Here is a 112,497-nt window from a genome sequence, read left to right on the forward strand (position 1 = left end):
TCTCTAACGGAGCTAAACATCCCGTCTAAACCCATCTCCTCTGAACTGCGCTGGCTTTAACTTCTGCTGCCGCATCCGGAGCAGCCGACCGAGGGCCCTAGCCGGGTGCCAGCGGGCTGCACACGATCCCTCCCCGCATCCTTCGCTCCGCGCTGCCCCGGCTGCAGCCCGCGCGCTGCCGGGAGCCGAGCTGCGCAGTGCTCTCTGCCGACGTGACGGGCGGTCCTGGGTCCGGCCGCGCCGTGCATCCCAGAGCTCAGCAAAATTATCAATATTCAGCAAATGGAGCAGGTGCTGGAAACACCCGGCTCTCGCGGAGGAGCTTGCGCATCAGGAGGGTCAAGTGTCTGCTTTAGTTTCCATTCATCAGCTCTTATTTCAGGGCCTCGCACTTCGGACAAACTAATATTAGCAGGGTTCATGGGGAGAGGATGCAACGCGGCGCTCAGGTTATCATTCATCTCTCCCCACTGTCAGCGACCAGCTTACAAACAGGCATAAATAAAAGTTTTATTGTCTTGCACCATCATAACACACCAAAGCTGAGAAAAAAAAAAAAACGCAACAGATAATTTATTCAGCGAATGTTATCATTTCGTTAGGCGCTCACAAGCCGGTTCCGACATTCTCCGCTGACTGCGCGTCCTAAATAACGTACAGCTTCTTCCCGGGATCACCTCTGGGAGAGCGGCACCGTGCACGTTCACTGCCGGGAATCTGCGCTGTGCCGGCCGCGGCACCCGAACCCGGGCGAAGCGGGGTGCAACCACCCCGCCGGGCTCCCGCGGCCCCGTGAAGCGGCAAAACGAGCAGCGTGTGACTGAAGAACAACGGCTGGGTTTGACCCGCGCTTTCACTGTGTCGATCAACTGAACAAATCGTAGGGGCTTGTTCCTGTTCTCTCGATGCACGACTTGGGCATCTCAGCAGTGCAGCTTACACTGTGAGTCACAAATGCACCCTCCTGAATTCTAATTGAATATTAGCTCAAATGCGTTTTCAGTAAATATTTGATCCAATTTGCATTTTCCTTGTGTATTTGCACCAGAGAAGCTCAAGCTGCTTCACTTTCTGGGGACGCAGGGACACTTTGGTTGGGTGCTGTAGGACGTGAAAGGATCGCGAACGACTGGTCACGCTGCAGAAGAGGGGGAAACCGCTCCGCGGCTGGAGATGCGGCACTGCAGCATGGCCCCGGTCAGGACGGCAGGCAGGTGCCAACGTGCCCCTCACCGTGGTCCCAGGGTCCTCTGAACGCTGGAGGCCTGAGGATGGATGCTTTGGGGTGAAATCCCCCTGCATCCTCATTCCTCCCCCTTTCGTTGCCTCCAGCAGGGACCATTTGAAGCTGTCTCCTTAGCAGCTGTCCGTTAATCCCTTCCTTTATGGACAGTTTGCCATTAAAACAGCCTTAAACCTGCATGGATCCTCAAAGTTTCGTGATGGCAAACCAAAACGGGAGCCAGACGCTGCTCGCGGGAGCCGAACCGCGGGGCGCAGCGCTGCACGGGGAGCCCGGCCGTGGTCCCTGCAGCAGCCGAGGCCGGGCAGGGGCTCCCGCCCGGGCGCCGAGCACCGGGGCTCGGGAAAACCTCGGCTCTCCACGGAAATTTGCAGCTCCCTGCCGCGGCGGGTGGGCATGAGAGCTGTGGCTTCGTCCTGCGTGGGCAGCGCGGCCGCAGGGCTGGTTCACTGCCGCCGGCGGGGAGCACGGCAAAGAAATGACGGTGGGAGAAATGCTGAGCTCTGAGGGCGGACAGGGAGCAAGTGGAAGGAGAAACAGCACCTGGAGTGCTTCTCATCAGACTGTATAATCCAGACTATCTATCCATCCATCCATCCATCTATCCACCTATCTATCTATCTATCTATTTTTGCAGAATACTTATTTTTAATCACCTTTCTATTTTGTTCTATGGTATTTTGACTGATCCTATGAAGTTTAGAGAGGGAGTTGTGACCTTTTCCGATGTGCTACAATTAATTTTTACTTCAGACTTATAATGAACTACTGTTATCCATCACGTGCAGATCACTGCCTTACGCTAATAAATCATGCCGCGCTGCGTCGCAGGCTGCACTAAAGGTTAGACAGCCCAGCCTCTCCAGCGCAGTCAGACACGCTCGCTATATTTTTTAAGTACAGGCAGCTTATTACCCATAACCGCTTACAGAGCTGGGGCAGAAGGGTCCACTCGGAGCAGCTAGCGCGGCAGGTCGCACCGTAAAGCTCTGCTCGGGAGTAATATACTTTTAGTGTGTTGTTAATTGTGCTGCTTTTTTGCAAAGGTAGCAGCGTGGCTGAGCCCGAGCCGCTCTGCCCGAGAGGTCGTGACGAAAGCAGCCGGAGCGGCGCAGCCCTGCCGCGGGCCGTGCCGACCCGTGCACCCGTGTATCTCTGCCCTGCGGCGGAGCGGGCGCCGGGGCGATGCGGCAGCAGCACCGGCCGGGTCCCTGCAGCGCGACTGGGCTTGCGGGGGGGTTTCCAGCGCTGGGGAGAGGCAGCCCGCTCCTTCGCCCCACGCTTCACTGCCTCTCGCCTCTGCCGTGCGCGCTGGCTTTGCAGGCACGGACACGGGCACGGACATGGGCATGGGCATGGACACAGACATGGGCACGGACATGGGCACGGACATGGGCATGGGCATGGACACAGACATGGGCACAGACATGGGCACGGACACGGGCACGGACATGGGCATGGGCATGGACACGGACACGCACCCACCGGGGCCGCCCGGCTCCGGCTCCTCCTGCCCTGGCAGGGCTCTTCCCGCCTCGCCGCGTGGTGCACGGACTGAGATGCACAGTCTGCAGCTCAAATGCGATGTGACACGGCCTAATGCAGTAAATACAGGTACAACAGGCACTTACGGGGTTCATAAGCTGCGTATTGTTTCTTTTTGGCTCGCCCTGATGTTATTGCAGATGCCGTATGAAGTCTGAAATAAGATAGCAGCAACTTCCCCGCTCCCTCTCCCAGCACCTCACTGAGGGGAAATTACTTGGCTGACACGCTGCCTTCCCATTTTTTAAATATATTTATTGTTCTACAGCATTTCATACGCTCCGTATGCATTCGGGAAAGCGATTCAATATACCTGCCAGACACGGGAGCCGCGTCGAGCATGCAGACGCGAGGGGAAAATGCTCCAGCCCGGCCGAGCTGCAGCGTTCGGCAGCGCCTGGCGACTGCAGGGCTGGAGGTTGCAGCAGCACCAGGCGTCCCGGCCCCGCGGCGGGGCGATGCATGCCCGGGGGGGTACAGCACCCGCCCCGGCACGCCGAGAGGGCCGTGGGCCCCGTGCCCACCCCACTGATTGCTGGTGCTGCAGCCGTTTCTAGCAGACGTTAACCGCCCCTGCTCGAGGCGGGGGCCTGTCCCTGCTTTCCGATGCAGCCCCTCGACCCCAATTTCGCAGCCCAGCGCACTGCGAACGGGGCTCTTGCAGGAGCTCCGCCTCACCCCCTCCCGCCCGGCCGGCGCTGGGCTGAGCACCGGCACGCTCGCTGCACCCTCTCGCCCCGCGGCTCGCTCCCCGTGGGCTTGCTCGGAGCCGGGCTGCGGTGCCCGCGGCTCGTGCACGCCTGCGCTTTCTGGCACGAGTACGCGCCATCCCCGTGCGCACAGCCCAGAGCAGCCGCTGCCCTCGCGCGCTGCCGGCCGCGGGAGCCGCATTAATCCAGCGCTGTGCCTGCGCCGGTGAAATATTGATGAGGACGGCCCGGAGCGAGGAGCGAAGCCGCCTGCCCGTGTTTCCTCCCCATCTTTAACAGCGCGCTGCTTCGTGCCAGGAAGACGAAAGTGCGTTACTTGGCTCTGGATGAAAATGATTTCAGCTGGGCGGCAGGTCTGTCGTTTGCATCTTGAATAAGTGGGCTCTAACAAGAAGAGATCTGTTTAATGGAGAGATCTGGGAAATTCAGAGCGATTCTGGCCCGACTTTGGGTCCTGAGACACTAATGGGGGCGAGCAGACTAAAGCCGAGAGCTCTTCATGGGACCAGACAGCAGATGAGGTTTTAAGCAGAAATTGAACCATACAACTCTGTCAGTGCCGCCGGAATGGGAAATGGGATGTTTATAGGCCTGGGAATTTGCGCTCCCTGCACAAATTGTATATTGTGGATAATAAGCTGGCCCAGCTTGTAACGAGCGCGGCTGCAAATTAAGAGACATCATTATGGCTTGAGCAGCGAATTGCAGGCTTCCCGGCGAAGGATGCGGCATCGTCCCAGCAGTGCGTGGGGCTGAGCACCAGCCCCGTTCCCGCGGCAGCCCCACATCCCGCCGGCCCCGGGCAGCGCGTGGGGCTCAGCGCCAGCCCCATTCCCGCAGCAGCATCTCCTGTTCAACACTCCCCTTCTCGGCTGCCGTGTTTTGGCTGGGAGAGCCGTGTCTTTCAGCGGAAAGTGAAGATTTTCCGGAGAAATGCAATGCTATTTGCAAATAGGAGAGTAAAACTCTCTGTCTGAACCCGCTTGTTATAGTAACCTTAAGTGGCTCTGAATTACATCAAACTCCTGGTCAAACTGGGGCAGATCCACGAGGCGAAATGGGCAGGAGTGGGAGAGGAGAGCCACGAGACTTTATTTTTCCAGCCCGTGTCAAGGCGGGGCGGGCTGAGGCGTGACCAGTCCGGCGGGGCCGGCGAAGGGCTCCCGGCGGCCGCGGCTCCCGGCACGGGGGGGCTCGGCGGCTCCCCGGCGCGGCCTCCTCCCGCGATGGGTACTTGGGGAGCCCTTAATCTGCGGGTCGCTGACGTGATAAACAATAATGTCTCTTTTGGCGCTGTTACGACTTATCATGTTAATGGGCACTTAGGGAGCCTTTAATTGGTGATTTGTGCATGCACTGTCACAAAATTTTAAAACACATTTACCATCATTTCTGGGGTGTTTTAGACGCGCCGGTTCACTGCGCCGAGGAGCGGAGGGAGCCAAGGGGGCTGCTCGCGGGCCGGGGCCGTTTCGGAGGAGCTGGGCCAAGCGACCCGGCGGGTTTCCCTTGGCGGTCGCGTCCCGTCGCCGCAGAAGCAGCAGGGCTGTTTGCCCGTCGGCTGCTCGCCGTGTCCGGCTGCCGCGCTCGCGTGGCTTTGGGGCCAGGGCAGGACGCCCTCGCGGGATTCGCCACAGCCAGGTTTCAGGAATATGCGTTAAAAGCAGTAACGCAACAAGGTCTGCAGACACCGACCCCAAAGACCTGTCTTCTTCTAATGTTTCTTCTGTTAATAACAGAACAGAGAAATCTTTGTTCCTGGCGGGCTGCAGCCGCTCCTGCTCTGCCCGATCCGGGTGCAAAGCGTGCGCCTGGATTCAGCAGCAGCCGGTTGAGCTCCTAGCGCGCCTGCCCGTGCCGTCCGGCTCTTCCTCACTGGGACTTAAGTGTGTGTCCATGTGTAATTAAAATGATGCATATTTTTAAAGCAGTGCTTCCCAAATCCAGCTCCGTCATCCGCAGCTGCGAACCCCATCGGGCAGCGGCACTCGCCGCGTGCAGGTGAGCTCCTCGCTCCCGCTCCCGGGCTCCTAATTTTTTCCGAGCTCTCCTCCCAGCCTCACCGGTAACGAGAGCGGATGAGCGGGAGGACTTTAGCTGACTGAGCAATGCTGTCCATCACCGCTTTGCCATTCCCAGCTCCGCGCTGAGCGGATCATGCTCCGCTCTGTGTTTATCCAGGGGCTCGACGTGGAGCAGCCTCGCGCCGCCCGGATGCTGGGGATGCTGCCGGCACCCAGGGAGCCTGGCAAGCGGCTCCGGACCTCCGTGGCTGCCCGGGTGCTGGGGATGCTGCCGGCACCCAGGGAGCCCGGCAAGCGGCTCCGGACCTCCGTGGCCGCCCGGGTGCTGGGGATGCTGCCGGCACCCAGGGAGCCCGGCAAGCGGCTCCGGACCTCCATGACCGCCCGGGTGCTGGCGGCACGGTGCTGCTCGGCCGGGGAGCACGCGAGGCTGCAGCGGGAGCGCGGGAACCCACACCGCTCCGCGTGCCCCAGCCCGGCTCATCCGAGGATGCGGAGCTGCCGGTGGTGCCCAGGAGAGCGGCGCGGGGACCCAGACCCGAAACGCGGCCCCCGCCTCTCCCCGAGCACGCGCTGCTGCGTTCGCCGCGCGGAGCAAGCGCCCAGCTGTACAGCATTAAAATCAACCCAAGGCCGCCGGGGAAGCCGAGCGCCGGTTACTGCTCTGCCAGCGTGAGCTCGTTCACAGGAGCATCATCTGGCAGCTGGGGAGGGAAAGAGCATGATACAGTCTGAAAAATTCATCGAAATGTTGGGTTCCAGCCAGCGAGAAAACATCGCTGAATGGCAACATAAAAGGAAATTGTCCCATAACATTCAGAGAGCACTTCAGTATTTGTCCTCTTTATTTTAAAGCGTCGAGGATCTTTGGGAAACACTCTGGAATGGGACTTTTATAGATGGTCTAAATTAAACTTCACTTAATATTATAAGCAATAAATCCTCATTGTCAGGTTTTGTTTAGCGGGTATAAAAATGATTGGTAGGTGCTGTAGCTTTTCCCTGAGACTGGAAGATCAGCGTTTTCGCTGTACAGCTTTGTCCTCGGTGCGTGCGAGCGAGAGACCTCCTCCGGCGCCGGGCGCACGCTGCCGCGGCTCGGTGCGCTGCCGGACGGTCCCGCTCCGCCGGGCGCTGGACCAGCCCGGGAGCCAGCGGCAGCACGGCGGGAATTAGGCCTGCGGGGGAATTAGGCCACCAAACCCAAGATTAGCTTGAAAGCCGCATAGATCGAAACCTGAGAGGTGACCGGCATCCCCTGCGTGCCCTTTGCTGCTGGGCAGCGCAGGTCGCTCTCCCGTCCCCTTTTCCCGCAAGCCAGCACAGGGCACAGCGTGACATGACCAGGACATCACAGACCAAATGTGCTGCATCCTTTCCTATTAGCTGGTGTAATGCAAGCAAAATAAATGAAAGCATTAAAATATGAAATACTTTTCCATACTTGAGCTTTCTCCAAGCTGTGGTTCTACTGGAGTTAGGGAAATATGCTTAGCTGATTTTTCACATAAACTCTTTTAACACTGACAGGATTTTTAGGATTACTGACTTGTCCCTTGAGGTCACCGGTCCAGCAAACCCAGGTCCTGCCTCTGCGCAGCACCGTCCCCACGGCCGTGCTCGGGGCTCTGCCGCGGCCCGTGGCTGCCAGCGGTGCGGATTAGGAGGGAGCCTCGTCCGCTGAGCCTGCACAGAGCTTTAGAATGATAAAGAACAATTCAGTGCCATTTATGACGGAGGAATAAGAGAAATCATATCACAATTACTTACAAGAGATTTACCCCGTTCTATATATTCACCCTGACCGTGGCATCTCCAGCGACGTCCCGCCCGCGCGCCTGGGCCGAGCCGCTGCGCTGGGATGCGATTGCAGACGGCAGCTTTCGGTGCAAATTGATTTTGTTATGAATATTTATGCGGCATGTGGGAGCGTGCGCGCGAGTGCGTGCGCGCTACGGGGGGACGTGCGGGGCCGGGCGCGGGATGCCGGTGCCGCCGCCTGCCCTCCTTTCGCCTGCAATAATAATTGGGATATTTATAACCTCCCCCTGCCCGGCGCGGCACGGCGGGGCTGTTCCCGGCGCGGGCCGGGCGGCACGGCGGCTGATTTGGCATGCGCACAGCATCCGCCGCGGTGCCTTCCCCGGCAAGGAACCCGCGGAAGACAAGAAAAATGAAGGCAGGCGCAATCTCATTTTCTGAGGGCTGCAAGTCAGCCAGGAAATGGCTATTATTCCATCGACACTGTCGGTATTAAGTTATTTCCTTCACTAAATACGAGAATGTTCATGAATATCTATTGAGTTCCAGGTACCGGCGTCTCCCAGCACTGCGGCTCGCTGATTGTGGCTTTATATTCCTCCGACAACACACCTCAATCTCACATTGAAGTGAAAGACAATAGTATTTTAAATTGGTTAATAAATCTCTAGATTGATGCTCCTGGAAGGCCCAGGAACTTCATCTCTATTACACGAATAAAAGTGATAACATTTTAACCACTGGAGTGCTAGGAGTCTGGGCGGCTCCTTCCCGGTGCCCTCCGGGACCGTCGCCGTGCCGGGCTGGGAACGCGCCCCGGGTGCAGCGGCCGGAGGCTCCGGCTTTGCGGGGCCGGTCTGGTCTTTGGAGAAATGAATCCGAGCCGGGCAGGGCGAAGCTACTGCGTTGTCCTGGCTCCTTTGCTTCTTGCCGGAGCCTCCGCTTGGGCCCATATAAGGAATGGAAAATTCCCTTCGGACACGGGAAACGGCCTCGGCTCAGCTCGCCCTGCCGCTTCCACAGTCCTGCTCTCCCGTGGCGCTGCCGGGCCCCGTTCGGCTCCGGGAATCCTGCAGCGTTTTTTCCTGCCTGGTCTCCGGCGCAGGCGCTCTGCGCGGCTGGGATGCGGGGTGCCGGGAGGAGCGCGGGGTCCTGCCGGGGCTGGTGCGGGAATGCCGGGCGCCGGGGCCGGCATGGGAACGCAGGGCACTGGGGCCGGCCAGGCGCGGGAACGTGGGGCACTGGAGGCTGGTGCAGGAATGTGGGGCACCGGAGCCGGCCCGGCGCGGGAACATGGGGCATCGGGGCCGGTGCGGGAACGCGGGGTGCAATGGGCATCTCCGGCCCGGGGGCTGCCGCATCCCGCCGCAGCGCCTGTCCCGTGGGCTCTCGCCGGGGCGAGCCTGGCTGGACTCCCTCCCGCGACACCAGCGTCCCCCCGGTGCTGGCACCGCCGCCGCCGGGCTGGTTTGCGCGTCCCCCCGTGCGCGAGCGGAGCCTGAGCGGTGCCGACGCGGCCGGCGAAATGTCAGTGAGCAATTTTCCGCTGCTTTCCTCCCCGGATTTCCCTTCCGTGCACGCGGCTAGCAGCAGCACTGCTCCCGGCCGCCGCCGTGCCGCGCTCCGCGGACGTTTCCCGCGGGGGATTGCACCGGACCGTGGTGCAGGATGCGGGTGCAGGATGCGGCCGTGGTGCTGGCTGCAGCCCGTCGGGGAGGACCGCACCGCCCGGCCCCACGCCACCTCCGCGGTGGAGCACTGTGCTTGGCGCTGCTGGTGCCGCTGCTAAGCAGGGTTTGGAAAAAAGAGAGTCCTCCTGCTTCTACGAATTCTTATAAATTACAGGGAAATTAGAATATTTTAATATAAACCAGAGTATTTCGAGTACAAAGAGCTGTTCTGAAAATGTATTGAATATTTTTCCACTGATGTTTAGTGTCTGTAAGCTTCCTCGGGGAGTTCACAACAAGTGGAATACTTAAGGATATAGTGCCATAGGTTCTTTCAGTATTTTCTTTTCAAGGAAAGTAACCTCTGAATTATCTAGGAAGTACATGAACAACATGAAAGGAAGATTATGCACAGAAAGAAAAAATATGCAGAGAATTCAATTATGCAAAAAAAGCGATGTGCTTTGCCTAATTCCCCAAACACATCCCCGCGCCGTGGCGAAGACGGCGGTGCCGGGTGCATGCAGACGAGGCTTCCAGGTCACCCGGCTTGGCGCTTTCTGATCATTTGTTACCGTTGCTGCTGGGGTTTCTTGTAGGGTCCTTTACACGCGTTAGCGTAGCAGGGTTCATTTATGTCGCTCCCGTTTGCTGTTGCCCAGGCTGGGGGCCCGGCAGCGAGAGGCCCCATTCCGGGGAGAATTGCCGGGGAAAATCCCGCCCTCTCCGGCGGCAGCATCCCGGATGCACGGCAGCGGCACCGTGACACATCCGATCAGCAGGCTCCGGCTTTTGGACCCCCTTCCTGCAAACCCCGTTCCCGTCTCCGCTCTGGGCCCGTTGGGCCCCGTAACGCCTCCGCAGCCGCTCAGCTGCCCGCGGGATGCTCAGCCCTGTCGTACGTGGGGTTGAACTGTCGCCGGTTTGCCCTCGGTTTTCCTGTTGCAAGTGTGAATCAGCGGCTGTTCCTCCGGCCGCGCGGGAACGCTCCGGCTGGGACTCGCGAGCGCTGCGGGGCCGAGGGCGCTCTGCCTCCCCGTGCACCTCGCCGCGGTGCTGCTGCGGGTTCGGGGGCCAGGTGCTCAAACGCAGGAGACCGGAGGCAAAGGCGAGCTGTGTAAAAGCATCTGAACGCGTTAACAGCCCAATTCTTACTGCTTTCAAGAACGGGGAATGGGACAATTTTCTTGTCCAGTCGGAATGCATCTTTCCTTTCGGATGAAAAAGCGATTGCTCTAAATCCTTTTCCATGCCCATCGCGTTATACCCGCCGTGTTCCTCCCTCCCGCGCGCCGTCAGCGCAGCGGCACCAGCACCGCAGCTGACGAGCACTGCACGGCCGGCACCGCCGCCTCGCCGGCCCCCAGGCCCGGGGGCAGATTTCCTCCGTGAGCGTCGTGCGCTGCATCTCTGCCCGCAGCGTCCCCGCTGCCGAGGGCACGTTGCGGTGGCACTGGCGGTTTTGGAGCCTGGCGCTTTCCCCTTTCAGATGCCGAGGAGGACGTCGCCCGCCGCGCCGGCACTGCTGCTCCGCAGCGGCTCGCGCCGCGAGGATCTTCCCTGCTTATTAATTGCTCCGACTGCTTTTCCCCGCTGCGATTACTCTGCCGACACTGCCACTCGCAGCCGTGTTGTGGCACAGCTGCTGAGCCCGGCAGCCGGGTGCCACGCGCAGCGCTCGCCGCGGCAGCAGAGCCGGCATTGACCACCCCCCCCCCCCCGAGGGGCACACGCTCCCCCCGCAGCCGCCCCGCAGCACCAGCCGCCCGGCTCCGCGCTTGCTCCCTTGCTGGGATTAAACCCCTGCAGCCCGGCCGGGTCCGGCCCTCGTTGCATCTGCGCTAGCAGAGCAAGGCTGCGCCCAGGGCACCGCTGCGGGCCCCCGCCTGCGCCCGGCTGCCTGCTTGTCGCCGGCCCGGCAGGGCTCGTGGCCCGGTGCTGCGGCCGGGGGGGCTCTGCCTCCGGCCGCCCCTCGCCCTGCGCAGCCCCTCGCTTGGCTGCGGGGGCACCTGCGCGAGCTGCAAGAGCCCCGCGGCGCCTGGGCCCAGCGCGACTGTCACCGGCCACCCGGCTGCTGAGGAGCCCGTCCTCGCCCTCGTCCTCATCCTTGTCCCCATCCTTGTGCTTGTCCCCATCCCCATCCTCATCCTTGTCCCCGTCCCCATCCTTTTTTCTGTCCCCGTCCCCATCCTTGTCCTTGTCCCCATCCCCATCCTCATCCTTGTCCCTGTCCCCATCCTTGTTTCTGTCCCCGTCCCCATCCTTGTGCTTGTCCCCGTCCCCATCCTCATCCTTGTCCCCGTCCCCATCCTTGTTTCTGTCCCCGTCCCCGCCAGGGCCGCGTCTCCCTCAGTGCAGGGTCGGCAGAGACCAGGGCAGCATCCACCGAAGCGGGGCAGCAGCAGCAGCGATGTCCCCCCGCGATGTCCCCGAACGCGCACGCCCGCCGGGGGCTCGGCGGCAGGCACGAGCACAGGATATTTGCAAACAAAATTCGCAGAACTTTGCAGAGACAAAAGTAAATCTGCCGGTGATCCCGGGCCGTTCCTCGGGCACGCTCCGGGTGGATTTGCTCAGCCTGGCCGTGGCTGCCTGAGACGCCCGCCGGCACCACGCCGGCACGGCTGCGCTTGCACAAGCTAGTCTGGTCCAAAGGGCTCGGCATTGCCCCACGGGCCCCGTGCTCCCCGTGCCGCTGCTGCCCGCGCTCCTTCGGCCGCCTCCGGCATCACGTTGCTAAACGACTCCTGCAAATCAACGTTTGCCTCTTTGGCGCAGCAGTTTTGATAACACAAGGATGCTATTTGCTTGTTTATTTATTTATGTCCCCATTAGCTGATATATTTGCAGCGCGTCTTGGAAAAGAAGTGTCTTCTCCGAATTGAATGACATGAATTATTTCAACCTAACTTACTAATTAAGACCTCATTAGCAGCCCGAATTTGTGATAGATCAGCAGTGGACTTGGCACAGTGGTTTAATTTAATGATTTCTTGCATTACTTTGTTAATCATCTTTAGTCTGATTTAATTTATGCCAATGTGACTATCCTAATTTCTAATTAAGGCATTGATGGCAGGGACACCACCGTAGCAGAGGAATTTCAATCATCGCGGGTGATACGAAAGCAGTGCCCGGCTCCTGCTTTTTTTGGGGACCATCCGCGCGGCTCGGGGCCTGCAGCGGCTCCCCCTCGGGCTCAGTTTCCTGGGAATCTTATTTTATTATTTTTATCATTGCCTGGCAGGCGGCGGTGCGAGCTCGCCCAGGCCTCCCCGCGCGGGACCGGCCTTGCTCGGCCGCCTCGGCTGGCTCCGGGGCCGGGGCATCCCGGGACCCCGGCGGAGGAACCCGGCCGGCCGCAGCTCCCCATCCGCAGCCTCTGGGGACGAGTCGCCTCCGCCGCCTCGGTCATGGAAAATTAGAGAGTTTGCAGGAAAGTACGTCTGCTAATTCAAAACATTTATGTTAGTCGATATAAATTTATTTAGTGCAATAAATGACATAATTGAATTTTTATTTCCTTAATATATTTTACTGAAATAACTAATATTTTGAGTATCCCTGGCCTACAGATGTCTTTCATAGGAACGTATTTCCTGTAATATTACTCTTGTATAAAACTGACATTTAAATGGTTTAATAAATGAGCAGTTGTTTGACTTGTTTCAGTTTCAATACATTCTGGTATATTAATAAAATGTATTTCAAAGGGAAGCTCAATAGACCATGCTAGAAAAATTTGTGATTTATTAGAGATACATTTGCTATTAGTTGGGACAGATACTCAAAATGTCATTAAGGTTAAAATAATAATCAATCAAACTAATTAGACCCTATTTTTCATATGCAAATATAATTAAGCATACATTTCTCAATAACTTTAAAGAGAATTATTGAAGCTGCACAAAGTGCGCCGAGTCCTTACTTGTGCTAATGAAATGACGGCGGCTCCCCTTGCATACGCAAACAAAACTGATGAGGCCGCGGCGGGCGCGGGGATGCTGCACGGCCGCGGCGGGCGCGGGGATGCCGGCGTGCAGGGTCTGCGGGTTGTAAAACCATTTGCAGCTGTGGCTTACAGTTGTTTGCCGACGTTTTCCCTGGCAAATCATTCCGACTGTTTATTTCAAGGGAAAAATACCATTTTGCTACGAGAAGGGTTAATAAGAGATGTTTATTTATGAACTCAGCATATTTCTGTTGCATAATTTGAATACAGTGCCTATGAGCTTTTTTTATTGCATGCTATAATTTCATTTTTAAAGCTTTCCCTATGCCATACTTTAAAAATGATATCGCAAACAAGAAATAAATTCTGTTTTGCAGCTGTGCTAACTATATGTACCCATGGGATACACTACTTTGTCCGTGACATAAATCCCTCGGGATCGCGCTCAGCGCTGCTCCGGCACGCCGCGCTCGCCGCGCTCGGGTCCCGCACGCCGGGTCTGTCGCGGGGCTCCGGCGGAGCGGCCGGATGGCTGCGGAGGGGACGCGGTGCTCGTTTAGCACGTTGCCATGAAAATCAGCCGCTCGCACGGTAGTGACTGTCGAGAAACCCAGGCAAGCGGGAGAAGGGAAACGGCGGTGGATTTACGTGCCACGGGCCGCCCGGGCAGCCGGGGAGCTGGGGTCCCCACCGCGGCGGTGGCACCCGTTGCCCTTCGGAAAGGGACATGTTCAGCGAGTGACACCCCGGGCAGGGCTTCGAAAGCGCCAGGTCTCAGGGCCCTTGCTTGGGGGCAAGGGGTTTGCCAGCTGCAGCCACCACCTTGCTCCAGCCTTTCTGCTGCTCCGGGCACCGCTGCTCACAGCGGCTGTCCCCACCGCCACCGTCCCCACCGCCACCATCTCCACCATGACCGTCCCCACCACGACCATCTCCACCACGACCATCCTCATCATGACCGTCCCCACTGCAACTGTCCCCACTGTGACCATCCCCACCGTGACCGTCTCCACCACGACCATTCCCACCACCATCATCCCCACCATGACCATCCCCACCATGACCATCCCCACCACCATCATCCCCACCATGACCATCTCCACCATGACCGTCCCCACCACGACCATCTCCACCACGACCATCCTCATCATGACCGTCCCCACTGCAACTGTCCCCACTGTGACCATCCCCACCATGACCGTCCCCACCATGACCGTCCCCACCATGACCATCCCCACCACCATCATCCCCACCATGACCACCCCCACCAGGACCATCCCCACCACCACTGTCCCCACTGCCGCCGTCCCCACGCGCACTGAGGGCCGGCAATGCTGCGGTGGGGGACCCCAGGGCTGCTTTCAGCGACATGGGTCGTCTCATTTTCTGCAGCATTTGCAGCAACTTGAGGCTTTTTCCTCCTCTGTGCACTACGCGAACACCCAGCTGAGGAAGCAGAGGTGTGACAGCACCCGTAAGGCGTCGGGTGCTGCTGAAGGCCACCGCTCCCCTTTGCAACCCGGCTGCTGCAGCTGCCTTTGAACGTGAATCTTGCGTTTAATTGGCGGCTGACACCAGAGTTACCAAAATCCAGGTCCCCCGTGCCAAGGCGCAGGCAGCGGCGCGGGAGCTGCGTGACGGCGGGGCTGCACCGGTGCGCGGGGCGGGAGGCGGCGGCAGCGTGACACCGGCAGCCTCTCTGGGGGACGAGCGGGTTTGTCCATCACGTAGCACCAGGTTCTTGTGCCACCGCTTTATGGTGCTTGGTGGCACTTCATACGCCGTGACAAGGTGTAACAGCAGAAGGGGAACACGAAACGAGATCACACAGCACCGCGGCCCCCGGGGGGGTTGATCGGATCCGCGGGATGGAAATTCGAAGGGAAAAATGCCATATCCCCCCCCCCAGACGCACATCCCCACCTTCCAAGTCCCGCGGTTACGGGCAGCAGCAGGCACCTGCGTGGCAGAGCCCGGCATCCTCGGCGTGCGTGGGAGCTCCTCGCCCCTTTTTTTATGCAGAAAACCCTGTTCCCAGCAAGTATCGCTGCTGGCGCGGCGAGCCGGGCGGCCGGCCCCTCCGGTCCCACCGCCTTCCCGGCTGGTCCCGTTCCCGCGGCAGAGCCGCTCCGGGAAGGTGCTGCGGGTGGTTTGGAAGCTGCAAGTGGTTTCGTGATGATGAGGTGCAGTTTGGCCTATTGACTTCTTAGTTTAGCAAGTTTTAATCACTTTATCTTGCCAATTAGCTGGGCAAACGAAGGCTGCTCGCGTGCCGGGGAGCGGAGCCCTGCAGAGCCGGGAAAGCAGCCCACGCAGCAAGTCAGACGCGTTTGGCTTTAAAGCTCCCCAAAGCAGCGGGCAAACTCGGGGTTTTCCCAGGAAACGGCTTCGCTGCTTCGCAGAGGTGCCTGTCCCCCGCCGGAGGTGCTTTTCCGGGGCAATGAGTCAGTGATAAAGAAGTGTGCGGGAGCTCGGCGGTTCCTGGCGCTGGGCTTCGCTTGCAGCTGAGCCGTCCTGCCGCTCCGCCGCGGCCCGGCCGGGAGCAGCGAGTCCCGCTGCCAGGCCGTTTCCAGCCCTGCTAAACCACCGAAACGGGACCTGCCCACCGCCACACGGGGAGCAGCTTCCTCCGGGAAACCGGGCGAAGGGCAGAGCCCTTGGAAAAAAAAAAGAAAAAAAGCATCAATTTTTTGCAATCTCAGCAATTTTGAGAAAAGCCGTTTTTCAACAAAGAAGAACTCTTTTCATTTGGAAAATGTTAACCAGATGTTCATGAAACACACGTCATGGAAAGAATGAACGCAATCCCTTGGTCAGCGCTAACCCCCGTCCCGGGGGAGCTGCTCTGCCGGTGCGCGGGGTGTTCGCCGCTGCAGACCAAAGCAGTTGCGCTTGGAAAGCCACCGCTGCCGGCAGGGTTAATCCCCACAGCCCCGCGTATACCTCAAACCATGGGGGGAGAGGAGCGTGACTGCAAACACACGCTCGCTGTCCTGGAACGAGGGCTCCCTTCGTGCTGCTGCTGCTCGAGCCTGATTTTGCTAAATGCTCCTCGCTGCAGCAGCAGCCGCTGGCTGCGGTCAGTAGCTGTGTCACCTGCGTGGTCCCATCAAACACGACTTTTGAGCAGCTCTTTAAGAGAAGCACTGCGCCTGGCACCTGCGCATGGGCAGAGCCCCGTCCCGGCTCCCAGGGGAGCGTTTGGGAGCCTCCAAGCCACGGGAAAATCAGTGTGATTCGCGCTTGGATCCAGCTGCTTGGAAAGGGCGCAGTTTGCGGAGTTTTAGGCACATCAGCAATGCTGCTCGCGGCCCCGTGCACCCAGCAGCACCCGCCGCGGCCGTGCAGGGTCCCCTCGGGCCCACGCCGTCCCTGCTGGCTCACGTTTTGTTGCCCATCACCCTGGTTTCAGTGCCGGGTTATGGTCACTGAACGCCTGTGCACAAGCACGGGGAGGGGATCCGAGCTGTTTGCAGGTGCAACCACCTTTCACAGCGGTGTTCCCATGGGAAAGCTCCGGGCTGGCGCTCGGACCCTTCTCCCGGCACCGCGGCTGGAGGAGCTGCCCTGGCCGGGGCTTCTCTGCCCGCCGGACCCGAGCCCGGGGCTGAGCTCAGCGCTCCAGAGCTCTCCAGCGAGGTTCAAGGCAGGGGACGACTTTTTCCCCTGCAAATGGTAATTGCGCTGCAGATGCGTTTGCACTGAGAGAAGCACACCCGTGTGCACACACACACACACGCACACACACGCACACACACACACACACGCACACACACACACACGCGTGCACACACACACACACACACACGCGCGCGCGTGCGCACGGCTGCGTGTCCAGCAGAGCCCAAGGCGGTCGGAAAGCCGCGGCAGCAGCTCGCGCGGCGGGGAGGGCTGGAGCCAGTTAGGGGAATTATGCCGCGAGCCCCGGAGTGTCCTCTCTTTCACACTCTTGTCTCTTACATTTTTTCAGTGGCAAAAACTAATTTCAGTCAGAACAAAAGGCCAAGGCAGCATCTAAACACCACCCAGGCTGCTGCGAGGAGGGCTAATAACCGCGCACAGGGATCCTGGCGCCGGTTAAATGAGGAGTTTTCAGCCTCTGGCTTCACCCAGGGCCATGACAATCAGCAGGTCGCTAATAGGGCTGAACCCGTGCGGGCGGCCGAGGGGAGCGGTGCCAGCGAGGCAGCTCCCGCGCCGAGCCCCCGCCCGGCCCAGCGACCCCCCGGCCGGCAGCGCGCGAGATCCCGAATTCCGACAACCCCGAAACACCAGCAGTGAGGACCGGGAGGTTACGGCGTTAATAAGCTGAGATGCAAACTGGGCTGAGGGACTTTTCAACACTGCAAGGTTAATGCAGCAATTAACGGACTCCATCTATTTATTATGAATAATAATGATGTTTGGCTTTTCTTCGGATGCCTCAAGCTGTCTGCCTCTCCACCCCTCCGTGTTCGCGCTGCCTCCGTCCTGCTCCGCAGCCTGCCCGGGTTCATCGCTCTCGCGCGGAGCAGCGCCCCGCGAAGCACTTTGTGAGCGCAAACGGATTACGATGTTGCGTCTGATGAACAGTATCTGCAACAGCTGCCAAGGGTAGAGCGCAAACAGGAGCAATTAGCACAGCTCCTGAGCAAAACGCTAGCCTGGCATCGCCAACGTGACGCGTGCCCTCCGCTGACGCCGACGCCGTCCCCGCTGCCCGGGGCGCACCGGAGCCGAGGACGAGCCGGCCGCTCTTCCCGCGCGTGGTGGCCCGGCCCTGGCGGCTCCAAACCCTCCAGGCTGGTTCGGGCGCCGGTGCCAAGACGCGCGTCCTCGTGGCATCGGCGCAGATGTCCCCCGGCCTCCCCGGCCCGCTGCCTGGTGCCACCCCGGCTTCGGCCTCGGCTGCTGGAGTTACTCTGCCTCCGACAGCCGCCTGGCCGTATTTATGAGTATTTTCTGCATATGCATAAATATGTATTATAGCTATTTATCTGCTGAGTATTTCAGGAGGCCGGGGAGCTTCTCCAGCTGCAGGACACCCCCCGCTCTGCGGGGCCACCAGAAGCCTCCGCAGACCCAGCTCCAGGGACCTCCCAGGGCATCCCTGGGGCTCGCTGCCACGAGCTTTGGTGGGAGGATGCGTCCTCCCCGCTTTCCCGTGTGCAGGTGGGATTTGGGGACGTGCCGGTGGCCCGAGGACTTGCTGGACCCCTCAGCAGACGGCCGCGATTTCTCCGGGTGCGGCGTCGGGAGAGGTGCCCGCGAGACGAGTGCCTGCTGCGGCGGGCCTCAGCAGTCATGTGTCTCCGTTTCATCACTAATATACACAATTAATAAACTTAATTGCACGTAAAATTGCCACAGCTGAAAAACGAGCACTGTTCTTCCTCCGACGGCTCTGCACCGAGCCTGCGGGGAGCACACGGGGCGCAAAGCCTTGCCTGGGGATGGGATGCACCGGGGATGGGAGGTGGGAGCATGCCGCTCCGTGGCCGGAGCCACGAGAGACCGGGGCTGGGTGTCGCCAGGCCGGGGGTCCCGTGCCCCTGCCCCCCCCGGCGTGTGCCATCCCTGCGGCACGTTGCCAAGAGCCGCGTGGCTCTGCCGCAGGCGTCCCGCGCCGGCACCCGGGGCGAGGGAACCGGGGCTCCCGGGCACCGTCCCGGCCGGCCGCAGCCCCAGCAAGGGGTTAACAGCTCCCGCCCGCCGCAGCACTGAAGTTCATTACTTCTGCTAATTGCTTTGAAGCCAGCGATTCAGCAGCTAATGGAAAATATCTCTCTCGGTAATAGATTAATTGGCCGCTGCTGGCCGGTTGCAGCAGGGTTGGGGGAAGGTGCCGGCTCCGGACCGGTCCCGGGGCCACAGAGCCGCGGCAGCGAGCTGGACCCGCCGCCCGGGCTGCTGCCGGGTGCTGGCGGCTGCTCGAACCGCAGCTCTGCCGTGGAAGCGACGGTGCCGCGACCAGGAGCCGCCCAGGCAGCTCGGGTGAAGGCCCTCGCTCCTGTCCAACGTCAAATACTTCCCCTTAATTCTCGAAGAATTAAAGTGGATGCGCGTGGAAATAATTAAAATGTATTAACGACACTACCAGTGTCACCGGCGAAGCTTTGCTTCCTCACATAATGGATGTGGCCATAAGTACTTTGCAACCATATGGTAATTATGTTTAATAAAGGACGTTTCCTGTAATTAAACAGTTTTGTTAAGGCATTATTAGCCCTTTAAGTTGAAAAATAGCTCAACAGAGGTGTAATAAGGTGCCAGCATGTGTATTTGGTGCACAGATGGACGGAGAACGCCCGTCTCGGAGCAGCCGGCAGCGCCCGGAGCACCCATGGGCCCCATTCCCGCAGCCCAGCGCCTCGGGGCAGGATTCGCACCCGGCGCCAGCGGAGCGGAGGCAGCAGCAGAGCCCGTCGGTCCGTCCATCCGGGGCGGCGCTGGCCGAAGCGGGGCCAGGCGTGACATTGCCGTGTGCTTTTCCTCCACCCGGCCCCGCGCCCGTCCTCCATCCAGCCGCGCGTTATCCATCATCGCCGTCTCCTCTCCCTGCTGCCGCGCGGCTCCAGGCAATCGATCTTGCAGTCAAAAAATTGTCTCTCTTACACAGGGGCTTTCAGACAAGACAAATAGAGAGGAGAAGCTCCGGTGCTGAGACGCCGTGTACAGGGCAGCGGGTGGGAGATCCCGCCGGACCGGCGGGAGCAGAGCGACGGTGCTGTCGGCCGCGGCACCTCCGTCCGGCACCACGAACCCGGCCGAGAGCCCCCGCGGCCCGTTCGGACCGTGCCGGGGCTGCTGCTGTTCCTGCTGTTATTTTGCTTGTTCAACCCATCGCGTTTTACAAATGTCGAGCTTTGCTGTCCGTGTGCCCAGCGCCTGCGGTGGGAGGGGGAGGAAGGGCGGCCGGCACCGTCGGCCCTTCTCCCGCCCTTGTTCCCGATGCCGAGGACAGACCTGGATGCAGAAGGAAGAGGTCAGGCTGCACAGTCGGTGTAAATGCGAATGTGAATGCGTTGCTGGTGCTAGTGCAAAACTGTCCCCAGTCTCGGCTAAGGCCGGTGTCTGCAGCGGCTGGACGTCGCCCCGCGCCCGCAGCCCCGGTGCCAGCGTCTCCGCTGCGCTGACGTGCAGCTCCTCCGGCCGCGGCAGGAGACGGGCACGGCGCGGCCCCTCGGCAGCAGAGCCCGGCTCTCTCCTCTCTCCCTAACGAGAGGAAATAAATTTACGTGGTGTGGGCTCCCCCCCCGCCCCCTTTCCCGCTCTAAAGCGAAGGCAGTTTTACGCTGGTTTAGACAACCTCCGCTCTCGCCTGAGCTGCGAAGCTCGCGAGCTGCCTGCATTTTTATGAGCTGGCTTGTTATGTGCAGTGGAAGTATGCAAAATATGTCAAGCCCAAGCAGAGATTTGAATCGAAATGACTCTAATTATTTGTAATAATTTTTGCATTCCAACATAAAACAATGTTAAAAAAATTCCATTACAATAGTTAAAAGACAAATCATTTAGCGAGTCCCTTACTTTATTGCTTTATTAGACAATTTACTTTGCAACATTGTGAACATTTGATTGGGCGATCGCCCGGAGCTGTTCGACTGTAAGTTGCAATAACAGAGAGTTCATCCCTTGTCATTAGTCAGGAAGTCAAACACCATCACTGCGAGACCAATTGGCTTGTCAAACGCAGCCACCACCTCGAGTCATTAGCGTTGTACCACATCGGGGGGAGCGCTGGCTCTCCCTCCCCGCCTGCTTCCCTTCCTCCTTCCTAAAATAAGCCGGTTTTATTCCTCCTTTCCGTGAAAGCCGCTGGCGAGGGTCCCGGAGGCTCCCACTCCCGCCGGCAGCCCCGGATGCGCCCGAGGAGTTTTGCCGGCGTCGCATCCCCGTCGAGCCTCCCGCTCGGCGCTGCTCCCCGAGAGGCAGCGGCAGGTCGCTCCACCTTGCTGCATCTTTTCCCTTTCTATTTCTGGCTCCTGCAGATAGCGGGATATCCCACTTCCCACGTGGTTTCAACCCACCGCCGGCGCCGAGGGGCTGATGTGCGGCGCTGGCTTTGCCCCGTCCTGGCCGCTCGCGAGTCTCTGGAGGGGCCGAACGACCCTGCTGCTCTCCCGGACCCCGTCGATGCACCGCAGCGTCGTCAAGGTGCCACAACGGCAAGTGGCTGCACCTGCGAATTTACACTCAGTTTCTCCCCCAGATTTCTCAGGAGTCCTGGAGATTTGCCTCCTATGGAAATCAGTGCCAGTAAAACTTATTGTGCAAATGTTTGTGGGAAATGTGAGCAGAGAAGTACCAAATTCATTTAAACCGGTGTGAATATTCATAGGGGATTTATTGCAGCCTTCACCTGGGAGTTGGATGTGAGCAATATCCGGAGCCGCAGCCCTGCGCCGGGGAGGTGCTGCCATCCCGGCAGAGCCCGCGGCTCCGAGCCCAGCGCTTTCCCTTCGCAGCACCGCACCACCGCTCTCAGACTTTGCTTTTTCCCGTGTGCAACCCCTCCGGGCCGGTCCTGCCGGCTGCCCCACGGCTTTGCAAAACCCTACGGGTGCTAAAGCAGAAAGCATCGCGTGAGCTGGAGCTGAGAAGTGTCTTAGCAGCAAGGGGAGGAGAGCAGCGCCGGGGCAGCAGGGGTTATGCGAGCATCCCGACACAGGGAGGGACAACGTTCACTCAAATATCTCAAAAAATTTGAAAAATTCCTCTTCTAAGAATCATATTGATTGTAACGGTGCATTCCTTTCAAATATGGGCGAACACAAATGAAGATGCAGAATAAAAAGAAGCAAACACACATTATTGGGATTGCCCGTTCTCACTAGTATCTTTTGCAACATGAAGAATTTCGTATATATGAATTCTGTCATGTTTCTTTTTCTCATACCTTTAGGTTACTAATTATTTGCAATCACAGCTGAATTATTTTGCCATTTGGTGCCATTATGATTCTTTTAGTGCTCGGGGCACGATGCGGCGCACATGTTTGCACATGACACAGCACACGTACCTGGCGCATATCGCGTCCACACCACCCGCTCGGCAGGTGCTTTGGCGACTCGCTCGCTGCCTCCTCACCCGCCACGGTTTGCTCTGCACATGCACCGCGCCGGGCCGGTCGCTGCTGCCGGCAACGGGACGAGCAGAGACCAAGACACGGGGAGACACGGGCAGGCGCTGAGCGCCGGATTGCACCTCTGCATCTGGCTGCGCCTCAGTCTGCCGCTTTTACAGAAGCTGATCCTGGTAGTTTTAATGAAAAAAATACCACCATTTTTATTATGAAATTAAAAAAATACAATAAGACGTGGCACAAACTGCATCAGCAAACTCATGAGAAATTTCAGTCTGTAAAGTTTGGGATTGCTTTTTCCTCGAGGTCCCGAGCGAGGGTCGCTGCTGGGCACCTCTGCATCTCCGCCGGGGAAGCGGTGGCCTCGCGGCCCTGTGCAGGCACGGCACGGCGCAGGCATGCAGCCACAGAGCAGGCATGCAGATATGGCACGGCGCAGGCGTGATGCAGGCATGCAGGCACAGCACAGGCATGTTGCAGGCATGCAGATATGGCACGGCGCAGGCGTGATGCAGGCATGCAGGCACAGCACAGGCATGTTGCAGGCATGCAGATATGGCACAGTGCAGGCATGATGCAGGCATGCAGGCACAGCACAGGCACGTTGCAGGCATGCAGATATGGCACGGCGCAGGCATGGCGCAGGCACTGCACGGCGCAGGCACGGCCCCGCGGGAAGCCCCTCAGCATGAAGGCGTTTTCCGGCAGTGCAGTGCGGTGCAGACAGAGGCTGTCGGCGGGCTGTGCTGCCGGCAGCGCACGGAGGCGAGCGTTGAGCACGTGTCAGCACTCGCCCGGCCAGCCCTTCGTTTAGACGGATTAAGCAAGTTGCTTATTGCCGGTGACATAATTTAGATGGATGGTGCGGGCAATCCATCAGGCAGCGCGGCGCGAGGCCCGGCGAGGAGCCGGCAGGGATCCCATTACCGTGCACGTGTTAGCAGCCCCGCTCCTTTGTGTCCGCAACACAGTGGCTCCCGGAAGGGCCCATTCCCGCATTGTCCGGGAGGCAGCGGCCGGGCTGACGGATGGCGGCAGGGCGGGACGCGAGGCCCGTAGAGCAGGCGAAGAGGGACATCGTGTGGGGACGCACGTGCCGAGCCGAGCTGCACCACGCCGAGCCGAGCCATGCCGAGCTATGCCGCACCGAGCCACATCGTGCTGCACCGAGCCACATCGTGCTGCACCGAGCCACTCTGCGCTGAGCCAAGCTGCGCTGCACTGAGCTGCATTGCACTGAGCTGCGCTGTGCCACAGCAAGCTGCTCCTCACTGAGCCGTGCTGCACCGAGCTGGGCTGCACAGAGCCGGGCTGCGCCACTCCAGCTGCCGCGGCCTCCCCAAGGCTCGCTGGCTCCGTGCAGGAGACGCAGCCACTGTAAATATTGTGGCACTTCGCTCCCAGTGTTGTCACTCATCCACCAGTTTGCATCGCTGAAAGCCACCCCGCGCTTCCCTGCTCGCAAGGTGCCGAGAGGCTCCTCCGCCCGTGCTCGCCGCCCCGCGCCGGTGCCCCGAGGGCGGCACAGCCCTCTCCGAAGGGCCCTCTGCAAGCAGCGACTGCGGGGCCGGCGTGGCTCTGCCCAGGGCACCCTGCCCAGGAGGAGCTGCCGGCTGCAGCACCTGCCCCAACACAGAGGCAGCTTGGCCTCCCCGGCTCCAGCGCTGGGAGCGAGGCAGCCCGGCAGGACGGGGCTGAGCACGGGCGGCAGCGCGCACGGGAGGCAGCGTGCACGGGCACCCGAGCTCCCCATCGCAGCCTCGCCGCTGCTGCAGCGGTGCAGGACACGAGCACCGTGCTCATCCCCGAGCTCTGCGCTTGCCCCACGCGGGACGCGAGCAGTTCCCCCGCAGTTATTGCCTTCCCCTGTGGCAAGAGCCAGTCCGTAAAGGGGAAACGACGTTTTGGACAGTGCCACAGATGGGGATAACCGCTCTTCGGGGGGGAAAAAAACATTTGCAATGGGCTGGAGCTGCCACTGCTGCTGTTGGAGCTGGTCTCGCTGCCTTGGAGACAAAAGAAGGGCAATATACACACGGGGAGAGAGAAGGACCAGCGAACACCAGGCCCTGGTGCCCAGAGGCGCTCGGGATTTTGGGGCCGTGCCGGCAGCTGCCGGGAGGCTCCCGGCCCCGAGCTCGGTCCGGCGGCACCGGTTGCACCCGGGACTGGCAGAGCCCCTGCTCTGAAACCCGCCACAAAAGTCGTTTATTGCTCCTCAACTCCCCACCAGGAACATTATCCCTTAATTGCTGCATTTATTCAGACTTATTCTGTATATCTAACAATAATGAGTATATTAGATATGTAATTATTACTGTCATAAACGTAATAGTGACAAAACAATAATTGAAATAGTGTCTATGAGGATAATTCACCATTGCAATTAATACTGCCCTGCTTAACTAATGTGTCATGGTTTAAAATAAATGCTGTCATTACTCCATTACTAATACTGTGCTATAATAATTATTGCAGTAATAATTAAATGTCTATAGTGATCATGGATCGCTATAGATTGGAATAAAAGTCACTGTAAATAACACAGGAGGAGCCGCCACGGAGCATGGCCGCACTCGGGCCGGGCTGTTTCCCACGCATCGTCCCCATGTCACCGGGACCCCCCATCCGGGGACATCGGGGGACCGGGATGCTCCGGCAGCGCGTGCCCTTCCCGCGGAGGGAAGCGGCAGTCTCCTCCGGGCATGCGGAGCCGCCTCCCGCCAGTCCCCCCGGGGCAGGGGACGTGCCCCCCAGGCCATGCAGGTACCTCGGCAGCTCAGCTTCCCTCCAGTTCCACTCAATTTTCTCAGATTAAACAAAATTTCAAAGCGTCACTCACTCGCGAGCTCTCGGTTGGAAGGTGGTTGATTTTTCTAACCCTATCTCTGGTCCAATTACAATTTTTAATCTATATGTAGATAATGGTGAACAAAACCCCAGTAGAAATGTCAAGAGCGAGGAGGTTATTAGCTTAGTTTTAATTACTGTCTATCATTCTGGGAACAGCGCAGTAGCCGGGCGGATGGGTGACGGCTCTGGCTGCAGGAGCCGAGCAGGGCTGGGAAGGCAGGTTGTGGGTTTGACCCGAGGCACCCGGCGGCGGTGACCCCCCCAGCCGGCGGGTCTGCGGGTGCCTGGCACAGCTCCCGCCCCGGATCGCCAGCAGGAAAATGTGGGAAAACCTGGCACGCTTCGCCCCGAGGAGGCGGCTTTTTGCTCAAACCCTCGTTTGAGGGGTTTTGCCTCCAGACGAGCTCCACCGGCAAACAGCCCCTCGGTCGCTTTGGACGAGACGAGCTGCCACCCGGCTCCCCCGAAACGCGCGTGATGTGATGGGGAAGGGGTCACAAGGGAGACCAGGGGCTTGGGGAAACATTGCTCAGGGGTGAGGCATTCCCGCCAGGAACGCTGAACCGCAGATTAAACCTAGACGTCTCCAAAAGCCTGGGATGCACTGCCAGGCTCCTCTCCCACTGCGTGCACACACGGCCACAGCGCAGAGCCGGGGCCGGCAGCTCCCGGAGGCATCGCCGAGCCCCCGCCGTGCCGGAGCCCCCGGGCAGCCGCGGGGCCCCGCCGGGATCACCCTCCCTGACAGCGCCGCATCCATCAGCCAATAAACAGTCCATTGCACCGGGAGAATTATCTGCGCTGGCATTAAGGTCGGCCGTAACACAGACGTTATTACTAGCGGGCGGCGCAGAAGCAGAGGCGGTGGCAGGGAGCAGCCTGTAACTCTTCATTATTTATGCTGCGGCAGCGGCGATGCGCAGCCCCGAGGAGCCCCGGCTCTGCTCCCGCGGGACCCGGGATGCCGGGCCGGACCTCAGCTCCCTGCTATACTCCCGGGAATGGGGCCCGGAGACCGGCACTGTCCAGGCAGGATCCACCATGGACCCCGCTGGCCTGGGGACCAAAGCGCTCACTTCGCCCAGCCGGCGCTTCCAGGATCTCGACGTCCTGCAAAGGTCCAATATTCCAGCTTTTTGCCCTAAATCTAGACCAGACCTGTGTGCTGCCTGGAAGCAACATGTTAATTATTAGGAACATGGGTGCAAATTTGGAGACCCAACGGGGTTTGCACCACAGCGCAGTGCCTGGCTGCTCCGGGATGCTGCATCCAGCTCCGCCACGCAACAAAGCATCCCCATGGCACAACACGGCTCCTCGGCTCGCGTTCGCCAAGCCAGGCCCTTTCAGGACTGCACAAGCCTTCTTCACATCACTAAGCTCAATTTTTTTCTAGCTAATGCAAAGATAAGAGCATACCCGCAGCACGCTGCCAGGGCTCTGCCACCCGCCCCGAGGCCCCGGGCACCGCTCAGACCAGCGACCCGCCGCCGCCGAGCGCGGAGATCTCGGCCCTCTGACGCGCCCGCGCCGGTTGGGACCCTCTCGCACACTCCTCAAAATTCAGATGTGCCTCTGCTATGAGTTGTTATCAAATATAGAAGCATTTTATCCATCTTTAGTACAGAGCACAGATTGCATGGAGACATTCAATTTGGAGTCAATTTAAATTTCAATTGTCTGTGAAATCTAAATCAATAGGCTATAGTTCAATGGCGCTTTAATAAAACAGGACATAACAGAGGAATCATTAGGGATTACATATGATAAGAGATTGAAAACAGTGTCTGTGTAATGGTGGAGGAGCCATTAGAGAATTACCTCCAGCATTTGCAAGTAAACCAACAAGCCCCTTCTCCTCCTGAGACTAACAAGAAGACTTAATTGTGCTGCAGCGTCTAAAAATACATCTCCGTCAGCCTTTTGATTGGTAGACGATTTACAGTGACATAAAAGCATCAGGGTGCTTCATTGCTCCTCCGCGCGGGCAGGACTGCCGGCTCCTCGCTGCCGTCCGCCTCTCCCGCGAGCCGCCCCCGCTCCGGACCAGCGCGGCTGGCTAACCCCCCCGGCCCGGGGCTGCCGTCCCCCCCCAGGTGCCAGCGTGCCCCTCCGCAGCCATGAACCATGGGAACGGCACCCCCGGGAGCTCCCCCGGCCCCACGCAGCACCCCAGCACCCTGTTTGCTTCATTTACCTCGTCAGCACGTGTCCCCTCTGAGCAAAGCGCACACCCCGCTCGCCGGTCCCACGTGTCTCCGGGACACGGGCGCCGGGGAGGAGACCCGGCTGCGCCCTCCATCCCGCCCGGGCAGCGATGCTCAGGCACCGCGGCAGGAGCGCAGCACCCAGCTCCCTGCGGCAAAACCCACCGCCTGGGACCCACCCAGGGAGCAGGTGCAGCAGAGCCACCTCCAACCTTCATTTCCCATCAGTGCAATCACCACCTCCATTTAACAGCGAGGTAATTAAGGGGCTGCGCTGCCCCAGATGCAAAGCCAGGTGCCCAGCAGTGGCAGCTACCTGCAGTGATGCCTCGCCCTGGGTTAAACCCCTCCTGATTTACGTGGGTGGTGCAACACAGAGCAGCTCCCAAACAGCATTATTTAACTTTTATTTGCATTCAATAACTCACTTTTCCTTAGCTCATTGCAAATTATCACAATCAGCCCGAAGATGAGATTGAATTTCATCAGCGGCTGGCTTTCCCCTCCTCGATTAGACGATCATCTGCATAGAGATGGTGCTCGCAGGGTGACAGGAGAGGACGTCGTTTACTCACCTGCCTTGCAAACGGCGCCGGGCGCGTGCGGCTCCTTCGCAGGGCTCCTGGCGAGGGGCAGGGGCAGCGGGAGCTGCCCGGACACTAACCGCCTCGCAGGTGGAGGCAGCCGGGGCCTCTTTGGGGTCTCGGCTGGCGCAGGGTGGGAAGGAGAGGAGATTTTAGAGACTTTAGAGATACAGATCGCATTGCATCGCATTGCATCGCATTGCATCGCATTGCATCACACTGCATCGCATTGCATCGCATTGCATCGCACTGCATCGCATTGCATCACGCAGCACCGCTGCTCGCTGGCGTAGCTAACCCTCTTCCCCACGCTGCGGGGTCCCCCATCGCCCGGCCCGAGGGCTGGGTGCTCCAGGGCTGGTTTCTAGGCTGCTTTTGGGGTGCAGCGTGTTACTCCCTGCAGGGAGCCTGTCCCACACCCCGGAGCTGCTCCTGCCCTGTTGCCCTGCCTCGCTCTGTGCAGAACGACGGGGTGGAGAGCAGGCCTCTCCCGGCCTCGTCTTATCCCCCGCGTACCTTGCAAGGCATGCAGTGACGCCGGTTATTCTCTCCCTGGGGGGCTGTTTCCCCCAGGCTGCTCCACTGAGGCCGGGGGCTGGCAGGGGAGGTGGTGACGCTGCCCCGGCACAGCCCCGCTCGGCCGCGGCGCTCCCGAGCCCTCGCCAGCGCGATCCGCCGGGCAGCGTCTCCGGGCAGCGTCTCCGCCGGAGACAAGGTCAGGAAAACGGTGCTGTTTACACCGCATCATTTTTTTCCTGCAGATGAGATGATCAAATGAGATCAATCAAGCCATAAGTGATTCTCAGGTAGGAACATTAAAATGTTATTAATTGGAACGGAGCTAAAAGTAGTTTTAATTGCTCCACATCCCGTTTGTGCTGGTCTAGGCCAGAACCAAGGCAATGGAAGGCGCTTGCACAATCAAGCGGCAGCTTTGCACAGCTTCCAGAAGAGCCCGAGCAGCCAAACCCCAGACGTCCTCGACGGCCGCCGGGCCCGGGGACGGCCGCAGCGGGGGAGCGCATGCCAGCCATGCTGGGCACTGTCCTAGGCAGGAACTGGAACTGCGAGCGCAAAAATTTCTGAAACAGAGATTAACAATTTCAATAACAAACCACACGAAGTTAAGGGCATTTGAAAAATGTTTTTGCAAGCTTTGGTTAACCTGCAGGAACAGCTGTTTGAGCGTGTATATATAAGGCCATTCTGTGGAAGAGACAGGAAAAATTGGTTTTATTTTAAAGGACACCGCTTGGCTCCCGCGGTGCAGCAGCATCCGAGGAAATATTGTGCAGAGGCTACCGCGCGTCATGTTTAATACTCAGAAATGCAGCCACGGAGAGCAATACGTTTGCTAGCTCTTGACAGCCAGAAAGCTGGGGCGTATTTTAAACCCAGCTTTTCCCGCAGAAGGAAAATTTGGAGAAGAGCGTGCGTGAGGGCACCAGCAAAACAGCAGCACTGCTCGCTGGCTGGGGAAAGGCCCCCGGGAAAGGACTCCCGGGAGGGGATTTGGGGAGCGTTTCACCGCGGCGGGTCCGGAGCAGCCCGCAGGCATCTGGAGCCGACCCCGGGCTGCGGGATGGCGGATGGCAGAGCCGCCGGACACCTCCCGGCTGCCCCCGTAAATACATTCCCTGCAATAACAGCCGTAAAATACAAATAATCCCCATTGCCCCTTTTGTTAGGAAAAATCATGGCTGGGATTGCGAGCAGAGACGCTCTTCTCTCCACCTGAAAATCAAAGTGTCATGGCACTTGCCGCAGCGGCTCCGAGCCGGGCGGACCCGGGAGCCCACTAAAGAGAGGCCCCCTCGGCCCCACCGGCACCGGCTCCACGGACCCGCCGGCAGCACCGAAATACAAGAAATACTGCAGGGCCAGCGCCGGAGCCTAATGAGAAATGGAGCGAGCCGAGACAGAAGCTTAACAAGAAATACTGGACAAGTCCCCCAAGAAAAACTACACGCGGTGCCGGCGAGGAGCTGCCAGCCGGCTCTGCAGCCGTATTGATCAGGGATGGAGAAATAAGAGGGGGCCTTTGGAAAGTAGATAAACAGGGAGATATACAGCAGGAGCAGCCCAGAACTGATGAAAACGGGAGAAAATGCAGCTTAAATCAAAGGGCAAATACACAGAAAGAGAAAAGATAATAGGATTTGTGTTTATGGCTAAAGAGGAGAGTTGTGGGGAGCTGATCAGACACAGTGGTAATTGAAAAGAAATGGAAAATGGAGCTCAGTATAAATATTTTCTTGGGAGAAAGTGGGCTGAAAACCTGAAATAAACCACTATTAATATCAGCGCTAGGCAGAACGTGAGACTAGGGAGGGCAGAGGGGGGCTGTGGGCGAGCGGTGGGGCACGAGCGCGGGGTGAGGGTGCAGCCTAGCTCCCCCCCACCCGACTTTGCCCCCTCCTAGGCTATCGCAGCGGGTCAGGTGAGCATGGTCCTGCATGGCTGTGCAAAACACTGGGATCCCCCTTCCTCGTCCGGTCGAAAGCCTCTGGAGAACCGCTGCTGGGGCATGCTGCACGCTTGCAGGGCCTGGGAGCAGCCCCGGCGCGGTGCTGGCAGCCCCCGGTCCGGACCTGGGTGCCGGCCCGACGGGAGGTCCGGGAGCGAGGTCCAGCCTGGTGCCGGCTGCTCCCTCCGCCGCTGCTCGGGCTTCTCTGCCGTAAAGCAGGGAACTGATGCACAAATTCTCCGCATCCTGCCCACTAAGTCTTGCCTGTCTCTGACTTGCTGCAAGACACGCTCTCACCGGCGTGCAGGAAATATGTGCTGGGCATGGGAATTTGCAGCTGCCCAGCTGACGCCATCAGTGCCGGAGCGGCCTGGGAGCTGCGGGCAGCCTGGCAGTGCCGCAGCCCGGGGCAGGGGGCACGGGGCTGCCAGGCTGCGTCGGGGCCTGGACTTGCCCTGCACACCCTGCACCTTGCGCACCTTGTTCCTTGCACACCCCACACCTTGCAGATCCCGTGCCTTGCACACCCTGCACGCCTCACGCCTTGCACACCCCATGCCTTGCATGCCCTGCACCTTCCCCGGGCGATGGCACAACAGGCAGCGCTGCTCCCGAGCCTCCTGTGCGCTGGCAGCAGAGAGGCTGCAAGCAGCGAGGCTGGGGGCAAGCGCTGGGCCAGCTCACCGCCTCCCGTCCTGGTTGCCTGCTCTGGGCCCTGCTGCATCCACCTGGGACGGCAGTGCCCAGCCGGCAGCCATCAACAGGCCAGGCTGGGCTCTGCGTGACGGCACATCGCAGCAGCATCCTGGGCTCCGCACTATCCCAGGCACCACAGCATCCTGGGCACTGCAGTGTCCCAGGCGCTGCAGCATCCCATGCACCACCGTGTCCCGGGCACCACGGCATCCCAGGCACAGCAGCATCCTCGGCACCACAGAATCCTGGGTACCACAGCATCCTGGGCACTGTGGCATCCCGGGCACTGCAGCATCCTGGGCACTGCAGCATCCTGGGCACTGCGGCATCCTGGGCAGTGCAGCAACCAAAGCACTGCAGCATCCCGGGCACCGCAGCATCCCGGGCACCGCAGCATCCCAGGCACTGTGGCATCCCAAGCACTGCAGCATCCCAGGCTCTGCAGCATCCCAGGCTCTGCAGCATCCCGGGTACCGCAGGATCCCAAGCACTGCAGCATCCCGGGCACTGCAGCATCCCAGGCAGTGCAGCGTCCCAGGCAGCGCCGTGTCCCGCCGGGGCTGCAGCCTCCTGAGCGAACCTGGTTTCGGGGCGCCGTTCCCGGCCACCCCAGCGAGGCCCTGCCTGCAGGCGCCGGCCGCATCCCTCTCGCGCCGGCTTTCCCCTCGCGCTTCCTGCCGGCCCTCTCCGCCTGCCGTTGCCATGGCAATGGGAGAGATGGAGGGGTAGCGCTGGGCTCACGTCCCACGTGACGCTGAGCGCCGTGGCACATTCCTTCGCATTAGGCATAATCACGCTGGCTGGCAGCCACTGAAATATTAATCAGAGCTAATTGCAAGGAAGCCACCCCCACCCTCTGCGCCGATCTGAGCAGCTGCCGGCAGCGTCACCCCTGCGAAGCGGAGCCCCCGCCGCAGCGAGCCCACGTGGACCGCGCCGTGCCGGCCGGGGTCGCGAGGTGCCCAGGCCCCGGCGCCAGCGGCTCTGGGGTGACCAAACCCCGACGGCTCCGGCGGCAAGGCCCCGCTGCCGGTGCAGAGCCCTCCTCCGGGGCCAGGCCGTCGTTCCCGTGCTCCTCCGCTGCCCCTCGGCCCCTGCAGCCCCCGCGTCTTGCTCTTGGAGACCTGAGCCGGGTCTGTGCTCGATATGAGCAGCATGTGCGTATGGAGAGCCCTGCTGCATGCCATGCACCGTGCGCTGTGCACCAGGCACCAGGCACCAGGCACCAGGCACCGGGCACCGTGCATTGGGCACCGTGCATTGGGCACCACGCACCGGGCTGTCCCCTTTGCCACGGGGCTCTGGCTGCCGTCCCGCTCGCCCCTTCCAAAACAGCCGCTGCAAAGCTCCTTGCACCACGCTTTTGAAAAGCCAATATATTGTCCACATCTGAAAAATGTAATTAAACTGAAAGGTCATTCTTATTTACCCTGTTGTTATGCAAGCCTCACGTTACCAAATAGGCAAATGCAGACTCGAGGTGCTCAGCACAGGCTCGGAGATGCGTCCCGGCGGCGGGGGGTGGCTGCCAGCTGGGGCCCTCGCCGCGCTCACAGGCGTTCGGGGAGTTTCTAGTAGCCAACACAGCTTGAAAAGAAACTTGGTTTTATCAGTGCCGGGTTTAGAAGGGCGAAGCTCACGGCGTGAGCAGCGGGAACCCACGTGAACCCGCACCCAGCGAGGGATGGGCTGCGGCAGGCCCCCGCCCCGCGCTGCCCACCGAAAGAGTGCGATGCTCACAGGGGAAGGATTTTTTTTAATAGGGCCCCATGGAGACATCAGAGCAATTTTCAAGGAGGTTTGAAGCCACCGGGAAGCTTATTAGATCCGTTCTGCAGAGTTAATTTGATGTTGGTAATCAGTGAGCGAGTTAAGCAGTTAAGGCGACGGGGGCTGCTGAGCGGCTGGCGGCTCGGGCGGCTCGTAAGCAATGGTTACTAATGAGCGGCTCATGAATATGGATGAGGGATGATTACCGCGCGGAAAGGGCAGCCAGCCTACCATAAACTTAATTTTAATCTTTTTATTATCAAAGTCACGTTATTAATAATGGGCTTTACATTAAGGCCAAGCTTCATCAGCCAATTACTGCGGCACCTCGCGTGCCCCGGCGCAGCTCCGCGCCGCCACGGCCGGGGGCTCCGGATGGGACTCGCCAGCGGGGATGCACCGGTTCCCTGGCACCCAGGCGCAGATGGGGCCAGCGGGGCAAGGATGAGGATGAAGATGAGGATGAGGATGAGGATGGGGCCAGCTGCGGGTCCCCGGCACATTCCCAGGCTGCGCCAGGCTGTGCTCAGGGCTTCCCGTGCGGACGGTGCCTCGGCACGTGACGGCTCCCAGCGGTTTGCTCTTCCCGCAGCCCCCGGGGTCCGCGCGCATCCCTGGATCCCTGGGGGCATCCCGCATCCCGCATCCCGCATCCCGCATCCCGCCAGGGAGACCTTGGCGCCCCGCGGCAGAGACCACAGCCCCGGCGGGGCGGGAGGCGGCAGTGGCCGGGCAAATCCCTCATTTCCCACAAAAGGACAATCCCGTGGTCTCGGCGCCTAATTAATTGTAATTATTTCCCTATGACACCGTTGGTGTGGGCTGCTCACGTAATGAGGCAGCAGTTCCTGGGTGAAATGCTGAAGCAAGGAATGTAGAACATGCTAAAAAATATTAATCTACAAATGAAAATGATTTTAATTGGATTCTGCCTTTGGGGTCGGGTCACCGCTGCGTTTTCAATCAGAGTTGTCCAGTCAGCAGAGCAGGCCACGCGGCCCCTTCAGACGGAGGCGGCGAGCGGCTCGCCGAGGTTAATAGGAGTGTTGGAAAATAAATAGGTTATTGATTGATAATAACAATAAGCTGACTCCAGTTCTACCTTGCTGACCTTCCCTCACCCACCTTAGAGCAAACTCGGTTAGCATCTCATTATGGATCGCCTCGCAAGCGCCCGTATTAATGAGAGTGTGCGGCCGCGGGGGCCCTGGAGCCCATCGCACGCTGAGCCGGGACGGCCCGTGCACAGGGCTCGCTCCGGAGCCAGGATGTCCCCACCGGCCCCGTGCACGGGGCTCGCTCCGGAGCCAGGACACCCGCGCCATCCTCGTGCACGGGGCTCGCTCCGGAGCCGGGACACCCGCGCCATCCTCGTGCACGGGGCTCGCTCCGGAGCCGGGACACCCGCGCCATCCTCGTGCACGGGGCTCGCTCCGGAGCCGGGACACCCGCGCCATCCTCGTGCACGGGGCTCGCTCCGGAGCCGGGACACCCGCGCCATCCTCGTGCACGGGGCTCGCTCCAGAGCCGGGACACCCGCGCCATCCTCGTGCACGGGGCTCGCTCCAGCACCAGGACGCCCTGCTGGCCCTGCTACTGCGCTCTTTCAGGTGGGAATTAAACACTTATCCTGGTTCCCAACCAAGACAAAGCCACTGTCTCGTTCCACGAAGGTAGGAGGAAGCAGGACGGTGGCTTTACACGCACGGACGTTTGTAACCGATATTTTAATTGCTCCAAGATGTGCCAGGGATCTCCTGTCTTAAGCTTCAGCTTTATTCATTATTCCACATATGGTTTTCAGCTCTGTTTGCTGCGAGATATGAAATAGTCATAACCATCTGGAAAGCAAGTGACTGCCGCCCGGTCGGCACCGCGCCCCTCGGGAAGCGGCAGGACGAGCGGTGATGCTGGTGGCCAGGCTGGCGAGGCCCAGCGGGGACGCACAGCGCGGAAACCCCCGCAGCCCCTCGCGTGGGGTCCGGGGGTCTGCGGGGCCGTGCCCACGCTGGGAGACGCTCCTGCGGTCGCTCCCGTTGTGCACGGCTTGTCCTGCAGCGTCTCCGCAACATCAGCCCGCGCGGCATGAGCTGTGCGACTGAGGAGCGGCCAGAAATAACTTATAGAATCAGAAGTTTTTGAAGTGTCGTTTTTGCAGATCTGGGAGCAGAAGCTCTAAGCCTCTTCGGGCATCACCCGGCACCAGCAGCCGAGCTGCGGGCGAGGGGAGGTTTTGCAGCTGCAGACGCTGCGCGGTGGCTGCGCCAGGCTCTGCGCGGAGGTGCTGCCCTCGGGGCCGTGGTGACACCGTGGTGGCTCCCGCGGGCTCCGGACTGCACCGCGGCAAGGACCGGGGCAGCCGCGGCCCCGGACGGGGACGCTTTGGAGCCCGGGACCCCCGTGGCTCCCCGCTCGCGCAGCGCAGCGGAGAACGGCACTCTTCAGGGATGCTAGCAGAAACGCCACGTATCAATTTCACCGACTCGCTTTGCAATTTGATGCAAATGAACAACATTTCTCCTGCTTGTACACATTTTCTGTCAACATGCGTTTGAGAGACTTGCTGTGACATGTCAAAATGCTGCTTGCTGGGGGGAAAATAAACACGGCGCTTTGGCTGCTCCCTTCCCACCCTGCCTGGCGGGAGCGGGGGGCCGTGCGGGGGCCGGAGTGAGGCCTGGCCTCGCCGAGCCCGGCAGCCGCTCGCTCCCGCAGCCGCCGGCAGAGCCCCGGCACCGCGGCCTTGCAGGGGCGGCCCGGCACAGCCGAGCGGAGCCGGGGGCAGTGGCTGCAGCTCTGCCTCGCTTGCGCTGCCAGACCCCGGCTTCTCCGGATACCTTCTTCCCCGTGCTCGGAAGCGCATTTCCCGCGGTGCAGGCTGGCCCGGGCATGAGCATCCTCGCCGGGCGGCCGGCCGGGAGCCGCAGCGCCGGGGCTGGGGCAGCAGCAGGGGGGCAGCAGCAGGGCGGGGGGGGAGCAGGGGGGCAGCGGCAGCGGAGCAGGGGGGATCGGGGGGAGCAGGCCAGGGCAGCGGGAGGGGAGCAGCCCGCCTGGGAAGGGCTTTCCTGGAGCAAGAGCTCCATCTGCTGCTGCCGTGCCCGGGCCGGGCGCGGGGTCCGGCGGGTGCCCACCGCCCTGGAGCGCAGCCGGCAGCGGGGCCGGGGCCGCATCCTGCACCGGGGCACGGCCAGCCCTGCGCGGGGGGGCACGGGCTGCGCGATGCCCCCTGCTCACCCGCCGCCCTCGCCCTGGGCACGGCGCGGCCGCGGGCTGCACGGCGAGCTGCACGGCAGGGCCCGTCGCACCCCCGGCACCGGGGCACCCTGCAGCCCCCCGAGCCCTCGGGGCCCCGTCCGGCAGCTCTTCGCCACCCAAACCCACAAAACGGCCCCCCGGGAGCGTCGCGGCTGCTGAGCAGCGCTGCTCCGGCAGCGGCTGCCGCCTTCCCCGCTCCAGGCTCATCCCCGCTCCAGGCTCATCCCCGCTCAGGTTCATCCCCGCTCCAGGCTCATCCCTGCTCAGGTTCATCCCCGCTCCAGGTTCATCCCCGCTCCAGGCTCATCCCCACTCCAGGCTCATCCCCGCTCAGGCTCATCCCTGCTCAGGCTCATCCCTGCTCCAGGTTCATCCCCGCTCCAGGCTCATCCCCGCTCAGGTTCATCCCCGCTCCAGGCTCATCCCCGCTCCAGGTTCATCCCTGCTCCAGGTTCATCCCTGCTCCAGGCTCATCCCCGCTCAGGTTCATCCCTGCTCAGGCTCATCCCTGCTCCAGGCTCATCCCCGCTCCAGGCTCATCCCCGCTCCAGGTTCATCCCTGCTCCAGGCTCATCCCCGCTCAGGCTCATCCCTGCTCAGGCTCATCCCTGCTCCAGGCTCATCCCCGCTCAGGCTCATCCCTGCTCAGGCTCATCCCTGCTCCAGGCTCATCCCCGCTCAGGCTCATCCCCGCTCCAGGCTCATCCCCGCTCCAGGTTCATCCCTGCTCCAGGCTCATCCCCGCTCAGGCTCATCCCCGCTCCAGGCTCATCCCCGCTCCAGGCTCATCCCTGCTCCAGGCTCATCCCCGCTCCAGGCTCATCCCCGCTCCAGGTTCATCCCTGCTCCAGGCTCATCCCTGCTCCAGGCTCATCCCCGCTCCAGGCTCATCCCCGCTCCAGGTTCATCCCTGCTCCAGGCTCATCCCCGCTCAGGCTCATCCCTGCTCAGGCTCATCCCTGCTCCAGGCTCATCCCCGCTCAGGCTCATCCCCGCTCCAGGCTCATCCCTGCTCCAGGCTCATCCCCGCTCCAGGCTCATCCCCACCAGCGTGGAGGGGAGGTGGCACCGGCCCCGGCTGGCGCAGGACAAGCCCCTTCCCCGGGGGGGGACCTCGTGGCAGCCTCCTGTCCCCCTCCGCCGCCGCCGGCCCTGGCTGCTGTGATGGGCTTGGTGAGAGCCGCCCGCCCGGCCCCCACGCTGGGCCCTGGTGCATGCGGGGGCAGCCCCAGGCCCCCCAGTGCCCCCCCCATGCGGCTCCCCGCAGCAGGGCAGAGCCGCCGGCCAGCCTGCTGCTCACCCGCGCCGTGCCGCCCCGTGCACCGTGGGCTCGGGGCCTGCCGGAGCGAGGGCTGGGGACACCACCGCAGCCGGTGCCCGCAGCAGCTCCCGGGGGCTCCCCGGGACCCGGAGTCGGGTGGGCGCAGGAATGGGAACGGGAACGGGCGCGGGAACGGGCGCAGCGCTGAGCCCGCTGCAGCGGGCACCGTCCGCCAGCCCTCCCCGACGCCGCACACACACACACACAGACCGCAGAGGCGTTTGCAGACTCGCCGTGTTCACAGCAGAGGTTACAGGCAGAAGGGACGTCGCCGGCAGCCCCCGGGCCCCCTCTCCGCAGCGCCAGCACCACGCTCAGCCCCGCTCCCTGCCCGGCTCCGTCGGCAGGGCCGGCCGGGAGCCGCGGTGGTCGCTGGGCGGCCCGTCTCCCGCGGCGCTGGCTCCGGAGGGCTCCGGAGCACGTGGAGGACGGCGAGGGACACGGCCGGGGCCACAGCAGGCTCTGCAGGAGACACAGGCTGCCGGGCCTCCCTGCCAGGGAGCTCCGATGCCCTCCCTCCCACGGCCGTGCCCAGACACCGGGCACTTCGCAGCCCGGGCAGGAGCGAAGTGATGCAGAAACGGGATCAAATTCTCGTGCCTTAAAATGAAATCCGGCCCAGAGCAGGACGGTGGGCTCCAGGGCCGGCCCCGGGGCTGCAGCGTGCCGGGAGAGGCACACGCCGCTGCTGCTGCCAGGGCTCCCTGCCCTCGCCTGCTGCTGGGGCCACCCCGGCCCCGCTGCCACCGCGGGCCGTGAAGGGGACCTGCCCCGCTCGCACCCCCAGCTCCTGCACACGCGCTTTACGCTTCAGACCGGTTTCTGGGCCCTGGCCGGGGCCGTGCGGGTGAGTCCTCTGCGTGCAGACAACCTCCGCTCCCGGGGCAGGGGGGTGCAGGACACCCCGGACACAGCCTGCCGCTGCCCCGGGGGCTTTAGCAGCTCCTCCAGGACAAGCGGCACGGAGCGGGTGTTCAATGCCCCACGCCGGCATCCCAGTGAAACCGCCCGTGTTCCCCTTTGCTGTTCACGGCCCCAGACGGGGCACGGCCTGGCCGGTGTGCTGGCTGCACCCGGGACGTCACCGGCGAGGCTCTGCAAAGAGGGGACGGGCTGGCCGCGTGCCGTAGCTGCCATCCAGCAGCAGCAGGTAACAGCCGCCGCGGGGACAGCGGAGGGGCAGGTCAGGCCAGGCGCCAGCCCCACAACGGCCCTGACTCGCCCAGGAGCAGGATAAGGGTCCCCTAAGCTGGGCTCCTGCCTTCTCCAGCAACGTCGTGGCCTCGGGGGTCCCCACGCCAGGACCTGGCCGCGCCGCGTCCCACCCGCCGCGGGGATGGTGCGTTGCCAGCGGTGACAAGGCAGGGAGGGAGCCGAGGAGCAGCCAGGGAGAGGGGGGCCGGGGCAGGGAGCCCCGGGGTGCCGGGCAGGGCCGAGGAGGGGGCTGGCAACCTGCCCCCCCCCCCCCCGGGGTAGGAGGACTGGGGCAGCCTTCGGGCCACCCGGGGCGGCTCTCGGTCCCACGGCTCCCTTAGGTAGGTGACCAGGGAACTTGGCAAGGTCATTCCCGGAGAGGGGCTGGGCTGGAAGCCCTTCCTGGAGGGGGGAGGCAGGAGCACCCCGGGGCAGAGGAGGGCTGTCCTCCGCTCGGACAAAGCCAGCCCCTATTCGGGGTGGCAGGAGGGATCCCCGCTCGTCTCCAAAGGCCGCGGGTTTCCTTAGGAGAACGCGCAGGCTCCGAGGCCCCGAACCAGGCTGCCCTGGGGAAGGGGGACTCACCTCTCCCGCAGCGGGACCCAGCTTGTCCTCCTCCCTCCTCCTCCTCCTTCCTCATCCCCACTCCTGCCCTCGGGGCCAGATCTACCTCTCCGCCCCGCAGCCTGCGGCAGGGCCTCTGCCTCCCGGGGACGTGGGGAGGGGCGGACATCGCCTCCAATTGAGCAGACGAGCATCAGCCCAAAAACCCCTCCTGATCCCAGCCTTGCTGAGTGGTCAGCGGGTTATGTGGAGGTCAGGCGGGCCATGGTGCTGACGGGCTGGCTGGTGTTTCGGGTGCACATTCACACTGCCAGGTGCGGGACTGAGTGTTCACGGAAAGGAGGAGCCCCAGCAAGACTTCCCACCAAGCCGTTAGTGCCGGGCTGAGAGGAACAGGCTGCAGGGGTTAGCACACACCAGAGGTTAGAGGGACTTCGGCTACAGAAGCAGGCAGCAGACTTGCAGCACGATCAGCAGCGGTGGAGGCCTCTCGGTCTACGTGTTTCAACACAAAGCAAAGAGCTGTTAGTTGTCAGACTCAAGCCAGCCAGGGGCACAGGGTTACGACAGCACGTCCTCGCCACAGGGTTAGTTAACACAGCAAAAGGAAAGGGGAACAAAGAGTGAGCAGCTGGAACTGGAGGCAGGCCAGATCCGTACCACCACCGGGGCAGAACCGCCCTGCCTGTCGGCTCTGCACCTCCAGTGCGGACGGAGAGGAGCCCCCCCGGCTCCCCACTGCCCGTGTGCCCTCCTCTCCCCTCTGCAGCAGCCAGCTGCCCGCCTGGCCCACGCCTGGCACACGCCTGGCCCACGCCTGGCACATGGCCAGAGAAGAGCACTGGACGTCCTTGTGAACCAGGCCTTTGCCCTGAGGACCCAAGTGCAGTTAGAAACACAGACCACCGTCCTCCTCCTGGCATGCAAGGGTTAGTTTTGTCCTGTTAGTAATCTCAGCAGGGCTGCTGTTAAAAGCCAACACCTAATGCTGATGACGTTTAACCATGTATTATTACTAGTTTGCATGCTAAAACAATGCAGATAGGCCACATCCTGAAGCTCTAGCCCCGGCAGAATCAGTGTAAATGCAGTGGAAGTTTAACCTAAATTACAGACTGACAGAAAGCAAAAGCAAGGCCTCAAGAGCAGGATGGCATTGGCAGCACCCTAACTCTATCGGACAAGTTGATAGCAGAGTGCCCTCCGGCTGGCACGTCCCCATCCACCTCCCACTCCTGCCCTCCCCTTCTGCTGGGTTAGGCACCGGGAACAAACACTGCAAGTACCAACCAAACGGTTAGACTTAGCCCTTGGCTCCTTGCGGTTAGTTGGGATCACACTGTTGGCAGTGGCTTTCCACATGCATCAAGGTCACCAGATAAACTGTGGAGAGACAAAGAAACTGCAGAGCCTGAGAGCGCCCTGCATCCAACCTGGAGCCCGGGAGCGCCGGTGCAGGGAGGCGCACGAAAGCCATTCCCAGTGACAGGGAACTGCGGCCCCGGGGAGCCCCGAGCCCAGCTGCTGACGGGGCTCACAGAAACATCACTGCTTTTTGTCTGAATCTCTCTGCAAACTAGGCTTGCTGGACCTTTATGGCAACTACCAATCGTTATAAGGAACATAACGGTTTCAGCAGTATCACACGTCCACTCAGTGTCTTGGCTTCGTTTAGCCTCCTGAAATTTCTCTGAAAACAAGAGGCCAACAGGCAGATTTTCAAAGCTCCCACACACACACCTTGCGCATCCTCCTTTTCTTTGTACTTAACAGGAGACAGAGATGGCCGGCAGCACTGAAAACCAGACTGCTGCAGGTTAATAACCGAGAGAGTCCCCGGGGGAGAGGAGGAGGCCGTTTGTTCATTTGTCATGGTGAATAGTGTCAGAAAGTTAAAGTGCAAAGAATATTGTTAGTAGCAATACAGAAACAAGTAAGGAAAGATTAGTACAGGCAGTTAGTAAACAGAAGCATGGCATAATCTGTCTTACTTATAGAACATACATATTAGAAGGTAAATGAAGAGAAAAGTAGCAATGATTAGTTTAATTCAGTTCAGGAATGTGTTAGTAACAGAGAGATCTGCTGGCTTAAAAAGGAACTGAAAAGCTTCTGCTGATAAAACCATTTTAGTACACCTAGTCAGCAACAGAAGCCACACACAGGCCTCAGCACCGCACGGTGACAGCGCAAGGGAGAAACCGTCCCTTCCTCGATGTACCTGCAGGGCAGCCGCTGCCCCGCTCCAGGGGCCCGGGGGCCGGCCGCGCAGGGCCGGGCCGGGGGGCGAGGGAGGCTCGCCAGGGCTCGCTGGGGCTGCCGGCGGCCGGGGAAAGCAGCCGCCGTGCGCAGGTGCTGGCGGGTGCACGGAGCAGCCCCGCTCCGCACCTCGCCTGCACGAGCGCTTGCAACGTTCGGCTCTGCCTGTGGATTCTGTCACTGACGTGGCAACGTCCACGACTTTGCAAATGTACTTACCCAGCTTTTCCGTTCCCCTTTAAAGATATTATTTGCTGTTGCCGGTTAGTAGAAAGTGGAACAAGACTGGTTAGTAGAGCATGCGTTAGAGCCAGTTAGTTGGTTAGTTCATTCACGAGTGACTTACTCAGCATTGCAGCATCGCTAGCAGGAGCGTCTGGGAAGGCGTCTCCGCGCAGCTCCTCGCGGGGTTAGTGGGTTAATAACGGAGCAGGGACACGCATGCACGGCTGGTCACGGCTAGGCCCACCGGCCGGTGGAGGAAGTGCTTCCCGGGGGATTAGTCTGCTTTGCTCTCCCTGCAGCAGCAGGGATCCGTATTAGGAGGCATTTTGGGGCTTTGCTGCTGGATCAAGACTTGGGAAGGTGTTAGCGGATTACTTCACCTACGTAATGTGGTGTGCTTTCGGAACGAAATGCTTTGCAGGGAAGGGGATCTGCCCCTACCATCCGCATTCATAAGGCACAAAACACCCTGAGCAGAGTGTTTCCCCACTGCAGGTGCTTCCCGCCGCCTGTACCGGTGCACGAGGCGGTGGTTCAGGCAGTGCCCTAGTCTTGGACTCGGCTTTGCAGGGCTCCACAGCTAGGGACGCTAAAGGAGCTGTAAGAAGCAGAGATGGGGATAGGTGAAAACATGACCAGAGCACAGTGACATCCATGCTAGCAGAGCCAGGAGCAAAGGCTGCAGGCTAAGGGCAGCTCGGCAAGAGCGGGGCTCCTGGAGACAGAGATTTCTGCCCTGCGTCTCTACCGAGCTCCCACTGCCCCATGGAAAGAGGAGGAGGCCAAGCAAAGAAAATCACATGTTCTGGAGAAAATGTGCCTGATAACTTATCCCCTCTCCATCACGAACTGCCACTCACTGGGGATATTCGCCGGAGAGGACAGAGTCCCAGCTAATGAATGCGCACTGCTAATTTGCTGCTAGGCAGCAGGGAGCAGCAGGTTTGCCCCACGCCCAGAGATCAATGCGGGGCTGGGAAGAGGCACCCAGGGCAGTCTCTGTCCCTGTGTTCCCCCTGCACCGCCTCACGCTGTTCCCCACAAGGCTGGTTCTCCATCCTGGCACTCCAGGGCTGTAACTCCCGCAAACTGCCTGCCACGACCTGTGTCTGCTCTCCGCCTTCCCGCAGTGCCCGACACACGACAGGTCGCTGCACTCCCAGCTCTCACTGTGCTCAGGAGAAAAATGCTGGATCAGACTGTTCACCAGTGCAACCGTCGGATCGGCTAACAGCGCGCACGTCCGGGCCGCGGCGGCCAGCACAGCCGCGAAGCCCTGCACGGGGGCTCTGGGAGGGAGGCACGTGCCAGGCCCTGCTCCTCAGTGCTCCACGCGGCTCCAGGAACCGAGTGCTTGCTCCAAACACACGTGCCAGAGCAGAGGCCTTTAGTGCCCCTAAGGGTCCCTCCTCCCACCAGGACCTGGCAGCAGCAGTCCGCTGCCGTCCTCTCCCCCCCTTCCTCCCCCCACGGGGGCCAGCGGACGGGACGAGCTCCCGTGCAGCCCGCGGTGCTCAGCTGCCCGCCCCTTCCCCATGGCTCTGCACCTGCGGCGACGGGAGGGAAGGCAGGACGCCCGGCACCTCGCACGCGCAGGCCCGTGTCCTCGGCTATCGCCACCGCCAGTCCTTCGGCCCCATCCCGCACGGCAGCCGGGCTCGCGGCTCGGGCCCGCAGCGGGCAGCTCCGCCTGGGCCGCCCGGCTCCCGCGGCTTCGCAGTCCTGGGCCGAGGCGGCGCTCGCGGCTCCCCTCCGCCTGGCTCCCGCGAGGCACGGCCCGGCTGGCCGGGGAGAGCTCGGCAGGGCCCCGGCGGCTCTGTGGGGAGCAGAGAGAGGCAGTGAGAGCCCGGCCGGGGCGGCAGCAGCCTCCGCCCGCTGCTAGGCACACGCGGCCACCCCAGCCCCGGCCTCGGGGGACGGCGGAGGCCCCGGGAAGCAGCCTGGAGGCCAGGCAGGGCTGGCCAGGGCTCGGGGCAGGGAGAGGAGCTGCATCAGGAGCAGGGATCAAGCCCAGGCTCTAAAGCTGGCTCCCAGCTGCCTGTCCTGGGCCTAGAGGTGCAGGGAGCAGCACGGGGCTGACACGGCCCCCCCGGGACGGAGGGCTGAATTCCTGCTGCCAGCTGCAGCCCCCAAATGCCAGGCGTGCGCTGGGGCTGCCCTGCGTCACCCCCCACCCCCGGGTCCTACCTGCTGCCAGCGGCTACGCGAGTGCTGTGAAATGCCCCCGACTCGTCTCGCCGCTCCGCCGCGCAGGGGACTGTGTGTGAAGAGACCTCAGGTCAGTCATTAGCAGCTGCAAGAGAAAACAACCAGCGCAGCAAGAGAGAACAACGTGCCGGACTTTCCGCTCTCCCCACGCCCGGGCAGAGGCGGGGGAGATGCCTGGTGCCGCTCCCTGCGGGGCACGGAGGGGAGACCAGCGCAGGAGGCGGCACCGGGAGCCTCCAGCTCCGTGTCCCCCGGTTCGGCGCCCCGCCGGCTCCGCGCAGGGTCCCTCTGCCATGCGCTGCCACGGGGAAGGGGGACCGGCCCAGGCTGAACAAGGCAGACACATCTTCTCAGCCCAGAAGGACGGAAAGCCCTGTCCTGGTGCGCCTAAGGAACACATGGCAGTTCCCAACCTTTCCTGCGGAGCCGGGTGAGCTCCGCGCCCTCGAGATGCCACTCCAGGCCCACAGCTCGGCCTCAGGCTTCCCCTCTGTGCTGGACGCTCACAGCGGCCCGTGCTGCCACAGCGCGAGTGAGAGGCAACGCAGGGCCCCCGGTTCCTCGGCAGGGCGAGGACGTGGGCGCAGCGCTGGCGTCACAGCAGGGCAAGGGGCAGGCTGCAGCGCTGGCCACGTGCTCGCGTTGGCGTGGGTTTTAAAGACACGGCTTGTCAGGGCTGCTCGCCCCAAGCCCCGGGCTGCTGCTCGCCCGGCTCTGCTGTCTGCACTCACCTGCGCGGGGGGAGCAGGAGCCCCACGGCAGCCCCAGCCCAAGGGGGCAGCAACCAGTCCCCCCCCCTCCATGCAAAACACCCCCGAGTGCCCTGCGGGGAGCTGCCCCGGTCTGCAGCACGTAGACCTGCTCTGCCGCCCCGCTGCTCCTTGCGGAGACCTGGCACTGCCGGCTGCGCGGGGAGCCGGGCTCCGGGGCAGCTGCCCTCTGCTTCTCCCGGCAGTGCCAGGAGGGAGCCGTGCCCACCACGGCACCCGGACCCACACTGAGCTCCTGAAGGGGAGGGTGATGCCAGGAGGAATGGGAAAGACCACACCAGTAACGGCCAGATCCTGACCAGTTTGCCCCTGCCCGGTGTGGGAATTCTCCGTGCTAGCAGCAGGTGCTGCCTACCGCTGCAGGTAGGTCAGGCCGCAGGCAGATGCTGCTAACGCCAAAAACATTGCTGTAAGCAGAGCTGCCCTGGACGTACGCCAGCACCATCACGATCATTACGGCTCCACCTCTGCACTGATCTAAGAGCGAGCGACAGGACCCAGCAGTCAGACTGTGCTAACTCACACTCTCATGCGATACCTGCGTCGGAAAAGCAACAGCGGTACAAAATCCCCGTGGAGCGGGACCGGACGGCTCCGCAGTCCAGCTGCCGAGCGGTTCTTGCTGCCTGCTGCTCGTTACGGTTGCGCAGCGCAGGCACTCCCTGCACAGCACGCCCCAGCAGCACCTGCAAACCACGCTGCTGCGGGAGCAGATGGCAAGAGCGGGGGCCCACGCAGGAGCCTGGTCTCTGCGGGATCTGCAGAGAAGCGAGTGCAGCAGCAGGCACAGGAGAGGCTACCAGGAAGGTGGAAGATGGATTCCCTGCCCGGGTCTGAGCTGGGAGGTGCCTGCAAGGCATGGCCGGCAGAACAACGCCTCCACCAAACTGGCTGCTTCCCAACGTCTTCCCTCTCGGGTCAATAATGAAGCGCATCTCAGGAAATGGGAAGGGCAGAAAAACAATTTTGTATGGGCAGCAGTCAACCAAAGCCCCATTTTGTGCGCCACGGAGCTGCAGCTCCTGGCCGCAATCTCAAGCTGCCCACGGTCACACGCACCCAGGGGCCATCGGCAGGTGCAGCGCGCACGGCTGGGGCACCCAGAGGCAGCGCTCGGGTTAAACAAGGCCTAAAAAGGTCCTCCTGAGCGGGGAGGGGACAGGAGGGGAGCGCAAGCGCTGCTCTAGGTGGGAGCAGGGAGGCTAGGACAGCACGAGCGAGCTGCCCCGCGCACCGGACACGTCCCCCGGCGCGAGCTGCCACGGTGACGGGCCAAGGGAAGCAGAACCGCCGGGCACGGTGCATCCACGGCTTTTACCTTGGCCTGGAGAGGGTGATCTTTAAGAGCAGGATCTGGGCATTCCCGGGAGGGGAGCGTGCTCCTGCCCCGGCTGGCGCACAGGGCTCCGGACCACAGCACCGGCTGCCGGAGTGGTGCCCAAACACGGCCACCGCTCATCCGCAGCGATGCCGCGCTCCCGGGACCAGCCGGCCCGCGCCCTTCCCGAGGCTTCGGGGCAGGACGACAGAGACTCCCCAGAATCTCAGAAGCTGCTAAAAACCCTTTTTATTTCTGGGCTCTCGGGGCCAAGACGCATTCGCACAAAAGGTGAAGCGGTAACAGGGAGAAAATGGCTCCCCCCGACCCCCCCGGCCGGCGCTGCCGGTCAACTCTTTGCAGGGCGAGCCGGGCTGAAGGGCCGGGGGGGGCTGAACCCCCTGCCCGAGATCACCGCGTTTAGCGGAAAACGCAGGTCTCGGGAGCAAGAGATAAACCAGCATTTTGGCTAAATTTCCTGCCGGGAGCGCTGCAAATTAGGCAACTAGGCAAGGAACCGCTCCCCTGCCCGGAGCCCTGTCCCTGAAGGGGTTCTGGGTGCGCCGGTAACGGGCGCTGCGGGACCGCGGCCGCCCCGGGAGCCCGAGGAGGGGCCGCGGAGGAGCCGGACCGCGCCGGGGCTCCCCGGGAACCGCTCACAGCCCAAAGCGGCCGCCGCAGGGGCTGGCGGGGGCGGGGGGGAGCGGGGCGGCCGGGCGCGGCGGCACCACAGGGCCGCGTGCGGGGGCCGGGGCCGGGCGGCCTTCGCGGCCTGCGACCGGCCTGGTGCCGCGACGCCCCGGTCTCGGCCTGGCCCCGGCCGCGAGCGCGACCTTACCCGGTGCGGCAGGGAGGGAGCGAGGGAGGGAGCGCGGCCACGGCCGCCGCGCGGCTCCTTTGTGCCGCAGCCGGGCGCCGCCCTGCCGCCGCGGCGCCTTACGCGCAGGCTCCTCCCCGCCCGCCCGCCCGGCCCGGCCCGGCCCGGCCCGGCCCACGGCCCGGCCCACGGCGCGGCCTGCGCTGCGGCGCCCGTCACGGCTTCGAGCCGGGAAGGCGGCCGGGGCGGCACACACACACCCCCCCCGCCCCCCCCCCGCGGCCCCACCCGGGGCCCTGAGCCTCTCCGGGGTGGTTAGTGTCTCCCGGGGTGATTAGTGGTTCCCGGGGTAATTAGCCTCTCCCGCGGGAAAGGGGCGCGTGGAGAAGCCGGGAGTAACGGCCCGTGTGCGGCACGGGCGCCCCCGGAGCCAGCTGCCGCCCCAGGACACAGAGCCGCCATTACCGGCCGCCCGCGCCGACATGGCCGCCGGGCCCCCGGGCAGAGGGGCCAGGGGGCCTGGGGGGAGAGGGGAGAGAGGAGGGGGGCCGGGGGGGGTGAGGGGAGAGGGGGGCTGGCACCGCTGCTGGGGCTGTGCACACCCGCTGGAGGCTCCTGCACACGCGTGTGCGCAGCAATGTGCCCCCCAGGCATGACACACGTGTGCACCGCTGCTGGGGTTGCGCACACCCGCTGGAGTGTGTGGGTGGGCGTGCATGGGTGCATGGGTGTGTGTGAGTGCATGGGTGTGTGCGGGTGAATGGGTGTGCACAGGTGTGTGTGGGTGCATGGGTGTGCATGGATATGTGTGGGTGCATGGATGCACAGGTGTGCATGGGTGCATGTGGGTGCACGGGTGTGCATGGGGTGCAGAGGTGTTCATGGGTGTGTGTGGGTGCACAGATGCCTGGGGGTGCATGGGTGTGCGTGGATGCACGGCTGTGCGTGGGTATGCAGGGCGTGGATGGATGTGGAAGGTTGCACAGGTATGCATGGATGCACGGGTGCATGGGTGTGTGTGGGTGCACGGGTGTGCATGGGTGTGTGGGTGTGCAGGGTGTGCGTGGGTTTGCGTGGATGCACGGCTGTGCGTGGGTGTGCAGGGCGTGCAGCTGCAGCCTGACGCAGCCCACAGCCTTTCCCGGCGCCGGAGCGGGGATCAGGCCGCGCCGCGGCCACACGAGGTCCTCCTCGGCCTTGCTGCAGATGCAGCCATGCCCGCGCGGGTCTGGCCCAGCCGCACAGTGCAGCCGCCCCCCCCGGAGAGCCCGGTACCCGGCCGCTGGCGGGGGCGAGAGCGCTCCGCACCGCCTGCACCGGGGCACATGGCTGCTGCGCCGTGCTCGCCCCGTGCTCGCCCCGCTCGGCTCTGGCTGCAGCAGTGCTGAGCCCGTTTGCATACCCAAAGCTTTATTGAGGCTGGGGCCACGCAGGGAGAGGGTGCCCGCGCGAGGAGAGGGTGCCCGCGCATGGCCCGGGGCGCCGCGGCCACTCGGGGCCGCACCCTGCGGACGGCCTGGACCCCGGACCCCGTCCCCCCCGATGGGACTGGGCCGTGCCGGGCCGTGCCTTCCAGAGGCCGGGGGGGCTGCTGCAGGGCTGGGTCATCGCGGCTCTGCCTGGGGAGGCTGCGGGGAAGCAGCACCGTTGAACTCTGCCCGCGGGCTGCAGCGTGGGGCCGGGGCTGGAGGGGGCGGAGCGCGTCCTGCGTGCCCCGTGCTGCATGCCATGCGCTGCATGCTGCGTGCCACATGCATGCTGCATGTTGAATGCTGTGCGTGCTGCATGCCACATGCTCAGCCCACCGCCCCCGCAGTGCTGGGGGCTGCCCTGCCCCAGCCCAGCCCAGGGCCCTGCCTGGGGGCCGCCGTGCACGCACAGAGCCCAGCACCGCGCCACCACCCCCCCCAGCCTCCCCGCGGGAGCCCCCGAGCATCGCCCTCCGCCTCCCGGGACCGGGCTCCGGACCACGCGCCGGCACAGCAGGGCTCCATCCTGGATGCGATGCTGCGAGCCGGGGCGCTGGGGCCCAGCGTGCCCGTCCCTCCGTGGGAGGCGGCGACAGAGCCGGGGTCCCTCGACGGCGCAGCCGGTCGCGGCACGGGACAGAGCTCTGGAGCGGGCAGGCTGCGGCCGCGTGTGCAGCAGTGGCACCGCCGGCCTCCTTCCCCCACCGCCCGCAGCTCTTGGCAGCGGAGCCTGTTGTTCACTCTGCGAGCGGGTTTTGCTACCGCCGACAAAACGACTGTGCGTCCAGCAGCCCGGCTGCGGCCCCGGCAGCCCACCCGGCACCAGGGCGCCCGCCGCCCGGCCGAGCCCCCCGCCGAGCACGCTGCCTGCCCGTGCACAACGGTGCTGGGGATGTCCTGCACTGAGCACGCTGCCTGCCCGTGCACAACGGTGCTGGGGACGTCCTGCACCGAGCACGCTGCCTGCCCGTGCACAACGGTGCTGGGGATGTCCTGCACTGAGCACGCTGCCTGCCCATGCACAACGGTGCTGGGGACGTCCTGCACCGAGCACGCTGCCTGCCGTGCACAACGGTGCTGGGGACGTCCTGCACCGAGCACGCTGCCTGCCCGTGCACAACGGTGCTGGGGACGTCCTGCACCGAGCACGCTGCCTGCCCGTGCACAACGGTGCTGGGGACACCCCGCGCCAGGCAGGACCCTCTGCCCACCCAGCCGCAGGCAGCCCCGGGTGCCGGCCGCGGAGCGCGGTGGATGGAGCTCCTGCACCGGGCGTGCTGTTGGCCGCCGCCGCCACTCCTCCGTGGTGCCGGGAGCCGGCCTCGCCGCCGGGCCCCGCGCTGACCGCACCTACCTGGGCACGGCACGGGCCGTGCTGCAGTGAGCTCGGGAGTGGAGCCACGGAGGCAGCCAGGGCCCCGGTCGGCAGGTGCCTGGGCTGCCTGCAGCATCCCCGCGGCGCAGCTCCAGCCCCGGAGCATCGCAGGGACTGACGGCGCTTGCAGCCGGGCTCCGGATGCAGCGGTGGGGCCACACTGACAATCCACAACAATGGAAAGAAAAGAATCACAAAATACCTGCCCACCTTAAAGACCAGACACCCGACTTCTCGGGGTGTTAGGAGCAAAATGAGCAGCAGCAGTCGCAGCAGGCACTGCCGCAGTGGGCATGACAGAACGGACAATAAAAATGCGGGAGTAGGAGTGATCAGTAAATGCTTTTTGTTCGGTGTTTTGGGAAACAGGCCAGGCGAGGCACGCTGCATCGCGCACCGCTGCGAGCTCACACCCCGGGCTGCAGCCGGCATCCGGCAGCCGCTGCTGCGTGCGGGGTCCGGGTCTCGCGCGCGGCCCAGGGCAGCTCGCAGGGGCGGCTGCAGGCGCCCGGCTGCCGCGTGGTGCTGCAGGAGCCCAGAAGCCCCGGGAGCACTGGGAGAAACCCAACGTGCGGCACCCAAGCGATGAAGGGCATCGGAGCAGGCAGCTGGCAGAGCAGCCGGCCGGAGCCCGGACGCACGTGGCCCCCGGGCAGGTCTTTCCCGGCGACCCCGCTGCAGCCGCGGGGACAGGGACGAGACACTGCAGGAGGCACCAGCTGCGATTACACCTTGTCTGGGGGGGGAAACCCCTGCAATTTCAAAACGTTTAGATGCTGCACCCCGGCATGCTCCGGGCAGAGCGCTCAGGCCGTTTCCTGGCACGGCGCAGTGGAGCTGCTGGGATGCTGCTGCCAAGGGACGGCCATCGCATTCGGAGGGGAAAAGGAGGCAGCTGGGCGCTGCCCCAGGGCAGGGGCTGGCCGCAGGGCCAGGCCTCGGTGCCCCACCGGCGCTGCCGCCAGGAGCTGGTGCCTGCAGATCGGGGGCAATGGGGGCAGCACGGGGGGGCTGTGGCACATGGGGACAGTGCACGCTCCTGCGACAGAGCCTGGGCCCTGGGGCAGCCCCCTGCAGCCCCACGCTGCACCGGGCTCCTGCGCCCCGGGCCAGCAGTGGGGTGCAGAGCTGTGAGCAGGCAGCCCGTGGGGCCGGGCATGGGGCAGCCCGTGGGGCCGTGCACGGGGCAGCCCAGGGCAGCAGTGGGGCAGCCTGTGGGGCTGTGCATGGGGCAGCCCGTGGGTTGGACATGGCACAGCCCGTGGGGCCATGCATGGGGCAGCCTGTGCGTCGGCGCTGGCAGGGCTGGTGCGCAGGGGCTCTATATAGGCGCTGGCAGGGCACGCGGGGGCTCTATATAGGCACTGGCAGGGCACGTGTGGGGGCTCTATATAGGCACCGGCTGGGGCACGCAGGGGCTCTATATAGGCACCGGCGGGGCATGCGTGCGGGGGCTCTATATAGGCGCCGGCTGGGGCACGCAGGGGCTCTATATAGGCACTGGCAGGGCACGCGTGGGGGCTCTATATAGGCGCCGGCTGGGGCGTGCGGGGGCTCTATATAGGCGCCGGCCAGGGCATGCGGGGGCTCTATATAGGCGCTGGCGGGGCACGCGTGGGGGCTCTATATAGGCACTGGCAGGGCGGGCGTGTGGGGGCTCTATATAGGCGCTGGCCAGGGCATGAGGGGGCTCTACATAGGCACTGGCAGGGCAGGCACGCGTGGGGGCTTTATATAGGCGCTGGCCAGGGCGTGCGGGGGCTCTATATAGGCGCTGGCGGGGCACGGGGGGCTCTATATAGGCGCCGGCTGGGGCACGCAGGGGCTCTATATAGGCGCTGGCAGGGCGGGCATGCGGGGGCTCTATATAGGCGCCGGCTAGGGCACGCAGGGGCTCTATAGAGGCAACGGCGGGGCATGCGTGTGGGGGCTCTATATAGGCGCCGGCCAGGGCGTGCGGGGGCTCTATATAGGCGCCGGCCAGGGCATGCGGGGGCTCTATATAGGCGCTGGCGGGGCACGGGGGCTCTATATAGGCGGCGGCGGCGGCGGCGGGCCCCGCCAGGCCCTCTGTGCGCGCACAAAGGAAGTGCTGCTGCAGCGCTGGGCACGGGGCCGGGCGGAGGCTTCCAGCTCGCTGCGCTTTGCACGATGTGATGACTGGGCGGCCGGCGGGCGCCGATGAGCCAGCACATCCTTTGTGCGCCCGCCCGGGGGGGCTGCCCCTGCCAGGCTATAAAGCGGGGGCCGCGCGGCGCCCCCGGACACAAGCCCGCTCCCTCCAACAAGAAGCAGCAGCTGCCCAGGTAAGAGCACCAAGGCCCCGGGCGCAGGGCTGGCAGGGGGGAGCCGTGCCAGGAGCCGTGCCGAGCTGTGCCGAGCCGTGCCGAGCCGTGCCAAGCTGTGCCAAGCTGTGCTGAGCCGTGCCGAGCCCTGTGCCAAGCCCTGTGCCGAGCCCTGTGCTGGGGGCCGCGCCGAGCTGTGCCAAGCCGTGCCAAGCCATGCTGAGCCGTGCCAAGCTGTGCCGAGCTGTGCTGAGCCCTATGCCGAGCCCTGGGCTGGGGGCTGTGCCAAGCCGTGCTGAGCCTTGCTGAGCCGTGCCAAGCTGTGCTGAGCTGTGCTGAGCCTTGCTGAGCCGTGCCAAGCTGTGCTGAGCTGTGCTCAGCTGTGCTGAGCCCTGTGCTGAGCCCTGTGCTGGGGGCCGTGCCGGGAGCTGTGCCAAGCTGTGCTGAGCCGTGCCGGGGGCCGTGCTGAGCTGTGCCAAGCCCTGTGCCAGGGGCCAGGCTGAGCCCCAATGCTGAGCCGTGCTGAGCCCTGTGCCAAGACCCGTGCCGGGGGCCGTGCCGATGCACGCCAAGCGCTGCGCAAGGGACGATGCTGAGCCCTGTGCTGGGCGCTGTGCCGACGCATGCCGAGCCCTGTGCCAAGTCCCGTGCCGGGGCCGTGCCGATGCATGCTGAGCCCTGTGCCAAGTCCCGTGCCAGACGCTGTGCCGATGCATGCTGAGCCCTGTGCCAAGTCCCGTGCCGGGGCTGTGCCGATGCATGCCGAGCCCTGTGCCAAGTCCCGTGCCAGACGCTGTGCCGATGCATGCTGAGCCCTGTGCCAGGTGTTGTGCCGATGCATGCCGAGCCCCGTGCCAAGTCCTGTGCTGGGGGCTGTGCCGATGCATGCCGAGCCCGCCGGGCACTGGCGACGGGAGGAAGGCAGAGGGCAGGAGCTGCCGTGAGCTGCTCCACGGCGCGGCTGAGCCGTGAGCACGGGAGAGCCAGGGCAGGGGCGTGGGAAACACAAGGACTCGCCACTGCTGCCATCGCGGAGCAGCCGGGAGCCTGGCGCGGTGCTCCCGCATCCTGCTGCCGGCAGCCGCTCGGGAGCACCGGGGCCCAGCGGCGGTTTCGCCATCTCGTCTCAGTGCCGTTTTCCAGACCTGAGCTGAACACCGCGATGTCTGAGACCATGAAAACCGCCGCTGCCGGCCAGGCCGCCGAGGACAAGGAGAAGGCGGCCCCGGGCCCCGACCCGGCTCCCGTGGCCAACAGCAAGGGCGAGGAGCCCCCCGCGGAGGCCTTCAGGGTAAGCAAGCCCTGCTCGCCGGCCGCGGCCCCGGTCCCGCGCGGCGGCACGTGGAGCTGCTCTGCTCCCCGGCCGCGGCTGCTCCCGGCGGAGGCCGGAGCGCGGGGCGGGTGGGCGGGGGGGATGCTGAGGACGGGGGTGGCACCCGTCGCCCGTGTGCCCCCCCGCCCTGGCGAGCCCCCCTCCGCCGCAGATGGTCGTCTTCGACCAGGAGAACTTCCAGGGTCGGCAAATGGAGTTCACCGGCGAGTGCCTCAACCTGGCCGACCGCGGCTTCGACCGCGTGCGCAGCGTCATCGTCACCTCCGGACCGTGAGTGCTCCCGCCCGGCCGGGCACGGGACGGGCACGGGGATGGGGACAAGGATGGGGACGGGGATGGGGATGGGGTGAGGATGGGGATGGGGTTGGGGACAGGACAGGGACGGGGATGGGGATGAGGATGGGCACAGGGATGCAGATGGGGACGGGGCTGCGGGAGCCCAGCACCTCTGCACGCCAGGGATGCCCCAGGGCAGCGGGGCACCGCGTCAGCCTGGCCGGAGGGGCTGTAAATTTACGGCTGTAGATCTAGGAGAGGCCGAGGCAGGCGGGCTGAGGCCGTGGCGCCTGGCAACCCGGCCAGCGACAAAAGCGATTGCCAGACTAGATGATAACTGCACGGACGGGCGAGCTCCGCACGGCAGGAGCGTGCAGACGCCGCGGGCTGCAGAGGCGATGCCCCAGGAGGGTGCCAGGCCGCCCGGGACCCCGGCAGCACTCAGGGCAGGGTCCCTGCTGGTCCCCTTTGAGTGGCAGCATGCAGCACTAACAACAAGTTTTTTACTAAAAAGCGAGTATATCCACCTCCTCTGGCAGTGTGCTGGCTCGGGCTCTTGCACTAGACAGAACTGCGCGTGAGCCGGCGAGCGGGGCACGGTGCTGCCGAGAGCCCCGGGCGCCACGACCCGCTGCGCCTGCGGACCGAGCGGGCACAAAGGCGCAGCGCCCGCGCGCAGCCCGGCAGCGTTCGGGTCCGACCCATCGCGGAGCCTAACGCCGGCGCCCGCTGTGCTGCCTCCCCAGCTGGGTGGCCTACGAGCAGGCCAACCTGCGCGGGGAGATGTTCATCCTGGAGAAGGGCGAGTACCCCCGCTGGGACACCTGGTCCAGCAGCTACAGGAGCGACTGCCTCATGTCCATGCGTCCCATCAGGATGGTGAGCGGCCCCGAGCGGGATGCTGGGTGCCGTCCGGCACCGCCGTCCCGCCGAGCCCTGCCCGCGCTGGAGCTCGGCCCTGCCGCCGCGGCTCAGCCAGGTGCCCCCCCTCTGCCGTCCCCAGGAGGCCGAGGACCACAAGATCTCCCTGTTCGAGTCCTCCGACTTCAAGGGCAACAAGATGGAGATCCAGGAGGACGACGTGCCCAGCCTCTGGGCTTACGGCTTCTGCGACCGCGTGGGCAGCGTGAAGGTGCCCAACGGGACGTAAGCGGCTGGGGCAGGGGACGGGGCACGCGGGGGGCTGGGCAGCGGGGAGCTTGCACGCGTGGGGCACCGTGCACGGTGCAGGGAGCACGTGTCCCAGGGCTTTGCACGTGTGGGGCACCGTGCACGGTGCAGGGAGCACGTGTCCCAGGGCTTTGCACGCGTGGGGCACCGTGCACGGTGCAGGGAGCACCTGTCCCAGGGCTTTGCACGCGTGGGGCACCGTGCACGGTGCAGGGAGCACGTGGCCCGGTGCAAAGCCCTGGTGCAGCTCTGCAGCAGGATGCTCGGTGCATGCCAGGCAGCCTCTGCACCAGCCTCGCAGCCACCCGGCCATGCAGCCGGATCCCTGCGCTAATCCCTGCGGCCGGTGGCCCGGCCAGCCCCCGGCCCCGTCTCTCACGTGCTCTGCGCCCGCTCTGCCCGCAGCTGGGTCGGGTACCAGTACCCCGGCTACAGAGGCTACCAGTACCTCTTTGAGACCGGCGACTTCCGACACTGGAACGAGTGGTCGGCCTTCCAGCCGCAGATCCAGTCCATCCGGCGCATCAGGGACATGCAGTGGGACCAGAAAGGCGCCTTCGTCACCCCCGAGGCGCCCTCCGACTGAGCGGGAGCGCGGCCGGCGGCTGCCGGTGCCGCCGCTGCCCCCCCCCCGCCCCCCGCCGCAGCACTTTCCTTGTACATTGCACAGTTTCGGGATGCCCTTTACATGGTGATGCAAATTAAAAAATACCAGAATACGAGCGCGGCCTGAGCGTGCTGTGCGCGTCCCCAGGCTGGGGCCGAGGAGGAGGAGGAGGAGGAGGAGGAGGAGGAGGAGGAGGAGGAGGAGGAAGGTGGCTTTCCCGGGGGAATCGGGCAGGGAGGCGCTGGGGGATGCACCGGGGGTGCTGCCGCAGCTCGCTGCGCCCCGGGTCGGGAGGGAGGGCTGGCGGGGGCCGCGGAGAAGCCGGCTCGGCCACGCTTGGGCCGGGAGCGAGGGGCTGCATCGCCGGCGGGGCCGGCTCCGCTGCAGCTGCGCCCCAGCACCCCGCCGCGGCTGGCTGCGCCCCCGGAGCCCCCCAGCTCGCCCCGCTCTCCGGTTCCCCGGCAGGGGGGAGCAGCGGTGCCCCCGCACCGGCCGCAGAGGAGACCAAAACCCGGTCCCCAGCGTCCCCGCGAGCGGCAGCCTCCCCACGCACGGCCCCCGCGGACACCCCCGGGGTGCTCCCTGCCCCCCTCTGCAGGGACCCCACGGCGCGCTGTGCACGCCCCCCCCCCCCGCGCAGACACCCCCCGTGCACGCACCCCCGCCCGGTGCAGACCCCCCCATGCAGACCCCCCGGTGTCACAGCGTGCACACCCCCCCGTGCAGACACCCTGCTGACAGACCGTGCACACCCCCCCGTGCAGACCCCCCCGTGCACGCACCCCCGCCCGGGGCAGACACCCCGGCATCCCCCCGTGCAGGCACTCCCCTTGTGCATGCACCTCCCCGTGCAGACCCCCCCGTCGGGTGCAGACCCCCCCCGTGCAGACACCCCTGTATCACACTGTGCACGCCCCCCCCGTGCAGAGCCCCCCGCCTGGTGCAGACCCCCCCGTGCAGACCCCCCCCGTGCACACACCCCCGTATCACCCCGTGCACGCCCCCCCCCGTGCAGGCACTCCCGCCCGGTGCAGACCCCCCCGTGCAGACACGCCGGTGTCACACCGTGCACGCCCCCCCCCCGTGCAGACCCCCCCGGTGCCCCCCGCCCGGTGCAGACACCCCCGCCCCGCCCGCCGCCGTGCGGGCGCGCAGGCGCAGTGGGCGCGGCGGGAGGGGGGGGCGCGGGGGGGGCGGGGCTCCCGGCCCCTCCTGCGCGTGACGTCGCCGCGTCTCGCGCGGCTCCGCTCCGCTCCGCTCCGCTCCGGGCCGGCGGCAGCGGCGACCTCGGCTCCGGCTCCGGCTCCGGCTCCGGCTCCGGCTGCGGCTGCGGCCCGGTGAGTGCGGCGGTACCGGCCCGGCCCAGGGCCGCGCGCCGGGGAGGGGAGGGAGGAACCGGCGCTGCCGCCAGCTCCGCTCGGCACCGGGGGCCGCTCCGCGTCCCGGGCCGCGGCCGGCGGTGACAGCGGTGCTCGGTGCTCGGTGCCGCGGCTCGGCGCCCGGCGGGCGGTGCCCGGCGCAAGGTGCTCGGTGCCTGGTGCCCGGCGCAAGGTGCTCGGTGCCCGGTGCCCGGTGCAAGGTGCGCGGCGGGCGGTGCTCGGTGGTGGTGCAGGGTGCTTCATGCTCGGTGCTCGGTGCACAGCGGGTGGTGCCCGGTGCCCGGTGCCCGGTGCGTGGTCGGCGGAGCAGGGTGCACCGTGGGCAGCGCACGTTACGCCGCGTACGCGGGCGGTGCAGGGCGCTCGGTGCAGGGGGTGATGCCAGACGCACAGAGCCCGGCGCAGGGTGCTGGGCGCAGGGTGCTGGGCGCAGGGTGCTGGGCGCAGGGTGCTCGCCGCCCCTCTCCTCCTCTCTTCCCCGCGCGCTGCTGCGGTCCCTTCGCCCCGGGTGTCCCTGACATCGCTTGGGCAGCCGGGACGCCTGGTCCGACCCCGGGTCACCTGTGCGCGGGCGCTTGGGCTCCGCACGTGCCCCGCAGCCCCTGGGGACCACCAGTGCACCCCTGCTCTTGGCTGCCGCAGGCTCCCTTTGGCCTTTGCTTTGCGGTCGCGTGATACAGATGCAAAATTCCCGTTATTTCTGCAGCGCCTCCGGCGCCCCGGGAGCGGTGGCGGCAGCTGGGGCCCTCTCGCGCCCCGGCAGCGTGAACCGGGCCGCGACCCTCCGCGGGGGGAGTGCCGTTCGGGTTGCACGGGCCGTCCTCGGTCCTGGCTGCGTCTGGCTGCGCGCTCGGTCTGCTGCTCGTCCCGCAGCTGGGGCCTGCGGGTGTCCGGTGCCGCTGGGAAATAACACAAAGCAAAACAAAAGAAAGGATTATTTCTTAAGCAAACTTGAGGTTTTGGGTTTCTCTTGTAGAAACAACCTTTTATTCGCAAACAGCGACCTTTGTGCTTGCAGGAGTGGAGCTGGCCGGGTGCTAAGGTTTGGCGTGTGGATTGGGAAAACATTTTTTTATTTGAAGATGCTGAATGTTTTTTCTAGCAGCTCTTTGACTTCTGTTTCCCCCGCTGCGTGGCAGGCCCTGACCGCCCGCGTGGGGAATGCCTGCGCGGTCTCGGGGACCATCACCTGGGGATGGAGCATGCTTTTTCCTCTTTCCCCCTTCCTTCTTCCCTCTCCTCGGGGCTGCGGGAGCAGAGGCGCTGAACCCCTCCGGCAGAGCCAGCCGGAGGCTCGTCCTGCTGCGGGAGCCGTGCCGGCTGCTTGCAGCTCCCCGGCGGCGCTGCCTCCTGCGCCGGCCTCCCACTAGCAGCCTCCGTTCTCGGCATTTCGTAATTAATACGCTGGCTGGAAGGAAAGGCTGCTCGGATTTGCGCTTTCGGGGAGGCTGGCAGAAACGGGCGCCGTGCTTTCCTCTGCCGGGTGATAAAATGCCATCGCCGTGCTTGGAACGAGGCAAACGGAGCAAAGATGCTGCGAATTGATGGGATTTTTATTATTTTGGGGTCGTTTTAGCATTGAGCAGGATAATAAAATGTTTTTCTAATCCCAACAGCCTCGAGGCAATAAACCAGCAGTACATCCGTGCCCTAAAACGCCGCCAAGTCTCTGCCGGTCGGATCCGAACCCGGGGCCGCCAGGGCGGGAGCTGCGTGGCCCCGGTCCCCCGTGCTGCTCGCCGTGGGCAGCCCCGTAATCGGGGGGGACCCGGGGATTTCAGGGAATCGGTGCGTTTGCTCGATTGCCCATCTTCGCTGGGTGTTTCCACCGCGAGGGAGCGGCGCGTGTTGCCTTCGCTGCTCTCCGGAGCCGCGAGCTCGGCGCCGTCGGAAGCGGCTCACCACCCGCAGCGCCGAGGCAGCTCATGGCTCCGCGTTTCGCTGCACGCAGCGCCCCGCGCGCGGTCTCGGTGCCCCACCTGGGCCCTGGGGGGAGGCTGCGCTTCCTGGCAGCTGCGCTGGGGCGCGAGTTAAAGACGGCCTTTTTTTTTTTTTTGGATCGTGTTAAACTTCTGAAAACTCTTTGCGGTTTGTGCATGACGCTTCCCTGCTTTGGAAACCCGGCTCGAAACGCTGCTTCGCCGCGGGTCGCCGTCAGCCCGGAGCCGTGCTTCCCGGGGGTGCACGGTGCGCGCTGCCGTGGGGCACCGGCCGCGTGCGTCGCTCGTCGTGTGCCGCTGCGCAGGGCGGGAGCTGCAGCCCCTCGCTGCACCGCGGGAATAGCAACGTTCCCGCCAGGAAAGGCGACGGGATGCACGAGGCGACCTCGTCCGCGCTGCAGAGCAGAAAGCGCCGGGTAGGGAAGCTGGTTTTTCTTTCCCTTTTTCCCTTTTCCCCGCTCCAGGGGAGGCTGCGCGAGGGGACCGCGGTCGGGGAGGGTGCGGAGCGCTGCAGCGTGCCGCTGCTCGGGGCGGCCGGCGGCGCCGCGGGAGGCGTCAGGAAGGAAGTCTGCAACGCGCGCCGGCGGGCGAGGGCGAGAGCGGGAGCCGCTTCCGGAGCGCTGCGCCGTGCCGGGGCTGCCGCCGCGCGCCCCAATCCACGGAAGCGCGGAAGTGCATCCGGAGCCGCAGCCGCCGCGGCCTCGCTCGGACCCGAAACCGCTCGGCAGACGCTGGGTGGACGGTTTTAGGGGGAGGCGTGTGCTGGCCTCGCTGCTGCAAGCTGCACCGGCCTCGCTGCTGCAGGAGCCGGCGCTGGGTGGAGTTTCCCTCCGCTTCCCATTGCGCCGCGGCGGAGGAGCCGGGCGGTGGCAGAGGAAACCTCCCGCGTGGCCGCGGACACCGTCGGAGCGGGCGGTAGCATCCGCAGAGGCGGGCCGGGCCAGGCCGCGATGGGCGCCGCGGCCTCGCGGGGATGACCGGGGGTCCCCCCGGGTAGCCCGTCCCCCGGAGCGCGGGCCGTGGCCGCGGCAGGGTCCCCGTGCAGCCTCCCGCCTCGGGCTGCGGTTTGATACAGGAACAGTGACGGTGTTGCGATTTCGGAGGTGAGCAGCGGCTGTCGGCAGCGCGTGTTGGGTCTCGGGGAGGAGAAGGTCGCTCTGACCACGCTCGTGGGGATCTGCAGTGACCAAACAGATCAACACTGTGGTTTTTCTTCCCCGTTAGGTCTCTGGTGGCCGCCTGCGTTTCGGCATGCAGCTTGGCTAGCAGCAGGATGACGGTGCCGGGGAAAGGTAAGCGCCTGGGAGAGCACTTGCCGGAGCGGCCGATTCCCCCGCGAAGTCGGGAGTGGACTGATGAATATTTCATGCGTCTCTCCACACCTCCGCTGATGCTTTATTAATATTTCATTGCTTTCACGAGCTTACAAGAAACAGTTTAAGCCTTGTAGATATTGATGTCTTATCAGCATGCAACATACAGAGGGCTTTCTGCACGTGGGACCTTCTGTGTCCGTGTTTGTCGCTGCTTTATGATCACCGCCCTGCTAGCTCGCGTCTTCCTCCGTGCTCGGTTTCATTTTCTTTAAGACCCTTGGTGTGTCCCCAGCCCGCGACGTGGTTCCCGGCTCTCTGCGTCACGCACCGTTGCTGTTGTGTCCCCTGGGCCACGGCCGCGGTCTCTGCGCTCGCGGCTTGCTGCCTCTGCGAGCTGCTCCGGCCCTGGTTGGTCCCGGGTGCTTTGCTTTCCACGGCCCGTCACTAGTGGCGGTGACTTCAGGCTCGTGGTGTGAGGTATAAGAAAGCCCCAGAGAAGTCCCTAATTCTCGCTTGAGTCGAAAACTCCTGGAGTCCGTTTGTGCATCTGAGGGACTAGGGGGTCGTCTCTGATCAGCGAGTCGGGCTGCCTAATTGTGCCGTAATATTTCACACCGGATTATCCGCTGCGGAGGACACCACCTATCCCTGTTGTCTCTTGGACTAATAAGCCCCATAAATTTTGGAAAATTCTTAGAGGAGATTATACAAAACACCTGAAAATAAGCTGAGATGAGTGAGTTGCTCAGCAGTGTCGCTGAGCGCGCTCACGGGCGTCTCTTTAGCCGCTCTGGGTAAGTTGGGGTAACCCCACTGCAGAGATCTGGTTGCTTCAGGCCTTTCGGGTCCCCCCGCTGCCCTGCAGCGAGCAGAGCTGGGGTTTTGCTGGCGGGGAAGTGGTGTGTTGCAGCAGCAGGAAGACCCCAAATCACGGCGGCAATGGAGAAGTTGCGTCCCCCATCGCAGCCGTCGGCCCCGGGTTTCTCCGCTTCCTGCTGCGCTGCGGCGGGCTGAGCCCAGCTGAGGAACTTCCCCATGCTCGCAGCGTTTCTGCAGGCGGCACCGCGGCGGTTCCCGCTGCCGCCGGGCCCCTCCTGGAGCTGAGGGACGGTGCCGTCCGGCTCGCAGCCGCCTTTCTGCTTTGCCTGCCCCAATGAGCGTTTTCCCGCGGTTTCCCGGTTTTCCCGCGGGCAGCGTCGCTGCGGGAAATGCTCGAGGAATTTGCGCAGAGCGCAGCAAGGGTGCTTCTGCGCTTGCAGCCTCCTCTTGAAGATGCGCGTCTCTCCTCCTGATCAGCCTGTCTTGGTCTACGTGTTCCTAATTATTCCAGCTGGCCTTAGATCCTGACCGCTCCAGCGGCAGTGCGTTGAAGCAGGTCTTGTGCCTTTCACAGCTGCTTTTAGGGTGAACACTTGGGCATGTGCACAGGACCGAACAGCTCAGGACAGCGGCGTGCACTAGGGGAGTGTTTGTCTTTATGGCTCCGACTCTGCACTTAGTGCTCCACGAATGCCGGAGACCTGCTTCTCCTTCCAAGTGATTAATGACCTAACCAAACTTAGCAGCACTTGACTTCCCCGTAGTATACCGGCATGCATCTGAAGCCCTTTAACCATGGTGAGATGTTTAGCCGAGACATTCACCATGGAGCTAAACCACCGTGAAACTAATGTTATTGACTGTTCCTTTGCTGTTGGGGTGGGAAGTGAGGCGCCTGGGTAGCTACAACGGTGGGGCAGGCGGGCGCTAACCCGGTATGTCGCGGTAGCCTGCTCGTATGAGCAGAATTATATAAAATGGGTAAATTCGTGGTGAAAAGCTGAGGGTTTGATCAGCGCGGGGAGGTGGAGCTGGGTGCAGAGGGGCTGGCGCGGGAGCGGAGGCTGGAGCCGGCCGGGCGCCCGGCTCCGGGGCAGCGCTGCCAGGCATCGCGGGAAACGGGCTGCTTGGCACCGGCATCGCGGGAAACGGGCTGCTTGGCACCGGCGCCGCGGCGGCTGCTGACGGCGTCGGGGGATTTCTGCATGGGCCCCCGCTGAATGCGGCCTTTCGGGAGGGGCCTTCTCAGGAGGAACTCTTTTCTGAGCAGTTCTTTTGATTGTCCCTGAAATAAAGCGCGTGGACATCCAGTTCCTCGCACTCGCATTCAGCGCCCGCCCAGGCCGTATAATCACAAAGAGCTTGAAATCCCTCCGTGACCCGAGGGTAGGATTGCAAAACCTGCGCTCCGGACGGGACGGGAGCGAAGGGGAGGGCGCGGGGAGCTGTGCCAGTCTTCCTAGGAGCCCTGTGTAAGCGGCAGAGCAGGAGGCTTGTGGAAACAGCAGACTTCCTGCTGGAATATCCCGCCAAGGAGCAGAAAAGCCATCCTAGTGCCAGAGGGAGTCTCCGAGGAGTTTTATGTAAGGTCAGTCTCCGGGAGAAGGGTACTTAACGTTGGCTGCCATTACTCGCACTTTACCCTTGAAATCGGTTTAATTTCTCCCATAGCATGTTTCGTTCTAATTGGTGTTTGTTTCTCCCGACCGGGACCTTTGCGATTTGCATGAGCTGCTTTGCTTTTTCTCCTGTTTCAGCCCTCCCCCCCATGACAGCATATGTAAAACTGAAGCAAAAGCAGAAAGGAAGCAGGTGGCTGCTGAGCTGGGCTGAGCTGGGCTGGGCTGGGCTGGGTGGTGTGCCGAGCGCGGGGACCTCCGGGCTGGCAGGAGGGCTTGGGCTGGGGGCTCATCTGGGACGGAGCAAACTCTTGAAGTAGTTGTTACCGTTCTGGTGGAAGTACAGCTGGGGTGTTTTTCTCCTAAGCGAATACAGGCTTGATCCGAAGCAGTAGCTGGGTGAGGGCAAAAGTAGCCTGTGCATTAGGGAAATGGACTGACTGGGTAAGCGTGTCCCCTCCTCTCTAAACTTCTGTGGAGCTTTGTTCAAGCTGTCAACCTGTGATTCTGGGAACACAAGCAATCAAGAAATAATCTCTGTGGGGGCACTCTGAGACAGACTTTAATTACTTCGTGGGTAGAAGGCACCAAGCCTAGAAATTGCTGATAAGTAAAAGAGGCGATGAAAGCCTGGGATGGTGTCAGCGTCCCAGGAGGAGCACGGGGAGCCGGCCGGGCGCCTGAGCCTTCCGAGTGCCGCGGGGGCCAGCGGAAAGCGGGGCAGCTGGAGCTCCTCTGAACGGGCTGTGCTTCTTCTGCAGGTGCCCGTAGGGTTGCATGCTCGCTCGCCGAAAGCTGAAGCGTGGTCGCACGTCGGTCTCCGGCCTGCGCGGAGAGCAGGATGCGGGTCACCATGAGGCGAGTGCTGCTGGCGGTGGGCTCGGTGGTCGCCCTGATGGTCACGCTGCACCTCGGCCAGCAGGTCCTGGAGTGCCAGCAGGTCCTGAGCGAGAGGCGGCACAGGCTGATGAGGCCCGAGAGCGAGGAGCTGGTCATGGTGGACTCCAACCACGTCGAGTACCGTTACAGCAAGGAGATGCCTCTGATATTTGTCGGCGGGGTCCCGCGAAGCGGCACGACGCTGATGAGAGCCATGCTGGATGCCCACCCCGAGGTCCGCTGCGGGGAGGAGACCCGCATCATTCCCCGCGTGCTAGCCATGCGCCAGGCCTGGTCCAAGTCGGGGCGGGAGAAGATGCGCCTGGACGAGGCAGGAGTGACGGACCAAGTTTTGGACGCTGCTATGCAGGCCTTTATCCTGGAAGTCATCGCCAAGCATGGCGAGCCGGCCAGGTATTTATGTAACAAGGACCCTTTCACTTTGAAGTCCTCTGTCTACCTGTCCAGACTGTTTCCCAATTCCAAGTTCCTCCTCATGGTTCGAGACGGCCGGGCGTCTGTCCACTCGATGATCACAAGGAAGGTGACGATCGCGGGCTTTGACCTCAACAGCTACCGAGACTGCCTTACCAAGTGGAACAAAGCCATCGAGGTGATGTATTCGCAGTGCTTGGAGATCGGGCGGTCGCGGTGCCTGCCGGTGTACTACGAGCAGCTCGTCCTGCACCCCGAGCAGTCCCTGCATGCCATCATGAAGTTCCTAGATATCTCCTGGAGCGACGCGGTGCTGCACCATGAGGAGCTGATTGGGAAGCCCGGTGGAGTGTCTCTTTCCAAGTGAGTGTCTCAGCTGCTGCCTCTGCTTTTCAAAGAGTACTTCCAGTAGGCAAAGCAGGTCAAGACCAAAACTAGGGGGCAAAGATCTGTTGCTTATGTTTATGCATAGTTTTCGGGGGCAGAAGTGGTAGCACATCCCACTTTGCTGCAGTAGGCTTTGTGTTTCTAAGTAAAACACAGCTTGAATATCAGCAATATGTTGTACTCAACACAACAGCTTGTTAGGCAAGGATTGTAAAAGCAGGTGACAGTGTTTTATGCATCTGCTGTTGACAGCGTGGAAATGATTTTGGTGTCTAATTTGAAGAGAACTGCTTGCTCAGAAACTCGAGCTTTTTAATGGCTCTTTTTTCCACCCGCCCTCAAATATCTGCTCAGACTGGAATTACAGTTTTATTGTTGATGCAAGCTACTAAAAGCGACTCGCTAATTCTTGCCACCTTTGGTGCTGGTACTGCAGTATAAAAGAAACAGCCTCCTCCCCTGACGGCACGCCCCGCCGCTCCCAAGCTATTCCTCCCTCTCCTCTTGTGTTGGAGAGGTGCTTGCTTCACCCAGCTGCTTTGTGGTTATTTACTGTTGAATGATTTTTCTAGGTGGAAGCCTAAGTCTAATTTAGGAAAAATTAATCAGCCCTATATGGGAACCACCCAAGCAGTCTTTGCCTGGATTCCTCCTGCCCTGTGCTAGCGCGATGCATCCAGGGCGGTGGGCGTGCTCGCGCTCCCTGTTCCCCAGGACAGCGGGGCGGGCTCCTCGCTTGCGCTTTCCTCGGCAGTAAAACGCTTCCTGCAAGGGCTGCGTGGAGTTGCATCTGCTCGATGATTCAGGGCTTGGGTAACTCTCTCAGCTCGGATCTGCAGTCTTGGTGAATGTTTATCCCCTCTAACGTGGGGAGTGGCGTATGCCTCGCCGGGTGTGGTTTCCTCTGGCTGAGCAGATGCAGCTTAGCCGGGGCTGCTGTGGAAAGGGGGAGCCCGCCCTGCGCGAGCCCCCCCACACCAGCACCTCCTGCACGGGCGTGTTCAGAGCCGGCGCTGTTGGTCTTAGTTAACCTAGCTGAAAGTTTTTCTGTCTGAGCCTAAGATACGTGTGGAATCCAACTGACAGCAACTTTAGTGACTTGTTTACCTTTTCATTTCGTTTTTTCCAGGATAGAAAGATCAACAGACCAGGTTATCAAGCCTGTGAACCTGGAGGCGTTATCGAAATGGATCGGGCACATCCCAGGGGATGTGCTGCAGGACATGGCCCACATAGCGCCGATGCTCGCCAGGCTCGGCTACGACCCGTACGCCAACCCGCCCAACTACGGCAACCCCGACCCTTTGGTGGTCAACAACACGCACAGGGTGAGTGTCGCCGCCGTCCGCCCGGAGCGCGGCCAGGCGGTGCGGGGAGGGTGGGCTGGCCCTGGAGCAGAGGTCCCCGTGCAGGCCCTGCACCCGCAGAGCCCTCCGCAGCAGAAGAGGCTGCTGAATTGCATCAGAAAAGAGCACTGGAGAAACAAAAGCTCCCTCTTTGGGGAGGCTGTAAATGATAGACATGCAGTTGCACTGAGGTTACTTTAAAACAGAGAGAAATGAGTCTAGGGTGGCTCAGACTGAGGATGTTCCCTATGGTTTTGTGGTGGTGTTTGTCTCTTCTGTTGTGGCAGATGCTGGCCTGCCCCTCCCTGATCTAGCCTGGTTCTTGGTACCAGGCATGGGAGCTGTACCGTGTTATCTAGATGCAAAGCTGTTCTAGAAACGCCAGTCCGGCCCCCGGGGAAGGGATTAGGCTGTGCCGTGTCTGTGTGTAGCTCACCAGCCGCTCCCCACGGTCCCAGGAGGAACGCGAGTGCGTGGAGGCTTGTAATGCATTTGGGCAAGGACCAAATGGATTTTTTTTCAGAATATCGACACATGTTTCTGCCACAGACAGCAGTTACTAGACAGAGGGAATTTTTCTCACGCTTTGAAGCAGAGCGGCTCCTCCTCAGACTGCGGCAGGGCTCGGCAGCCTCCCCAGCCTTGCACGCACGCCCCGGGACAGTGCTCTTGGACCAGATGTCCTCTGTCACGCTGGGCGTGGAGGAGCGCCTGCAGCCGGGACTGGTCCCTGCTGTGCTCTAAGCAGATCCGTAGGCCGACAGGAAAGTAACAGCACTACGCAGGAAGCTCGGAAGAGTTTCCCTGGGCTCCTTTGCGCTCTGAATGCTCTGGTCTGTGACAGTTCCTCCTTGCTCCGTGTGCTTGCTGAGAGCTCTTTAAGGACACAGATTGGATGAACATCTTCCCCCAGCAGGGTTAAGAGACTCTTGAAGTCTCTGCTGTTCACCTTCCAGGACTACTCGGCACAAATTTGGAGAACTGGCATGATGCTAAGGGCCTAAATACCCTCCCCTTCCAGCTTAAGGAGGGATCCAGAGAACCTGCTTTTGCCAGGCCCCTGCATCAGCAGGATGACATTCCCTGTCTTTGCTTAAAAAGTCACTAAGGAGGAAATCTCCAGCTATTTCCCCAACATCAGCGTGATGTAGAACAAATGCCCCTCAGGAGATCTGGGCTGGTTCAGATACACTGGGACAATCCATGCACTTAATGAGGTGGATTTATTGATACTCATACAGCCACTGTTCAAGAAGGGGTCACTCTCATTTTGCCTTTTCCATAGGTTTTGAAGGGGGATTATAAAACGCCAGCCAATTTGAAAGGTCATCTTCAGGTAAGAGTCTGATGCCACTTCTCGGGGCTTTGCTCTGCTGGTTACTCCTGGGCGTCTGGTCCCTTGCTCCCTCTCATGGGCAGATGCAGCCCAACCGCAGGGAATGCTCCCGTCTCTGCTCTCTTCTTCGGCCCATCCTGTATTCCCTTTCTTGGTGCTATGCACCACTCCCTTCCTCCACATTTTTATTTTTGATACCATGTCTTGTCCTACAAAATCCTAATGGTATTCTGTGCTCCTCAGACCCTGCTTGTCCACCTCCATCACCTCTCCTGGCCTGCTCTTGCTCATGGTTTCTTGCTGTGGAGCTCTGTGTTCACTCATCGGCCTCGTGCACTGTCTTCTGTTACTTTAAAACCCTTCCCACCTTGTCTGTCCTTTAACTCTGAAGGCTTTCACCATCCTGGGTCTTGTCATGTTTAGGGAGGGCATGGCTTATCTAATTCAGAAATTACAAATATCCCTTCTGGTTCTTGTACTTGTGTGACTGTTTTCAAGTGTTGAAAGTATATGACTCCCTTCTTATAGTGCTGTGTTTGAAAACATGATAACCATCTCTTATAATGCAGAGCAATCCCAACAGCCATTGCACATAACGCCCCCCAAAATAAGATTTCTCAGTTCTCCAGAAAGTGCTGCCTGCGTGACTAGGAGATGCAGTAGACTGGTGTTGAGTGTACGCTGTTTCAAAGGTCCTGGGTTTTACCTGTTCAACACGTGGGCCCCTAAAGGAAGCAGCATGATTGATCTCCACTGCCCAAGCGTCATGTGGAAAGATGTGTAGCCAAAGCCTGAGATGAGAAGACGGGGCTGCTGGTGAAGCCAGTTTGTATGGTTCAGGCTGCAGATACGCTGGGGAAATGAGAGGTCAGGAAGGGCTTGCAGGCTCTTGGCAAAGCCCTGTGCCTGCTGATTCTCCATAGTTGCCGAGATTTTCTGTCCTGGACGTTTCCCTTTCTTGCTTCTTGGAACACTGGGGATGTTCAGAGTTGCAGGTGGTGACGGAAAACTGACCCTTCTACCTTCTTGGTTATTCTAGGTGACTCAGAATACATCATCTTCTCACTAATAAATTAATGATTTCCAGGTAAGTCCTTGTAACTTAATTTGGGACTCATGCAAATCTACCTGCATTGCTCCAGAGTTAGTGTTTTGCTTGTATAATTTCTTGTGCCTGTTGATTATTTGGGCTGTTCCAGATGTTCCTTATGTGAATGATCCTTCACAATTGCTTTGGGTTTTCAGTGCGATGCTGCTAGCTCCGTGAGATGATCTGTGAGAAAATGTTTTTCTGAGCTCTGAAAAACAGGCTTACTTCAGCAAAATCAAAATCAGCCATTTGGGAGAGTTAGTACTGAATATCCCTGCTGGGGACGTGGAAACTGAGTGTGGAAACGCGTAGCTGTGCTGAGCAGCTCCCCCAGGAGCCTGCCAGGATGTGCACTGGCCTCGCAGAAGAGAAGATAAAGCAGTTGCATATGCTGCCAGTTTGTCTGGAAAAAGAAAACTGCAACCCTTGATTTCTTCTCCAGAAACAACTGTTAATATCTTGGATGTTTTTCTGTCTCTTTCTTCAGGTAGCATCTATGCTAAACCATAAATGAAAATTTTCTTTCTAAAAATGAACCTTTTAAAAGTTACTTTCTATTTAAAAGCAGTATCTTGTGCTAAAAAAGCAGAAGCATTGAATAAGGGTGGATGACGTATACCCATTATCCTGGAGCTGGGACTTAGATATCTATCTAACAATTTTTTATGCAGCTTCTGGTTTAAAATCATTAGTCATGTATTTGCTGTGTTAAATCTGTCTGTATCTTATCCCTAAGACTGTGTTTCTTGTCTTTCAGAATGCTGCAAATGGCCTTCTGTTGTCCAACAAGGAAGAGTTTGCAATTGCAGAAGTGGAAATCTGTTATCCAAGCATATTGCTTGCTAATAATATTGCCAAAATGACTGCTGTACAAGGAATGTATTTGCATTTATTTGCAAAGGCCAAACATTTTACACTTTGAGTATCAGTTGTCTGCCTTTTCTGAATGCTCCGTGGTAGAAGAATCTGTGGAAACGAGTATCTGACTGCAACTTCACAGTGCATTGGAAAGAGATTTTATATTCAATTACTTGAGAACTTCTTAAGGCTGTATTTAAGTGTCTTGTAATGCTGTTCTCTAATTCGCAAATCGGAAATAGGTGTAATAACCCTGTAGAGCATCTCGTGTACAAGTGACAATCTGAGGCCCGCCTCCTGCCCTTCCTTCACCTGTAATTTACAGAATCTATTTAAGAATTAATATATGAGGCCACCTGCTTCGTCCTGGGCTCCTTTGTTTAGGGCATGCGATTAACGTATTGCTTTAATGTAAAAGGGGTAAAAACGCCCCCCACCCCCGGCAGCAGCGCACAGGGGAGGGCTCAGGGCCTGGCCTAGCCCCCTCTTCCCCCCCCGCCCCAGCTGCTCCCCCGGGTCTCGGGGGGGGGGGGGGGGGGCTCCCCGTGCCCCGGGGGGGGGGTCCTGATGCCCCGGCGGGGGGGGCCGGCCCGAGGGGCCTGGTCTGGGGGCCCAGGCTGGGATCGGGGGTGCCGGTGGCGAGGCCCCTGCCCCGGCCGGGGTCCTCGCTGGGGAAAGGGGGGGGGCGGGGGGACGGTCCCGGCCCCGGTGTCGGCCGCGACCTGCGGCGGCCCCGGGGCGGAGCGGGCCGGGCACGGTCGGTCGGTCGGTCCGCCACACCATAAAGGAGCGCCTGTTGCGCGGGATGCCGGTTTGGCCCGGCCCTGGCGCGAACCTCTCTATGGTGGGGGCGTGACCCGGAAGCAGAGGGTTCGTTTCCGGGTGGCGCTGTGTGTTGTTGGGCGGGTTTCGCAGCGGCGGGGACCGGAGCTGCCGAGGCGGGAGGGAGGTGTTCGGCGGCCGGGCCGGGGCGGGAGGGGTTTCGGCGGCAGGGCCGTGCGGAGCGGCCCGGGGGTGCCCGGTAGCGGAGCGGAGCGGGCTCGGGGCCCGGCGGCGCCATGTCGATGTCGCACCTGTACGGGACGGACGGGGAGGACGGCGTGGAGATGGAGAGCTTCGAGGTGTCGGACTGGGACCTCCAGAACGAGTTCAACCCCCACCGGCAGCGCCACCGGCAGAGCAAGGAGGAGGCCACCTACGGCGTGTGGGCCGAGCGCGACTCGGACGAGGAGCGGCCCAGCTTCGGCGGCAAGCGGTGCGCGGCTCGGGGCAGGCCGGGGCTCGGGGGGGCTGGGGCTCAGGGCAGGCCGGGGCTCGGGGGGGCTGGGGCCCGGGGCAGGCTGTCTCCCGCTGCCCGGGGGCGGCCGCGGCTGTTTCCGAGCGAGCAGAAAAGCAGTAACATCACGCTCGCAGTTCACCAGCAGTTTTTAAGATTCCCTTTTAGGGTGGGATATAAGCAGCGCTATTTCCAGGGTTGTGTGGGGACACGCGCGGGTTCACCGGAGACAGGATTCATGCCATGAGCACTTACAGAAGCCTTTTTTTATATATATATAGTTCTAGGGACTACTCAGCCCCTGTGAACTTCATCAGTGCTGGGCTGAAAAAGTCAGCAGCTGAGGATATGTCGGAAGAAGACTCCGATGAAGATGAAAAGCCTGTTAAGCAGGAAGAAATCCCTAAAGAGTTTGTGCCAAAGAAATTAAAAACAGTGAGTTATCTAGAAATTTTTTAATTCTGTCATGCATTTATGAAGTTTAAGTTATAATAGCATCAAAGTTTTTGAACCAATAATAGAGAACTCAAGAAAGGGAGAAGTAATTATAAACCAGAGAACTGATACTGCGTGTAGTTAAAGGAAATGTTTTTTATATTTTTTATAACTATACTTTTGTAGTGTTCTGTGTTCTTGGGAATATCGCTCCTTTGTGAGCCCTTTTAGTTTAATCTTATTAATTTTGATCAGTTGAGGTTAAAAATAAAAGAATGCTCATGGTTTACTTCAATTTACTTTCAATTATTAAAATGCCAACGGTAGATTTCTTCCCACAGAACAGCAAGATTAGCGTGAGCATCTTACAGATTAAAAACCAAATGCTATTTTTAGCTATCAAACACAGAAAGGGTCAGTAGCAGTTGCAGCTATAGTCAATGATAGAGCCTAATAACTGGCAACTAGTAAAGTTCTTGAATGAAAGGCTGCTTAAATGGACACAAAGCTGGTGCTCTCTGCCGTCATGAGCCAGAGAAACAGCAATACGGTATGATGACAGCTGAATCTTTTCAAGAGGGTGCCTTTGTTTTGAGTTGACATATGCAAAGCTTAGTTATTAAGTTGCATTTAAAAAAATTTTTTTTTTTTAAATAGGGTGGTAATTTCAAGCCCAGTCAGAAAGGCTTTGTAGGGGGGACCAAATCCTTCATGGATTTTGGAAGCTGGGAGAGACACACTAAGGGAATTGGGCAGAAGCTTCTCCAGAAGATGGGTTATGTCCCTGGAAGAGGTCTTGGGAAGAACGCTCAAGGTACTGTGATTGCATGTTCGTTTGTGCTTTGTAAACTCAGGAGGTGGACAAGAGATTGGATTCTTTAAGGAACTGTAATCTTGAGGTGGATTAAAAGCTCATTCTCATTTTCTGACATTTCTTGCAAATGATGTGAATCCTTATGAGGAGATTCAATTGCGTTTAACTTAGCATAGGCCAGTTCTGTGTTTTCATTATTTTGTTTAAGAAGAAGAAGGGAGATAAAATTTCAGTAGTCAGCTCAGAATCAAAGGAGATGTTATTTTATGCGGTAGAATGAAAAAGCAGTGAAATACATATGTGAATAGTAATCTGCATTTTGTCGCTGTCTGCACAAATTAAGTAATCTTGTAGCCACTAAGAAATTAGTGTAGTCATAAGAGATACTACAGCATAAGAGGCAGAATGCCAGGCCGGATGGCTTTTGCTAATTTCATAACTCGGGTTACTGTGAGAAAAGCACTTTCAGTTCTTTCTTGGTAACTAAACTATGATCCTTTCTGATCTAACTACTGTCCTGTTCAGGTATTATTAATCCAATCGAGGCCAAACAAAGAAAAGGCAAAGGAGCTGTGGGGGCATATGGCTCTGAAAGAACCAATCAGTCTTTGCAAGACTTCCCCGTTGTTGATTCGGAAGAAGAAGCTGAAGAGGTGCGTGTGTGATTCCTGGTATATCTCTTCTCATTGTTGTGCTGTATTTCATGAAATTCAGGTCTGGTATTGGCTTCCATGTCAGAGAAAACTGTTCAGGCCAGTTTTAGGTAAGAAGCTAAAGACGTAACACTGTTTCATGTAGACACATTTTTCTTGTCAACATAACGTTCTTTTCGTAAATTCTGGCTCACTTTATTCCAGTAGTTTTGCTAGAAGTCCCCCAAAATAAATCCTCTTTGTCTGGCTAAAATGGTAGAAACATTTGGATGTGTTCTTTCTCCATTTATTTAAAAAAAGATCAGAAATGTATTGCTAGCACCATGATTAGCATGTTTGAGTGGACCACAACCTCTGAGCCAGTTTGTCACTCAGCTTTACTACTTTTCCTATTATTTTGCTGTACGGCATTCTTCATTATTCTGCTGGTTATTTTTTCTGTACCAAATAGACAGATAAATTTGGGTCATGACAGAGAAACAACCTGCAGCTCCTGCTTGTTTTTATTCAGGAATTTCAGAAAGAGCTCAGTCAGTGGAGGAAGGATCCTAATGGAGGCAAGAAAAAGCCCAAATACAACTATAAGACAGTAGAAGAATTGAAAGCCAAGGGTAGGATCAGCAAACAGCTTTCAGCACCTCAAAAGGAGCTGTCTCAAGTCAAGGTAAGGCTGATAACATAAGTGATGACATCCCTGGGAAATGACTTGTCCGTGTTAGTACTGTGAGTGCTTTCTAGCCGTTGGTAATCTTAATAGAAGATAGTTATAAGAACAAGCTGTCCACAGCCTCATGAAAATCAAAGACCTCAGACTTATCACCAAGTCATTTAACGCACTAATGCGTCACCTGGGACATGGTACTTGTTCACAAACAACCTTTTGCCATCAGGAAAATGCAAATTGGCTTAGATGTCTTTCATTATGAGTTAATTTGTGACAAATATGAGACAGTTAAACTTAAATGTGTGTCCACTTCTGAAAGCCCAGCTGTACATACTATGATTGTGCATCTGAGCACATACTGTGAACCATCCTCCATTTAAAAGGAACAGTAACTAGATTTGTCCTTGATGTACTTAATTATTCACCTAAAATTACATGTCTTTAAAAATGTATTAAATAAGCTAAGACTTTGTGCCATAATGAATTGTATGCTATTTGCATCATCACTCCTCGTAGAAATCCTCAGTGAAATGGTAAAATTGTCATTAGAGGAAGAGGACATTTCTCTCCAAACTCAGAGGCCAAAAAGAGGCCTTTTCTCTGCACTTATTTCCAGCTCATTCATTTCATGTTCTTCATTCGTTCTAAATCTTCATGTGGAGAATAGGCCTTTTTAGAAACAAGTTAGAACACCGGATTGTATTAGTAGCCTGTTGGAGTAATTAAGATACTCAGAAATCCAAATTTTCAATTTAAACATGAAATAAGATTTTTTTTTTTTTTAAAGACATGCTTGTTCTTGTTTGTTGGAAGGTTATAGATATGACGGGCCGTGAACAAAAGGTTTATTACAGCTACAGTCAAATTAGCCACAAGCACAATATTCCAGATGACAGTCCTCAGCAGCCGCTGGGCAAAGACTCGAAGCCCCAGGGATTTGCCTTGCCTGAGCTGGAGCACAACTTACAACTTCTCATTGACATCACAGAGCAGGAGATCATCCAGAATGACCGGCAACTGCAGTATGAGAGAGACATGGTTGTCAACCTGACCCATGAGATACAGAAGATGTCTGAAGTCCTCTCTCACGAGGAGACGGCAATTAACAATCTCAGCAAAGTCCTGGAGATGGTGGAAGAGTGCGAGAGACGGATGCAGCCCGGTTGTGAAAATCCCCTGACCCTGGATGAGTGTGCAAAGATTTTTGAGACGCTTCAAGACAAGTACTATGAAGAGTACCGAATGTCTGATAGGGTGGACTTGGCAGTAGCAATAGTTTATCCTCTCATGAAAGATTACTTCAAGAACTGGGATCCCCTCAAGGTGTGTATTAGTTTGGTTTCTTCACAGTTTTTATTTGATGGCTACGTTGCCTTTATTGTTTTGACTCCCTCCACTTCTTGCCCCACATTCTGATCAAAGTGCTGATTAAATGGCAGGGGAGGGGAAAGCTCCAGAGAAAACTCCCAGTGTTCATGGTAGAGTGAAATGAATGTGTTCAAAAGGTTGATCCACTCTCTACCAGTACCCAGATATTTGGTAATGCTGAAGTGTTCCGTAAAATGATGAGCCATTTAGAAGCTTGTAAGATTAAAATCAAGCCCTTTTATGAGGGCAGCTATTGGGAAGACAAAGTGTATGAAAGCTAAGTCTCTACTCCTTTTTTGGCAAAAGCTCAAAGGTCTGCCTTTGAAGCGGTCATACATGTGCTGCCTATTCTTTATGCCGTTTAGCCTGTGATAGAGTCTGGGTTCTCTCTCTATACCTGGAAAAAAAGAAAGATTATCATCTTTCTCCCTCTGGGGTATTTTAAATCCATAAAGTGGGGTTTTCCTCCTGTTGGGTTACTGGTAACTGCTACAAGTGCCTGGCTTGCCTTTTGAGTGGCAGAAGAGTTGGGTGAGAAGGCTCTCTCTTTGTAAGCATACCATCAGCCTGCCCTTTCTAGATACCAGCTGAAATTAATGAAAAAGGATAAAGACCACCCATACCTTATCATTTCCAGGACTGTACGTATGGCACAGAGATTATAGCCAAGTGGAAGAGCCTTTTGGAAAATGATCAGCTGTTATCACACAGTGGGCAGGATCTATCAACAGATGCTTTTCACAGGTAAATAAAATGAACTGTACTTTGTGCAGCATCTCCAAATGCTGCTTCCTCAGAGATGGAGAAAAATAGATGGACTTGTGCTTTCTAAATGATTCTTTTGATGTGTCGATTAAAATCCAGCTGTCAGCTATATAAAAGAAAGCAGCTTTTAAATAGCTATTACCCATTTGGTTTATTTAGGCCTGGAGCTATAGTTTTAAGCTTAACTTTGCTTTTTTCCCAGACTGATGTGGGAAATCTGGATGCCATATGTAAGGAACATAGTGACACAGTGGCAACCTAGGAATTGTGGGTCAATGGTGGACTTCTTGGATAGCTGGGTACACGTTGTTCCTGTATGGATACTGGATAACATTCTGGATCAGCTCATCTTCCCCAAGCTACAGAAAGAGGTAAGATGAGGGAGCTGCTTTAGAATGAAGCTGTGCTCTGAGCCAGTATTTCAGCTTAGTCGACTAAAACTTCCAAAGTTCTGGTATGTTGCCTCTGACAAAGTATTTGGCAATTAGGAGGTTGCATTATGCTTCTTTTTGCATCTGGCAGAGGTTATTGATTAAAAGATAGACTTATTTTTATCTCTTCTGTTTTGCCTCAAGGTTGAAAGCTGGAATCCTTTGACCGACACAGTCCCAATCCACTCTTGGATTCACCCCTGGCTTCCCCTGATGCAGGCGCGATTAGAACCACTGTATTCTCCCATCCGCAACAAACTGGCGAATGCACTGCAGAAATGGCATCCCAGCGACTCCTCGGCCAAACTTATCCTTCAGCCCTGGAAAGATGTGTTTACACCAGGCTCATGGGAGGCTTTCATGGTCAAAAACATTGTGCCTAAACTAGGTGCGACAAGCCAGACAGTGCTGAATTTCTTGAACCGGCTGGTTGCCAGCTTCCCCCTTACACCTGGAAAAGATAGATATTGACAAAGTTGCCAGTGTTGTTTCAAAGGGATATTATTAATTAGTTTAGAGCAAGTTTACATCGTCTATGTTAGTATTGTCATGCATTCTTTCAGACAGATAGACATTTTAGAAAAGAGGAAGTGCTCTGATTATTCTCAGTGGCTTTTGTCTTGTTTCTCCGACTTAGTTGAGAACAGAGGAATCGGATGAGTAGAATCATGTCTGATACCTGTCAGGTGGTACTGTGCTATAAAATGTATGTCTGTAATTTCTGTATTCTTTTGGTCTATGCTAATGCTTTCACCATGAGATCATTCAGCCATGCAAACGAGCTGAAAGGCTCTTTAGTCTAAAATAAGAATTTAATGTTTGAAGTTTCTCAACTCTGGCAGCACGTTGTTTCCATTTCCAGCAATTACATATTGTTTTGGAGGCAGGGATCAGCCAAACAGTTTAAACATCTTGAAGGTCTTTTTGGGTAATATTCAGAACAACTGCTCCTCAAAGCATGTATGTTGCTAGTTAAATAGGTCAAAGCCCTAAGAAAACAGTGAGTCAAGTTCTGTTCTAACTTTCCTCCCTCATTTCCCAGGGATGTGTTTGAATGAGCTCATCATAAACCCTCACCAGCAGCACATGGATGCATTCTACTGGGTCATTGACTGGGAGGGAATGATTTCTGTCTCCAGTCTTGTTGGACTGCTGGAGAAGCACTTCTTCCCTAAGTGGCTGCAGGTGAGAAATAATCAGGGTTGAGTAACTTTTAATAGGCTTGATTCACAGTGAAGTCTTTTAGTGACTTCTGCCTAGTAACGGTTGCCTCAGTACTGGAATTTTTCTGTAAAATGCAGTGATTGCCGCTCATAGCTTCATACCCATCAGATTACAGACTGCTTCCTAAGACTGTCACAGTCCTTTCCTCAGTACTGAAAGCTCGTTAATAGCCATACTAAGTGATAATAAGGGCTTTCTCCCATAAATTCTTCCATTTCTCTGTCCTATTGAATTTGATCCGTCATACTGTTCTGCAGGTGCTGTGCTCTTGGCTTAGTAACAGCCCCAATTATGAAGAGATCACAAAGTGGTACTTGGGTTGGAAATCCATGTTCTCAGACCAAGTGTTGGCGCATCCATCGATCAAAGACAAATTTAACGAAGCTCTCGATATCATGAACCGGGCTGTCTCTTCTAGTGTTGGTAGGTGGCTTATTGTGATGGCTCCACTTCTCCCAGTAAAGCAACGTTTGGTTCCTATGAGTCTATATATATAGGTTTATGACCTTGCTAATCAGCATTTCAGCAGCTCCAATGAGCAGTAAAATTCTAAATGCTTTTTACCTTGCTCTGTCCATAAGTAACACCTGTAAGGTGTTAATTAATAACTGTCTGCACTTCACTGAAGCTGAAATGGATTTTTGGTGATTGGTTGCCTCTGTCATTAAGCAACTGATTCTCTTTCAATGTAGTCTGAATATAGTATATTTTGTCAGTTACTGAGAGACCATCAGAGACCATCATTTAAACATGTCAGGTTCTGAAGCTATAATTCACTGGTGTTTTTCTCCTTTTGGGTGAGATACTGGTTCTCCTTAGCTTCAGAGCAATGCCCTCCCTTCCACAGGCTTCTCCCAGTGACAGAAGAGATCATTAGGAATTTGCTGGGAATGAAACTGTATAAAAAGAGGAGGAAATGCCTGAGGGAGGAGAAGCATCTAAAATTTGTCTTGCCCTCAATGAGTGAACTACTTTCATGTTCCTCTAGGAATTTATTGTATAGTGTGATGGAGAATCCAAATCAGAAACATAGACTTCAAGCAATCCTTTATTTTAAGGTGTTATATTTATTTCGGTAGTAAAATGACACAATTGCAGGCAAGCATTGCACAAAGAAGAGTTTATCTGTTGCAAAACTTCTGGTGTGGTATTCAGGGCAGCCGCAAAGTGAACTGAAACTGATACAGTACTTTTTGATGAATTGCCTCTTCCTGCAATGTGATGCTGCTTGATTTTTGTAGCAGTCACTGTTTGTAACTCAGGGGTGGCATGTGGAGACCACAGGTCAGAAAGAACAAAAAACCACTCTTCTAAAGACAAAACCTGTTGTTCAGATCTTCCCTTTGTCAGTAGCAGCACAGCATCCTCTGCTGCTATGCATGCTCAGGTACAAACTGGGATTGTATCAAATTCTGCTGTTTTTGCAGTTCACTGGTTGACCTACCTAGTATACGTCATACCAGGATTAACACTATAAAACTTAAACACTAATGTCTGAAAAGGAGGATTCAAAACTTTATGAATCTGCTTTACAGGATTTGATAGTTCCCGTGCCCTGGATGGGAGCTTACTTAGACACCTTGTGCTAGGAATGGACTGGGACCTTGTTTTCACATGTTTCTTCTCACTCCCAAACAGGTGGCTACATGCAGCCAGGTGCTCGGGAGAACATTGCCTACCTCACGCACACAGAGCGAAGGAAAGACTTTCAGTATGAAGCCATGCAGGAGCGTCGGGAGGCTGAGAACATGGCCCAGCGAGGCATAGGCATGGCTGCCAGCTCTGTGCCAATGAATTTTAAGGACCTAATTCAAACAAAAGCAGAGGAACACAATATTGTTTTCATGCCTGTGATTGGAAAACGTCATGAAGGAAAACAGCTGTATACGTTTGGACGGATTGTGATTTACATTGACAGAGGCGTTGTATTTGTACAGGGAGAAAAGACTTGGGTGCCAACCTCTCTCCAGAGTCTCATTGATATGGCTAAATAAGGCCCCTGCTTTGAACTATGAAGATTATCTTGCTATTATTTTAATGTAACTGTCTTAGAATAAAGAAGTTACAAATTTGTAAATAGATGAAACTTCAGCTGTATGCCAGGATTTTTTTCTTAGAGCTGTTCAAATAGTGTCAACAGATAAAATTACATGTGGAAGTTGGTGCTAAGGAGAAACGAGCAGTTCTGATGCTGAGGTAATTGCCACCTCTGATACAGACCCCTCAGTTGTCCTTTCACACCATTAGGGAAGTGAGGGTTAGAAGGGACTGCTGGAGGTTGTTCTCTGCTCAAAGCAGGGCTATTACCAACCCCAGATCAGCAAGGGCTTTGTCAAGCTGAGTCTCGGAAGTCCCTGCTGATGAAGACTTCACAGCCTCTAACTGCTGCCAGTGAAAATTCTTATCCTGATAACGTCCCTCACTCAGGGTGGCCCTTCTCTACCAAACAGAGCCAGGCCGTGGTGTGCTGCTGGCTCATCCAAACTGGTGCCTGTTCTAAACCTCAGGCCCTTGTTGGCTCCAGGAGCCCCTCTTTGCCCTGTCAAAACGCAGCACTGAAAGGGAGGTGATTTTTCAGCATGTTCACAGAACATATACTATGGGAAACTCAGTAGTGAGGAATGGTAACATTTTTCCCCCCTTTTCTTCCTTCCCTTTTGTTCTAGAAGGGAAAGACCCAATTCTTCACAGAAGAATGGGGCTGAAGAGCTGTTTTCAGTGGCACTAGACAGCTGAAGTCCTGTCCAGTCCTCAGCTGAGGTGTTTTAATATCCAGTTCCAAATATAGGTTTAATACCTTGAACTATAAATCCTTCACAAATAATACCCCCTTCTGGATACTTCAAATTATGAGAAGTATAGACAAAGACTGAATTGTGCAAAAGAGTGATCATTAAGCAGCATGGGTGGTTTAAAACTTTTTTTTTTTAGTTAAAAAACTAGCTGCAGTTAAGTGAGCATAAGCCACAGCATAGCTTTTACATTTATTAAATAATCACTTTTAGAGACAAAATTGTCCCACAAAAGTCAGTTTTCAGGTGCTGCGACTTTTAAGTTTGGCAGACGATGATGACATTGCCAATCCTTGAGCTTAACCTCGAGCACACACAGTTGCTGAGGGAAGGGGGAAGTTATCCTACCAAATAAGGCACCAGCTGCAGAGCACAGTCAAGACTCCACTGCAGCAGGACTGCACGGGTTAACTTTGTCTTCCTTCCTGATGATCTCCAGATCGTCGCACTCTTGGTAAGCAGGTTCTTCCAGGAACTCCCAGACCTCGCTGGAGAGTTCCTTGAGTTTTTGCAAGGGAAACCAGTGGATGGAGGTGTCATTAAACGTATCCATATACCGAGGGTGAGTTGGAAATGCAATTTCCTCTGTCCCTTTTAACACCTAAGAGTAGTTGAAGAGAAGAGTCACGTACGATGCAGAAGAATTTTTCTGGAAAGCTATGTTAAGATACAGAGGAGATGAGAATGGTATTAAGTTAACCAAAAACCCTGTTTGCAGAGTGTTTTGTAGACAATATAAGATGATTTTAGGGAGATTCATTTCTATACTACAGCAGCCAAGAAATAAGGTTTTAAAAGCTTTTTTATTATAATTCTTGCAATTTTTCTTTCTCATTAATAGGTGCTTTGTCAATCCAAAGCATTAGTATTTACAAAGCTAGTGCTTCTTACCTTTGCTATGTAAGAATAATCTCTCTCCAGGATTCTTGACAACAGCCTACCAGAAAAAAAACAAGGTAAACTAGTATTAGACACGCTTGATATTCTTAGGAATCTAAGACAGCTCCCTTTCTAAACAGAAGTGTGGAGAAGAAAAGTGTGTTGATGACTGCAGGCTTCATAGCGAGTTGAGTACTGCATGAAAATCAGTGTCAGGAGCCATAGACGAAGGCAAGTACAGAGAGGGCTCTTGCTGCTGCGAGTCAAGGAGCAGGAAGCAACAGAAATCTTCCATGCTGGCAGACACGTACATACCTTTCCTCGATTCCTTTAAAGCTGTTTCCGATTATGACCATTTTGGACAGTGCCCCTATGGACCAGTTACTCCACAGCAGATTGTTATACAGAGCTTTTCCACAGTGGATCATGTAAAAGAGAGTGGCAGACTCATGAACGCAGTGTTTCCCTTCCTGCATATAAACAACAGTTGTTGTTACTCACAGTTAGTTCCTCCCATTCTCTAAACGCTCACGGTGTAAGCGGAGCTAACGTCACTTCGGCACCCTAAGAGCTTGTAACCCCAGGAGCTCTCCAGCTGGGGCCCTGCGGAGCCACGGCAGCGCTACAGGTTCGCTACGGCACGGAAGGGCCACGCTGACCTGCCTCGAGCGGTTGGAGGGGCGAGAGCAGAGCCGGGGGGGCAGCAGGGGCCCCGCTCACCTCGTTGTCGGGGAGAACGCGCAGGCCCAACTCGCCCAGCACGGCCAGCTCCTGCTCCGAGAACGCGGGGTCGAAGACGAAGCACTGGCTGCGTGGCACCTGCAGGGCACAGCCGTGGGTCGGGGGGGCCCGGGCCGGGCGGGGGGCGGGCCGGGCCGGGCCTTACCGAGAGCTCCTCCAGCAGCAGCAGCAGGAAGGCGAGCTGGTAGCGGGCGGCGGGGCAGGAGCAGAACCGCCCCAGGCCGTAGCAGACGCACCGCCAGGGCCGCGCCGCGCCACCCGCCGCCTGCTCGGCGCCGCGGCCCAGCGGGCCCCGCATGGCTCCTGCGGGCACGGAGAGAGGCGTCAGGGCGGCGGCGCGGCCCGGCGTCCCCCCCCCGCCCTCGCTCGCTCACTCACCGGCGCTCGCCGCCCAGAAGCCGGAGCCCAGCAGGTCGTCCCTGAGGGGGCAAAGCGCAGCCGTGAGCGGGGACCGCGCACCCGGGGGACCGGGGGGAGGGGACGGCACTCACCGCGCCTCCCGCAGCCGCCGCAGCACCGAGCTGCCCCCCCCCGCCGCCCCCGCCGCCCGGGCCCGCCGCCGGCCCGCCGCGCGCCACCCGCCCGCCGCCGCCATGCGATGCCTGTCCCCGCCCGGCCCCCGTAGCGACCGCGAGGTCACGTGTCCCCGAACGGCGACCGCCACCGCGGCTGCGTGTCCCCGCCCGGCCCCCGTAGAGCCAGCGCAGTCACGTGGCCCTGAGCCGAGCGCGCCTCTACGGCTGCGTCTCCCCGCGCGTAGTGACAGCTCGGTCACGTGCCTCCGAGTTGAGCCCGCCGCTGCCTGTCCCTGCCCGGCCGCCGTAGAGCGAGGGTGGTCACGTGCTGCTGCGGCGGGCCCGCAGCCCGGAAGCGGCTGTCGGGCGGGCCGGGCCGGGGGCGGCGGGGCCGCTCCGCCCCCCCCCCGTGCCGCCGGGCGTCCCGCGGGAGGCGCAGCCGGGAGCCGCCGGCGTTGCCGAGCTGAGCCGAGCGCAGCGCGCTGGCGGGTACCGCGCCCAGCCCCGAGTCCGTCGATGAGCAGCCCCGCCGCCCCCGCCCCCGGGCCCGCCCCCGGGCCCGCGCCGTGGTGAGCACCAGGGGGGGGCCCGCCGCCCCCGGCGCTGCTTAGCGCGGCCCGGGGGCGCACTGCGCGGTGCCGCCCGCGCTGGGGCTGGGGCGGCTGCCGGCGCCGGGCCCCTGGCTCCGCTCGGCTCCCCGCGCTGGGTGTCTGCGGGCGTCTGCAGCGCCTGGCTCTGTGGTGCCGTTGCAGTAATGTGTTATTGTCCCATAAACACTTATCCATGTCTGGCAGAGCAGTATTTATTTTCCCCACTTACAGATGGAGAATTGAGGCAGAGAGAGAAATGAGCTGTGTGCTTTCCCTGGAGTCTGGCAAAGCCGGGAACAGAATCCAGACCTCCTGGAAGCTGAAGCAGTATCTTAATAACTTTCTCTCTCTCTCTAATGAATCATTCCAGAAATGAGTAGGCACAGTCTAAGACCAATTTTAGTCTTTTTTCTTGGCTGAGAAATAACTTGTGTTCTTCAGTTTCACCTTTTGAATTGCGGTTTGGTTTTTTTTTTTTTTTTCCAGACTTCATCTATTTTTGCAGGAAGGCTCCTGTATGCAAAGCTTATGAATGTAACTAGCTACTTACTGGTAGGAGTGAAACAGGAGTTATTAAATAAGTACACCCTTGAAGGTATGAGCTGAATAATATTATGAAACAGGCCGCCTTCAGACAGGAGCTCCCATCTTGCACTCTTTATGGCCTATCAGACGTGGTTAACATTTAAATTAAAAGCAGCAGGTTTGGGGAACTGTTTGGACTGCATGTGGTTAACACTTAATGATAATTATTCCATGCTCTCAGGATAGGAGAATATCTTACCAATCCATATCTTCTTCCTCTTTTCTTAGTTGTGGATTTATAGGGTGTATTTTAAACCCACAAAAGTGGCCAAGTTTATTAGCATGGGATCGTTTTAAAGCTGCTTTTGTGTCTAAAATCAGAGGATATGGTTATGTAGGAAAAATGTCTCTTTTGATTTGTATTAATTTTTGTATTGTTCTACCTGAAATAATAGAAAGAAGAGGGAGAAGTGTCATCGTTTTCAAACACGATCATTTCTGCCGTTGTTTTGCTTTTGTAGGTGGAATTATTTTTTCCTTTATGATGGGTCAAAGGTTAAGGAAGAGGGAGATCCTACAAGCGCTGGCATTTGTTATTTTTATCCTTCTCAGGTAATGTCTGCTTTTATTTTAGTACCTGTAAAGCAGTGCCTGTATTGCCTGTATGTATTGATAATTCTGTTTAAGTAATGGTGATTCCAGATTGTGCTTTGGATAAATTTGTATTCAGTATTCACAAAAGTCTTTAAGAAAACTCATGCAACTAGAAGTAGGTGGAATGATGCTCCACCACACAGGGTGCACAAGTCTTCCATTTTCTGGCGTTGGACGTGGTTGTCTTGCACTTTCTCTTGTTTGTTAACACTCTGCTCCCTCAGCTGTGAATTCCTGTCCGTGAAATCATCTAGCAGTGTCCAGTGCTGTTTCGTGTTGTGAACAAATATACTCTAGGGATGACAGAGCGCTCCTAGATGAGCTCTAAGCCCTTGTGCTGCCTGAAAAAAGCAGTCCAGTTATTTTTTTTCACACAAATTTTCCTGTACTGCTGCATTTGATTTATAGTTGAAATGAATTTATAGTCCATTTTTAACTGAATGCAGCAGTGATTTTTTTTTCAAGTCCTTTTAAAAGAAAATAAGTAGTTCTCCCCTGCCTTCTTCGACAGACTCTCTCTGACCAGCAGGAACTGCTGTGCGGACAGATTGCAGGAGTGGTACATTGTATGACTGAGATTTCTGGAGTTCCTCCCAGTCTAATTCGGCTGAGAAAGCTCAAGTTTGCAGTTATAGTGGATGGAGACTATCTGTGGGTGAGTTCAAGAGATCCAGAGGTGGTCGAAGAGCTAAAACAGTGAGAAAGTCTCAACTATTTTATCAAACTAAGAGGGCTTTTTTTTTCAGGGTATGGGCCTGCACACAAATAGACCTGGGGAGAGCTAGGGTGTGAACTTGCAATGCACAACTTTTCATTGCAAGGTAACTTAAATTTTGTTTACCACAGCGTACAAGCATGTGTAGTGGCAATTACTTCAGCTGTTCTGTAAAAAGAAGCTTGGTATACCTCATTTATGTGTCCGTACCAAACATGTTTTCTTAAGATAGGCCTGGCAATGGCTATAAAAAGTTGAGATCTACATAACTGTATGTCTCTGTGGGCTATTGGCAATACTGGAAACAGAAGTCTGTGTACCAAAGTTTGAAATAAGGACTCAGACTCCAGTTTGGTAGCCTGACTGCTCTTCCCCGTTAACCCTCAATATTCCCTGCTGCAGACCTTTGTCAGTGTTAATAGACACTTAGTATATAAAGACCAGTGTGCAGCACAGTCTTGACAAAAATACCCCAAACCATCCCCTGGAAACTAGACTAAGAACAGTCAGACCTATTTCATTGGCAGTGCTGTTTGGACTCACTTAGCTCTCAGAAGCAGAAGGCTCTTGCACTTCTGTTTCTTCCTTGGCAACTTGAAAGCTAAATGAAGCATCTTGATCTCTGTAAATAACAGATGAATTTGAATACTTACTTTCAGGAAAATGTTCTTAACTACTAGAGCACTAACCCAGGTCTCTAACATCTGTGATGGGAAGGGAGTGTATCTAAAACTCTGGATTTCCAATATCATTTATTTCTCCTATTTGTGCCAAAGCTCTTCTGTGGGTATTTTTGAACTTTTTTTTTTGTCAGACTTGTGAATGTGGGGGACGTTTACCTGCCATAGAACTGTTTGTATGTCTTTAATACTCAATTTGAAAGCAGTAAGAGTTGTTCTCACCTGCTGTCCCTGGGATGTGTCAGTAAATGTTCTTCATTCATGGCTTTCTGTATTAAAGGTTCTGGGCTGTGCTGTTGAACTTCCTGATGTCAGCTGTAGACGGTTTCTGGAGCAGCTGATCAGCCTTTTCAGGTTTTACAATGGACCTGTGCACCATGCTTACACGGTAATTAAAGATCAACAGCTGTGATGTTTCTAGATAGGAAGAGATCTTGGACACCACCCATATTGACCAAGCTCTGTCCAGGCACACACACGCTGGCTTGTTCCCTTGCACTGTCTTCCTACCTGCAAGGGTCAGAGCGAGCTCACTTGTCAAAGAAGTGGGACCAGGCCCATCCTCCTGTCGCACTGAGGCAGTGTGGTCGTTTGCTGTCTCCCTTCTATGCTGCTGTTTTCAGTCCTGAGTGATGAAGTTCCCCTGGTCTATCCTTCAGCTGGCATGTCCCATAACAGAATTTTTCTAGATGTTCAATCTGAAGTTCTTCTGTGTCTTTGTTCTCCTTATCCTCATAAGAGTTGCCACTTTTAATTACTGTCTCAGACTGACTGCATCTAATCATCCTTGAATGCGTTAGGGACTGTGGAGTGACAGCCATATGGACTTTTCTTGTCCCCAGGCATTTTCTCAGGAGGAACTGAGCAAGCAGTGGGACAAGTATATTGAACATATCCAAAAAAACACGAGTGACCTCCACAAGATTTTCAATTCTCTTTGGAATCTGGACAAAAGCAAGGTAAGTCTGTCCTCTGTTGCATCTAGCTCTAGGCCTGCCTTGGTGCTAGTGTTTTTGTTTTTATTTGCTGCTTGAAGCATTTCCCAGGATTCTCTGGCTTCTTCTGTTTCTCCCTATCCAGGTGGATCCCTTGCTCTTACTGAAAGCAGCTCTCATCTTACAAACTTGCCAGCGGTCTCCCCATGTCTTGGCAGGCTGCATTCTCTACAAAGGCTTGTGAGTTACCAGGCACTACCCCAAGGGTTAACCTGCATGTCTTAGGGCTGTGATCCCCGAGTGCACCCAGGGATCAGAGCAAGGGCACTTACTGTACAGGCAGGGCTGCTGTTTGGTACTGGCGGGAACATTAATGCTTCAGACAGTGTAAACCCTGTCTGCTGGTGTATTTCAAAGAGGGTAAATTGTTATCTCTGTTTATCAGCGGGAGGAACCGAAGCATGAAGAAATTTAAGGTTTAGGTTTTAGTAGGTATTCTGCTGTCTCTGGTATTCAATGGGACATAAAGACCTAACTTTTTAGGCCTTTTAGGTGGAAGTCATGAAGAAAAGTAAGTTTAATGTCCACGTGAGCACATTATTCAGGCACAAATTTTACTTTTCTTGAAAGGTTGAAAGGTACTTAGCAGAAAGGTTGGCTCCTGAACTTTCAATGTACCAGCGTTGAAGTCAGTAGTAACATAGCTGAGAAAAGAATCCACTGACCTGGTTCTGGCATGTTTTAGTATTTTAGACACCTTTCACATTTTACTTGAGGTTCCCCAGAGCTGGGATCATCCCTGGATTGTGACATGAAAACCATAAGCATTTTGGTGTTGACAAGTGCTTTTGCACTTTTTAGGGGATGGCATGTATCTAAGTTGCAGAGCTTTCCAAATGCTGGGATCTACAAAATGCTACTGTGAAAGCCTTGAACAAATCAGGATAAGATGTGTGAACATTATTCTTTTCTCTTTTTTAGTGTTTTCTTTGCTGTCTTGCAAATTCAGTGCTTGTGGGTATGTGTATGTGTATGTGTATATTTTTGACTGACTTGTTGGCCAGGACAACTATCTATGCTGGCAGAACTGATGTAGAAGAATGAACCAGAATTTCCCACAAGAAATGTTGACTTTATTCAACACAAAGACAGATCATAGACAGCTGAAGATGCTGCAGATGTGGCACTGAACCACAGCAAGGAGAGCCTCAAAGGTGTCTTTCAAAGGCAAGAGATGGGAGATTTTGAGAATTTCTTGGCAATAGCATTCAAGCACTTTTTTCCAAGCACTTTGGGTGCTGTTAAAAGGTTACATAGACTGTGCCTGTAACACCCTTTGTGAGCACTGGAGAGATGCCATGATGTGTGCGTATTTCTAGATCTGACAGAAGTAGGCCAGGCATTTTTGAGGGAATGATCTCATACTTGCAAGCAGGACACTAAGCACAAGTCACTGCAGCATCCTTAATGCTGGCTGCTTGTCGTGATGGAAATGGAGGTCTGGCTGGAGAATTGAGTCTTGTCATGTGCTGGTGCTCATCGCCAGTGTGTGTCTTGTTGTGTTGCTCTTCTGCCTGGTAGAGGTTTTTTCATGAAACATGACCAGACTTCGCTGAGCTCTGAACTTTACTAAAACACTGCAAAGAGCTTTGTACTTGAGTTGAACTTTCCCTTCTTTACAGTCTTTCAGAGAATCTATAGAATGTGGATCTCAACAGGATGTAAACGGAAAGACCAAGAACTCCTTTGCAAGTAGCGTACAGGGGCTTATGTTGTAGTATGAGTGTTGGTCTTCCTAAATCTTCTCCACTGCTCATAGCTCTGCAGGGAGTGGCAGAAAGCCTCTTGCTTATATGGATTGATGTCTTAGGTCATGGTTTCTTGACTCAGCAAAACCAGATTTGTTGGCCAAAATTAGATACCAAGAGGCAGTTCTGCCTTTCCTGAGTTTGGATTGGAACTGACTTAAAGGAAAAAAAAAAAAAAAAAAAGCCAGAAGTCTTGAAGGTCATCCAGCACATGTTCTTGTGTGGGGATGTGTTAGTTACACCCCACATGTGAGCTTGGCGCTTCAACCCTTGGAGAGTGTTGAGCCCACTGCAGAGAGATGGGTTTGATAGACCCTCAGGGGCTTCCCCAGAGATCACCTAGCTATGAAATGGGTCCCATCAACACAATCGGTTTTGCTCAGAGTGCTTGTAGCTGTCTAGTTTGAGCACTACTGTTGCTTATGCCTGTCCTGATGCACTGAGTGATGACAGTCTACAGCTGAGCTTGAGAAAATGATACTCTGCTCGTGAATGACTTTATTTTATTCTTCTAGGATTGTGAGCACCCAGCTGCCACCTCCTCTTACTGCCAAAGTTCTCCTCCAGGGTGATGAATCTTCAGGCCAGGTATGCTGCTAAACAAATTCACTGCATGCAGATACACACTGTGAGGGCACAGTCTGGCAGCTCTTCGCGCACACATCTTACATGTGCAGTTACAAAGGAGAACAAATATTGATGCTGATACTAAAAGTTTTTATGAGCTGAGATGGAGTAAGATTTCAGGGCTTCTACACTAGGAATTTTCTTTTTCCAGTACTTCAGCTACTGAATTCAGGAATTCTTCTCTATGTGATGTTTGATTAGCCTTTTACCCACATTTGGATATTTAGTACTCAATGTTCATAACGAATATCTAAAAGTGGCAAATGGATCACTTTTCATTTCTATTAAAAATTATTAAAAATTAAGTATTTACATGATTTGAGATCTTTTACAAAAAAACTATCAAGATCTAGACATGAGTAAGGCCTCTGCTGGTTGAGAGAACGGACTAAGCTTTTGTGCCCTGAGTAGGCAGTAATGGCATATTGTGATATTTTTCCTTGATTTGAGCTGTACTGGTTCTTGGGAAGTCCCCTAGAATCTGAGCCCTACATAAGGAACAAATCATTACACAACATGATAAACTGATGACAGCATTTGCTGTTTGGTTTGGTGTCTTCTGTAGTCACGGGGAGAACTGCTGTTGTCTCTGTGTAGGTTGGAGGAGATGTCGCGATAGCACTGATGGCAAGTGTTGAGTCATGCTGCAAAGCTGATTCTTGGCTTTTCTTTCAGAGTGAGCCTGGAGGTGAGGAGCAGCGGGAGCCTGGTGAGCATCCGGCTGCAGAGTGCTGATTGCCAAGTGCACAGCAGCAGTGTATGGGCAACCCTCTGGGGCTGAATTCTCTCTGCAGTGAGAGCATGAGTTGGTTTTCTGGGATTCATGTAGAAGCTCTTGCTGAATGCGAAAATATATTGCTGAGGGTATTGCTGCTTCTGGCCAGTGAGTGCCAGGAGGTGTTGTGTAGCCAGATCTAGTTCCTTCAGCTAAGCAAAGGAGTTTGCTCTTTTGGGTTTAATCATGAGTTCTGCAGATTGCCAGCACACCTATTTTTACTCCAGTTCCCCATGTGTCTCCTTGGCCGCTGATGGCACCATGAGGGTAGATGACTGGTGCTTTCAGTCCAAATCTTCACTTACCATTTTTTAGCATGAATTTATAGATATGCTGCCAGGACAGTCAGGAAAAAAAAAAAAAGGAGAAGTTTAACTATGTCAGGTGTTAAAGGGATGGGAAAATGTGGCCTAGTCAGATTTTGCCAGTTCCCAGGATGCCCCAGGATACAGGACGAGAGCATGCCTTGCCTTCCCAGAGAAGCCTTTGCACTGATGGAGTTTGGCTTCTGTTCATTGTGCTGGGGCATGTTAATTGAATTCCTCCAACCTCCATTGCTCTTGCAGATTCTCCCCTGCCACCGGGAGTTCGTATCATTCCAGTTTTCCTAACAGAAGATGAAGTCTCAGTGCTCCGAGACTTTCCAGTGGAGTGGATGACTAGGTAGGGAATGAGTTTGAGTCATGAAGAGGTTTTTGCAGCAAGTGACCTAACATGTGGCAGTGTGTCCTCACTAGCCATTGCTAATTGTTTGCTCTGACACTAATTCAAACTCTATCACCTGGCTGTTAAGGCTGCCCAGGGCCTTTTAGGCTGGACAAAACTTGTGGTATCTACTGTTGTGAAGCAGCCTAAAGCAAAATTGTTTCTCAAGACCGACTGTGATGGTCTGTTGTTTCTCTGTTCATCATGCTCTGTTTAAAACCCTTGTGCTTTGTGAATAAGGGAGCAATATTCCCAGGGGCCTGCAATGTGTGAGGCCCATGCTTCTCACCTGTGTCAGAGCTTAGCCCATTCTTTTTTGAGGTAGATGTGCTTTATAGTAGTGAATAGGTCCGTAGTGTTATTAGTAACCCCAAACAGGTGCTAATCAGTAGTTTAATCAATTTTTCATCTCCTGGTAGGTCATCCATGTCCCCAGCACATCCTAGAGGCGAAAAGGACACTCTCTGCTCCCAGGTGACTTCAGAATCAACACGGGTTCCTGAAAACCAAGACCTGCATAGTATCTCTGTGCAGGAGTCCCTTGAGCAGGCTTCGAGCACAGCTGCACCAGAAGATGCTATAGAGACAGGCAGCCTTGCAAGCACAGGTCCTTTGAAGGGCTTCCCTGAACTGGAAGACAGTACAAAGAATTCTCCAGCTGCAGAACTGAACAGCCCAGGCAGCAAAAGCCCAGAGCTGAGTAGAAGAGCATCCTTCTCAACAGAGACACACCTGGAAGAGCTGCCAAGCAATTCCAAACTCCATACTGCTGAATATGCTCAGAGTACAGGTCCATCTCCGGAAGGCTTTTTTTTTCCAAATCCTTATGTCCAGGAGCAGGAGAGTCAGAGCATGGGGGAATCTGTTGTGGACTTTGCTATTAAACAGCACAGTTTCCAAAGGTGTCCTGCAGCCAGTGGCAGTCCATCTGTTTGCTCTCCTGTTCAAGAACTAAGCAGAAGGAAGTCAAGTGAACAAGACAAGCAAGGAACTGTCAGCCAAAGTAGTATCCCTGGAAAAAGCAGTAGTGCAACTGGTGGTAATGTCTGGGGTTTGGATCGTCCGACCACTGTTGTACAGCCAGAGCACAAAAGCAGGAGTTGGCCGCCTGCTGCAGACGTTCAGGAGTGGCCCAGTGACCCGGTAGAGAACGCAGGCTGTCCCAGCAGTGGAGAGAGAGGCTCGCCTTTTCGGGTGGACAGCCTGGGAGCTCAGGGTGGTGTCGATTCAGGCAAACAGTTCAAACCAGTTAGGATGAGCTTGTATGTTCACTGCATTAAGGGGCTCGTGCTCTCCCTGCTGACCGAGAATCGCCTCGAAGATGACCAGAGCTCCATTGAAGATGTGGTAAGCAGGAAGACCTTCCAAATCTGCAGATATTTTCTCTGCTGCTTCTCTTGTGGTGGTGATATGGAACAGGGGTTAGAACCAAAAAGTGAGCATTGAATCTCCGTTCCCATCTCTTTCCTTGCCTGCTTTGTGGTGTGAGAGTCAAGGCCATTTGGCTTAGGGGTAGCCACTGCAACCAAAGATGTCCTGGAGGTTGTTAGCAAACGTAAGGCAGCAAGCCTGAGAGGTGAGAGCATTATTACAGATAACTCCCACAGCCTTTTATTGTCTGTTAGTGCCAATACAGCACTCGAGCAGAATGTGTCGATGTGACCCCGAGACAGCCCCACAGGCTGCCAAAGCCCTGTGTTGTACTGGGGATTTGTAGGGAAACCCTGTCAGTTTTATAGTGGCATTCAGAAAACAAGGTTCGTTCTGTGTTGTTTAACCTCCACTTTGCATGTCACAGCTTCTCACTCTGGAAGCATCAGAGAGACGTGTGTCTGGCAGCCAGTCGCAGAAGTGTTTCCTTTCTAAATGAACGTCTGGCTGTCTGAATCCTTAGCCTGCTGCTCCTTGGTGGTGTTCTCTCCAGGGAAACCCGTGTTAGGAACAAAGGGTGCCATTTGGGTACTTCATCCAGGTGATGTACCAGGACTACCCAAAATGACTCCTGCTGCCGGTGTTGTTTCTGTAAGGAGGCTTCCCTGCCAAACAGCGAGATGTGGTTAATGAACCGTTCACAAGTGTGGGGGAAGGACACGCCAGCTCCCGGCATTTCCCTGTGAAGTATTAGTCTGCAGAGCTGACGCCTGGCCTCTGCCTCTCCCTCAACCAGGGAGCTGAGTCAAAGCTGCAGAGGCCTGTTTGATATGCCAGTTGCCATAGGAACAACCTCATTTCTTTAACTGTCGGGCTGGAAGGTGGAGGAAAGCTCAGACTAATGCCGCCTCCCAGCATTAGGAAAGCCTCAAGGTTACTCTTTTTTCTTCTGAGCTGCACAGGACTCGGAGGTTGTGCCGGTGACCCCCTGTAAACAGGGGGATGCCACCTCAGTGCAGCACGTGAGGACTGCTGCAAAAGCAGCAGAGGACAGAAAGTGCAGCTCTAGCCTTTTGTGCCAGAGATTGCTCTGTCTCCTTTTCTGCCCATTTTAAATAGGCTGGCACACGCTGGCTCCCAGTCTTGAACATCTCTGGTGGGGGGAGGAAAAGGGGGGATGCATGCATGTGGGGATTGGCATCCTTGAGAACTAAAGGTCATTTTTATTTTACCTATATCCTCAACTTCTCTGGGTTTTTTTGGTTGTGCCCCCAGTCTGGTAGGCTGGTACCGCAGCTCTACTGTGCTCTGAGGCAGGGCATGCTTCCCAGCAACCTGCACGGGTGCAAAGCCTGCTGGAGATGCCAGGCCTTCCCTCGCCTGTCAGTAATCTTGTGTCTGCAAACCAGCGTATGCTTTGCCTTATGTGTTATATCTGATTTGCCATTGAGAAGGAACGTCTGAAGGATATAGCTAGTGTGTGGAATGCCCCTTTGTATTTCAGGTTAGCTCTTTGCTAGTTACGGGCAGATTGCACATCCTCCTCCCATCAAAAACCTAGGCAAAACCACCTCTAGGCAAGGTGGGCCCATCCTGGCTCAGTTTGTCATTCAGATCATTAAGCCTTGAGATCCACTACATAGCATTGGTACACTGTACTTCTTTTGGCAGAGCAAAAATACAATCAATTTTCCTATATATATTGCCCCAGTTTTCACAAAACTGTTCCTGTTCCTTTCAGGCTTAAGTTTTTCCAAATGTGCTGTCTTCCATCACACACAATTTTGCTTTTGATCTCATTTTAGCAAAACCTTACTTTTACAGAGCTTTAATTTTGACCATGACTGCGTTCCTTCGATCCTGGTCTTCCCCTAGGTACAGGTATTTGTCCTTTCCTAGCAGAAATGTGCTGTATATTCTGCCATTCTGGGAGGAGAAGGGTTTCATTGTAGGAGGCAGAGCTGGTGACTCCCAGGTACTGCTGCTAGTGTCACAGTGGATTTGAGGCGTAACCTCAACTCGTCTGTTCTTTTGTTTATCTGTAGATTAAAAATGACCCTCAGCTCTCAGGGATGTCAAAGCTCGGTTATAATTAATGTTTGTTGAATGCTTTGAGGCCCCTGAATGACACCAAAGAAGGGTAAAATATGCTACTTGTGCAGCTAAGAAAAGCAGGAAGTACAGATCGTCCCACTGGGAAAGCAGTTTCTTATACGGACTTTCACTACGGAGCAGAAATGCTTTCAGACTCAGTTTGTGCATGTCTTCAGGTCTTATCCCTTCATTACATTGCACAGAAAAGAAAATCTTCTGTGACCAGCAAGGTCAAGGGTAGGGTAAGCATTGCCAGTGTGTTGAATGGAGGCTTGATCCTCTCTGTGGCTGAGGAAAGAACATGGACAGGCTTGGGGATTATGGAATTAATCTTCCTAGCACTTGACAGGAGGCGGGTTGCAGCTTGCAAGCTGGAGTTCTCATCCCTGCTCTGGCCAGGCAGTCCATCCCCTCTGCACATTCCTTTTTAGCAACAAAGGGATCTGTTTTCCTATTCTGGCTCAGGGCAGCAATCCTACCTGCTGAAAGCTGTGTGAAGCAGTATGTTCTTTAGTATCAGCAGAATAGTCTGTGCACAGATTTAGAGACTCCTTCAGAGATGCAGTAGGCCTTAACAAGGCCAGGATGGCTGTATTGCTAAACTTCTAGTCAATAAGGTAGTTCGGCTTTTACGTTATTGCATTGTTTAGGGAATATGTTGTTCAAGCCTCCATCTGGTCCCTGCTGGGCCTGTCATTAGTGCACAGGTGAGGCTCTTCCACTTGTAGTTTTCTTCTGATGATGGCCCAGCGCTTGGGCTGCAGACTGGAGCTAGCCAAAAATTCGGAGAGGAGGCTGAAAGCCCATTCCTCTTACTTAGGCACTGGAAGCTAAAAGGAGATCTACTCTTGTATTGAGAGGGTGCTGCATGAAACACTGCAGGCAATTAAATCCAGCCCAAGTCTATAAAACTTCACTCTATGTTATACTGTCTTTCTGGTATAATAGCAACTGGTTTCCACTAAATCAAAAAACAAAGGAATATTCCATGCTGCCACTAAAAGTCATGGACAGCAGGCTGTGAAAATGGGCTTTAAAGAGTAATATTTGATAGTGAATTAATGGAGTCTTACATTCTCCTGTAATTAATGGCATCAGATGGTTTAATAGCTTATTTTAAGGCTATATCGCCCTTTTCTGAATCCTCGTCATACTGACTGTGTGCCTTCCTCTTTGCCCAAGTTACCCAGCAGTTCCGCAGGGGGAACCTGGGCAGCAGCAGCAGCAGAGTGTGAAAAGGTCTAGCCCTGCTGTCAGTCACGAGAGCTCTCTCCAATACCGCCTTGGAAGTGTCTGCTAAACAGGGCACGGGTATCTGCTCTAACATTTGCCTTTCTTTTGCCCCATCTGCAGTACCATAGCAGTCTGGCTTCTCTAAATGGCCTTGAGGTTCATCTCAGGGAGACTTTGCCCAAAGACTCCTCCTCTTCCACCAAGACAACCTACAGCTTCACTCACTATGACTGCATTCAGAATGTACTCTCAGGTAAGTCTTCGTCTTCCAGAAGAGCAGTCTTTTCAAAAGAGGAATTCCATATGAGAGCAGGGTTTATTGTAACCTTTTCTCGTGCTTCACACAATTCCTCTGAAACATTGCTTGCTAAGTTAGTATAACTTATCCTTATGAAGTGGCCTGGATATAAGGCCCGATTGAGAAAGATTTGTCCTGTGCGAGTTTGTAATCCGCTCAAGGCTGGTTGATCCCAGTTGTGGTTTGGATCAGAGCCAGAGGCTGTTGGGAGGTGGAGGCTGGGCAGCTGCCACTGGCGCTTCATTGGGAAACATGTTGCTTGGGGTTCTGCTGACTGCTGCGTCCAAGGACAGGACGACCGGACTTGCAATTCACTTCGCCCCCAGCCTCCCTTCTCCCCCGACTTCATTCATCCCTGGTGGTAATGCGTTTTGTCCCTCAGTGCAACAGAGTGTTTGTTAGTCATTTCTGGCTACAGGAAGCAGGAACTGGGAGCAGATGGTAGCCAGCAATTTGGAGAATGCTATCTTAGATCGATGGGTAGACCATAAACATGCAGAAAGCCCCATGCACATGTTGCTCCAGTTCATTCTAATGCTCCCCTTTTTCTGGCAGCCTCCCAGGCAGTATCCTGGCACTCTCCAGCTTAGAAGAATCACTTTAGGGAAAGAGAGGGAAATCCCAATGATTCTAGGGAACCCCTGTCTAAGGCCTTCTTTGTCAGCCCTCTGATCTATGTACACATGGGGAAAAGTACACCCGGCTTTTTGTTTGTGCATGACTGAGCAAAATCCGAGCCACTGACAAATTTCATAGACATCACACTGGGACTTAGGGTGTCGCCTGGTCTGTGTTTCCGCACAGTTCCTGAATGTCTGCAGTCCAGAACCCTTTCCTCGTCAGTAAAATGGGGACAGACTGGCTTCTAACACATCCCCTTTATTCCCGTTCTGCAGCCAACCTGCCTCATACACCTGGCCCTATGGATCGGCACTTCCTGAGAGCTGCGACGCTGATCCACTCTGACTTCAGTCACTTTCCAGATGTTTCAGAAATGATAATTAGGTAAGATGTGTTTATAACTTCTCCCCTCTTCCAGGCACAAGAATGTTGTATAGCACACAGAATAGGCAGGATGGGGGAACCCCTTTTCTAAGTCTTGGTGAGGTTTGGCATGTGCTATAATCACATCACTATCTCTTGCCAAAGGCCAGTCATGTCACCTTTTTCCCTGAAGTTTGCTCTTTAGATGTAGGCTGCTTGATATTCTGCCTGTAGGTTGATATGGGTGTTGCAAAGCTAGAATGGCACCCACACAAGTGAATTGAAGGCACAGCTGAGTTGTGCCAAGGGTTTGGATTAAGATATAATGTTAGAATGTTGCCAGTTCTTGGCACCATAAGGTTCTAAGATGCAGTTTTAAATATAGCTGTTCCTAATAAATTTGTGTCTCGGCTGGGAGCCAAAGGCGCCCAGAATTGGCAACCTAGATCTTGTTTTCTTGCACGGCTTGTTGGGTTGGAAACACACTGTAATGTGCGTGGCAAACTCAATTGTAATGCGCCAAGCAAGATGGTCTTATCACAGTCAGAGCCTTTCTGCACGGCAGCAGCTAAAGTTGATCTTGTGCTACAGCACCCACCCTGTTTCTGTAGCTGATCTCCCGCAGGATGGTTCTGTTGTGTGCGCTCAGAGATTCTGCTTGCCTGGCCGTGCTTGTTTGCCCACTGTGTGGTGAGATAAAGGTGATTCTGGGAATTAATCTGTTTCACTTCTCTGACACTGCTTGCCAAGGGAATGTGAATCATACACTTCAATGCTGGAGGACTCCTTGTTTAGCACTAGATTGACTGGCTCTTTAAATTCAGTACTGGGTAAGCTGGCATATTCTGTGTTGCCCCCAAAAAAGCAGTTCCATGTGGGAATCGGACTGAGTAACAAGATGACTAAAACTGCTTTATTTTATGAAGAGTTGTCACAGAGGGTTGTCAGCAAACATATCAGTTGCTGCTTTCCTCTGTCAAGGAGAAATGCAGGGTCCTTTGCTTTGTTCCCTGCCACTCCTCTCACAGGTAAATACTGAGTGGTGGTATTTCATCAGAGACTTCACGCATCTTGGTTACAATATCTCACTAGTGTCTTTACACATGAGACTAAATAACGTCATATGGTTCCTGCTGCAAGGGTGCTGTGCTGGGACTTGCTTATGGACAGCAGTAGTGAGTGTGCTTCCTCCAGGAAAGGAGGGATGTTATGTGTGAGGAATATTTAGCTCTTGGGATACTAGACTGCTCTGCCAGCAATGGAAATACTAAGAGGATGGCCATACACATAGGTATTAATGCTGGGTGAGGTGGTCAGTAGTTTCCCTGTTAGGATGCCAGGACTCCTGAGAAAAAGAGTGTTTCCCTTCTGGGGTTCCTTTCTGCCAGGCCTTCTGGCAATCACAGCTTTGTTGCCCATTTTAACTCTGCATATCTTTGCTCTACTGAGATAGTCCTCAAAGTCTCTCTAGCTAGCTGGGATACTAGTGCCACAAAGATCCCGATGCCCAGCCCCTGGGCTGGTGGTCAGTATGGCCTGTGGGTAGAAGGGGATCTTGCACAAAGGAAGTTCTTGCTCCTGACTGTTGCTTTCTTTCCTGCCCTGCTAGGAATGCCTCCACTGCCGTATACGCCTGCCGGAATCCTGTCCAGGAGACCTACTTCCAGCAGCTGGGCACTCCGCTCCGCAACTCGGGTGTTCCCAACCCTCACGACAGTGCATTCAGCTTACCAAGCAAGGCCAAGCAAAAGCTGCTGAAGCATGGAGTGAACCTGCTTTGAACTGATGCACTGAGGCAACCTGACTCAGCCTGTGCTAAAAGTTAGTTCATCTCCAGTAAGCAAAATCTCAAAGATATTTATTCTGTTGGAGGCTTTAGGCTCTGTGCTAAGTCTGTGGGGTCTCCATTCTGCCTTGCCTTGGTGGAGGGCCTCTTACTGCCCTGCGCCTGCAGCACATTTTGTGCTAGTGCAGTGTGTTGTGGATGTTAACACTTACCAAAGACTGAGGATAGAAAATAGCTGTTAGGATGCTTGGTTTACATTCACTATAGGACTGTTCATACTACTCTGCCCTCATAGGCAGAGCCTCCTGCCTTGATCTAAAGTAAAACCATTTTCTTGCTCTAAGCTACACAGGATGCCAGGTCACTGTGCAGTACTTGCTTTCAGAGATGTCAATCAGACATCTGCCTGGAGTTCTGTGCCTACACTTGCCCTGGTCAGACTTGGGCTTTATTTATACCTCTTAATCTACAGAAATGATCCCCTGCCACAATATAATTCCTTACCTTGAATTAACAGAGCCTGCATGTTCTCAGACTAACTGGAATAGAACAAGTGCTGCAGAACTAATAATCCTCCTATAGTAGCTATCAATAGGTTTTTATACTGTGGCTGAATCTGGGAGATCCTTGTCCCTCTGTGCCTGTTCAGAGATTGTGCAGTATGCTGTTGCCTTCCAGACTCCCCACCAAATGCAGAAAGGTGCTGTAACCTGCTGGCCCCCCGCAGGGGCCTTGATGGTGTTGCCTGTGAGACTGAATGCACTACAATCCTGCCTGCTCCTAGGCCTTCTGCTTCCTCCCCTCCCTTCTCTGCCAGTACAGTTGTTGGAGTACCTTGTTTCACCTCCTTGCACTCTTATTGCTTGATTTGTCTACGCTCTGTTGACAAAAAAGGCAACTGGGAGCTCCTTAAGCTAATGGGACAAAAGAGACTGTATAGCTCCTCTGTGGCTGTCGTCTTTCTTTGTAAACAGACAGTACGTGCCCTTTCAGCAGCCTGGGGTGGGGGTTGGCGTTGAGGGCTGCTTAGACCTGAGAGATGGACACTTGCCATCTGACAGTGCTGTATGTTTCAAAGACTGCTGCTGATACCTACACACATCACTGTACCTGAAAATAAAGTAGTCCCCAAGACTCATTTGTCCACGGCCAGAGTCCCACTTACTGCTTGGTCTTGTTTATGATTCCTGTTGCGGGGGTTTGGGGTTGGGCAACCCACCTACTGCTTGTCAGCTCCTCTCTGAGAGTGAGTGCCTGTACTGGTGGGTTTGAACAGGCAGTGGCTGTTGGTTAGACCATGCTGGCAAAGCATCTGTTTGTCAGGATCTCCTGAGAGCACAAAGGGTTGTGTGAAGAAGAGAGCTAAAGGTAGATGTGTTCCTGGCTTTGCTGTGGATTTGTGAGCAGGGCACCCCCAGGAGTTGGACAGGATAGAGTTACCATCCTCACAGCTTCTCATTCCATTCTGGCAGCTGGTGATTCCCTCTGCAGGTCTTAGCCGGGGAATTCAGTGGACTCCAGGGGGAGATTCAGCTGCTTGCTCATGGGGAGGCTGGTTATTGGTTGCATTTTGGCTTCCAGCTCTATCAGCTGAGAAGATGTTTCAGCAGGCAGTGGAGCTGTATGGCTCCAGGTGCTGCTCTGCTCCCTGCTGATGCTGTCCTCGTAATGGGGACACTGGGAGTGGAACTGCTCTGTGGGGAAATGCCATCCGTTGCCTGCTGGCTAACAGCAGCATGGATGTGATAGCTCATTGAAAAGCCTGAGCTACAACCAGCCAGAGACTTCCTGGCTCAGTGGTGACGGATGCGAAAGAGGGCACAGAGTTAAGGCACTGCTTCCTCAAGTCGTGAGCAAACTGCACACTGTTTCAGCTCTGGAGTGCAACGTAGAGAAGCATCATGTAGGTGAGGGAAGGGATGGGAGGAGGCAGGAAAAAAGGTGGTTGCGTGCTCTAGTCCTTTTGCAGTGCTCAGGGCTCCTCTGACATGCTGGGCCAAGAGGCTCCCACCTGTAATCAATTAGGTGCTGCTCTGCCTCCTGACACCAGGCAGGTGTTAATCACGGCACGCTCGGCAGCCCTGACCCAGAGACTCTGCAGTGCTCAGGAGGCAAGGAAGTGTCCCGTCTGCCAGAAGGAACAGTGTGACAGCAAGCAGAGCTGCTAGGCAGCTCCAGACTGCTCTGCTTCCCTGAGGGAGATCCTGCTGTCTCCAGCTGGGTGTTTTGGGAAGTGGTTCTGTGCTCTATGAGGAAAAACTAAAAAGTTGAGAGAAAAGCCTGAGAGGGACAGGAGGGAGTTTTGGCACAGCAGCAAAGCACAAAATAGATGCTTTTGCCTGCTGTCTTCAGAAATCTTCTGCTACAATCTGCTATGCCGTCTGTCAAGAGTGGAACTGCTGGGATGGCTTCATTTTATTTTGCTTCTTGAACTACATCTGGCCACCAAATTTCAGTCCTTTGAGTATTAAGAGGAACATTGTTTTGCGGTAGCACAGCAAAGTACTCTTGGCTTAATGACTGTATTTTGTAGAAAGGATATTTAAAAACTGGTCCCGTTCATATATAACAAGATGAAGAGCAGCTGCTGCACTGGCTGTGTCCTGAGTGACCATGCAAGATTGCCAAGAGAATGAGGGCCGGGGGCCTCATGGTGAGTGATTTCTTACATTACCAAACAGGCCTGTGCTTTGGGTGACGTCAGGCATTGGTTTCAGGCAGTTCAACAACAAATGTTGTTTGGCAGCACAGCCTCCTCCGTTCTAGAGCTCCCCCTGATCAAGGTGCCTGCTGCCCTTCATGTGTCAGTGCAGGGACCTGGAAGCATTTTCCAAAACCGTTTTTTTGGAAGACTCTCCTGCAAGCTGGTGGCCCTTCTGCCGAGCCTGGATAATGTGCTAAATTAGCGTGGCAAGCAGGTCTATGGCTCTGTGTCTTTTGCTGACTGTAGTGTGTCAGGGTTATCGGTGATAGTCCCTGCTGCCTTGGGCACAGGCAGTGTTGCTGTAATCTGCAGCTTGTGGCAAGCTGGTTGGCTTTGCAGTGAAATTCATGGACCAAAGGGGTGTGATAAACACAGGGAGATTCAAAGCAGATATTCCTTGCACTCCTTAACAGCATGGCTGCTAATGGACTGCTGGTGAGATCCCGGACAGAGAGGCTAAAAACTGGTCAGGACAGAGATGGGCCTGGCCAGAAATGGACAGAAGTGCCATGGGGCCAGATATTTTAAAGCAATATCCTTGCTTACTGTATCACTTGCAAACTCAGCCCAGGTGCGCCCCTTCCTCCGCCCCCAGAGTTCTGGCTTTGCTGTACATCTCTCCTTACTAGCAAACTGGGAAGTTGTGCAGAGGCCTCAGCAGGTTGGAGCCAGCTTAGGTAGGACGGATCCAAATCCTCAATGTTTTGCTTTATCCTGGAATAGTTACACATGCAGGCAGAGCCCATTCTGTTTTCAGCACAACTGTTTATTGATAATCTTTGCTTATCCACTGTATGAATGTTACCAAACTGTAAGACAGTTAACAAGCCAGCCTGCTTCCTCAGAATCTGTTCCAAGTAGTCAATGTGTGTAGAAATCATGCATTTCAGATATTCTGTAACAAGACAGGTGTAAAAAATATTTCAGATGTATTTGAAATCTCTGCCTTATCTTGCAATCTAATCACTGAAAAATCTGTATAGAAATCTTACTGGAACTGGGCTGGGTTTCCTCCCTGGCACAACGCTGGGAAGTGAATGATCCCAAGGCCCTTGCCAAGGCAGCTGCCTCTTGCAGTTGTCTAGCCTATCGCAGCTGCTTTCCAACCAGAGGAGCAAGTACGGCGGTGAGCATCCATGACATGCTGTGCTTCAAGTGTAGCATGTTATAAACTAGCTGGTAGCTCTGTACCCAAAACCCCCAGACAAACCTTGAATGCTGGGACAGACTTTGAGAAAAGCATGGTGGTTGCTAGGTGGGCAGGACTCCTAGAGGTAGGCGGAGGGCTGTTTCTCTTGTGCTGCAGAATTAAATGCCCTCTACCTTTGAAAACCCTCCCTCGGTTGTCAGGTATTTTGGAGCTGCCTCTCTCTGTATGCTCACTCTTGCTGTAGGAAAAGGAGAAAATCCAGAAGCAGAAGGAAGCCTGACCTCCTCCCTTTAATGTCCTTTGTCTACAGAAAAACAAAAGCTGTACTCTGCATTTCCAAACAAGCCTCCCTGCCTCTGCAGGGGCTTCCCAGCCTTGAGTTGTGAAAATTGAAGGTTGCGGATAAAGCGAGGGGATTTAGGCAAACTGATAAAGCCTTTGGTCAGATTACAGAGCAGGGCCTGCTGTGCAGCCGTCCCCTCGACAGGATGTACGTCACGTGCTTTCCTGGGCTCGCTGCCTTGCTCTGGCTGCCGGCACTTCCAGCTGCGTGGAAAGCAGGGGAGACGGCATTTTGGTGTTTTCTGCATCCAGTATGACAAAATGATTTCTCAAGGCAAAAGGGCCAGGGGCTGACACGTGCTTCTCGGCAGCCCTGGGGCACTACTCACATGCTAGAGATAAAGCGGGAGCCTCTGGCCCTGTGTGCAAGAGCTCTCTGTCGGCAAAGTACTGCCCTAATTTCGTCCCGGTTTGCCCTCTGCCTGCACGGCCCCTGCCCTGAATGTGCTTCACGCCCAGGGCGGCAGTGAGCCTGCTGCAGCCCTCAGCACCCCGTCCGGCTCTCTGCAAGGTGACTGCAAACCTGGACAGAGGCAGGCTGAGTGCAGCGCTTCACTGTTTGGCTGCTTTGCTGTTTTTATGTGCGTGTGTGTTGTTCTTTTGATGACCACGAGAAATTTTACATTATTACATTCAAACATACACCCTTGGTTTTGTTAGTCTAATTCTGAACACTGCAAAACACAGTAGCAACGTAACACGTACTAGAGTAGTACTGCATCTAACCACAGTGTGAAAATAATGCGCCGTCATGTTGGAAAAGAATCCCTGAAGCAATGATGGAAAGAAAGAGATGGGGAGTTAATACAAGTTGGAAGTTTCCATTTACAAGAACCCAACGGAGGGAAGAACCCAACGCTACGTGCGGTGAGAAAGCTTTCCGTGAGGCAGGCTTCCAAGGGGGAAGCTGGACCTGTGGCAGGAGCTCAGTCAGCAAAGCCTGCTGGGCCATTCGACTGCCCTCGAACCCACGACGTCGAGGCAGCGTGCTCATCGTCCTGGAGCAAAGATAAAATCGAGGGCTTGGCGCTCAGCAGCCGCGACGTTGGGGTGCCACAGATCCACCATGAAGACCACGCGGGGCCCCTCCTCGGGGGGACCTGGATGGGACACAAGAGCTTGGTGAGACGGGAGCTCGCAGCAACGAGGTGTCACAGCTTCTCTCCTGCCCTGCTCGCATCAGGGAGACCTGTGCTCACCCTGAGCCGGCACGGGGACGGCCTCCGCACCGCACCTGAGGAAGCCAGGAGCACCGGGGAGCTGAGGCATCCGGGGAGGAGGCTGCAATGCCTCTGGGGCAGGTACGTGCGCAGAGCGACAGGGCCAGGCTGACGCAGCTCAGGGCAGTCGCGTGTGACATGCAGCCGCTCTGTTGGTGCATGCTGGACAGCGAGGGTCCCTTCTCTGGAAGCTGAGTCCTCGCATGGCTGCACAGCGTGTGAACAGACCCCCCAGCGCTGCTTTTTGCAGTCAGTCACGAAGGTTTCCCACCTCAGGGCAGCAGGCGTGATGACACCGGGCTTGCTGTTTAAAGACAGCTTTCATTCCAGCTCTGTCTCAGAGCAAAGCACTGACTCCGCTGTGCTATTCTGGCCTTCCCTATCCCCGCAGCTCTGAAATAAGCTGCGTTTTCCAAATCCATAGCAGAGTCTATGTGGGAGCAGCAGCTTTTGTTCTCCCACTCTCTTCACACGTTCCCCTGCGTAAAAGAGCTCTGCTTGATGCTTTTATGCCATCAGCAACTAATGCCGGTTAATCCAGGAGAGCTGAAACAGTACAGCCTCTAGCTGGGAGGAGAGAGACAACAAAACAGGCCAGCGTTCCTGCTCCTTCCCACCTGCAATGCTGCGTTTTTCCAGGGAGGCATGAATTCAGTCTACCTGAGGTCACAGCCACCAAAAGTTTTAGGATGATCTAAGCTCTAGGAAACTGGTGGGAGCCTTGTGGAAAAAGCCAGACCAGTTGCGATCTAACCCAGAGGGTGGGAGAGGTGTCAGATGGGTCCAAGCTACAGCTAGATGGGCTGCACAAGGGACTGCCTGTCCTGAGCACTGGCGAGTACCTGGGGCGCGACCGGCGATGCAGAGTCTGCCTTGGCTGGGTCTGGACTCTGGGATCCAGTGCAGCTTTTCTCCCTCCATGGGAGCAAAGGGCCTCTCTGGCACTTCACGTGCTGGTCCGCTGCGATGCAGCAGGGCCAGGCTGCAGCCGGTAGCGGTGCGGTGTGCAAGGGCGTGAGGATGCTGTGGCCGTCAGCAGCAGGAGCTGAGCAGCCTCGCAAAGCTCTGGAGGAAGAGGGATGCCTCTTTGTGCCTGCTGTCATGGCGTGGAGAGGGCCGTGAGGCACCCGTGCTGCACTGGCGAGTGTTTGTGACAGTACTGCAAGGCTGAAATCAAACTGTAGGCTTAGAAGAGAAATGAGCCATAGGGCAGGCTGAGGAGAGGCCTCCAGGAGGTCGACCAGGCAAAGGGGACTGGGCAAGCTCTGCTAGCCTGAAGCAGCCGGGAGCTCTAGTGATGTGTGGGTCCTGGCAGTGCCAGGAACGGGGATACTGCCTTCCCTGTGCTTTGGACCCTGGTACAAGCCAAGGGCATCCGTGGTCTAATCTGCAAGGGATCCAAATGTCTCCAGGCCCTGCAGACATCTTGGCAGAAAAAGGGGCTGTGCACAGCTCGTGCTGCTTGCCTGCTCCTCCCAGGCCCTGCCGGAGCTGGCAGCATGCGAGAGGAGGCTGCGGGGACCTGCAAGGCGAGAGCCAGGGGCTGCCACGCGCTTTGTGCTTACCTTCATGAAACGCAGTGTGCAGGAAGGAGTCATCGAAGAGCAGGCACCGGCCCTCAGCCCAGCACTGAGGTTCGCCCCCCACCACGAGCTCGCAGTTGCTGGGAGTCTTCAGACCTTCGGGCACAAAGAGAGAGGACAGAGGCGAGTCAGGCCGTGCTGTGCCCCAGGGCCGTCTCCCAGCACGTCCTGAAATGCGAAGGCAAGCTCCGCGCAAGCGCCACGCTGCTGCTGCTGCCGAAGGGCAGAGTGGAGACGAGGGGCTGTGTCCTTCTAGAGAGCAGGAACAGCAGCTGCTGAACCAAGCTCAGTTCATGGCAAAGTCCAGGGTTCAAAAAATACAAAGCTGCCACTGCATCTGCAAGCCGAACTCCAAAGCCTGAGCCCTTCCCAGCCGAGCTGATGCACCTCAGCAGCAGCCTGCCCCCGCGCAGCACCCCTCCTGCCCAGCTGCTCCCCAGCAGCCCTGAGCCGTGGCTGTGGGTGCCCCGATGTGCTGAGCATCGTCGGTATGCTACTCTGTACCTGGAACGGCTGCCGAGTCCCCGGAGTCTGCGAAGCATGGGGTGCATGCAGGAGGCCAGTTTCCTGATGCATTTTTCTGGCTTCAGGGCCAGAGGCAGAGACAGCCTGCGCTCTTATCTCTCTCCAGCACTGCTGCCATTACCCTGCCTGCTGCAAGGCTAGATTAGCAGGAAAATGCTGCACGGGGATTTGAGAAATGGGCTCAATTCCTGGCTCTGCCTCAAACTCCCCATTTGACCTTGCATCATTCACATCACCTGCCTTGTGACTTGGTCACCCACCTGAGATGCCGCATCAGCCATCTACCATGCAGCTGCAAGGCCAGAAACTCATGAGGACTGCAGGAGCCTCAGAAGAGGAGAAGCTCTGCGAAGGCCCCATGAAAAAGGACAACCCCAGAAATAAAATGGATCTTTTCCTAAAATATTAGCACAAGTCAGGCCAGTGTGGCAAGGGCCGATCCCCCCACCCTGCGCATCAGGAAAGCCACCCACCGCAGAGCTGAGGACCGCGGGAGCTGACGCAGAGCCCGCCTGCCCTGTGGATGCTGATATGGCTGAGAAGGGGGTCAAGGCTCACGTGACAATGCTGGGAACACGAGCAGCAATGGATTTCAAAGTGATGCCAAAACCAAGTGAGCACAGCAGGGGCTCCCAGCCGCCCAGCAGAGCTGGGAGAGTTAAAAGCTGGTCTGGTTTTCTAATGCATGCTTCAAAGTCTACAAGAAACAAACTGACTTCCCTGCACAACGGCCTCAGCTGGAGGCACTCCAGCTGGAAGGAGCGAGCTGAGCAGCCAGGGAAGCCGTGGGAGGAGGCGGCTCGCAGTGCACGGCGTATCCTTCCAGAGCAGTGCTCCCCAGGGACGCCTTCCCGTCCCTTGGAGGGGCAGGGCTGGTGGCCCAGTTTGGCCCTGTGGGCTCAGCAAAGCACCCCGGGCAGCTGGGCTTGGGGAAAGCCTAGAGAGGGATTCGGCTGCACTGATGGCAGGTGCCCAGAGCAAAGTCCGTCCTGGCTTGTCAGAGTGAGCCGGCCCCAGAGGGCTGTCTGTCCGTCGGTCTGTCTGTCTCCTACGTGCACAGGAGAGCCGGGACACCAGCACCAAGGTGGGGATGTCACCGAGTCCCTGAGCAGCCCTTCGGCGTGCCCTGGGCAGAGTACTGTGTCCTGGCAGGACTGCCAGTGGCCACAGAGCAGACGGAGGGGCACCTGGGGAAACGGGAGAGGACAAGGGGGTGACCCGCACCGCAAGCGTACCAGGGGCACGTGTGTTCCGGTGGGGGACCATCCTCTTGGCTCTGTGCTGCTGGGGGGGGAGGTCTTGTCTGAACCAGTCTGGACCCTGCTCACTCGCTCTGTTCCCAGGAACCGTCCTCTGCCCTTCGCCATGTGAGTGAACGTCCCCAGAATTGCTCAGCATAGACCCTGCTGGCCTAACAGAGGCCTGGGGGGGCCCAGGAGTCCCCGGAGGGGGGGGCTGCCCTCCTGGCACTAGGAAGGGTAATTCCCCTATCACCAACAGCTCTCCAAGACAAGGGAGCTTGTTAGATTGGTTCGGAAGCCCGATTCTCACTAATAATTAAATGGCAAGCCACAGTCTCAGTGTGTTTACCCAAGAGGAGTTGGCTGAACAATTGCTCGGTGTTTGCCAGCAGGGCCCGTGCAGTTCCTCCCCCAGTGCTCGCGGCGTTGCTTCCAGCGCCGCAGAATCCCGGCCATCTGTGCCGCGTGGGCACTTCCATCCCGGGCACCCCGCGGCACGGCGAGCGCTCAGCTCGCCGCGGGTGAGCACCAGCTCTGCCGGAGGGGATATCCCGGCAGTGACCCGCGTGCCCCCCTCTTTACCGTGCGATTTGCACAAAAGCAGCATCCTGCCGCTTCAGAGGAGCTCTGCTCTCTGCTCACAGCTTTCTGCAATGCTCTTGTGCACCGTGGCAGTAACTGTGCCGCTGACAGAGCACCGCGAAACCCGGGTAAGGGGAGCGGCTGGACGGGCGCGCGCCGGGAGGCAGCTCGGGTGCTGCAGCAGCATCCCCGGCGGACTCCCGCCCTGGCGCGGTGAGACGGGGGTAGCCGCAGAGCCGGGGTCATTCGGAGACCCCAGCAGCAAAAGCAGCCCGATCTCACCCCCGCGGCAGCTCACACTCTCGGGTCTGCGGGAGCGGGGTGCAACGTGCCGCTCGCCGAGCTGGGGGCCCCGGAAAGGCTGGCACGCAGCGTGGCGAGGAGGCTGCTGGCTCCAGCGGGTGATCGGCCCAAACTCCCCCGAGCCGTGGGAGCAGACACTGGAGCTGGCCCCAGGGCTGCAACGAGCGGCTGCACTCAGGGAGCCCCAGGCGCAACAGGCCGGGCTCCGGGCTCCCACCGCCTCGGGAGCCGCCGGCCACGAGGACGCCCGGCAAGAAACAACCCTGCAGCTCCCGGCTGCCGGGCGCTTACCTAGGTGGCAGCGGATGCGGATGTTGGTGGGGCCGTAGTGCTCCGCAATGACGGTGCCGGGGCTCAGCACGGAGATGCAAGCGTTCCCAAAGACGTTGTTGCCAATGCAGGTGCGAAGGCTGCCGAGCAAACGGTACGTCCGTGGGCATTTCCTGCAGTTCCTGGGCACGCACATGCCCTGGTTCACCAGGTAGAAGGTGAACCACTCCCCGCTGGGCGTGCTGTTCATTTTCCATCCTTGCGGCAGGCTGCAGTTTGAGAAAGCCTTGTAGAGGGTCTCAAACTCGCACAGGATGGTCTGGAAGTTGCGCTCCAGCAACTCCACGTCGTGTTTCTGAGCGTCCCGGGAGAAATAGGGCATGGTCGGCAAGTCCGGTAAGAAGAAGACTTCTGGCTTCTGGATGGAGGGCCGGCTGTTGAGGTAGCGGCCCTGCTCCCGGATGCCCTTGTGGATCCTGCCCATGCCGGACCAGGAGTAGCGCTTGGCGTATTCCTGCAGGTTGTGGTAGAGCTTCTGGTTGAGGCCGTCGCTGTGGGTGCAGCGCACGCACTCGGGCGAGTGGCAGTACACGTACCCGTTCTGCAAGCCGTTGGCCTCGGCGCCCTGCATCAGGGCGTTCACGGTGACGTAGGCGCGGGGCTGCTCCCGCCCCACGTGGTAGCAGTACCAGACGAAGAGGACCAGGAGGCAGGCGACGGCGGCGAGGGCGCTGGTGTCGCAGTCCCGGAAAGACTGGATGCCCGTGGCGATAAAATCCCGGAGTCCGTCCAGGGACCAGCTCCAGTCCGTCAGCCACTCCAAAGACATGGTGGTGCGGCGGCGGCGGGGCGCGCGCAGGAGGGCCCGGCGGTCAGCCCTGGCGGCTCCCAGGGGCACCCACACCATGCAGGTTGCTCGGGGCGCGGGGGGCAAGGTCTGCCATGGGGGAGCGGAGCGGAGCACCGCGGCGGGGTCCGCGCCTACGTGCTCGGGGGGTGGCGGTGCGGCGGCGTCAGCGGTGACGTGCCTGCGGCGGGGTCCCCGCGGGTGCTCCGGGGCTGCTCATCCTGAACCGCGGCGCTGCAGGGAGGCTCTGGGGAAACAAATCCGGAGGCGTTAGGGAGGCAGGTTTCCCTGCTGGGCTCTGCAGGAGTGGGGTGCGCGGGGGGACGGGGGGAGCGGTCCCCTGCCAGGGCACGGACAAGGGCCCCCGCTCCACCCGGCCTGCCCAGCACCGTCCCACGCTGAGCAGAGCCTCCAGCCCCCCCAACACGGCATCTTCCACAAATTCCCAAATATCTGTAAGTACCGAGTAGCACAGGAAGGAAGCGGCAGAGCGGGGCCTCCCCCTGCTCTCGCTGCCCTGGGGCTCTTGCTCCTTCCCTCCTCTCTTCCCCCGCTATCGTGCCTGAAATCTGGCTGATCAGGCAGCCAGCAGCAAAGCTCCCAGCAGTCTCTTAACAGCCCTATCTCGCAGCGCATCGGTTTATCCTCTCCATCTAAATGCTCTGAAATGACTCCTTCCAGAGACAAGAGCTTTCCACCAGCAGCAGATGGCATCTCCCAGGTGGCTCCCGCGCCCGGGACCCGCGTCGGGCTCCTCCCGTCCGGCTCGGAGCAAGGCAGGCTCTTCCCAACGATGGGGCACGAGACGGGAGGGTGCCCGGCCCCAGCGGGGGCTGCAGGCTCAGCCTGCCCCAGGGCCGGGCGGCAGCAAGGGCAGCCCGTCCCAGCGGACCTCAGCCAGATGCCACGAGAAAACAGGGACGCACGTGAGACACCAGGCTAAAACGGAGACGAAGCAGCGGGACGAAGCGAGCAGGGAAGGGGGTCTGCAGCCCCACACACACCCAGCCGCTCCCCCCACCCGGCAGGGGCACAGCCCCGCACTCCCCAGCTGCAAGGAGGCACCGGTGATGGCAGCGGGTCTGGGCACAGGGGGGTTTCACCGACTAAAGCTTCCCGGGCTCTGCTGGGGTCTGGGCTTCGCTCTGGGCTCGGGATAAAGGCTCACAGCAACTTGTGGCTCTCCAAAACCCAGCGCCTGTCCTCTCCACCTGTGTCCAGAGGCCGGATGCTCTACAAAATCGCCCTTCAGCAGCACGTGCTGCTGCGAGCGGCCCCGTCCCGGGTGCGACTTGAAGCCACACACGCGGGAAAGGACAAGGGCTGCTCGTGGTATCTATGGAGGAAATCCTGCCTTTAACGCCTCGCACCAACGCTGCTGCCGTCCATGGCCAAAGCTCTTTGGAAAGCAGCTGGGCGACAAGAGAAGGTGCTTGGGCTCCTCATGACCATGCACGACACTCGCTGGCCTGAAACTCCGGCCCCCTCTGAGCAGCAGGCGATGGGGGAGAAGCAGAGGGGAAACAGAAAGTAGCTGGGAAGCGCACAGAAAGCTGCCAGCCCCGGAGGAGCCCTGTAATTACTGGCGATGGCACTTAGAGCAGCTGAGCGGGAGCGTCCAGTGGGTCAGCCACCGCCGTCCGGACAGGCTCTCGGGCTGGGTGTGTGGTCGCAGCCTGTCCCAGGGCCAGGGATGGAGGACACAGGCCCTCACCCAGTTAATCTGCAACATTGCTGGGCCCAGGCTGCACCTCCTGGAAGGGTCGACCACTGCGCGGCCTGGCAGGAGCGGCCAGCCCGGGGCCGGAGCCGCGATGGAAGGGGGAGGCTGGCAGGAGCCGCAGGGCAAAGCCCCCACGCAGGAGGAGGGAAAGAGACGGGTGATACAGGTAAGGGGGAGGGAGGCAGATGCCGTGGGAGCTGCTCTGTCATCTGTATGTGCGCCGACTTAAAGAAGCAGGAGGGGTTTATTAGACAGGGAAGATATCCAGACCCTTCCATGCCTCCCTGCCGAGCTCCTGCAGCTCGTTAGCAGACATGCGTTTACCTATCGATCGCAATGGGGATGCACCTCAGCTGCCTGCGCGCTGGCCGGGGCCTGCCCTCGCCGCAGACCTCGTGCGGGGCCGGGGCCGGGGCTGGGGCGGTTTCACGCCCAGCCAAGCCGGGGGTCTCCGAGGGCAGGGACGTCTCCAGCCGACTGCACTCCACCCTGCTTCCCTGCGGCGCGCGTGCCCTGCGCCCGGGTGCCCACGCGGCACGGCGGAGCCATCCAGGAACCGTAAGGCAACTGTTCCCCGTTCCCGCTGCCTGGCATCCCTCCAAACGCCGCAGCCCCCAGTTTCACCGGGGACCCTTCGGGCAGCGCCTCGTGCATGGATCCGGCCCAGCTCGCTGGCACGGGCAGCCCCAGTGCAAACCAGTTCAAAACCATCCGCCGGAGAGGCTGTGCCTGGCTGGGAAACGTCCCCTCCCCGGCGGAGCGGGCCCCCGGCGCTGCCTGGGCTCCGTGCGGGGCCCCGCGTGCCGCCGCGGCTGGGACCCGCTGCCAGGGCCGGTCTGCGCCTCCAGCGCGGCTGCACCCGCCGCTCTGCCTCGGCGCTGAGCTGGGGACGAGCGGAGGCGCGCGGTGGCCCGAGATCCAAGAAAAGGAGCGTCAGCTAATAATAAACAGCAGCAGCAGTCCAAAATAGTGGAAATCAATTCAGAATTGCGCTGAAGTTGTGCAGGATGTGGAACCGAGCGCTCGGTGCCAGGCAGCAGCCGCGTTACATAATGGAGCCAGAAAGGCTTCGATGCAGCAGAAAGTTAAAATCCCGAGCGCTCAGCCGGGGCGCGAGCCTTCCTCCGAGGAGGAGGCGGGCCGCGCCCGGCCTGGCGGGGATCCCCGCGCCGCTCGCCCCACGGCGCCGGGGACGCTCGGCGGGGCCGTCCTTGGCTCGGCACGCGCGGCGTCGCCTTCGGGAGCGGCGCGAGGAGCCTCCTCTGGGTAAACAAGCGTTGGGGTGAGGCAGGCGAGGCAGGCTGTTACTACAGCGCTGGAGCGCGGCCAGGCAGCGAGGGGGCTGCCGCTTCGCCCGTTCCCGCGGCGTGCCCCGGGCGGCGGTGTCACCCTGCGGGCGGGTGTCACCCAGCCTGGCAGCATCACCCAGCGTGGCGGTGTCACCCGGCGTGCTGGTGTCACCCAGCCTGGCAGCATCACCCAGCATGCTGGTGTCACCCGGCGTGCTGTTGTCACCCAGCCTGGCAGCATCACCCAGCATGCTGGTGTCACCCGGCGTGCTGGTGTCACCCAGCCTGGCAGCGTTGCCCGGCGTGGCGGTGTCGCCGGCGTGGCGATGCCACTTGGCACGGCGGTGTCACCGGGCGCGTGGCGCTGCTGGTGGGATGGTGTCGCCCGGCCGATGCCGACCCCCGCCTGGCCCCGGGCCGGGCAGAGCTGCGCTCCGCTCCGCCGCCAGTCCCCGGCGCCGGGACCCCCCTCCCGCGGCCGCCCGGGCCCCCCCGCTGCCGCCGCCGCCGCCCGGGCGGAGCCCGCCGGGCCCCGCCGCCGCCCGCGCCGCCCCCGCCGCGGCGGTACCGACCTGCGCCCGGGCCGCGCCGGGGCCGCCGCCGCTCCGCGCCCGCTCGCCGCCGCCGCCGCTCCGCGGACCACAACTCCCAGCAGCCCGAGCAGGAGGGGCCGCCGCGCCGCCCCCGCCGCAGCCGGAGCCGGAGCCCGAGCCGGAGCCGAGCCGGAGCCGGAGCCGAGCCGGGGCGGCCGCCTGCGGGCCCGGGCGAGGCGCCGCCGCCCCGCCCTCCACTGCGGGCCCGGCCCGCCCCCGCCGCCGCCCCTCGCCGCGGCCTCGGGGCGGCGCGCTGCGCCCCGGCGGGAGGGGCGGCCCCGGGACGCGGGCACCGGGGGCTGCAGCTGCCGGGGTGCCGGGGGGTTAGCCCGGGCTGCAGCCCCGGGGATGCGGGCATCCAGGAGGCAGGGGATGCTGGCCCCGGGGATGCAAGGATCCAGGGATGCGGGCATCCAGGAGGCAGGGGATGCTGGCCCCGGGGATGCAAGGATCCAGGGATGCAAGGATCCAGGGAGGCAGGGGATGCTGGCCCCGGGGATGCAGGCTCCTGGGATGTAGGTACGCAATGATGCAGCACCAGGGATGCAGGCACCTGGGGAATGCAGGTCCCAGGGATGTGGGTGCTTGGGGGGGGGCTGAAAGGTGTGAGCCCCCCTTGCTCGCAGCCAGCTCCTGCCCTTCTGGCCAGGAGGGTCCCTCAGGTGGTAAGGTTCGCTCTGCCTGCTGGCATGTTTTCTGGTCCCACTCAGTGTTTCCTCCTCCAGCCGCAGGGCAAAATCAGGGTGGAGGTTCCTGGGAAGGTGTTGCGGTGGAGGGGGGTTGTTCAGCTGCCATCAGACCATCATGAAGGCTCCATCTTTGGGGAACTCCATCTTTCCATGAATCCCATGGCCTGTTGGGAGCTGGTGTGAGACCTGTCCCAGGCCACGTCACGCTGCAGACACGGCCACGGGGGACGGTGCAAGTGCTGCACGTCCTGGGGGCTGGACAGGCATCCCCAGCCGAACCCTCCCCAGATGTGCTGCACATCTGAGAGGCACAGGGCAGGCTGCACCGGCTCCAAAACGCCTGCAGGAGCCGGGCCTGGAGACCTGCACTCCTCCGGAAGAAGCCGGGCACTGTGCACAGCCCCACAGGGCCGCGTGGGCTGCAGGGGAGCTTCCCTTCGGGAGCCCGTGGGCGGCGGGTGCAGGTGCTGCAGAGCCACGCTGAGCCGCAGCAGCGCTTCTCTAACAGCCGGATCTCGGCGTCTGGAGAAGACAGACCGTTCATGCAGCTGCCTCCACCCGCACTTCTCCCTGGCTTGTGCAGCCCTCCCGAAGGGGTCAACACAACCATCTCCCCATATGGTCTCTCTTTAAACTGATCTTGGATGCTTCCAGGCTTTGGCGCAATGGAAGAGAAGAAACCAACTTTGCGGGTTGGCTGTAG

The 112,497-nt window shown here is 58.0% G+C and overlaps 6 protein-coding genes and 1 long non-coding RNA gene across 12 annotated transcripts; 4 read left to right on the plus strand and 3 right to left on the minus strand.

Annotated features, from left to right (window-relative positions):
- Positions 1–37,338: 37,338 nt before the first annotated feature.
- Positions 37,339–46,618, minus strand: LOC112989024 (uncharacterized). 2 transcript variants are annotated; one of them, XR_010392015.1, is made up of 3 exons: positions 46,499–46,618; positions 43,552–43,621; positions 37,339–43,180 (listed from the first exon to the last, which is right to left on the minus strand). It is a non-coding gene; the product is annotated as an uncharacterized LOC112989024 (long non-coding RNA). The 2 variants fall into 2 exon arrangements; XR_003260699.2 differs by lacking the exon at positions 46,499–46,618 and having other exon boundaries at positions 43,552–46,492.
- Positions 46,619–52,740: 6,122 nt separating this feature from the next.
- On the plus strand, positions 52,741–55,095 carry CRYBB1 (crystallin beta B1). The gene is made up of 5 exons (XM_026109908.2): positions 52,741–52,897; positions 53,091–53,209; positions 53,962–54,094; positions 54,219–54,361; positions 54,791–55,095. Exons 1-5 carry the CDS (start codon positions 52,769–52,771, stop codon positions 54,969–54,971), a joined length of 705 nt encoding a protein of 234 aa, XP_025965693.1. The 5' UTR covers positions 52,741–52,768; the 3' UTR covers positions 54,972–55,095.
- A 1,100-nt stretch (positions 55,096–56,195) lies between these two features.
- On the plus strand, positions 56,196–68,751 carry TPST2 (tyrosylprotein sulfotransferase 2). 5 transcript variants are annotated; one of them, XM_064521857.1, is made up of 8 exons: positions 56,196–56,329; positions 59,536–59,603; positions 61,743–62,034; positions 62,827–63,742; positions 64,896–65,094; positions 66,398–66,448; positions 67,488–67,535; positions 68,296–68,751. In XM_064521857.1, the coding sequence occupies exons 4-7, from the start codon at positions 62,907–62,909 to the stop codon at positions 67,515–67,517; spliced, it is 1,116 nt and encodes a 371-aa protein (XP_064377927.1). In that variant the 5' UTR covers positions 56,196–56,329; positions 59,536–59,603; positions 61,743–62,034; positions 62,827–62,906; the 3' UTR covers positions 67,518–67,535; positions 68,296–68,751. The 5 variants fall into 5 exon arrangements, with proteins under 5 accessions (XP_064377927.1, XP_064377929.1, XP_064377928.1 ...); XM_064521858.1 differs by lacking the exon at positions 56,196–56,329 and adding an exon at positions 58,194–58,727; XM_026109912.2 differs by lacking the exon at positions 56,196–56,329 and adding an exon at positions 58,992–59,414.
- Positions 68,752–69,243: 492 nt separating this feature from the next.
- TFIP11 (tuftelin interacting protein 11) lies at positions 69,244–78,112 on the plus strand. Its single transcript, XM_026109905.2, has 12 exons — positions 69,244–69,651; positions 69,954–70,107; positions 70,765–70,921; positions 71,447–71,574; positions 72,086–72,238; positions 73,052–73,561; positions 74,244–74,350; positions 74,574–74,742; positions 74,947–75,190; positions 75,845–75,987; positions 76,284–76,449; positions 77,665–78,112. The coding sequence occupies exons 1-12, from the start codon at positions 69,455–69,457 to the stop codon at positions 78,018–78,020; spliced, it is 2,484 nt and encodes an 827-aa protein (XP_025965690.1). The 5' UTR covers positions 69,244–69,454; the 3' UTR covers positions 78,021–78,112.
- SRRD (SRR1 domain containing) lies at positions 77,074–81,161 on the minus strand. Its single transcript, XM_064521863.1, has 7 exons — positions 80,930–81,161; positions 80,817–80,857; positions 80,584–80,741; positions 80,418–80,516; positions 80,013–80,167; positions 79,710–79,755; positions 77,074–79,419 (listed from the first exon to the last, which is right to left on the minus strand). Exons 1-7 carry the CDS (start codon positions 81,031–81,033, stop codon positions 79,195–79,197), a joined length of 828 nt encoding a protein of 275 aa, XP_064377933.1. The 5' UTR covers positions 81,034–81,161; the 3' UTR covers positions 77,074–79,194.
- An 86-nt stretch (positions 81,162–81,247) lies between these two features.
- Positions 81,248–97,871, plus strand: HPS4 (HPS4 biogenesis of lysosomal organelles complex 3 subunit 2). The gene is made up of 13 exons (XM_064521861.1): positions 81,248–81,522; positions 82,590–82,680; positions 83,234–83,377; positions 84,398–84,505; positions 84,960–85,076; positions 85,198–85,292; positions 87,376–87,448; positions 88,163–88,196; positions 88,829–88,925; positions 89,387–90,314; positions 93,786–93,918; positions 94,860–94,968; positions 96,557–97,871. Exons 1-13 carry the CDS (start codon positions 81,470–81,472, stop codon positions 96,726–96,728), a joined length of 2,154 nt encoding a protein of 717 aa, XP_064377931.1. The 5' UTR covers positions 81,248–81,469; the 3' UTR covers positions 96,729–97,871.
- Positions 97,872–100,182: 2,311 nt separating this feature from the next.
- Positions 100,183–111,298, minus strand: ASPHD2 (aspartate beta-hydroxylase domain containing 2). Its single transcript, XM_064521862.1, has 4 exons — positions 111,085–111,298; positions 106,675–107,747; positions 103,715–103,828; positions 100,183–102,029 (listed from the first exon to the last, which is right to left on the minus strand). The coding sequence occupies exons 2-4, from the start codon at positions 107,558–107,560 to the stop codon at positions 101,920–101,922; spliced, it is 1,110 nt and encodes a 369-aa protein (XP_064377932.1). The 5' UTR covers positions 107,561–107,747; positions 111,085–111,298; the 3' UTR covers positions 100,183–101,919.
- Between the last annotated feature and the right edge of the window lie 1,199 nt (positions 111,299–112,497).

Source organism: Dromaius novaehollandiae, chromosome 17 (assembly GCF_036370855.1).
Source record: "Dromaius novaehollandiae isolate bDroNov1 chromosome 17, bDroNov1.hap1, whole genome shotgun sequence".
NCBI classification, from domain to species: domain Eukaryota; kingdom Metazoa; phylum Chordata; class Aves; order Casuariiformes; family Dromaiidae; genus Dromaius; species Dromaius novaehollandiae.

What these genes read in the sequence shown, in the direction of transcription:
- CRYBB1 (XM_026109908.2), top strand. Translation starts at nt 52,769, where the DNA reads ATGTCTGAGACCATGAAAACCGCCGCTGCCGGCCAGGCCGCCGAGGAC. An exon ending in CCATGCGTCCCATCAGGATG is followed by an intron (nt 54,095 to 54,218) that starts GTGAGCGGCCCC and finishes TGCCGTCCCCAG; the next exon opens with GAGGCCGAGGACCACAAGAT. An exon ending in GTGAAGGTGCCCAACGGGAC is followed by an intron (nt 54,362 to 54,790) that starts GTAAGCGGCTGG and finishes CTCTGCCCGCAG; the next exon opens with CTGGGTCGGGTACCAGTACC.
- TPST2 (XM_064521857.1), top strand. Translation starts at nt 62,907, where the DNA reads ATGCGGGTCACCATGAGGCGAGTGCTGCTGGCGGTGGGCTCGGTGGTC. An exon ending in TGGTCAACAACACGCACAGG is followed by an intron (nt 65,095 to 66,397) that starts GTGAGTGTCGCC and finishes CCTTTTCCATAG; the next exon opens with GTTTTGAAGGGGGATTATAA. An exon ending in ATTTGAAAGGTCATCTTCAG is followed by an intron (nt 66,449 to 67,487) that starts GTAAGAGTCTGA and finishes TGGTTATTCTAG; the next exon opens with GTGACTCAGAATACATCATC.
- TFIP11 (XM_026109905.2), top strand. Translation starts at nt 69,455, where the DNA reads ATGTCGATGTCGCACCTGTACGGGACGGACGGGGAGGACGGCGTGGAG. An exon ending in CGGAAGAAGAAGCTGAAGAG is followed by an intron (nt 71,575 to 72,085) that starts GTGCGTGTGTGA and finishes GTTTTTATTCAG; the next exon opens with GAATTTCAGAAAGAGCTCAG. An exon ending in AGGAGCTGTCTCAAGTCAAG is followed by an intron (nt 72,239 to 73,051) that starts GTAAGGCTGATA and finishes GTTTGTTGGAAG; the next exon opens with GTTATAGATATGACGGGCCG.
- SRRD (XM_064521863.1), bottom strand. Translation starts at nt 81,033, where the DNA reads ATGGCGGCGGCGGGCGGGTGGCGCGCGGCGGGCCGGCGGCGGGCCCGG. An exon ending in CTTCTGGGCGGCGAGCGCCG is followed by an intron (nt 80,742 to 80,816) that starts GTGAGTGAGCGA and finishes CCGTGCCCGCAG; the next exon opens with GAGCCATGCGGGGCCCGCTG. An exon ending in TTTAAAGGAATCGAGGAAAG is followed by an intron (nt 79,756 to 80,012) that starts GTATGTACGTGT and finishes TTTTTCTGGTAG; the next exon opens with GCTGTTGTCAAGAATCCTGG.
- HPS4 (XM_064521861.1), top strand. Translation starts at nt 81,470, where the DNA reads ATGAGCAGCCCCGCCGCCCCCGCCCCCGGGCCCGCCCCCGGGCCCGCG. An exon ending in TGCATTCTCTACAAAGGCTT is followed by an intron (nt 85,293 to 87,375) that starts GTGAGTTACCAG and finishes TTATTCTTCTAG; the next exon opens with GATTGTGAGCACCCAGCTGC. An exon ending in AGAGCTCCATTGAAGATGTG is followed by an intron (nt 90,315 to 93,785) that starts GTAAGCAGGAAG and finishes CCCCATCTGCAG; the next exon opens with TACCATAGCAGTCTGGCTTC.
- ASPHD2 (XM_064521862.1), bottom strand. Translation starts at nt 107,560, where the DNA reads ATGGTGTGGGTGCCCCTGGGAGCCGCCAGGGCTGACCGCCGGGCCCTC. An exon ending in CCGCATCCGCTGCCACCTAG is followed by an intron (nt 103,829 to 106,674) that starts GTAAGCGCCCGG and finishes TTGTGCCCGAAG; the next exon opens with GTCTGAAGACTCCCAGCAAC. An exon ending in GCACACTGCGTTTCATGAAG is followed by an intron (nt 102,030 to 103,714) that starts GTAAGCACAAAG and finishes TGTCCCATCCAG; the next exon opens with GTCCCCCCGAGGAGGGGCCC.